The 143,110-nt window shown below is 46.1% G+C and overlaps 7 protein-coding genes across 10 annotated transcripts; all 7 read right to left on the minus strand.

Moving 5' to 3' along the window:
- Window positions 1-4,940: 4,940 nt before the first annotated feature.
- On the minus strand, window positions 4,941-18,954 carry LOC137535194 (zinc finger protein 665-like). Its single transcript, XM_068257009.1, has 4 exons — window positions 18,803-18,954; window positions 12,893-12,981; window positions 11,105-11,393; window positions 4,941-8,625 (listed from the first exon to the last, which is right to left on the minus strand). The coding sequence occupies exons 1-4, from the start codon at window positions 18,834-18,836 to the stop codon at window positions 6,992-6,994; spliced, it is 2,046 nt and encodes a 681-aa protein (XP_068113110.1). The 5' UTR covers window positions 18,837-18,954; the 3' UTR covers window positions 4,941-6,991.
- A 2,247-nt stretch (window positions 18,955-21,201) lies between these two features.
- On the minus strand, window positions 21,202-43,084 carry LOC137535216 (gastrula zinc finger protein XlCGF57.1-like). 3 transcript variants are annotated; one of them, XM_068257032.1, is made up of 5 exons: window positions 43,046-43,084; window positions 36,644-36,714; window positions 35,427-35,518; window positions 30,083-30,377; window positions 21,202-23,644 (listed from the first exon to the last, which is right to left on the minus strand). In XM_068257032.1, exons 2-5 carry the CDS (start codon window positions 36,675-36,677, stop codon window positions 22,779-22,781), a joined length of 1,287 nt encoding a protein of 428 aa, XP_068113133.1. In that variant the 5' UTR covers window positions 36,678-36,714; window positions 43,046-43,084; the 3' UTR covers window positions 21,202-22,778. The 3 variants fall into 3 exon arrangements, with proteins under 3 accessions (XP_068113133.1, XP_068113131.1, XP_068113132.1); XM_068257030.1 differs by lacking the exon at window positions 43,046-43,084 and adding an exon at window positions 36,814-36,903; XM_068257031.1 differs by lacking the exon at window positions 43,046-43,084 and adding an exon at window positions 36,822-36,884.
- Window positions 41,866-49,347, minus strand: LOC137535208 (zinc finger and SCAN domain-containing protein 12-like). 2 transcript variants are annotated; one of them, XM_068257023.1, is made up of 2 exons: window positions 48,513-49,347; window positions 41,866-43,315 (listed from the first exon to the last, which is right to left on the minus strand). In XM_068257023.1, the coding sequence occupies exons 1-2, from the start codon at window positions 49,345-49,347 to the stop codon at window positions 42,510-42,512; spliced, it is 1,641 nt and encodes a 546-aa protein (XP_068113124.1). In that variant the 3' UTR covers window positions 41,866-42,509. The 2 variants fall into 2 exon arrangements, with proteins under 2 accessions (XP_068113124.1, XP_068113123.1); XM_068257022.1 differs by having other exon boundaries at window positions 41,866-43,318.
- On the minus strand, window positions 49,331-58,548 carry LOC137535192 (trichohyalin-like). The gene is made up of 4 exons (XM_068257008.1): window positions 57,933-58,548; window positions 53,788-54,570; window positions 50,645-50,742; window positions 49,331-50,524 (listed from the first exon to the last, which is right to left on the minus strand). Exons 2-4 carry the CDS (start codon window positions 54,563-54,565, stop codon window positions 49,331-49,333), a joined length of 2,070 nt encoding a protein of 689 aa, XP_068113109.1. The 5' UTR covers window positions 54,566-54,570; window positions 57,933-58,548.
- Window positions 58,549-63,275: 4,727 nt separating this feature from the next.
- LOC137537052 (zinc finger protein 721-like) lies at window positions 63,276-103,773 on the minus strand. The gene is made up of 10 exons (XM_068259199.1): window positions 103,688-103,773; window positions 103,519-103,589; window positions 103,284-103,381; window positions 102,036-103,164; window positions 96,377-98,079; window positions 70,325-70,459; window positions 70,138-70,216; window positions 69,470-69,552; window positions 69,058-69,349; window positions 63,276-65,530 (listed from the first exon to the last, which is right to left on the minus strand). Exons 2-10 carry the CDS (start codon window positions 103,550-103,552, stop codon window positions 64,608-64,610), a joined length of 4,476 nt encoding a protein of 1,491 aa, XP_068115300.1. The 5' UTR covers window positions 103,553-103,589; window positions 103,688-103,773; the 3' UTR covers window positions 63,276-64,607.
- A 14,693-nt stretch (window positions 103,774-118,466) lies between these two features.
- LOC137535210 (oocyte zinc finger protein XlCOF22-like) lies at window positions 118,467-122,008 on the minus strand. The gene is made up of 4 exons (XM_068257025.1): window positions 121,806-122,008; window positions 121,346-121,443; window positions 121,015-121,225; window positions 118,467-119,861 (listed from the first exon to the last, which is right to left on the minus strand). Exons 1-4 carry the CDS (start codon window positions 121,837-121,839, stop codon window positions 118,621-118,623), a joined length of 1,584 nt encoding a protein of 527 aa, XP_068113126.1. The 5' UTR covers window positions 121,840-122,008; the 3' UTR covers window positions 118,467-118,620.
- A 10,393-nt stretch (window positions 122,009-132,401) lies between these two features.
- On the minus strand, window positions 132,402-142,289 carry LOC137535215 (zinc finger protein OZF-like). The gene is made up of 3 exons (XM_068257029.1): window positions 142,213-142,289; window positions 138,605-139,071; window positions 132,402-136,778 (listed from the first exon to the last, which is right to left on the minus strand). The coding sequence occupies exons 2-3, from the start codon at window positions 139,002-139,004 to the stop codon at window positions 135,829-135,831; spliced, it is 1,350 nt and encodes a 449-aa protein (XP_068113130.1). The 5' UTR covers window positions 139,005-139,071; window positions 142,213-142,289; the 3' UTR covers window positions 132,402-135,828.
- Between the last annotated feature and the right edge of the window lie 821 nt (window positions 142,290-143,110).

Below are 143,110 nucleotides of genomic sequence, written 5' to 3' on the forward strand. Positions count from 1 at the left end.
GCATGTCAAACTCCGGCCCGTGGCCTAATCTGGCCCTCGGAGGCATCAGATTTGGCCCTCAGGTAGTTTCCCCACTTTGCATTATGTTTGGCCCACTCTAGACCACCAGAGAAACTATACTGGAGGGTAAGGCCTAGATCACCAGGGAAGCCATAAGAGAAGGGGGAAAGCACTAGATACCAGGGAACTGTATAGGAGAAGGAGGGGGACCATGATACACTAGGGAACTGTAGAGGGGAGGGAGGACCACTTATCAACAGGGAACTGTATAGGGGATGGAGGAGGGCTACTAGACACCATGGAACTGTATAGAGGATGGATGGGGCTATTAGACACCATGGAAATTTATAAGGGAGAGCAGTGGCCACTAGACATTGAGGTTGGCCCAAGACTTGTTCCCAGAGTTTCGCTCAATTTCGGCCCACTTTGGATTTAAGTTTGACACCCCTGCTCTAGTGGGATCACACCCATAGCATTACATTAGCAAGAGCTTTTCAAATCACAAAGCGCTCAGAAAAGCGCGCCTCCTAGTGGGTTCCAGGCCTTAGAGTGTGGCTGGGTGTTTCCTAAACCCTGTCTCGGGCCTGGTGCACACCAGAGGAGTTTTTCTGAGCGTTTTGAGTTTTTAAATCTGCTGCTAATGTTATCCTATGTGTCTGTGCACACTGGAGCAATGTTTTGTAAAAAAAAAAAAACCATAGCATTACATTGGGAAGAGCTTTTGAAACCTCTGAACCTTTGAAACCTCTAGTGCCCAAACGCTCAGAAAAACTCCTCTGGTGTGCACCAGGCCTAGCAGTCTCTCACTGTGGTGTAATTATTTGTGCTGAATTTTGTCACAGTGAGGGGGTGAGGAGGCCACTTTGTTTGCATTTTCCCACGTATTGCACTGGTTCAACTGGCTGATGTGAAGATGGGTTTGAACTAGTGATGTGATGTCACAGGGAAATGAGGCACCACCCACATACAGAAAACATTGAACTAGTGATGTGATGTCACAGGGAAATGAGGCACCACCCACATACAGAAAACATTGAACTAGTGATGTGATGTCACAGGGAAATGAGGCACCACCCACATACAGAAAACATTGAACTAGTGATGTGATGTCACAGGGAAATGAGGCACCACCCACATACAGAAAACATTGAACTAGTGATGTGATGTCACAGGGAAATGAGGCACCACCCACATACAGAAAACATTGAACTAGTGATGTGATGTCACAGGGAAATGAGGCACCACCCACATACAGAAAACATTGAACTTGAAGAATAACGTGCTTAGAAAAATCAGGTTGAAAATGTGAAAATCATTCTTGAAAATCAAGTGGTTAAATGCCTCATTTTATATGGTCTGGTTGAAAGCATTAAGGTTGGTTTACACCAGGGAGCCATGACCATTTCCAAGTCGTACTTATACGAAATGGCATCTGATTCCACTGATCCCTGGTGTGTTTGGGGCTTTAGAGACACAGTATCTGTAGGGCAGTCAGGAAACTGGCATAATTTATAAGCCTCCTTATCCATCTCACTACAGGCTCTCTTTAAAGTGGATCCGAGATGAACTTTTACTCATTGCATAATTGTGTTCCTTACATATAGTTTATAGGGCATTCCTCAAGCCAAATACTTGTTTTGTTTTAATACCCTAATTTCCTATAAACTAAATAAGCCACACCCACAGCTTCTCCAGAGTGCCTTGGCGCTTGCAAGGGATTGTGGGATTTCAGTCTGGGCAGGTGAAAAAGGTGTTACTAGCTATAGATTTCAGAGGCAGAGTTTTCACAATCTGAGAGCTGCAGTGCAGATACAGATCAGTTGCCTGTGTAATGGAGGAGATAAGAGTGGAGTTTTCACAGAATATGAAAATTAGCATACCTAGATACAGATAAGCTTGCCTGTGTGTGTAATTGTGTAATAGTGACAAGCAGAAAACATGTCTGCTCCCATTGTATCACAGGAAAAAATATTAATATACTGTTGAAGCTGTTTGAAGATAGATTTGCTGTGTAAACTATCTAAACTTTAGATAAGATATATAGACAAGTCACTTGTTATATTTAGTTTTTCATCTCGGATCCGCTTTAACTAAGCAGATATTACCTTTAAAAAAAAAAAAACATAATGAAGCAGATAACATTGAATATATATTTCTTTATTATTATTTTTTTTTGTTACAGTATAAAGGCCAGCTGAAAACACATAAAACGTTTGTTTTTTCTTGGTTGAAATACAATTATGTACATTTTTTTATTTCAACAAAACACCCTAGTAGCTCTCTAGTAAGGCCACATCTGGAATATGGAATTCAGTTCTGGGCACCACATTACAGGAAGGATATTGCAGTTTTAGAGCAGGTGCAGAGACGAGTAACAAAATCGATTAGCGAGATGGAAGGTCATACTTACTAGAAAAGGTTAGATAAACTGGGCTTATTTATTCTAGATCGCTTGTGATCCTGTGTATGGGGGCTGGAGAGCTGTGTGCAGGTGGGGGCTGGAGGTATGTGTGTGAGTGGGACCCCCTGTGATCCTGTGTGTGGGGGCTGGAGGTATGTGTGTGAGTGGGACCGCTTGTGATCCTGTGAGTGGGGGCTGGATGGCTGTGTGTGGGTGGGACCCCCTGTGATCCTGTGTATGGGGGCTGGAGGTATGTGTGTGAGTGGAACCCCCTGTGATCCTGTGTGTGGGGGCTGGAGGGCTGTGTGTTGGTGGGACCCCCTGTGTGTGGAGGCTGGAGGGCTGTTTGTGAGTGGGACCGCTTGTGATCCTGTGAGTGGGGGCTGGATGGCTGTGTGTGGCTGGGACCCTGTGATCGTGTGTGTGGGGGCTGGAGGGCTGTGTGTGGGTGGGACCCTGTGTGTGGGGGCTGGAGAGCTCTGTGTGGGTGGGACCTCCTGTGTGTGGAGGTTGGAGGGCTGTGTGTGGGTGGGACCCCCTGTAATGTTGTGTGTGGGGGCTGGAGGGCTGTGTGTGAGTGGGACCCCCTGTGATCCTGTGTATGGGGGCTGGAGAGCTGTGTGTTGGTGGGACCTCCTGTGTGTTGGGGCTGGAGGGCTGTGTGTGAGTGGGACCCCCTGTGATCCTGTGTGTGGGGGCTGGAGGGCTGTGTGCAGGTGGGACCCCCTGTAATCCTGTGTGTGGGTGGGACCTTCTGTGTGTGGGGGCTGGAGGGCTGTGTGTGGGTGGGACCCCCTGTGATCCTGTGTGTGGGGGCCGGAGGGCTGTGTGTGGGTGGGACCCCCTGTGATCCTGTGTGTGGGGGCTGAAGGGCTGTGTGTGAGTGGGACCCCCTGTGATCCTGTGTGTGGGGGCTGGTGGGCTGTGTGTGAGTGGGACCCCCTGTGATCCTGTGTGTGGGGGCTGGAGGGCTGTGTGCAGGTGGGACCCCCTGTGATCCTGTGTGTGGGGGCTGGAGGGCTGTGTGTGGGTGGGACCCCCTGTGATCTGATGTGTGGGGGCTGGAGGGCCATGTGTGAGTGGGACCCCCTGTGATCCTGTGTATGGGGGCTGGAGAGCTGTGTGTTGGTGGGACCTCCTGTGTGTTGGGGCTGGAGGGCTGTGTGTGAGTGGGACCCCCTGTGATCCTGTGTGTGGGGGCTGGAGGGCTGTGTGCAGGTGGGACCCCCTGTGATCCTGTGTGTGGGGGCTGGAGGGCTGTGTGCAGGTGGGACCCCCTGTGATCCTGTGTGTGGGGGCTGGAGGGCTGTGTGCAGGTGGGACCCCCTGTGATCCTGTGTGTGGGGGCTGGAGGGCTGTGTGTGGGTGGGACCCCCTGTGATCCTGTGTGTGGGGGCTGGAGGGCTGTGTGTGGGTGGGACCCCCTGTGATCTGATGTGTGGGGGCTGGAGGGCCATGTGTGAGTGGGACCCCCTGTGATCCTGTGTATGGGGGCTGGGGAGCTGTGTGTTGGTGGGACCTCCTGTGTGTGGGGGCTGGAGGGCTGTGTGTGGGTGGGACCCCCTGTGATCCTGTGTGTGGGGGCTGGAGGGCTGTGTGTGGGTGGGACCCCCTGTGATCCTGTGTGTGGGGGCTGGAGGGCTGTGTGTGAGTGGGACCCCCTGTGATCCTGTGTGTGGGGGCTGGAGGGCTGTGTGCAGGTGGGACCCCCTGTGATCCTGTGTGTGGGGGCTGGAGGGCTGTGTGTGGGTGGGGCCCCCTGTGATCTGATGTGTGGGGGCTGGAGGGCCGTGTGTGAGTGGGACCCCCTGTGATCCTGTGTGTGGGGGCTGGAGGGATGTGTGTGGGTGGGGGCTGGAGGGCTGTGTGTGAGTGGGACCCCCTGTGATCCTGTGTGTGGGGGCTGGAGGGCTGTGTGCAGGTGGGACCCCCTGTGATCCTGTGTATGGGGGCTGGAGAGCTGTGTGTTGGTGGGACCTCCTGTGTGTTGGGGCTGGAGGGCTGTGTGTGAGTGGGACCCCCTGTGATCCTGTGTGTGGGGGCTGGAGGGCTGTGTGCAGGTGGGACCCCCTGTGATCCTGTGTGTGGGTGGGACCTCCTGTGTGTGGGGGCTGGAGGGCTGTGTGTGGGTGGGACCCCCTGTGATCCTGTGTGTAGGTGGGACCCCCTGTGATCCTGTGTGTGTGGAGGCTGGAGGGCTGTGTGTGGGTGGGACCCCCTGTAATTCTGTGTGTGGGGGACCCCCTGTGATCCTGTGTGTGGGGGCTGGAGGGCTGTGTGTGGGTGGGACGCCCTGTAATTCTGTGTGTTTGGGTTCCGGAGAGCTGTGTGTGGGTGGGACCTCCTGTAAGTGGGGGCTGGAGAGCTGTGTGTGGGTGGGACCTCCTGTGAGTGGGGGCTGGATGGCTGTGTTTGGGTGGGACGCCCTGCAATTCTGTGTGTATGGGTTCTGGAGAGCTGTGTGTGGGTGGGACCTCCAGTGAGTGGGTTCTGGAGAGCTGTGTGTGGGTGGGACCTCCTGTGAGTGGGGGGCTGGAGGGCTGTGTGTGGGTGGGACCCTGTGTGTGGGGGCTGGAGGGCTGCGTGTAGGTGGGACCCCCTGTGATACTGTGTAGAAGGGCTAGTAGGCTAGGTCTGTGTGGGGATATCTCTGTGTTGCTGAGTGTTTGTAGCAGAAGCAGTTTATACTCAGAGTCTCCCAAGATGATCAAAACAGAAGTTTGTCTTCTTAAAACAGACGCCATTTGCAATGATTCAGGTTGGAGTGAGCATATGGGTGTTGACCCAGGCAACAAAGAGATGATTTGCATATTCAGCAGTGATGCATTGTGGGACACCTCAGAGCTCACTCCAAACTGAATAACACAAATACCTTCTGTCAGGCAAACTTCACTTTTGCATAGGAGGAGGATTTTAATCTCTTCCAGACCCTTAGACACTCCTGGGAGTTCTGGTTCACCATTGCACTTGCTGGGCAATCTGTAACCCGAGGTGATCAGGAAGACAATTTCACAAAGGGAGTTTCATGAGATGAAAGACTCAAGCAGATGACTCCACCCACCAGAAACCATCTAGGCCAGGCATGGGCAAACTCGGCCCTCCAGCTGTTACAGAACTACAAGTCCCACAATGCATTTGGCTTTATGAGTCATGGCTGTGGCTGTCAGACTCCTGCAATGCATTGTGAGACTTGTAGTTCCTTAACAGCTGGAGGGCCAAGTTTGCCCATGCCTGATCTAGGCCCATCTGACAGAGAAATCTCTTATGCTGGGAATACACGTTACATTTTTCGTGTTGGATTCCCTGTGCGATCTATTAGCCATTCGATTCTCTAATCTTCCGCTCGTTTTTCTTCCATTCACTTCTATGACATTTATTTAGGAAAGGGTTCTTTACAGTAAGAGTGATTAAGATGTGGAATGCATTGCCACAGGAAGTCGTTATGGTAAATTCTATACCTGCATTTAAAGGGGGCTTAGATGCTTTCCTTGCGTTGAAAGACATCCATGGCTACAATTACTAGGTAATGCCTAATGATGTTGATCCAGGGATTTTATCTGATTGCTATCTGGAGTCGGGTAGGAACTTTTTCCCTTTTGGGGCTAATTGGATCATGCCTTGTAAGGGTTTTTCGCCTTCCTCTGGATCAACAGGGGTATGTGAGGGACGGGCTGGAGTTGTACTTTGTTCTTTGGTTAAACTCGATAGACGTATGTCTTTTTTTCAACCCAAATAACTATGTAACTATGAGAAATCGAGCGGAACAGAATCGTGCGGAGAATCGGACACATCGAAATTTTATCATCAAAGGCATCTATCGGAACGATTCTGCACAAAAAACATAACGTATATTCCCAGTATTAGAAACTTTACTTATTGCATAGAGGTATTCTGTTCTTGGTGCACTTGAAGGCAATCAGTGAAATGTCACATTACAGACTAGCACTGACGTGTACTGTCTGTGGTGCGGAATGAGCCATTTCCCATACTCCTCTCTGTGATGCTAAGAATAACTGATTCATGAATTAAAGGGACATTATGGCAAGAAAACTATAACATTTATAATACATCTGTAAATGTACATATACAGTAAGAGGTACATCTGTCCCAGAAGAAATGCACCGTAAATGTTTACTTCCTATGTAGCTGCCACTTACAGACAGTGTTATTAATCTGACAGCTCTTAACATCTACAAGGTTTTGGACAAGTCCAACTCAAGGGGAACTCTTAGGGCATTTTTTTCAAATGCACTCACTGGAATAGCAGTGGCACACGCCAAAAGCCAGATCAAGATGTAGAAAGTAGAAGGGCTTTCATCTTTGTATAGGTCCTAGCAAGGGAGTGCTTTTGAAACACATAAAGGAAAGGTTGAGAATCTCCCTTTAGATGATGGACTAGTCCAAAACCTGTAAAAGATCAAAGGTGTGAAATTATACTTCCTACTGTAAGTAACAGCTACATAGGAAGTAAAACATTTACAGTGAATTTACTCCGGGATAAATGTGTCTATGTGTACATACTGTATGTAAGCTACATTACTGTTTTGTTTTTTTTCCTACATAGTGATCCTTTAAAAAGAAAAAGGATTCTTACTTGTGTGATTTTCTCTGATGTGCAAGAAGGCTTGATTTGTGAATAAAATCTTTCCCACACTCTGAACATGAAAATGGCCTCTCCCCCGTGTGAATTCTTTGGTGTGTAATAAGCTGAGCTTCATAGTTGAAGCCTTTTTCGCACACTGAGCAGGAATACGGATGCTGGCCAGTGTGCTTTCTCTGATGTGTCACCAACTGACTCTTGCAATTAAAACCTTTCCCACACTCTGAACATGAAAATGGCCTCTCCCCCGTGTGAATTCTTTGGTGTGTAACAAGCTGAGCTTTATAGCTGAAGCCTTTTTCGCACACTGAGCAAGAATACGGATGCTGGCCAGTGTGCTTTCTCTGATGCGTCACCAGCTGACCCTTGTAATTAAAACCTTTCCCACACTCTGAACATGAATATGGATACTGACCCGTGTGAATCCGCTGGTGTGCAATGAGCTGCTGTTTAAGAATGAAATCTTTCCCACACTCTGAACATGGTAGCTTGTGAATACTCTCGTGTTTTTTCTGGTGTTTAACAAAAGGTTTCTTCCGAATAAAACATTTCCCACACACTGAGCATGAAAATGGTTGGCGGCGTGTATGAGTTCTCTGATGTTTACGTAGGTCGCTACTTTGAATGAAACCTTTCCCACACTCTGAACATACAAAAGGCCTTTCACCAGTGTGACTTTTCTTGTGCATAAGAAGGTTTGCTTCTATGGTGAAACACTTCCCACACTCTGAACATGAAAATGGTCGTTCACCTGTGTGAATCCTCTGGTGTACCTGAAGGTGAGATTTCAGCATGAAAGCTTTCCCACACTCTAAACAGGAAAACGGCCGCTCCCCTGTGTGACTTCTCTGATGTATAATGAGCTTTCCCTTCTGTGTAAAACATCTCCCACACTCTGAACATGAGAAAGGACTCTCTCCAGTGTGAATTAACTGATGGGCAGTAAGGTCACTTTTCCGAACAAAACCTTTCCCACACACTGAACACAGGAAAGGACGTTCACCTGTGTGACTCCTCTGATGTTCAAGAAGGTTGCTTTTCAGAAAGAACCGTTTCCCACACTCTGAGCATGGAAATGGGCGCTCCCCTGTGTGACTCCTCTGGTGTCCAACAAGGTGTTCTTTGCGAATAAAGCATTTCCCACAATCCGAACATGAGAAAGGCCGATCTGCTGTGTGACTTTTGTGGTGCCTAATGAAGTCTTCTTTTCGAGCAAAGCACTTCCCACACTCTGGACATGAGATGGGATTCAGAGTTGTGTGACTTCTCTGATGTGCAAGGAGGTCGCCTTTCTTTGTAAAGCTTTTCCCGCACTCTGTGCATACAAAAGACTGTTCGCCCGTGTGACCCTTCCAGTGTCTAAAACAGTCAGAATTTCGAATAAAAGATTTCCCACATTCTGAACATGAAAAAGGACGCTCACCCGTGTGTACTCTCTCATGTATAACCAGATGGGCCTTCTTTCTGAAACGTTTATCACACTGGAAGCAAGGGAATCTTTTCTCCCCTCTGCCTATAACTCGATGTGATGCCTCAGAACGTTGTGTGATGCCATTATCTCCTGCAGAATCATCAGGAGGTGAGATAAGATGTCCTTCCGAGGGGTTCTCCACATACTGCCCATCTGTTAGGGACAGGCATTATTGTGAATAAAGGCACAGAACTATGTATATATGTATTATTTAAGAAAGGACATTAAAACAAAAACTAAAATCCAATAAAATAAACTGCAGCATACTGGCTTATTTTATGAATTGAGGGCACTCATAACTGGACAATGGCCACAATCCCTTAACATCAAGCTGGTGATAAAGCGAGTGAAAACTTACTACATGACATTAATCTGCACCTCCACCTTATTTGTTGGTACTATGACGTTATACTAATGAACAGAGATGGGCCTTTCATATGGTGTACAGTATCTCCTCCCCATTTGTTGGTACTATGATGTTATACTGAGGAATGGAGAGGGGCCTTTCATATGGTGTACAGTATCTCCTCCCCATTTGTTGGTGCTATGATGTTATATTGAGGAATGGAGATGGGCCTTTCATATGGTGTACAGTATCTCCTCCTCATTTGTTGGTACTATGATGTTATACTGAGGAATGGAGATGGGCCTTTCATATGGTGTACATTATCTCCTCCTCATTTGTTGGTGCTATGATGTTATACTGAGGAATGGAGATGTGCCTTTTATATGGTGTACAGTATCTCCTCCTCATTTGTTGGCGCTATGATGTTATACTGAGGAATGAAGATGGGCCTTTCATATGGTGTACAGTATCTCCTCCTCATTTGTTGGCACTATGATGTAATACTGAGGAATGGAGATGAACCTTTCATATGGTGTACAGTATCTCTTCCTCATTTGTTAGTGCTATGATGTTATACTGAGGAATGGAGATGAACCTTTCATATGGTGTACAGTATCTCCTCCTCATTTGTTGGTGCTATGATGTTATACTGAGGAATGGAGATGGGCCTTTCATATGGTGTATAGTATCTCCTCCTCATTTGTTGGTGCTATGTTGTTATACTGAGGAATGGAGATGGGCCTTTCATATGGTGTACAATGTCTCCTCCTCATTTGTTGGTACTATGATGTTATACTGAGGAATGGAGATGGGCCTTTCATATGGTGTACAGTGTCTCCTCCTCATTTGTTGGTACTATGATGTTATACTGAGGAATGGAGATGGGCCTTTCATATGGTGTACAGTGTCTCCTCCTCATTTGTTGGTACTATGATGTTATACTGAGGAATGGAGATGGACCTTTCATATGGTGTACAGTATCTCCTCCTCATTTGTTGGCGCTATGATGTTATACTGAGGAATGTAGATGGGCCTTTCATATGGTGTACGGTATCTCCTCCTCATTTGTTGGCACTATGATGTAATACTGAGGAATGGAGATGGGCCTTTCATATGGTGTACAGTATCTCCTCCTCATTTGTTGGTGCAATGATGTTATACTGAGGAATGGAGATGGGCCTTTCATATGGTGTATAGTATCTCCTCCTCATTTGTTGGTACTATGATGTTATACTGAGGAATGGAGATACGCCTTTCATATGGTGTACAGCATCTCCTCCTCATTTGTTGGTACTATGTTATACTGAGGAATGGAGATGGACCTTTCATATAGTGTACAGTATCTCCCCCTCATTTGTTGGTGCTATGAGGTTATACTGAGGAATGGAGATGGGCCTTTCATATGGTGTACAGTATCTCCTCCTCATTTGTTGGTACTATGATGTTATACTGAGGAATGGAGATGGGCCTTTCATATGGTGTACAGTATCTCCTCCTCATTTGTTGGAGCTGTGATGTTATACTGAGGAATGGAGATGGGCCTTTCATATAGTGTACAGTATCTCCTCCTCATTTGTTGGTACTATGATGTTATACTGAGGAATGGAGATGGACCTTTCATATGGTGTACAGTATCTCCTCCTCATTTGTTGGTGCTATGATGTTATACTGAGGAATGGAGATGGGCCTTTCATATGGTGTACAGTATCTCCTCCTCATTTGTTGGTACTATGATGTTATACTGAGGAATGGAGATGGGCCTTTCATATGGTGTACAGTATCTCCTCCTCATTTGTTGGCACTATGATGTTATACTGAGGAATGGAGATGGACCTTTCATATGGTGTACAGTATCTCCTCCTCATTTGTTGGTACTATGATGTTATACTGAGGAATGGAGATGGGCCTTTCATATGGTGTACAGTATCTCCTCCTCATTTGTTGGTGCTATGATGTTATACTGAGGAATGGAGATGGCCTTTCATATGGTGTACAGTATCCCCTCCTCATTTGTTGGTACAATCATGTTATACTGAGGAATGGAGATGGACCTTTCATATGGTGTACAGTATCTCCTCCTCATTTGTTGCTACTATGATGTTATACTGAGGAATGGAGATGGGCCTTTCATATGGTGTACAGTATCTCCTCATATGTTGGTACTATGATGTTATACTGAGGAATGGAGATGGGCTTTTCATATGGTGCACAGTATAACATTCTCATTTGTTGGGAATATGAGGGTCTACATTTATAATTCCTTATCATCCAGTATTTATAAATTACCTGCACTGATAGCTAGAGGTGTTTCTTCCTCTTTAATTGTCCTCATCATTTTATCCTCTTCAATAGTTTGCTGATCAACCCTCTCATATGTCTCTCCTTCCTCCTCTTTAATTATCACCCGTAATTCATTCTCTTCCATGGCCTGCTGATCACTACTATATATATCTTCTTCCTCCATTTGAATTGTCCTCATCATTTCATCTTCCTCTGTAGATGACTGATCACCACTCACATACATCTCTTCTTCTTCTTCTTTGACCTCAACTTTCAAAACAATGTGCTGTTCATCCTAAATCCATAAAGTGATACATAATAAGATGCTTAACACTTTGGCATTACTGAAGTGAGGCTACATATAGTAGAATATACCGTATATACTCGGATACAAGTCGACCTCATGTATAAGTCGACCCCAATATTCAAGCCTCTTAAGCTGGAACTTTTTAGTGTCTCAAGTATAAGTCTACCCCTCAAAGTTAACACTGCTGGGGACTTTAATCCTCCCTCATACCAACCATCACCCAAAAGGCATCCCTTCTCTCTCTCTCCTCTATAGCCCTCATGCGTAATTAAATTCTTTGTATTGGCTGCAGCAGAAGCGAAGTTGTTGGTGACTTTAAATCTCCCTCCCACCCGCAGAGGCCTCCGCCTCCCTCTATCTTCCCCCTGTGTATAATGCTCTGTAATTGCCGCAGGAAACTTACGAGTCCAGCACCGGGTGTCACATACTCTCCTCTTGTGCTCTACTCTTCCTCACTTACGCCGCATCATGTGACTTCCGGAGCTGGAGGTGCACAGACTGCCGTGCGTGTATTAGCATACCGAGAACCGTCGGCTCACATGACGCGGTGTGAGTGAGGTAGAGGACAGCATGTGACACCCGGTGCTGGACTCGTAAATTGACTGTGGTGATTACACTGCAGTATAAACAGGAGGAAGATAGAGAGAGGCGGACGCCTCTGTGGGTGGGAGGGAGGGAAGTTTAAATTGCCTGGCAACCACTTTGCGCCTGCTGCGGCTGTACAAAGCATTTCATTACACGGGGGGTGGATAGAGAGACGATGACATCCTTTGGGTGATGGTGGGTGGGGGGGGGGGATCAAAGTGCTCTGCCACTAGTGCACCGCAGAGAGGTGGAGAAAGAAAGGTGGCCCCGTCATCCTGGCTATAGGTTGTTAAAGTGGATCCGAGGTGAACTTTAACTCATTGCATAATTGTGTTCCTTTCCTATTGTTTATAGGGCATTCCTCAAGCCAAATACTTTTTTGTTTTAATACTCTAATTCCCTATAAACTAAATAAACCACGCCCACAGGTTTTCAGAGAGCCTTGGCAGTAGCAAGGGCTCATGGGAGCTCAGTCTGGGCAGGAGGAGGTGTTACTAGCCACTGATTTCAGAGGCAGAGGGGAGGAGGGAGGAGGGGGGGGGGGGAAATAGGTTTTTTTTTCACAGGCTGAGTGCTCAAGATACAGATAAGCCTGCCTCTGTGTAATGTTTACAAACAACATGGCTGCTGTCACTGTATCACAGGAAGAAATAATCATTTTCTATTAAAGCTGTTTGCAGCAAGATTTGCTGTGTAAACTATCTAAACTTTAGATAAGATATATAGACAAGTTACTTGTTATAGTTAGTGTTTCATCTCGGATCCGCTTTAAATTTAGGACTGTTGCAAGTATAGGTCGACCCCCCACTTTTATACTATGAGTCAGTCCTAAATTTATCAACTTATAGCGTATATACGGTAACTAAAATTTCTGCTTTGTGTATAATATTTGTTTTACCTACCTGATCACAGTGAGGAATGTCAGGATCTTCCTGTGGACAATCTCGGGAACCTGTACATCTCTCTGGTGGGTTTCTGTTTCTGGATCCATCTGTAGACCAACATTTCTTAATTACCAATTATGTAGGTAGAAAAAACAAGTCTTATAAAAGTAATAACTTTTAATGGCTAACTTATAAGGTTAAATTATGCAAGCTTTCAGGGATCTAGTCCCCTTCTTCAGGCATATTTCCAGATGTTAGCTGAAGTAAAACACTGAAGCAGGTAAATAGTAAACATGAATATGACAGTTGTGCAGGTTACAATTTAGCAGTTAGATGCCAGGTGATCAGTAGGCTAGAGCCAGTGAGCTTATGCATGAATTCCAGCAGGTTTTTGAAGATCATGAGGCCAAGTCAATCATGTTAAATAAGGTGTCATGAAACCCATTCCACAATTTAAACCTTCTGTTAACATCTTGAATATTTTCATAAATTTGTACCTGATTGTTAATTTTTAAGCTACCCTTAAGAATAAGTACTTTCAGATCTTGCATGCTGTGTCCTAGTTCACAGAAGTATTGGGCCACAGGTGTGTCCATTTTACTCTCATCGATTTTAAAGCGGTGATGGTTGATTCTTGTGCGCAGTTTTTGTCCTGTTTCTCTTATATAGATTCCTCTTGAGGGGCATTTCATGCAGCGTATCATGTATATGTTACGGCCAGAACCCGAAGTTTGGCCACTTCTAGTTCTGGCCGGCCACTTCGGGTTCTGGCCGGCCAATGCGCGAAGTGGCCGCTGTGCTGCGGCCAATGTTAGAAATGGATTGATTCCTCTGAGGTTAATGTATCTTCTGGCCGCAGCGCAGCGGCCAAACGTATCACAACTTAGTGAATTTATTGCAATTCAGCCGGTGGCAATGTAACAATTCAAGCCGCCGGCTTTTTCTCTGCGCCTCTCTCTCTCTCCTCTTATGGGCAGCCGGCGGGGACATGCGTGTCCCCGAGAGTCGTTCGAGGCGCCAGGGCAGCAGAGCGGGGAGGCTGCAGACATTGCTTCTGCCAGCACCCGCTCTGCAAGAACAGCAGGATTCCCCTGCCGCGACGAACGACTCCGGGGGGACACGCGTGTCCCCGCCGGCTGCCCATAGAAGAGCGAGAGAGGCGGGGGGAGGAGAGAGAGGCGCAGAGAAAAAGCCGGCGGCTTGAATTGTTACATTGCCGCCGGCTGAATTGCAATAAATTCACTAAGTTGTGATACGTTTGGCCGCTGCGCTGTGGGCAGAAGATACATTAACCTCAGAGGAATCAATCCATTTCTAAAATTGGCCGCAGCGCAGCGGCCACTTCGCGCATTGGCCGGCCAGAACCCGAAGTGGCCGGCCAGAACTAGAAGTGGCCAAACTTCGGGTTCTGGCCGTAACACATACAACATTGGATGACTCACAGAAAAATTGGTCTAGTATTTTAAGATATTTCTGTGAGTTTGGTATTTGTATTTGGCTTGTGCACAAGATATAAGGGCAGGTATCACACCTTCTGTCTTGCTACTAAATTACCAATGAAATTTCAGTAAATACACCTGAAGAAAGTAAAAATAAAAAAAGTTAGATACTTACCCCAGTAATTGTGAGCATGTGAAAGGTCCAGATGAGTTGGGCAAAAAGGGCTCTAGAGATTTGGGTGCAGTTGGCACCACCATAGGCCATAATGTGAATTACGGCTGTACTGGCGTTCAGTGAAAAGACTGAGCCTAAGTTACTATACAAACAGCGTAATTCGGCCATCAGGAATAACTGGAAGCTGAATTACATCTTACCCACGACTCTATAACGGCCTAAATAGTGGCCTGGAGGGGGAATAGTAATTAACCCTGCTGGGTGTTTTGCAGGAGCAGGGTAAGCCGTTTTTTGGCTTTAACCTGTGCCCAAATTTTCCAGCGCCTTAAAGGATACCTGAAGTGACATGATGAGATAGACATGGTTATGTACAGTGCCTAGCACACAAATAACTATGCTGTGTTCCTTTTTTCTCTGCCTGAAATAGTTAAATATCAGGCATGTAAGTGGCTGGCTCAGTCCTGACTGAGGGTCAGTGCACACCAAAATCCTCTAGCAGATCTGCAAAACGCTAGAGGTTTTTGAAGCAGATTTTCAGAGCCATTCTAGGCATGTTTAGAGAAAATTTCTAAACATGCCTAGCATTTTTGTGAGTGTTTTTGTGTAGCAGATTTCATAAATTGTTACAGTAAAGCTGTTACTGAACAGCTTCTGTAACAAAAACGCCTGGAAAACCTTCCTGATGTAGCGTTTTTCAGAGTGGTTTGAGCTTTTCCTATACTTTACATTGAGGCAGAAACTCATCTGCAAACCGCAAAAATGCTGCAAGACCCACGTTTGCAGTTTGCTAAAAACCTCAAACCGCTGGTTTGCAGCATCCCATTGAGATACATTAGGCAATAGTTTCCAGAAGCGGCAGCGTTTTTGAAAATGCTACCACAACCGCTTTGTGTGCACTAGTCCTCAGACAGGAAGTGACTACAATGTGACCCCTTCTGATAAGAAATTCCCCTTCTTACCTCTTTCTTGCTCTCAGAAGCCATTTTCTGCTAGGAAAGTGTTTTATAGTTGGAATTTCTTATCAGTGAGGGTCACACTGTAGTCACTTCCTGTCTGAGTCAGGACTGAGTCAGCCAATTATATACCTGATATTTAACTCTTTCAGGCAGAGAAAGAAAAAAGGAACACAGCATAGTTATTTGTGCGCTAGGTACTATACATACACATGTCTATCTCATCATGTCACTTCGGGTATCCTTTAATTACATGAATACAGTCCTGGCCAAGGACTAGCGCTATCTTTTTTCTTCCATGTGGATCGGTTCATTATAGTGGGCATGTGAGGACCTTACATGCACTTGCCCAGTTCGGCTGTGCTTGTTGCCAGTAGAAACCTATTTGATCTACAGGGTCAGTGGTCTGTAAGAGGATCTGGGAAACCTCAGGAATCTGACTTTTTTTCCTTGCTTCACTTGTCCTTTACATTAACATGTGTTCTTTATTTTATCACAAGGGGCCTGATTCACAAAGCGGTGCAAAGTATTTGCAGGCCTGTGAAAAGCCCTTTATCACGCCTAAACTTAGTTTAGGTGTGATAAGAAGTAGCGCGCACAATCGCGCAGTGGCGTGCGTGAGCAGCGCCCATTAAACCCTATGGCCGCTGCGCGTGCAAAAACTTTGCGCACAGGACTTTGCGCGCGATCAAAAGCACAAAGCGGTGATAACTCGCGCAAAGGTTATCACGCCTAAAGTCTTTTAGGCGTGATAACTGGGTTATCACCGCTTTGTGAATCAGGCCCATAGACTCAATTCACAGATGTTATGTGATATTGATGTTTAAAGTGAATCTGTAAGGAAAAAGTGTGCCCCTATGGGGTACTTGCCTTGGGAGGAAGAAGCCTCAGGATCCTAATGAGGCTTCTCCCGTCCTCTTCATCCTCCAGGATCCAGCGATGGCTCCCCCAAAAGTCTCCCGACAAGCGTTGGAAATATTTACAATCTGCACAGCTTTCTGATCAGGTGACTCGTCTGTGCAGTAGAGCGGATCCAATTGGGCTCAGCTAATTACGCCTGAGCCCGATTGGAAAGCTAATACTGCGCCTGTGCTGCCGCGCATATTGTAAATATCGCTGCACGTGGTGTTGGGGAGCCTGCACTGGATCCTGGAGGGTGAAAAGGACAGGGAAGCCTCATTAGGATCCAAAGGCTTCCCCCTTTCCGAGGTAAGTACCCCTCAGGGGCAGTTTCTATTCTTACAGATTCCCTTTAAGCCCATCCTTATTAATCTCCACTATCAGTCTTTCTTCTACTTCTATTGTACACAGAGAGGTAAGGAAGGAGAGAGGGAATGAAACAGAAAGCCGGGTCCAGTAGCAGTAAAATTAAGAAAGTTCATGAAAATATTGAGTATTGTATAGCAGGGCTGTGGAGTCGGAGTCGAAGAGTCGGAGCAATTTTGGGCACCCGGAGTCGGAGTTGAAGTCGGAGTCGTTGATTTCATAAACTGAGGAGTCGGATGATTTTTGTACAAAATCCACAGCACTGTGAAGTATTAGATTAAGGAGTTGGCATCGAGGAGTCGGAGCCATTTTGGGTACCCGGAGTTGGAGTCGTGGTTTCATAAACTGAGGAGTTGGAGTCAGAAGATTTTTGTTCCGACTCCACAGCCCTGTTGTATAGTAACTGATCCAGATTGGCAGAGGGAAGGGTTAAAGTTCTGTACAGACTGCGGCCATTGGAAAACAAGTGATTCCCGGCCGTTAGTAATGAGCGAACAACGTTGGGATACATTTGAGTTTAGCGATGGACAAACAATGCTCTTTCAATTGGATTTTTACCGAAACCGCAAAAATAAGAACCCAGAAATGTGAGATAGTGTAGCTTTGCCTCTGACACGGGAGACCTGGTTTCGAATCTCGGTTCTGCCTGTTCAATAAGCCTGCACCTATTCAGTAGGAGACCTTGGGCAAGTCTCCCTAACACTGCTACTGCCTATAGAGCACGTCCTAGTGGCTGCAGCTCTGGCGCTTTGAGTCCGCCAGGAGAAAAGTGCGATATAAATGTTCTGTGTTGTCTGTGTTTGTTTGTCATCGTTCAGTATAATCGACTGACACTGATTATCGCTCAAACCAATCTGCCAGGATGGATTGGTCTACATGATTTATAATTGCTGTCATATGCAGTTTTTAACCGATTCTCAGCTGAGCCATTGTTTATCGTTCATTTCGATCACCACGGTCTAGTGTGTGTACACAGCTTAAAGAGACACTGAAGCGAAAAAAAATATATGATATAATGAATTGGTTGTGTACTATGAATAATTACTAGAAGATTAGCAGCAAAGAAAATATTCTCATATTTTTATTTTCAGGTATATAGTGTTTTTCTAACATTGCATCATTCTATAATATGTGCAGATTACACAACACTCAGCATTCAAAATGATTCTTTCAGAGCAGTCTGTGAACTAATGACCTCTCCTCTGGCAGAGAAAAAGTAAATAGTTAAGGAACAGTTGAGATAATAAAAGTCAGAAAACAGCCCTCTCCATGACTTTGAAAGTCGTAGAGCTTAATGGCTTTTTTGTATAGAGATAACACCTGGAGTTTCTTAACTTTTCCTGTACTGGAAACAATTAGACTGATGTATCTGATCTTAATGTTTTATTTCTTAGCTGTACTCCACATACAAATCATAATATCATAAATTTTTTTTTAGCTTCAGTGTCTCTTTAACAGTAACCATAAAGACTGCACACAAATCAGTAATTACTTATGCTCCTCCTTGTCATTTATTAGCTGCCACTTAGATCCCCTTAACACGTCTTCTGCCCCTCCATAAACAATAAAACATATGATGCTAGAATCAAAAATTGTAATCGATAAATAGCTGCTATAAGTTGCAGTGAGCTAAAAATGAAACATACACAACATACACTCCCGTGACACAGCACACACTCACAACCACTGCAGAGAAAATAATAGATCAGTGTAAAAATAGATTCAATAAACGATGTGCAGTGGGAAATAAGTTTATCTTAAAAGCCTGAATGAAAAATCTTTGTGAGTTATTGAGAAACCTTCCCGCTGCCAATCAGAATCACTTCAAATCCCAGCCAGTGCACTATCTGCTCCGAGTTTGTATGTTCTCCCCATGTCTGAGTGGGTTTCCTCCGGGCACTCTAGTTTCCTCCCACATCCCAAAAACATACAGAGACGTTAATTGGCTTCCTCCCAAATTGGCCCTAGACTATGATACATACACAGACATATGACTATAGTAGGGATTAGATTGTGAGCTCCTGTGAGGGACAGTCACCTAGGTGGACCCTCCCTACTGCTCTCTCCTTTACAAGATATAAAAGTCTCCTCTTACCCGGTGATGTGAGGGGCGGCTGATTCTCCATCATGATGTGCTTGTGTCTTTCTAAATCCTCCTCAAAGAAATAGATGGCACTGTTTGGAGGCTCAGGGCCTCACCAGAGGGATAAGAAAACTTCAGAATAATGTCGGTGTATTTCCTTATCTGCTGCCAGACCCAGAAATGGCTGCTCTGTACTTCCTCTAACCTCGCCTGCGATACGCAGCTTCCTAATTATGCCTGCCAGTCAAGGTCACCACCTTGTGGATAACATGAGAACTGCAGCCTGTTGTAATTTTTTTTTTTCCTGTAAAGTACACCTGCAGATACTTCCCTATAAAGTGAGAGCCTCTGAAAGGTCCAGAGGATCCACATCAGACTCCTGTATTTTGCCAAGTACAAAAGAGAGGGTTGTACCTGGAATTGGTTTTGGTTCATACAGGTTCTGGTAGGAGGAGGGAGGATAGTGTCCGAAAGCCAAGAGCAGAGGCTGCCATACTACGGCACCACTAGTTGCACTTGGCAATCATCTGTCATCCTTAAAGAGAACCCGAGGTGGCTTGTAAGAATGCTATTAGCACACAAAGGCTGGGTCTGCATATCCTGCCCAGCATCTGTTGCAATACTGCTCCCCCCCAGGCCCTGCCTGCACTCTGCTGTGCCCCCATAAATCACCCAGCCGTGCTAGCGGCACGCAGCGTGTCCATAGCCGGCTGTTTACATCAGCCCTATCACTCTCACCGCTCCCCGCCCTTCCCACCAATCAGCGGGGGGAAGGGAATGGACGTGGGCGGGGAGCAGCGACATAGAGGAGGCGGGGGAGCAGCAAGAGTGATATGGCAGATGTAAACAGCCTGCTAATGACACCCTGCATATTGCTAGCACGGCGTTTGATTTATGGGGCACAGCAGAGCACTGGGGGGGGCACTGTATAGCAACAGAGGCTGGGCATTATATGCAAGCCTACTCGGGTTTTCTTTAAGGAGACATCGAAGGGGGGGAGGGGGACAGAGGGAGGCAAAGGCTCAGCAGTGACTGATGACCCAGCTCTTCATGAAAGAAACCTGTGGTAATGGCTGATGCTGCTGAGGGTCCAGATTACTGACATCTGGCAGTGCAAGGTGTTCCAGTTCAAAAGGTGCAGCCCACCCTTCCAGCATAGGGACCCTCTTTAACCATTTCAATCAGCAAAAGTGCAATAGGTTTCCTCCAGCCGCGCTCCCATCCATGGAGAAGCGTATCAGTACAGGGCATGTGCAAGTAAAATATGTGTATGTTATCGTCTGTCAGGAGATAATTTTCTACTTGCAGGTAGTGATTATTATCTAATCACGATAGATGACAGATAGACTGTGATTACTGACAGCCAGAGATTGGGACCATAGATGGCTATACATCATGTGATCTGCCACCATATTAACCATTAGATAGATGCCTCTCTGACTTAAGTCTGATCAGAGAGGGATCTATTGCCTTGCCTGCCCATACACTGCTTTCCAATAGATTTCATGAAATATAATGGAGATCGTCCTGCTGCCACCCATCACATGCCGTGTGCAATATTGAAGGCATGCCTATCTGCCGGCATGAATCCTAGGCTCCTCCTGTGTCTGGTGTCACAGTGAACGCTACATGCACCTGGTGCTACGTGGCACAGATGCTCATGGTGACGCCGGACACAGGATGAGGCCAGGATTGGTGCCAACGTGACAGGCGTTACTACCACCCACCTGGTGAAGCCCTTGTGACCATGATTTTCCATCATTCCTGATCAATCCTTATGACCGATTTTGGTCAGCAATCAACTGGATGATTGATTGGGTGGTCTTGGTGCAGTACCGATTCTCCTACGTTTGATTAACATTATCAGATCGAAAGGTTGATTGGCCCACAAGATCAAATCATGTAGGAGTACCCTTAACCGCTAAACGACTGTTCCACGCCGATTGACGTGAGCAGTGCGGCAGGCCCAGGACCACTCCACACCAACTGGCGTGAAGTGTTAGTGGTGGAGATTGCAAAAGATCGCGCACATCTTCGCATGAATGGTGTGACCACACTCTGTTGACAGGCAGACACTGTGACCACACCATATTTGCCGACAGGTAAAGATTATGATCTTATTTGTGTCAGATAACTGTGACTGCTGAGTCTGCTGACAGTGACTAATGATGAATCCAATGTGAGCACAGCATAACTGTGAGCTCCTCACCGAGGTATTTTCAAGCTATATGAGATTTTAAAAAGCAGGTTTGGGAAGACAGGGCACACTTCTAAATGCTGTAACCTTCACAGCAGAGCAGCAGCCATACAGGAACCGATACAACTTACACACCATGCACTGCTGATAACAGGATCAGTAGCTTTATTCCCCAGAGGAGGACACAGGAAAGCAGGGACAGACAACACAGATCTGTTATTTTATTATCCTTTATTCTCATTCATACAACCGAAACATCAGAGAAAATATATACACAGAAGAAAAGAATACACAGCTTACAAAGAAGAAATAGCCCTTTCTGCAGGGAAAATACTGACTCGGCGCTGGGTGATGACCTCATATATAAGAGCCATAGGATCTCTTCAGCTTGCTTGTAATCTTTATTGAAGAGGTACTGTCCCCACCATATTATCTCTCCAAGCTTTGGAGCTCATCTATTGCACTTCAACCGGCCCACCTCTTTTTATAAACGTAATCTGATTACACAGCAAAACTATGCAGTGATTTACATGAGTGGGGGCTGGGCTTGTCTCAATGTGTCGTCAAACTGATATAAACCATCCCCATCATGCTGTTACATAATACAGCCGGGTCTATAAACAGAGGGGGGCTGGCAACAATATTATTATTAATTATCATTTAGTATTTATATAGTACAGACATCTTTCACAGCGTTGTACAGAGTATATATTGTCTTGTCACTTAACTTTCCCTCAGAGGGGCTCACAATCTACCATAGTCATATGTCTATGCATGTATTGTGTAGTGTATGTATTGTAGTCTAGGGCCAATTTAGGGGGAAGCCAATTAAAGAGAAACTTCAGCCTAAACAAACATACTGTCATTAAGTTACATTAGTTATGTTAATTAAAATAGATAGGTAATATCATCTCTTACCTACCCTGTTTTAAAAGAACAGGCAAATGTTTGTGATTTCATGGGGGCAGCCATCTTTTTGGTTGAAAGGAGGTGACAGGGAGCATGAGACACAGTTCCAACTGTCCTGATCACCCCTCCCAGCTGCGCGCTAGGCAACAAGAACAACAACATCAGAAATCCCATCATGCTTTGCACAGCATGAGGGGAAAAATGCCCGGGCAGATTTCTTTCATGGGGTGGAGCTTACCTTCTGTGCAGCTAAAACTGAGGCTTGGGTAAGAAAAACAAAGTTCTGATGCAGTCAAACTGTTAAAAAACACCAAGCCTTTTCAGTGCTGCTGAGTAGATTTTTAGTGCACGCGTATGCACGCACGCACACACACTTGTGGGAGTGGCTATTTGCTTACTTTTATTAAGGAGGGGACTACACAGTGCCCTAAACCTCCCTCCATGTTTTACCCCAACCTTGTTTTGGACACCAGAGTAGGGGAAGAGTCTCAAGCCTGTAACATTAAGACAAGGGTGCCTCGCATAGGTACCCCCCTGTGTTAACTGCTATGTGGTATTGCCCAGGGGCTTTGCAGGAGCCACAAACTCATGGGCTTAACCTCACTAGCCTGTATGGTAGATGAAAAGGCCAGGAAACAAGGATTGGGGGGCAGCATTGCTGAGTATTTTCTGGCAAACCCTGTAGCCGGAAACATTGCAATCCCTGGGTATGACAAAATAAATCCCTGATCTACCAATCAGTTTGCCTGTTTTTGGGATGTAGGAGGAGACCAGAATGCCCAGGGGAAACCCACACAGACAAGGGAGAACATACTGTACATACGCCGTGCAGATTGTGCCAGTGAGACAGTGCACATTGCTTAAGTTTGTTTGTCACCAGCATCACCTGGCATGAATTTTCTGATGTGTAATAAGATGAGCTTTACGTTTGAAACATTTTCCACACTCTGAACAGGAAAAGGGGCGCTCGCCTGTGTGACTCCTCCGGTGTGCAAGCAGGGCATTTTTATGAACGAAAGCCTTCCCACACTCTGGGCACGAAAAAGACCGCTCACCCGTGTGAATCTTCTCATGGGCAAGGAGGTCTCCTTTACGAATAAAACGTTTCCCACACTCTGAACATGAGAAAGGGCGTTCCCCTGTGTGAATGATTTGGTGCGTAAGCACGGCATCTTTACGTGTGAAGCTTTTCCCACATTGTGGACACGGGAAAGGGCGTTCACCAGTGTGACTTCTCTTGTGCGAAAGAAGCTGTCCTATATGTATGAAGCCTTTCCCACACTCTGAACAGGAATAGGGATACTTTCCTGTGTGTCTTCTCTGGTGTGTAAGTACGGAATGCTTACAAGTGAAACGTTTCCCGCACTCTAAACAAGAATAAGGGCGCTCACCTGTGTGACTCCTCTGGTGCTTAACAAGTGTTTGTTTATCAGTGAAACATTTCCCACACTCTGAACAGGAATAAGGCCGCTCTCCAGTGTGACTTCTCTGGTGTCTAAGAACACTTTGCTTTTTGGTAAAACGTTTACCACACTCTGGACAAGAAAAGAGAGTCTCCCCTGTGTGCTCCCTCTGATGGGAAGCAAGATGGGATTTTCTTGTAAAGCATTTATCACACTCAGAACATGGGAAGATCTCCTCCTTTCCCTGTATAACACCGTGTGGTGTACTATCTTCTGCATCGTCATCATCATCATCTGGAGGAGAGATAAGATGTCCCAGTGATTGCTTCTCGATGTTACGTCCATCTATTGGGAAAAGAATATCGTTATCAGCAGTATATTCTGAGATCATTTTGAAGATGTGTATAGTGTATTGAGTCTACATACGTCCTTAGACAAACATTTGACAGGTTTTGGAGCAGTCCATCTCCTCATGGGGGATCCTCAGGGTTATTTTTATTTTCTAAAGCACTTACTGAATGGTAGGTGCTCAGTCCAGATGCTAGCATAGTGTGAAAATGAGTAGGGATGCCATCTTTGTATACATTTTTCTAGGAACTGCTTTTCTTAAGAATAAAATAAATAATGAGAATCCCCCATAAGGTGATGGACTAGTCTGAAACCTGTCAGATTTTGCCCACCCTCTGTAGGTGACAACAACATAGGACAATTTCCATAGGAGTACATTTTAATCTGGGAGAAATGTACCCCTTATAAGTATGTGGACACACATATTTTACATTTTTTTATTTTTTTGGGAGGGATAGTGGTCCTTTAAATTAATTAATTAATTAATGGACTACATTCTCCATCATGCATTGTGGTGGCCAGGGCTGCATGATTTCAAAGCACTGCCTAGCACCCACATAGATGGTGGGCTGCATACACACTAGGGGTGGGGGGGGGGGGGGGGGTGTGGATGCTGCTAGGAAGCAGCTCATTGAATGCTTGCTGCCCCCAACAGCCCACACCATTTACAGATCTCCCTTAACCTCCCTGGCATTTAGCCCATAATGGTGACGGTGGGAAAAAGAAGATCAAAGAGGTATGTCCGTCACCATTATGGGTGCAGTAACAAGCACTCGCCACATGCGATTGTGGCGCTTCTCCCAGCCCCATCCACTTCCACTGACCACTTTTCCTCCCCAGGATAAGTTAGCCAGCTATAAGTGCCTCAGTACACATTGGCTAGCTATAGCTACTGCAGTATAGGTTCTCCCCTGCAGTGATTTCTCCCCCTCCTCCCTCCGTAGAGATAGCAGGTGGGCAGCCATTGCTGTTACCGTGCCACTCGCCTGCGCCCATAGTACTATCAGCTCGTCTTCTCTAGTCACAGTACTGTAGACAGAGAAGATTGGAGCTTGTGGCGTGGTCGGCGTGGGCGAGCGGCATGGTGAGTACCAGCACCACCCATCCACCCGCTATCGCTGCATGGGGGGGGGAACCACTGCAGGGGGGACAACACACCTATAATGGGGTACATGAAGCTAACTAACGTGCTGAGGCACTTATAGCTAGCTAACCTATAATGCGGCACCTATAGCTGGCTAATCTGTACTGTGGCACCTAAAGCTGGCTAACATGAACTGTGGCACCTACAGCTGTCTAACCTGTACTGTGGCACCTATAGCTGGCTAACCTGTACTGCAACACCTATAGGTGGCTAACCTGTACTGCGCCACCTATAGCTAGCTAACCTGTACTGCAGCACCTATAGCTGGCTAACTTGTACTGCGGCACCTATAGCTGGCTAACCTGTACTGCGGCACCTATAGCTGTCTAACATGAACTATGGCACCTACAGCTGGCTAACCTGTACTGCCGCACCTATAGTTAGCTAACCGTTACTGCAGCACCTATAGCTGTCTAACCTGTACTGCAGCACCTATAGCTGTCTAACATGTACTGCGGCACCTATAGCTGGCTAACCTGTACTGCGGCACCTATAGCTGGCTAACTTGTACAGCAGCACCTATAGCTGGCTAACATGAACTGTGGCACCTACAGCTGTCTAACCTGTACTGTGGCACCTATAGCTGTCTAACCTGTACTGCAGCACCTATAGCTGGCTAACCTGTACTGCAACACCTATAGGTGGCTAACCTGTACTGCGCCACCTATAGCTAGCTAACCTGTACTGCAGCACCTATAGCTGGCTAACTTGTACTGCGGCACCTATAGCTGGCTAACCTGTACTGCGGCACCTATAGCTGTCTAACATGAACTGTGGCACCTACAGCTGGCTAATTTGTATTGCCGCACCTATAGTTAGCTAACCGTTACTGCAGCACCTATAGCTGTCTAACCTGTACTGCGGCACCTATAGCTGTCTAACCTGTACTGCGGCACCTATAGCTGTCTAAACTGTACTGCGGCACCTATAGCTGTCTAAACTGTACTGCGGCACCTATAGCTGTCTAACCTGTACTGCAGCACCTATAGCTGTCTAACCTGTACTGCGGCACCTATAGCTGGCTAACCTTTACTGCGGTACCTATAGCTGTCTAACCTGCACTGCGGCACCTATAGCTGGCTAACTTGTACTGCGGCACCTATAGCTGGCTAACTTGTACTGCGGCACCTATAGCTGGCTAACTTGTACTGCAGCACCTATAGCTGGCCAACTTGTACTGTGGCACCTAAAGCTGGCTAACATGAACTGTGGCACCTACAGCTGTCTAACCTGTACTGCGGCACCTATAGCTGGCCAACCTGTACTGCAACACCTATAGCTAGCTAACCTGTACTGCAGCACCTATAGCTGGCTAACCTGTACTGCGGCACCTATAGCTGTCTAACATGAACTGTGGCACCTACAGCTGGCTAACTTGTACTGCCGCACCTATAGTTAGCTAACCGTTACTGCAGCACCTATAGCTGTCTAACCTGTACTGCGGCACCTATAGCTGTCTAACCTGTACTGCGGCACCTATAGCTGTCTAACCTGTACTGCGGCACCTATAGCTGGCTAACCTGTACTGCGGTACCTATAAAGTTCAGTGAGGGAAGGCGCCCTTAGAATGTATATAAGACCAATAATTCTAAGTACACTATATAAGTTGAATAATCAGGTAAGGAAGAGATGCTCTTACCGGCTATGAAAGGTAGATAGAGATAGATGGGGACAGCACAGAAGAAACATCTCTAGGGGGTACAGTAAACATGGCCTGTCACGACATTTTAAGGAATTCCACAATCAAGACTCCTCCACATTAACTTTCTGTCCGATCGAACAAATCTCTGAAGATGTCACCAACCGTTATGAAACTTTAAGAGCCAGAGAAATGTACTGGGTGTTCAAATTGAGAACTTTACAACCCGAGGGACTGAATATATGTCTTGAGCACAATCTGTGAACCTCATTGTGATTGATCATGTATCCTTATTTATCTCTATTCCTCTTACCCTCCTCCCTCCCTCCTTTCCTTCCCAACCCCCCCCCCCCCTTCCCCCCACCCTTGGTCCATACCCACACGCCCTCCCCTCCCCCCCCCCCCACCTCACCCTCTCCTCGCATTTATGCATTCACCGTTCTCCAATTGGTCATTTCTACCACATGCCTGTAATATTACGTAATACATAGCTATATCCCTACGGCATACTGTTTATTACATACATCTAGTATCTACATGTTTTTCCAGTTTACCATGCAGTCCCTTATTGTAGAATTTTAGGACCTTGGTTTATCTATTTTTATTTATTTTTTAACAGTTTATTTTTATCATGTTTATTCTTGTTACTAAGGGGGTCAGGTGTGCTCCCTACATAGGCCGGATGTCCCTATCTTATATATACATGGTTACTCACAATTCAATTGGGCACACTCCTTCCCCTTTAATATATTCAGTGTAGTCCCCGATCATACTTTCTATTACTACATTTACTAAATATATCCAGTTTCAGGCTACTACGTAGTGTCTTACCATTAGGTTTTAGATCTCATGGTTTATTATACATTATTCAATTATGTATGTTCAAACAGGTGACCTATAGAGACTAGATTTTCATTTCATATACACATTATGCTACATTTTTTGTGCAAAAAACTATAATACCCACAGTGTTCTATCACAACAGCACGTTATATTGCAAGAGCTCTGCTCGTAATTGCTAGTTCCACAGCAATTACGAGCAGAGCTCTTGCAATATAACGTGCTGTTGTGATAGAGCACTGTGGGTATTATAGTTTTTTGCACACCACATTCATAAGGTGACTGAAGCATTCTTGGCAATGTAGTTCCACAGCAATTACGAGCAGAGCTCTTGCAACTGGGCTGATATGGATATTGGAGGGACTGGATATTAGCATAAGGTTCCACAGCATGGATTGTTTATGATATGCAATACAGCCAAGAATTCCTCTGGTGAGCAGGGAAAGCAAGGGGGGTGTGTGATCCCCATCTAGCCCTGGTGATAGTAATCTTTATCCTCACGCAGTGTGTGTGTATGCACAAGGGTGTCACTGATGAGGCAATACTCACTATGAGAAGCTTTGGTTTGTTGTGCTTATATTTTTAAGGATCTTGGATCGCAAGAGCAGATGCGGACATTGGTGCGGCTATTTTGTATTCTATACTTGTGACTGGGACTTGTCTCTGTGTATAGTCAGCAGCCTAAAGAAAGTGGGGACTGAGCGCAACATCACGGTGAAAATCTTACTGCGGCACCTATAGCTGTCTAACCTGTACTGCGGCACCTATAGCTGGCTAACTTGTACTGCGGCACCTATAGCTGGCTAACTTGTACTGCAGCACCTATAGCTGGCCAACTTGTACTGTGGCACCTATAGCTGGCTAACCTGTACAGCAGCACCTATAGCTGGCTAATTTGTACTGCGGCACCTATAGCTGGTTAACCTGCTAACCTGCTGTGTGCTTCCGAAGACAGATAAGCACAGCATGGTGGGCGACACAGGACAGGTAATGTATAGATGCACACATCGGGGGTACATTTATACACTGGGGGGCAGTGGTGAGGTGGCAGACAAGGCCAATTCCCGAGAGATTTCATGCAGAAATCGGCCTGTGGTTTATGGGCAGCCGACAGATCTCTCTCTGATCAGATCAATCAGATTTGTCTCTTGGTCGAATCTGCCCATTGTTGCTAGATGTATGGCTAACTTTACATTCATGTTAGTGCAGGTTGAGCAGCTGCAGCTCGGAAATGTAAATTATTTTCTGGAGAAATTTTGGGGAGTAATTTTGAAATTTTATTTTGATTTGATTTTGTGTTTCAAGCTTCTATTATACTCAAAATGTATACTAGACGCTTTCTTGACACATCTTGGTAAGTTACAGGAAAAAAGGTTATGAAAATGAATTGGAAAACTTTTGGCCCAGAAATCCAGCAGAAACGGAACGCCGAGGAGGTTAGGAGGAGATTTACTTGACATATTTTTTTTACAGCTGTTCAGATACCTTTTTCACTCAGTGGGTCAAGCAGATGAATGCCTATCTTAAATTAGAGAGGCTAGTAAATGCTCATAGGGGCATCCAACTAGATTTAGTAATATATGGGTTAGGTGGCTTGAGACATCAGAGGCTGTGGATCCAGAATTAGTGAGGGACAAGCCTCTTGGGTTTATCAAGTGATAATGGTCGGTTCTTGGTAGGATGCCTTAATTATTTTTCTTCCTTTATTGCCTTTGATGCTATTCTACCTTTTCTTTTTTTATCTCTTGACTCATATAGTTGTCTGTTCTGATGGTTTAATTTGTGAATCTGCAATATCCCTGAGGAGAAATCAGTTCAGTAATTGACTCCCTGAGTGTGTGGGGAGGTGCACATAGGCTTACTGCACCTCCCGTGGCCTGGTGTCTGTCTCTGTTTAGGAGCTGTTCGGTCCAAAGTCCTAGTCAGCGGGGCGGCGCAGGATCAATATGTCCACGGAGTACTCCCACATTCCCATTGGAAGACGTGGAAGAAGGTGCCCACGTGGACATAGTGCACATGCACGCGCAGTATGTCCAGGTCAGAGGGCACGCGCAGTATGTTCAGGTCAGAGGGCATGTGAACGTGTACTCCCATGTACATACTGCTCCTTTGCCGACCAGAACTTTGGACCGAACAGCTCTAAACAGAGACAGACGCAGGGCCACAGGAGGTGCGGTAAGCCTATGCGTATCTCTCCACACACACAGGGTGTCAATTACTGAACTGATTTAAGACTGTTGAAATGTTTGTCTGCACTTATCTGAGGAAGGGGACCCTTAGTGGCCCCGAAACAATTGTCATGCATAGTGTTTGACGCATGATGAAATAAAACTACACTTTTTGCTCATTTGAGAAGCCGGTGTGCGAACCTATCCTTGGACTGTTTGGAACTGTATTGGAACTGTATTGGCTGTTGCTTTGCATCTAAGGTCCAGCACTCTAATATAAACGGAAAGGTGTGCCACTCCTAACCTTACTTCTGATTTAAGGCTAAAGGTATCCTATAAGTAATTGTGCTAGTTTATAGCCTAAACTGTGCCGGTATTTCTTTTTGTACTACGTCTGCGATTGGTCACCAAACGCTGTTGCTGTTTTGCCTGCCACCAAATGGCTTCTATACCTATGAATTTTTATCTTAATACAATTGATACATATATATATATATATATATATATATATATATATATATATATATATATATTTCAGTTTAGGAAGGGAGGGTAAATTGATCTCTTAACTTTTGTAATATCGGGACTCCTACTTCCCTGGTGTGACATTAATATTACAGTTCCATTCAATGCTTCTTACTTACCTTTGCTGATATCTACAGAAAATTCTTCCTCTTTAACTGTCACCATCACCACATCCTCCTCCGGAGAGACCTGATTTCCCATCTCATACGTCTCCTCTTCTTCTTCTTCCTCTTCTTCTTTTATTGTCACTTTCAGAACATCTTCCTCCGTAGACTGCTGATCACCCCTCACACACGTCTCTTCCTCTTTAATTGTCCTCATTACGTCACCTTCCTCTGAAGACAGATCATCTCTCAAAGATGTTTCCTCTTCTTCTTCTTTAACCTTGATTATCAAACCAACCTGATCTTCACTCTATAATCACAACATCATACAAAATAACAAGCCTAAGCATGATGGCACTACACCTAAATTATACATTATTCAAAGACAGTATTAAAACACATTTCCAAAGTTCTGCCACTTCCTGATTCATGTGTGGCCTTAGGAAAGCTGAGCTGCACCACTGCTGATGATAGCGTTCCTGCTTGTGTACAGATGAATGAAAGGACAACTGAAGCGAGAGGGATATGCATGCTGCCCTATTTATTTCCTTTTAAGCAATACCAGTTGCCTGGCTACCTTGTTGATTCTCTGCTTCCAATACTTTTGGCCATAGACCCTGAACAAGAATGCAGCATATCAGGTGTTTCTGACATTATTGTCAGATCTGACAAGATTAGTTGCATGCTTGTTTCTGGTGTTATTCAGACACTGCTGCAGCCAAATCGATCAGCAGGGCTGCCAGGCAACTGGTACTGTTGAAAAGGAAATAAATATGACAGCCTCCATATACCTATCGCTACAGTTGTCCTTAAAGAATATTATTTTTATATAGCGCTGACATCTTCCACAGCACTGTACAGAGTATATGATCTCTCAGAGGAGCTCACAATCTAATCATTACCATACTCATATGTCTATGTATGTATTGTGTAGGGCATGTATCATAGTCTATATAGGGCCAATTTTTAGGGGGAAGCACATTAAGTTGTCTGTATGTTTGGGAGGGGAAACCCATGCAGACATGAGGAAAACATACAAACTCCATGCAGATAGTTCCCTGGCTGGGATTCAAACTGGGGATCCAGTGCTGCGAGGCGAAAGTGCTATCCACTAGTACTGCTTTACCTTCTTGCTTTAGGGCAGGGCCAGACTACACACAAGGCAACTTATGCAATTGCTTTGGACCGAGTGGGCCTGTTTGGTGATCAGGTGTGCCACAGGGGTGCCTAAAATGCAGAGTAGTGTGTGGAAAAGTAACTTACATGAACTTTACATGACATTTGGATACAAGTCTTACTGACCATTAGGAGGAAGCAGCAGCGACGCAATCAGTCAGTCTCTATGACCCCTCCTAACCTCTGCTATGTGACTTGGGAGCTACATTACCTGTGGGGTGCTCTAAGCTTCCAAAGGGGGGCAAGTAGTATAGGCAGGGTACCGAGCGCTGCCACCACCCAGGACTATCAACCGCATGCTACATTCCAAGGGGGTGAATGTAGCCCCACAAGGGTCCCCCCCAACACCAGGGAGACCAGCCACACCTACTTCTAAGATGCAAAACCCAAAGAATGGTAAGTGCTCACTCTCAGGCAGCACATGGCCTATTTAAATGAACTGCAGGATAAGCCGGTCACTATTTAACCATTTTGCAGCTTCAATAGAGTTACAGTACCTCGTTTGAGATAAGTGCACCGCTTTTGACCTCAGTTGGCAGAACTTGTGCTGTAAATTCTTGGAATGCTTAGATGTCTCTCTCTGCTAGCAGAAAATATAGAAACTGAAAGCAGAGGTCCTCTCTTATTGTCTCACACTGCCCCCTAGTGACAAGTGGCCATAAATGCACATTACAGCAGTACTAATTAGAAGTAGGTAAGTAACAAAAAATAAATAAGCAAATGTGCTAAAATAAATTGGCCTGGAGCACTTGCAAGCTTCTAAACAGATTGGCTGCTAAAGGGTTAAAGGCGCAGCAAGTGTACCTGTACCTGCAGAACCAGATCTAGATAGGGCTGAACCAATGACACTATCTCCTCCGTTTCAGAAAGAAACATCAGTTTCCCATAATAATGCAGTTACTTGGCAGCAAGGGTGGCATGTGTCTCTATGCCCTCTTATGGCATGGCATGTGTCTCTATGCCCTCTTATGGCATGGCATGTGTCTCTATGCCCTCTTAGCTTAGAGCAACTTACAGGTAATGTGGTTCCGACACATAGCAATGGTAGGAAAGGGGCAATGAGAGATTGGGTGCACACAGCTCCCTGCTAAACACGTAATTGTGTAATTATGTGAAACTGATGTCTCTTAAGACTAATCCACGGGTGTTGCACTCCAGCCCTCAAGGTCCAATTTTGTCACACATTTTTGTCACAGTTCAAATTGATTGATGGGACTGAATCAGGAAACATGTGGTTCATTAACCTCCTTGCCGGTTATCCCGAGCTCAGCTCGGGGTAACCTGCGTAGGAGGATTTCTCAGGCCTTGCTGGGCCGATTTGCATAATTTTTTTTTCCTACAAGCAGCTAGCACTTTGCTAGCTGCGTTTAGTACGCGATCGCCGCCGCTACCCACCGCGCCGAGCCGCCTCCCCCCCCTGCGCAGCCTGGCCAATCAGGGTCAGGCAGCGCTGAGGGGTGGATCGGGATTCCCTATGACGTCCCGACGTCGATGACGTCATCCCGCCCCGTCGCCATGGCGACCGGGGAAGCCCAGCAGGAAATCCCGTTTTGAACGGGATTTCCTGCTTACTCCGATCGCCGGAAGCGATCGGAGTGGCTGCAGAGCTGCCGATGCTCAGCGGCTATCATGTAGCGAGTCCTGGGCTCGCTACATGATTTTAAAAAACAAAAAAACAAAAAAAAAGTGCTGCGCTGCCTCCTTGCCGGGGGAATTAGACCGGCACAGAAGTTAAAGGACAACTGAAGACAGCGGTATATGGAGATAAAAAAAGAGCAAAAAGTAGAGGAACTAGAACTACAGATGATCCCAATAACCACTAATATACAAATATATTCATAAATATCAAAATGTGTTTATTAATCAAAAAATAACATATATATTTTAAAAACAGCATGAGATGGCCATCCCGCCACAACCTCACACACACACAGCACTGACACAACATACAATCACACTATTGCTGGCCAAAATTTAAAAGGATTAATGGAACAGCGAGCAAAAAGGGGGAGTACAATACGCATTGGTCCCCTACAGTTCTCCTAGAAATGCAGATATCCACAGCAGCAAAGCTGTCAAAACGGAGAATAGTTCCAGTAATAAGCGTTGGGGTTGTTAGACAGCAACACAGTTCCAGCAAGCCAGGCTAGTTAGTAAGCGGTATATGGAGGCTGCCATGTTTATTTCCTTTTACGCAATACCAGTTGCCTGGCCTCCTGCTGATCCTCTGCCTCTAATACTTTCAGCCATAGCCCCTGAACAAGCATGCAGCAGATCAGGTGTTTCTCACATTATTGTCAAATCCGACAGATCAGCTGCATGCTTGTTTCTGGTGTTATTCAGACACTTCTGTAACCATACAGACCAGCAGGGCTGCCAGGCAACTGGTATTGTGTAAAAGGAAATAAACATGGCAGCCTCCATAGTCTTTTCATTTCAGTTGCCTTTTAAAAAGGAAATAAATATGGCAGCCTCCATATCCCTCTTGCTTCAGTTGCCCTTTAACCACTTGCCGACCGCGCACTCATACCGCGTGTCGGCAAAGTGGCAGCTGCAGGACCAGCGACGCAGTTCTGCGTCGCCGGCTGCAGGCTAATTAATCAGGAAGCTCGCGCGAGCGGCTGCTTCCTGTCAATTCACGGCGGGGGGCTCCGTGAATAGCCTGCGGGCCGCCGATCGTGGCTCGCAGGCTAAATGTAAACACAAGCGGAAATAATCAGCTTTGTTTACATTGTACGGCGCTGCTGCGCAGCAGCGCCGTAAGGCAGATCGGCGATCTCCGGGCCAATAAGCGGCCGGGGAACGCCGCCATGTGACAGGGGACAGCCTGTCACTGGCTGCACAGGACGGATAGCGTCCTGTGCAGCCCAGATTGCTAGAGGGGAAAGGTATGAGAGGGAGGGGGGGAAATTTCGCCGCGGAGGGGGGCTTTGAGGTGCCCTCCCCCGCAACACCCAGGCAAGGCATGAGCGATCAGACCCCCCCAGCACATCATCCCCTAGTGGGGAAAAAAAGGGGGGCGATCTGGTCGCTCTGCCTGCACCCTGATCTGTGCTGCGGGCTGCACAGCCCACCCAGCACAGATCAGCTAAAACAGTGCTGGTCCTTAAGGGGGGGTAAAGGGTGGGTCCTCAAGTGGTTAAAGGAAATCTGTAGTGAAATATAATGTGTGCAGTTATTTGGTTACCTGGTGCTTCGTCCAACCCCCTGAAGTCCTCCTACTCCCTCGCCGTTATTCCGTGCTGCTCCGTTCCTCCGCTGTCCCCCTCTGAAGGCTGCATAAGTGGCCCTGTGCCGTGCATCTTCTCCATTGCACTCCAGTGGCCGGGAGCATTCTTCGCTTGCACAAGAAGTAAAAATTGCTACTGCTCCCGTAGTCGGGGTACTGTGCAGTCAGGACCACGCATGCACAGTAACTGGCGATTGGTCGAGTCGTCCAGCTTTCAGAGGCAGACAGTGGAGGAAAGGAGCAGAATGTAAACTGGTGAGGGAGCAGAAGGACTTCAGGGGACTGGAAGAATCCCCAGGTAAGTAACTAGCCACATTATATTTCACTTAACACATCTCTCAATTTCTCAGCCCATTCTAAACACTGGCATAGATTCCAGGACTGGAGTGTGGACACCTGTGGTTCAATTGGTTCAGTCCTGGCTAGATCTGGTACTGAAGGTGTAGGTGCACTTTCCGTGCCTTTAAATTGCTAAGGGCCCATTTCCACTAGCCACCGCGCACTGCGAGACGCGCGGCGGCACCACCGGGTCTGCGGGTACGCAGACGAATCCCAGAAGCCGTGCCATGCACGGCTATGGGATTCTCTGCCTCTCGCGCAAAAACTGAGGGCAATGCCAACCAAATCGCTAGGGCAAGCGATTCGGGCCGGCAGTGCCATTATTTCCTATGGCAGAGTTTCCCCGAGCAATTTGCCTGCTGGGAAACTCTGCGGATTCTGACCGGTTTTCGAGCAAGTGGTAACAGGCCCTGACAGGCTTACCCTGCAATAAATAGACAGGTGCTGCCAGGGAGTGAGCATTCTCCATGTTTACTATCTCACTGACCATCTCTGCTGGCTCATTACCAATATATTTATACATTGCTGCCTAACACACATACATAAAGTGATGTGTGTGTCCCATCTTCTAATGTACATAGACCCACCAACAACATGAAATTCAGCCCCACCCACCTGGTGGATGATGGTGGGATCTTCCAGAGGACAATCCCGGGAATAAAGAGGACCTGCACATCTCTCTGGTTTGTTTCTGTTACTGGATGCATCTGTAGGAAACACACACACTGATTGATGTCTTCACGGCCTTGATTCATTAAAGGCTGGTAAATGTATTGTGTTAGTTTCAATTAACGTGCGGTCTAAACTTACGCAAGATGATTTTAAATGCTGCGCAATAGCATATAGCGCAACCGTGACAGTGCAGTGGTGCGGCTCAGACGATGTTAATTAACATAGTAGTAGACATACCATACCCCTCAACCGTCCCGACGGCTGGGCAGAGAATGGAGGAGAAAAAAATGATCGAGGCTCCAGCCGCGGTAATGAGGGATGCGGGAGCCCGGCTTCATTACTTCCTCCCTCCCTCCCTCTCTCTGAATAACCCCCTGATGTGTCTGTCTGTCCTCCCCTCCTCCCTCCCTGTAGGCAGAGTGAGCGCAGCGGAGTAGCCAGTCGAGTCCTCTTACCGCTGATCCACTCGTACTGGCATAGGACTTCCATCTGCTTCCTGTGACGTCATAGTAAACAGGAAGCACATGGAGGTCCGATGCCAGACAGTATGCGTGGATCAGCGGTAAGAGGACTCGAATGGCTGCTCCGCTGCGCTCACTCTGCCTACAGGGAGGGGAGGACAGACAGACACATCAGGGGGTTATTCAGAGAGAGGGAGGGAGGGAGGAAGTAATGAAGCCTGGCTCCCGCATCCCTCATTACCGCGGCTGGAGCCTCGGTCATTTTTTTCCGCCTCCAGGCAATCCCCCCCCACCTAAAAGTGGCACCCTCCTCCCCACCCACGGGCATTCTCCCCCCCCCCTCCACTGACAACCCACCTACCCACTAGCACCCTCCTCACCACCAAGAGTGTGCCCTAGACACCCTACCCCAGGCACCCTGCACCTGGCCCCCTCACCCTTGTGTACTATCGTGGTCATGCTACATGCTATCGTGTGGCAATTAGGATAAGCTCATGTAAGTTAAGACCGCACACGATATGCAGAGAGGATCACGCGTAGCATTTGCACGCTCTGGTGGGTTTTTGTGACTGGATCCATCTGTAGGAAACACACACACCGACTGTATATTCTCTGTGTGATTATCAGATGATGGGGGGGATCTAGGTGGACCCTCCATAACTGCTCTCTCCTTTATATGAAATGAAAGTCTCCTCTTACCCGGTGATGTGAGGGGCGGCTGATTCTCCATCATGATGTCCTTGTAGAGTTCCTTCTAAATACTGCAACCACTACATGGAGAAATAGTAAGGGACATAATGACACCTTATGAAGGATTATAGGACAGGAAATCAGAAACTCTCTAAAATATAGTCATTATGTTCCTGTACCTTATTACCTCCTGTGTTGCCAGTTTCAGCAATGGCTTCCCTCTACTTCCTCCAGCTTCACCTTTGACCTCTGACTTCCTGTCTTTGTGTTCCTTGTTTCTAGTGTCTGCGTTCCACTCAGAAGAATAAAGGTCACCACCTTGTGGAGACTGACAGTATTGCAGGGTGTTTTGAACATAAATAGTATTTATTGGCCAACTTGAAAACATTCAAAGAGTAAGCTTTAGAAGTGATCCATAGGTCTTTCTCAGACTATTTCCTGTGATAATTTGGTACAGGGATCTTGTATATAAGAGTAGTTACAATGAATACATATAGTAAAAAAAAAATATTTAATGCATCCATGAGATGAATTTAAATGTATTTTGTATTATTGAAAATTGATACTGCCTGCCTGTATTTGTTTGCAGATTACAGCTCACATACCTGTCCAAAGCTCACATCACCTCAGCAGAAAAAAAGAACAGGTGAACTATATAATACCATCAATAATAAAATAATTACATGGAAACTGAAAATAAATAGCCATCTGAGAACTGACCATGAACCAGATATGGGCCCTAACATAACTTCATAAAAACGTAAAACAAAATGTCAAGGCTGACTTAAAGGGCAACTGAAGTGAGAGGTATATGAAGGCCACCATATTTATTTCCTTTTATACAATACCGGTTTCATGGCAGCCCTGCTGATCTATTTGGCTGCGGTAGTGTCTGAATAACACCAGAAACAAGTATGCAGCTAATCTTGTCCAATCTGACAATAATGTCAGAAACGCTTGATCTGCTGTATGCTTGTTCAGGGGCTGTGGCTAGGAGAATTAGAGACAGAGGATAAGCAGGACAGCCAGGCAACTGGTATTGCTTAAAAGGAAATACATATGGCAGCCTCCATATATCTCTTGATTCAGTTGCCCTTTAATCACATGATAGAAATACAAATCTATGAAATAGCCACCGGAAGACTTGGGCGCAGGATACAGCCAATATACGGCTTACCCTGCTTCTGCACAAGTACCAGCGGTGTTAATTACTATTTCCCCTCCAGGTCAACGTGAAAGGTAGGGAATGATGTAATTCGGCTGCCAGCTATTGCCGGGTGTAACCTTTCGCTTCAGTGTACAAATATCTTGTATTTACAACCCGTATGCTTGAATCGGGCACAGATAGACAGATCTGGCGCTGATCCCTGCATACAGCTCAGGGTTAACTTACAGTGTTCTCAGTGTGCTAATATAGTGACAGCCGTGTGCTGACTCACACGTGGTGGCAAGCATTTGAATTGTACGTGTGTGGTGAATCCTTTGGAGTCAGGAGTGGACGCTCCTCTCGGCTAGTCGGTTCATAGACTGCGAATCCACATATGGGCATCTATGTGCAAAGCGACAGCAACACCGAGTTTCTGACTCTGAGGGATTGACCCAATCAAGGACCGGCCCTTGCGGTTCTTGACATGAATAAGTCTATCTGTATAATGGATTCTTCTGGAATGTAAGGTCTATGGTTCTCCTGTGTGGAAGTTTCAGTTTTGAGTCTAAATCTTAGGATTAGCTAGAATACAGATATAATAAATGATTCTTTGACATATTATTTGCAATCTATGTGAGGGTTTTTTGTAAACCTAAAAATATATGGGACAGCACAGTGGCGTAGTGGTTAGCGCTCTCTCCTTGCAGCGCTGGGTCTCTGGTTCGCATCCCAGCCAGGCCACTATCTACACAGTTTGTATGCTCTCCTTGTGTTTGCAAGGGTTTCCTCCATGCACTCTGTTTTCCTCCCACATCCCAAAAACATACAGATAAGTTAATTGGCTTCCCCCTAAATTGGCCCTAGACTACGATACAGACACTACATGATATATACATACTGTATGACTATGGTAGGGACTAGATTGTGAGCCCCTCTGAGGGACAGTTAAGTGACAAGGACAATATACTCTGTACAGCGCTGCGGAAGATGTTGGCGCTAAATAAATACTAAATAATAATAATAATCTATGTGAAGGATTTTATGTGAATATAACTATAATTGTAAGATAATAATAGGGTTGCCGGCATTTCTGTCTGAGGTACTATATAAATTGTATCTGTGAAAGCCTGCCTAGTCTATCCTTTGTGGCTGAAAAGGGTAGAACCATTGTGGAAAGATAACAGACATGTATGCTGGTTGACTAATAAAGGTTTCTGAGTAAGGCAGGGAACACACTTGTCTTTCAGTTTTCTGTGCGCGTTTTCCTGCATACTTTTTCTGCACAGCAAGTGTGTTTCTATGCAGGAAAACGGGCGCGTTTTTTCACAGCAGCTGATGTAATTGATAGAGAAAACTGACAAAATGTGCAGAATCATGATGCATAATGTCAGTTTTTTTTCTGCACGTGAACAACACAGAAAGTGTGTACTAGCACATTGATTAACATGAGTTCTCAGTTTTTCTGTGCAGAAAACACGCACAAAAACAGTCAAGTGTGTTCCCTGCCTGACTTATTGACTAAAGTGCAGAAACTGGGTTTGAAATCCCAGAAAAGGACATATGTTTTAATGTTATGGCTGACTGAAGGATCACTTCTGTGCTAAATTGTGGTGTGATGTGCAGTTGCGAATTTGTGAGAGAATGAATGTACAGGAATGAAAGAATGCATATTAAGGAAAAGAATGTTGTAAAAAGGTTGAATTGCTGATGATTTTCGATCGTCATAATACAGTGAAATGAATGTTTTTATGAAATGTTTTAGTTTTATGAAATGTTATAATGTCTAACTTAAAAAGCGTTAATGATAGCCTACATTACTCCCATGGAAATGGGACTGTTACATAATTAACACTCTAAGCCAGGTCAAATAACTGATATATTGGCAAAGCAAAGGTATTCTATAAAAGTCCAGATGTACTGCAGCTCAGAGTCGTAACTTAAAGGGAAACTTAAGTAATATAAAGAAAAAAGTTTCACTTACCCGAGGCTTCTACCAGCCCCCTGCTGCCACCCTCTGCCCGCGCCATCACTCTAGGATTCTCCAGTCCCCCAGTTTTCGGTGACTGGCTCGGTCGCTGGCCACTGCGCCTACGCGGCCCTGGCCACGCACGTCCTCGCTCATGCTTCCGTTATCAGAAATGTCCTGCGCAGGCGCAGTAGAGACTTTTCCCAACTGCGCATGCGCAGGATGCTCCTGGTGGTGGGAACGTGAGCGAGGACGCACGATTTAGATCACTTAAGTTTTACTTTAAGTCAACCTAAAAAATTATTTTAACTAACCTGGGGCTTCTTGCAGCCCCCTGGAGTCCTGTGTTCACAACACCGGTCCAAGTCCCTCCAGCCAGCAATGGCGACCCCTGCAAAGCTGGCCGGTCGCCGCCAGTCAGCCCTGAGCCGTGTGCACCCTGATCCTGCAAGCACTCTGTGCATGGGCAGTAGCGACTTTCGCGTACTGTGCATGTGCAGAATGCTCCTGGCCGCGGGAGCGTGATGAGGAGGTGCAAGGCTTGCCAGCTTAGTGGGAGTCGCCACTGCTGACTGGAGGGACTTGGACCGGCGTCGTGGGCATAGGAGGACTCCGGGGGGCTGCAAGAAGCCCCAGGTAAGTTAAAATCCTTTTTTTAGGCTGACTTTAGATTTCCTCTAAGTTCTGAGTCTGACATGGAAGAAGCTGAGGGAGAATTCCCCCTCCTAATTAGATTTGTTCTTATCCTGATTTTGCTTTAGTGGACCAAAATCTCAGAAATTTTGAATGAGTTTTATTTTTTCTGTAAGAATTTGTGGGGTTTTTTTTAATCAAGGTGTTCATGGGCAAAAACATCTATTATTTTTGTTAGCATATGTGCTGACATTTCCACATCCTGGAAACAGGCCAGGTTATCAACGAAATGAATAAGCTGAAAAACCCCTAAATTTGTGTTGGAGAGATTTTTGTTTAATCACTGAGACTTTTTTTTGGTCACCAGGATCTGGACAGTGGCACACGTAAGTGTCAGCAGTGCATGGGCAGCTTTTTGCCTAGTGGGACGACAGTACATTGTCCATTTACACCTTGTCAGGGTCTCACCGGGACTTCTGGCGTTTGTTGTAGCTAAGCTTTAGCCAGACAGTGCTGAATTACTGCATGCAGGCTGTTGTAAAGTTTTTCATGTATTTGCAATTTTGTTTATCTGCATTGCCATTCAGCTGTGTTGAAGTTTGCATGTCTGCTCTCCGTGGTGAATGTCCATATAAAAGTTTTTTCTTGATTGCTCTACCTGTTATGCTGGGTAGACACTATGAGATTTTATGGTCGATTTACTGTCAGATCGATTATTTCCAACATGTCCGATTTGCTTTCCGATCGATTTCCGTTAACTTTAATAGGCTTTAATTACAGTGATCAGCTTACACCAGGGGTCTCAAACTCAATTTACCTGGGGGGGCCGCAGGAGGCAAAGGCAGGATGAGGCTGGGCCGCATAAGGAATTTCACAATCGCGGCGCATCGCCGCCTTTGCCCGCCCCTCTCACTCTACCTTCACAGAGAGGGGCGAGGAGAGCCGTCGATTGACGTCAGGAGAGGCAGAGCTGAAGCTGAAAGCTCTGCCCCTTCCAGGAAATGCTGGCGGATTGCTCCCCGGGCGATTTGGGGGCTCTGCAGCCCTTGTTTAGCGGCGGGGATGCGGCGGATTACTTGGGAGCACTGAAGCGACCTAGAAGGAAGCATTTGATGACGAGGGCCACAAAATATTGTATCGAGGGCCGCAAATGGCCCGCGGGCCGCGAGTTTGAGACCCCTGGCTTACACCATAGCTGCATTACAGAGTCTTGTGTGATTATGTTATCTTGTATTGTTCATATGTAAATGTGTGCTATTTCTACTGTGTTGGATAGCAGCTTTTCTCTTCAGCCTTGCTGTCTGTACATTAGAATGGCTGTGTTTTCTATTGGTAACGCTTTTTCTCTTTTGTCTTTTCCAGTATTACTATTTCTGTGTGAATGTTTACCATCTGTCGAAAGGGTGAGAGAAAATGAACATTTTAGGGGTTAGCAGCCCCCTGCAGAGATGTAAATATACAGAAGAGCAATAAAGAATAATCAGGTATAAAAGGAGATCATAGATCTCCTCTTTTATTATTATTTTATCTTTTCCATACAAAAGAATAACACTGCAGAATACGACAGAAGAAAAGGACAGACAGCCCACGGTAACAGGAAGACAGGACAACAAAGGGGTAAAACTAACAATGAACAGTTTACATAGCAATATGTTACAAAGGCTTCATATTTCCTAAAACACAATTTCTGATCTTCAGGATGAGAAACGGATATGGAAAGTAGTTGTGGCTGCCTGAGTTTCTGCTGTTACCTGAATGCAAGAGTGTATGGGACAAGCAAGGTCTCTACCACATCTAGTGGCAGATGAGAGGTAGTTTGTGTCACGACCATTCAAAACACAAAATTTCTCTTTTTTGGTATCAGAAAAGTTCATTTTTCATTTCCTACCTCTGAATAATTATACTTGCCTGTGTGATTTTTGTTTATGAAGATCCCTCCATCTAAATGTCAAAACACACATTGGCCTGTGTGAGTCCTCTGATGGGTAAGAAGATCACCTTCCCATAGGAAGACTTTCCCACACTCTGAACAGCAAAACAAATGTTTGCCTGCGTGACTTCTTTGGTGTGTAAGAAAGTGACTTTTCTGAATGAAACCTTTCCCACACTCTGCACATGAAAAAGGGGCGTTAGCCTGTGTGAATTTTTTGGTGTCGGAGAAAACCTGCTTTCGAAGTGAAAGCTTTCCCACACTCTGAACAAGAAAAAGGCTGCTCATCTGTGTGAGTTCTTTGGTGTGTAAGAAGGTGACTTTTCCGAAAGAAAGCCTTACCACACTCTGAACATGAAAAAGGACGTTCACCAGTGTGAATTCTTTGGTGCCTGACAAGGTCAGCTTTAGAAATAAAACCTTTCACACACTCTGAACATGGGAAAGGACGCTCTCCTGTGTGAATTCTCTGGTGTCGGAAAAGATCTGCTTTAGAAATGAAACCTCTCTCACACTCTGAACATGAAAACGGACGTTCTCCTGTGTGGTTTATTTCGTGTCTTAGAAAATTTTCTTTATCAGTGAAACATTTCCCACACTCTGAACATGAAAAAAGAGTCACCCCTGTGTGCTCTGTTTGATGGCCAACAAGACGTGATTTCCTTGTAAAGCATTTATCACATTCAGAACATTTGAATATTTTATCACTGCGTTGTCTAGCACTGAGTGATTTACCAGAAAATTCCTCAGAAGCAGATGAGTCATGTGACCTCTCCTCACTCTGACCTCCTGGATGGGTATTTGGGGTAACAGGACGGGATCTGTCAGAAGATTCCTCAGCATTAGAGGGATCCGGTGATCTCTCCTCATGGTAAAGTCTGTGCTGTGTATTTCCAGTAATGGGGTTTCCTCCTGGAGAACATTGTGTGATGCCATTATCTTCTGCAGCATCATCTGGAGGGGAGATAAGACGTCCCTCTGAGGGGCTCCCCATATTCTGCCCATCTGCTGGGGAAGGATTATTATTAGTAACAGTACATTCATGTTCCATGTATTGCAGGCAGCATTCATGCATGTATGGCAGTCAGGTTATGTATTTTACCCCTTGCTGATTTTGCTTATTTGCCCTCTGACCAAGAAATGACCAGTGCCAATAATTGTAATGGTGTGTTATAGCTGGTTAATGCCAGATCAACAACAGAAGAACCCTCAAAAACTCAGTATCCCACGGTCAGAGCTTGATGTGCATTGTAATGAGTGAAATACATATTTGATCTCCTAACAAAAAGTTAAAGGTTTTAGGCTCCCTGGTGTCTTCACTGTGTGCAGGTAGTGGGCTGAGATTAGGAGCACCCTCTGTAAGGTAGTGCTCCTAATACCAGCTCGTTACAGGAACTGTATTAAAGATGCCTGTCCACAGAAACAATATGGGCCCGTTCAGCAGGGCTGTGGAGTCGGAGTCAGAGTCGTGGAGTCGGGCAATTTTGGGTGCCTGGAGTCGGAGTCGGGAAAAAATGCACCGACTCCGATTCCTAATGAATTTGTAACTGTAATTAAAATAGAAAATATGATAAAATGTTCTATTTCTCAGATAATAGTCATTAAAAATAATGTATATATACAGTATATACACAGTAATAGCTGTGCTTAGTCCACAAAAATGAAATAAACCAATCAAAATTAGTTACTTGTGCTGCTTCAATAAAGCAGTCCCTGTATTTTTAAGGTCAGATATACATATCTGATTGTGACTGTATATATGATGTGTACACAGGAATCTCTTATACTAAACATCTATGCTGTAAGAATAAAGCCTGATGTGTAGCTGTGTCACTAATAGAGATGGTCAACGAGATGGAAATAATTCTGCATTGATGCTGATTTATGCAAATGTATGCACTCCCTTTGCTGATGAAATCAAATAATTTGATATGTTGTTAAAATTTGGTTTGGTGACTACAAATTAAAGGGTAACTGAGACGGACGAAAAGTAAAGTTTTATACATACCTGGGGCTTCCTCCAGCCCCCTTCAGGCTAATCAGTCCCTCGCTGTCCTCCACCACCCGGATCTTCTGCTGTGAGTCCTGGTAATTCAGCCAGTCAGCGCTGTCCGGCCGCATGCCGCTCCCACAGCCAGGAACATTCTGCACCTGCGCAATAGTGCTGCACAGGTGTAGTATGCTCCTGGTGGCGGAGTGTGTGCATGCGCACTACGCCCGACTGGCTCAAGTACCTGGACTCATAGCAGAAGATCCAGGTGGTGGAGGAGGACAACGAGGGACTGATTATCCTGAAGGCGGCTGGAGGAAGCCCCAGGTATGTATAAAACTTTAATTTCATCTGTCTCAGGTTTACTTTGTTACACAGTAGTACTATACTCTACATATGCACTCCCCACAGAGCTGCAGGGAATCCACTGAGAATGCTGTGCACATTGAACACAGAGGTGTTGTCTGTTTACAATCTCCTCATTCCCCTGCAGAGTACCTGCACATCACTCTTACATGTACCCACACTTACATTGCCTAGAGCCTGATAGATGTTCTTTGTTCTGGTTTGTACCTTTTACAAGTACTCTTACCAAGGACTAGTTTTAGTCTAAAGGGAATAAATATAGTAGTCCTACATATCCTTCTCACTTCAGTTGTCTTGTAAAATTCCTAAGCGTTGGCAGTTAAGAGACGAATTTCATGTTACATACTTATAATCAACAAAATTGTAATATGCAAATTAGAGGAGAGGAGTCGGAGTCGGTGGAATCCTGAACTGAGGAGTCAGAGTCGGTGGATTTTTGGACCGACTCCACAGCCCTGCCGTTCAGACTGCACGCGTTTCCAGCCGCGTTTTGGAAACGTGTGCAGAAGGCCAACATGCACGACATCAAACAGTGCATAGAGTGCACTGTCTGATGATCACACTGCATGCGTTCCGGACCTGTGCGGTCCGGGAACGCATGCTGCACGCAGATTTAGCAAAAACGTGCAGCTGTCCCATTCACTTTTCAGTGATGGGATCAGCCACGCAACGCATACAAACGCGGATGGTGTGCGTTCGTACGCATTGCGTTCCGCATGCGTGGCCGTCCGCGTTTGTAATGTGAACCGGCCCTAAAGCAGATTGCAAACTATCCACGGTGCCAAGACCAATGTCATGTCCAAGGATATCAGAGACAAGGGGGACTTGACAATGTTCTCAGAGCAGCTGGGACCATAGCCACCAAGAAAACAACTGGGAACATATTACACCCTTGCAGATCCCGCAAGGTCCCCCTGATGAAGACAGCACACTTGCAGGCCCGTGTCCAGGTTTCCAATGCTCATCTAAATTATCCAAGGCAAAACTAGATGAAAGTGTTGTGGTCAGAAAAGACCAAAATTAAGCTCTTTGGCATCAACTCAACTCTCTGTTTTTGGAAGAATGCTGCCTATGATCCCAAGAACACCATCCCTAACGTTAAACATGGAGGTGGACACGTTATGCTTTGGGGGTATTTTTATATTAAGGGGGCATGACACCTTTACCGCATCAAGGAGACAATCACATCTTGAGTGAGCACTTCCTTGCCTCAGCCAAGCGATTGAAAATGGGTCGTGGATGGGTATCCCAGCATGACAATGACCCAATACACATCAAGGCAGTACATTTGTAGCTGAAGAAGAAGGATCCTGGAATGGCCTAGCCAGTCTCTAGACTTTAATCCAATAGAAAATCTGTTCAGGGAGCTAAAGGTTGTAGTTGCCAAACATCAGCCTCAAAACCTTCCTGACTTGAAGAGGATCTGCAAAAAGGACAGAATCCTTTTTGAGATGTGTGCACACCTGGTGTCCAGCTACAAGTAATGTCTGACGTTTGTGATTGTCAACAAGGGTTTTTACACCAAGTACTAAGTCATCTTTTGATAGGGAGCCAAACACTTATTTTACTGATTACAACCCTGAATCACCCTCTCCATCATCGCGTACATCAAGATGTGGAGGTTGTGCCTGCTGTCCTGTAATTTGCTGGGAACAAGTGACTCCTGTAGCTGGGTCCTTTCCTCTTAAAGTGGACCTGAACTCTTGCACAGGATACAAGGAAAACAGACAGAAATTCACCCTGTGTGTTTTTAGAGTGAAGAGCTTGCATAATTCCCCCTCATCTGTAAGTATTCCCAAGTTTGATCTCTCAGCTGTGTCAGCATAGAAATTCAACAGTCCTTGGCAGAAACAGCTAATTTGTAAACACAGGATGTTAACCTTTTGTCTGCTTCCATGAAAGCAGGAAGAAGACACATTGTAGATTTATTGCAGGGTTTGTATCAGCTGTAACAAAGAAATGTCTTTCTTTAAAGGTTATTATACTGTTTGTGTATCTTTTAGAGCAGAGATGAAGTTCTGAGTTCAGGTCCACTTTAAGGCCTCTTTCACACCAAGACGTTGCATTTTAGGGTATGTTAAGGTCGCACGTGCCCCTAACGCAACGCATGGTGGTGTTGAAGTTAGACGTCAGATTGAGCCGCGTTATGAGGCTCTTGGTGCTATCCTGGGAAGTCCGGATCGTTTCAATGATTCGGATGATTCAAATCGGATCATTGAAAAGATCCGGATCTTTGAACCGAATCTTTGAATCATTTTACTAGGGAAGCAGGAAGCAGGGGTGCAGCAGAGTGAGAGGTACAGGGGAAAGAGGGCACATTGAGGGTGCTAATGGCGAAGGGAGAGATGCAACAGGAAGGTTGTGCTTGTGCACAGAAGCTGCAGTTCCTGTTTCTTCCAGACATCCACTGTGAACCGAATCCTTCATTGTGATGAAGCCTCTGGATGGTTGATGCTTCCCAGGTCAACTTTGAGCCCACTGTTCCTGCACAGGACCCTCTTCTGGTGGCTGCACTTCTAGGCATGTTTGAGCCAGACTGAGCATGAGCGAGTAAGGTGCGCACATGCCCAGTAGAGCAAAGCCTCTTGTGTACGGCCTTCTTCCTCCATGCACAAGCAATGTGGTCTATGGCGCATGTGCGGTCCTTACCTGAGCATGCCCAGTCTGGCTGTACATGGCGGGAGCTAAGCCACAAGCTCTTGTCTAGTATGTTCCTAGGGATGCAAAGCTGGAGCGGTGAGCTGTAAGAGGAACCGAGAAGCCTGTGGACCATACAGAGTCTACCTCCACACTTTCAATTATGATTGGCCAATCAGTGACCAATTTCATCACCTCCATATATATAGTATTAGGGCTTACCTACACAATCTGCTCATAGTATTCAATATCTGTTGACCCTCATACTACATGGCAGTGGTAACATTGGCACTAATTGACCATTTATAATTGAAAGTGTGTACCAGGCTTTAGATGTGGATGTATGCCTGGAGATAAATGGGCTGGATTGGTAGCTGGAGAAGAGATGACCCATGTGCAGGAACTGATAATTATTCTGGCTGAAAGGCACTCGCCGCTCAGCTCTCCTTTACCAGCTGCAGCATTTGTTATAAGGCAGAGGGGTTGGCAGGACGGCAGGCAGCAATCTCAACCACCTCTCCCACTTCTGACACCCATAGACAGAGGCCTACCAAGCCCCATGGCAAATCGGATATTGATTTTTTTTTTTCAATAATTTTTTTTTTTGAGTTTTGTATAAGAAAAGAGTTAAACACTCATATGGAATAATAAACAAGGGCTACAATGAATCATCAATTAACAGGATTCACAAAAAGGAAACAGTAGAAATATACTCATAAAACACATAGGAAAAAAACAAATTTCAATAGGACATAACAGATATTTCCGATTAGTAGGACCTAAGTTTTGTACCATTGGTGATACTGGCAAGTGAATTATTTTGAAGGTCGGATATAATGAAGGTGCAAAAGACCAGGAATATCACTGCTGCCCATTCACTAAACCAAAATTGGCTGGGCAAGGGTATACCCCAGTTTGTAGAACAACACTAGTGAAACCTGACTTCCAGCGAAGACAGGGGAGGGATACGTTTAGGTGTCTTTTACGTGCATATAGAGCAGAGTTATAATGATAAAAGGTCAATCCTGTAGTGAAAGTTAAAGAAGAAGTAGTAAAGAAGAAGACAAAAGAGTAGGAAAGAAGAAAGGTAAGAGAAAGAAAGAGTAAGGGATGAGGAACAAATCAAACCTAATAAGCAAATGTTCAGTTTCAGCTTTCTAAAGGGAAGAGTAACCTTTGTAATCCAGTAATCCAGTGTTTAATACTTACTTACTGATCTTATGTCTAGCAAATATTCCTCTTCTTTAACCATCCTCATCATGTCACCCTCCTCCATAGACTGCTGATCACTCCTCACACAGGTCTCTTCTGCTTCCTCTTTACTTGTCCTCATCATGTCACCCTCCTCCATAGACTGCTGTTCACTCCTCACATACATCTTTTCTTCTTCTTCTTTAATTGTCCTCATTGTGTCACCCTCCTCTGTAGACTGCTGATCACTCCTCACATATGCCTCTTCCTCTTTACTTGTCCTCATCATGTCCCCCTCCCCCATAAACTGCTGATCACTCCTCACATACATCTTTTCTTCTTCCTCTTTAATTCTCCTCATCATGTCACCCTCCTCCGCAGACTGCTGATCACCCCTCACATATGCTTCTTCTTCTTCTTCCTCTTTAATTGTCCTCATCATGTCACCCTCCCCCATAGACTGCTCATCACTCCTCACATATGTCTCTTCTTCTTCCTCTTTAATTGTCCTCATCATGTCACCCTCCTCCGCAGACTGCTGATCACCCCTCACATATGCCTCTTCTTCTTCCTCTTTCATTGTCCTCATCATGTCACCCTCCTCCGCAGACTGCTGATCACTCCTCACATACATCTTTTCTTCTTCTTCTTTAATTGTCCTCATCATGTCACCCTTCTCTGTAGACTGCTGATCACTCCTCACATATGCCTCTTCCTCTTTACTTGTCCTCATCATGTCACCCTCCCCCATAGATTGCTGATCACCCCTCACATATGCCTCCTCTTCTTTCTCTTTACTTGTCCTCATCATGTCACCCTCCCCCATAGACTGCTCATCACTCCTCACATACATCTTTTTTTTCTTCCTCTTTAATTGTCCTCATCATGTCACCCTCCTCCGCAGACTGCTGATCACCCCTCACATATGCCTCTTCTTCTTCCTCTTTAATTGTCCTCATCATGTCACCCTCCCCCATAGACTGCTGATCACCCCTCACATATGCCTCCTCTTCTTTCTCTTTACTTGTCCTCATCATGTCACCCTCCCCCATAGACTGCTGATCACTCCTCACATATATCTCTACTTCTTCCTCTTTAATTGTCCTCATCATGTCACCCTCCTCCGCAGACTGCTGATCACCCCTCACATATGCCTCTTCTTCTTCCTTTTTAATTGTCCTCATCATGTCACCCTCCCCCATAGACTGCTGATCACTCCTCACATATGTCTCTTCTTCTTCCTCTTTACTTGTCCTCATCATGTCACCCTCCCCCATAGACTGCTGATCACTCCTCACATATATCTCTACTCCTTCCTCTTTAATTGTCCTCATCATGTCACCCTCCTCCGCAGACTGCTGATCACCCCTCACATATGCCTCTTCTTCTTCCTCTTTAATTGTCCTCATCATGTCACCCTCCTCCGCAGACTGCTGATCACCCCTCACATATGCCTCTTCTTCTTCCTCTTTAATTGTCCTCATCATGTCACCCTCCCCCATAGACTGCTGATCACCCCTCACATATGCCTCTTTTTCTTCCTCTTTAATTGTCCTCATCATGCCACCCTCCCCCATAGACTGCTGACCACTCCTCACATATATCTCTACTTCTTCCTCTTTAATTGTCCTCATCATGTCACCCTCCGCCATAGACTGCTGATCACCCCTCACATATATCTCTACTTCTTCCTCTTTAATTGTCCTCATCATGTCACCCTCCGCCATAGACTGCTGATCACTCCTCACATATATCTCTACTTCTTCCTCTTTACTTGTCCTCATCATGTCACCCTCCTCCGCAGACTGCTGATCACCCCTCACACAAATCTCTTTTTCTTCCTCTTTATTTTTCCCCATTATGTCACCCCCCTCCATAGACTGCTGATCACTCCTCTTATACGTCTCCTCTTCTTCCTCTTTACTTGTCCTCATCATGTCACCCTCCACTATAGTCTTCTGATCACTCCTCACATACGTCTCCTCTTCTTCCTCTTTAACCTCAACTTTCAAATCAATCAGATCTTCATCCTAAATTCACAAAATAATAGAAAACGAAACATTAGCACATTAAAACTACTAAACTGAAGCTAAATTGTAGAATATAAAGCTAGAGTTATTACTGAGTAGTGGATCATCAGTCCCACCTACCCGATAATGGTGGGGGATGGTGGGGTCTTCCTGTGGAGAATCCTGGGAATAAAGAGGACCTGTACAGCTCTCTGGTGAGTTTCTGTTGCTGGACCCATCTGTAGGAAACACACACTGACTGAATACATTGTCTGTATGTGATTACTTACCCGGTGATGTGAGGGTCGGCTGATCCTCCATCACGGCATCCTTGCAGAGGTCCTTGTATCCTAAATTCTAACACTCTTGCATGGAGAAATAGGTGAGGATATTCAGGAACAGTGTCTCACTGCCTACTCAGCTGCCAGTCCCAACAATGGCTCCTTGTGGCCAAACTTCCTGTTTGCAGAATCCACCTATTCCTCATGCGTTTCATTCAGTTTTAGTAAGGTCGCCACCTTGTGGACGAAAGTGGAACTGCAGCCTGCTGTATTAAATTTTTGGCAGCTGTTAATGTACTGCTTAGCGTTTACTGTAAATAGCGGCAACATCTTTTTTTTTTGTCATTTCTTTACAAAGTACAGTTCAAGTTGCTGACTGTCCCTCAATCGCCTACAGTTCCCCGACATTGTAAAAACGAGCAATCCCCAAAGGTTTGTGATGAATGAACAATGTAGATGCAAGAAGTTTTGAATCAGGATCAGTGTTCTCCCCAGGGCTAATTAGGTGGGCGGGCCGCCCGGCTGATTTGAAGCCCCGCCCGCCTGTTGGCATGTGCTCGCCTGGGGCTTCTAGTAAACTTCACATAGGAGCGCTCCATTGCCTGGTTTCAATCAGCGCCAGCCTCGCACAATAGCAAAGACTGACGCTACACTGCAGGAGCGCTCCTCTGCCTGTCAGCTCAAGTGTTCTGGTGAGACAGGGAGGGATTGGCTGGGCGGGTTGTAAGGGGCGGGACTCCTGCTCCGATTCTCCGAGTAATGGAATCTAATTTATAACGGTGCCCCCACTGCCTTACTCTCGTCAATGAAAACAGAGCGAGCAGTAAAGCAAAAAAAAAAAGCCCACACAGCAGCAGCAGCTTCCAGGAGTGAGATGAGAGCCACGTGGGTCTCCGGGACAGCCTCAGAGCGGCTCACGTAGTCTTTCCTTCTCCTCCAGACTGCAGGTAAACATGCCTGAGTAGTTGAAAACGCGTTTAATCCGGCAGGGGGGAGACCCGGAGATCAGGAGAAGTGATGCCCCTTCACACCTCTGCATGTTTATTTATTTGCTTTGGGGGCAGAGGAGACACAGCCATCATGCAGAGCATGTTTAATGACAGGCTGTCTGTAAAAAGGCAGCCCCCTGTGCACTTGTCTCCTGCTGGCCCCAGCTTTGTATCGTGTCTGTAGTGCTGCCCCTCCCCCTGCACACTGGGGACACTTAGTGGAGCTGAACTCTTGCACAGGACAGAAGGAAAACAGAGAAATGCAGCCTGTATTTAGACAGTTTAGCCTGTGTAATTTCATCTCTTTCTGTGTCACATGACTGCAGATCAGCTCATTTAAAAAGCACTGAATGTTAACATGTCTGCTTCCAAGAAAGCAGGAAGTGGACACACTGCAGATTTATTGCAGCATTTGTATCAGCTGTAACAAAGAAATGTTTTTCTTTAAAGGACAACTAAAGCGAAACGGATATGGAAGCTGCCATAATTATTTACTTATAAGCAATGCCAGTTGCCTGGCTGTCCTGCTGATCCCCTGCCTCTAATAATTTTACCCTAGCCTCTGAACAAGCATGCAGCATATCCGATGTTTCTGACCATATTCTCAGATCTGACAAGATTAGCTGCATGCTTGATTCTGGTGTGATTCAGACACTACTGCAGCCAAATAGATCAACAGGGCTGCCAGGCAATTGGTATTGTTTAAGAAGAAATAAATATGGCAGTCTCCATATTCTTCTCACTACAGTTTTCCTTTAAAGGTTATGCTGTTGTGCATCTTTTAGAGCAGAGGGGAAGTTCTCTGTTCAGGTCTGCTTAAAAAGGGACCTGAGCACCTTAATCTGAAACAATCTGCTAGGTACACACAATGCAATTTTCTGACAGATCTACTGTCAGATCGATTATTCCCAACATGTCCAATCTGATTTCTACACGATTTCCTATTGAAGTGAACAGAAAATCGGAAATCAGATCAGACATGTTGAAAATTGTCGATCTGACAGTAAATCTGTCCAGAAATTGCATTGTGTTCTTAGCAGGTCCATTGGCTTGTCTCCTCATCCTCTTTTTATTCTGTAAGCAGAGCTGCATTCCCCCCTCGCATGCCACCCGGCTACTTTTTTATGCCACCCGGCTGGAAAAAAATTCTGGGGAGAACACTGAGGATGATACCATTTATTGGCTAACTTAATGGAGAACTGTAGTGAGAGGAATATGGAGGCTGCCATATTTGTTTCCATTTAAAGGACAACTGAAGTGAGAAGACTATGGAGGCTGCCATGTTTATTTCCTTTTAGAAAATACCAGTTGCCTGGCAGCCCTGCTAGTCTGTTTGGCTGCAGAAGTGTCCTAATAACACCAGAAACAAGTATACAGCTAATCTGTCAGATCTGGCAGTAATGTCAGAAACACCTGCTCTGCTGCATGCTTGTTCAGGGTCTATGGCTGGAGGTATTAGAGGCAGAGGGTCAGCAGGACTGCCAGGCAACTGGTATTGCTAAAGGGGAAATAAACATGGCAGCTTCCATATACTTCTCTCTTCAGTTGTCCTTTAAGCAATACCAGTTGCCTGGGTATCCTGCTAATCCTCTGCCTCTAATACGTTCAGTTATAGGCCCCGAACAAGCATGTAGCAGATCAGGTGTTTCTGACAGTTTTGACAGATATGACAAGATTTGCTGCATGCTTGTTTCTGGAGTGATTCAGACACTTTTACAGCCAAATAGACCAGCAGGGCTGCCAGGCAACTGGTATTGCTTAAAAGGAAATAATTATGGCAGCCTCCATTTACCTCTCACTACTCACTACAATATTTACCAGATTAATTTTGACAGGAGATCATCAAGGAACTGTTCGAAAACTATAAATTTTCTATCTCTAACATAATTGTCCTCCTTTCGCAGTTGGGGGCCTATGACGTCACTGAGGGGTTCAGGTTCATGAATGGAAAAACTCAAATCAGACATCAGGTCACTTTCACTGGGAACATACGTAGCATCTAAATTGTACTTACCTTTTGGCTGTGGGGTTGCGGAGGATGGAGTGTCAAAGCTAATGTCCACAGGAAGGTCTGTGTCCGGAATATGTACAATGAACTTATTAGGAGTGCAAAAAGGGCCAGCAATAACAGGAGACTGACTTGTGAGTGTAAGCTGCGTTAGTGTTGAAGTACTTGTTGGCAACACTGCAGTTCTATCATTCTGAGGAGTTGCCTGCGTGTACTGTGGCGATTCAGGTTGTGTTTGATATGTATGATCCAGACACACAGACCAAACAAGAAGTTTTTGTATTGATGTTTCAGTAAAATCCTCTTCTGTTGTTTGAGTGTGTGTTGTAGTAGTGTCAGGTCTGTGCACATACTGTACCGGATGCTGATGACACAAACATTTGCATACTTGACAGGGACAGCAAGTACTGCTTGTAGATGTTGCTGATGTTAAATCAAGTCTCATACGCTTGACAATATCTGGCCACCTGTCTTTATCAGTCTCTGCAGATTGAACCCCAGTAAAAATGCTTGGCACAGCATCTTCTCTCAAATTCCAGCGTTTTCCAGTCCAGGTATAGCAATTGGAAGGAAAATGATTGGAGCACAGGCGATAATTATTCCCTGGTTGGTCATCTGCAATTTTTTTGCTAACATAAGCCAAGTGTTGTTTTGGAACTCCGAGGGTAGTAAGCCACCGCTGGAGCCTTTCCTTATTCCTTGGAAACGTATGCATGATGATATATGGGAACTTATCTTTATTTCCACTCACGCTGGTACATCCTATTATGAAACACTTTGGCATGATTTCTGTAATAAAAAAAAATACATTTTATTTGAAACCAGTACTTTTCTATATTGAACAGAATAAGTGCAGTGCATCCGAAAAATATTCACGTCAACCCCCCTCCCCTTCAGCAAAGACATGTTCACAGTTACAAAGTCTCATAGAGGTGGCCATACATTAGAAGATTATGGGCAGATGCGACCAAGAGACAAATTTATCTGTAATCGAATCGGATTAGAGATAAATTTGTCTCTTGGTCGAATCTGCCCATACACTACAGGCCGATTTCCGTCCGATTTCAGCATGAAATCATCAGAGAATCAGCTGACCCTGACGTAGTGTGTGCATTTATACATTATCTGTCCTGTAGCAGCTTCCGCACGGGGTCCGTCCATCTCGTCGGGTAACAGCCGCATATACGCTAGCAGCGCATAAACCCGCCGAGATGAACGGAAACTGCGTGGTGGCTGACACCGGACAGGTAATGCATAAATGCACACACTACATACATGTATACATTGCAGCAGCGGGGGTTTCGTCGTCTCGTCGCTCGTTTGCAAATCGGCTGCCATACCGCTACACATTCGACCAACCAACTTTGGCTCGACATCTTGCAGCATGCTCGATCGACCGTGCGGCCAATTTCTGTCCAGAAATTGGTCGCTTTGTCTGTCGGGCATGCATTTGGCAGCACCAATTTTCATCCAATTTGATTATATTAATCGACTTGGATGGTCGATTGGTTGGTTGGTCGGCTAATGTATGGTCACCGTAAGAAATGCAACTATTTTAGCCACTATGAGATACAACTGTAAACCCAGATATGCATTGTCTTCAACACCCTATATATTGGAAGCATTTGCTACAGTGGCAATTTCCTGGCACCCTCACTTTACAAAAGTGGACATAAACACACAATTGAAAGGAAACATAAGTCTCAAATATGGAATCCACTAATCACCCCAACATCACATTGCATAATCAACACAACTATGGTTAAAACGCCTACACTTCTAAGGGCCAGTGCACACCGAAAGCATTTTTGACCGCTTTTCAGGTGGCCATCGCTTGTATACTGCTGCATGTAGCAGAATTTGGGAGCAATTCGTCTTTAATGAATAAGCAAAAATGCTTTGATCGACAATCGATCTAAGACACAGGTCTTAGGTCGATCCAGGTCCAGAAATCAATATTGCAAAAAAACAAACAATAGCGACTGCTATACCAATTTACATGTGAACTAGGCCAGAAATGAGGCATTCCACACCACTAATGGTACACAAACATCAGGTGGTGCATGGGAAGCTCAACCTCGAGACACATCTTTCTCTGCTCAGAGAGTGATCTGTTACCTGCCCATATACCACAGGCCAATTCCCGTTCAGATTTCAGTACAAAATCTCTTGGGAATCGGCGTTGTGAAGCTGCATTGCTTCTCTCCATGATTAAATGTTGTCCAATGCAGTATACTTTATCTATTGTTGTCTGCCGGTGGCTCTGAGCTCCCTCCTAATACACACACCAACCTCTGGTTGCCGCCATACTGTGGACCCGTGTGCAACCACACACTTGTGCAGAGGTATATGACAGGAAACACTTGTGATGCGTGTATGTGGATGGTGTACCCTACTTGTGGCGGGCAGTGACAGGTCACGTATACCGCACTGAGCACATTTTACTCTACGGGTGGGGGCTTCACCAGGGGTTCCGTTGTGTTGGACGTCACGATATCCCACTATATTACCGCTGCTCACCAGATTGTGCTAGTTGGCCCTACATCTTCCAGCATGCCTGATCGATAGAAGCAACACAAATTTGGTCGCATCGCATGCTCTTGGTGCCACCAATCTTCATCCCATTCTAATAATGTAATCAGATGGATGAATGATTGCCAAGATTCCAGATGTATTGCCACATCTACACAATGCACACATGTAAACCAGTTATGGAATGCTACAATTATCTCCCACACGACACGTCTGCAACTAACAATGCATTAGAAATTCACCAAATACTACCACATATTACACAATTAATAAATTCTACCCATGATTTGTAAGACAAACGACATAAGATATATGCAGTTCAACTACCATACCACATACAAAGCAAAGCCATGCAATGTAGCCTAGAACTATCCAATGCAATGCATGTCAGAGCACCACTCAATTAACAGTTCTTTTCAACCAAACTAAAAGTACCATCAACTATTCATTAATAGGACATGCAAAAAAAATAAATAAAATCAAATAAATATCAACTACAATTGCAATCCACCGATAAACGCAACAAAAGAAATGCTGCTATAGAGACACAGACATAAACCCACCTATGCAAAGTAGTGTACACACCACATAAACAATGCAATTAGAACAGCTATACTCTACCCAAAAAGACAATTACTAATAGCCAAAGGTATTAGTAATTGTGTTTGTGGGCTGTGTACAGCAGTTCAATTGCATTGTTTATGTGGTGTGTACACTACTTTGCATAAATTAATTGATGCTTGTACTTTGTGTCAGTAGCTGCATTTCTTTTGAGGAGATCAAAGTAATAAGGTCCGTACACACGCCTGATCAAAGGCAACGACGGGTCCGTGGTCTCCTCCTGCTGGGCGTGATTTCAGCAGACAGTACAGCGTGTGTACTGTCGGTGGACTGATAAGGCTGTTTCTGAGCTATCCGCTGGGCGGAAAAATAAAGTATAACAATAACATGCCTTGCAGCGCTGGGTCCCTGGTTTGAATCCCAGCCAAGTCAACATCTGCAAGGAGTTTGTATGTTCTCCCCGTGTCTGTGTGGGTTTCCTCCAAGCACTCCGGTTTCCTCCCACATCCAAAAAAACCATACTGATAAGTTAATTGGCTTACCCCTAAATTGGCCCTAGACTAGGGCTGAACAGTTTCACGGTTTTAAACAGAAACCGCGGTACCTAACAAGACGATGTAGAGATTGTCAGTAGCTGCGGTTTTCTGGCGGCCGCTGTATGGCTTCGCTCCGCCCACTGCTACGTCCTCATACTCTATGCTTGTTACAGCTCCGCCTACTACGTACTGTCGATTGGTGCTCTAAACTTATCCACCCCCCGCCTACCTGCACGAGACGCATACAGGAAACAGCTGGCACAGAGGAGTTACACAGAGCGGCACAGAGGAGTTATATAGAGCGGGCACACACAGAGAGCGGGCACAGAGTCATACAGAGCAGGCACAGAGACACAGAGCTGACACACAGACAGAGAGAGGGCACAGAGACACAGACAGAGAGAGGGCATAGAGACACAGAGCTGGCACAGAGACAGAGCTGACACACACAGAGCAGGCACAGAGACAGAGCTGGCACGCAGAGACACAGAGATAAATAAATACATAAAACATGTTTATTACCTCCTGCTGGACTCCCTTCTGGCCTCTCTCCTTGGGTCTCAGGTCTGTTAGGCTCCTTGTAATGCTGTCAGCACGGCTCTTTGCTGGGTTCTAGGATGCAGGCACCTCTCACCACTTTGTATCTCTGCTTTGTCTCTGTACTGTGCAGGAGGAGGGAAATCTTTACCTCCCAGGCGTGTGCAGGTCTACACCAGCATCTGCTGGGCTTTCTCTGTTTTCCACCGTCCCTCCACTACTCTTCTCACTTGTCTCTGCAAAAATCTGCTCTCTCTCTCTCCTGCTTCTTCCAGTGTCTCTGATGTCCTCCCTTGTGTCTCTCCCTCCTCTTCACTCCACTCGTCTGGTCTTCTGGCTTATCTAGCCTCTCCAGCTGTCAGTTGCTTCCCCCTTGATGTCCCTCCACCTTCTTACAAGGCTCTCTCCCTCCTCTCCACTGCACTTGTCTCCTCTCTCTCAGGGTCACGGAGATCTGCTTGCTTTTCATCTCCCTGTAGTGACGGATCTCCATGTAGCTGTCAGAGCTCAGAGGCGCCTCCTGATGATGCACAGTATAAACAACAGAGCCAGCAGGAACTATCGCGAGGTATTGACTTGCTGGGAGGATTTTGCAGAAGGCTTTCCAGGGATCTTTGCAAGCTTGTCGGGCAGTCACCACGTGACTTGCCGCGCCACGTGACTTGCCGCAGCAGCATACGGTCATAGGGGGTGGGGTTTAAAGATTTATTACCTATAATAGAGTTATTTACATATTTTTGTACATTTATTGTATTGTTTTTGCTTTCAATATGTAACATGGATTTCAATGCTGTTTTTTCACATTCTGAGTTCAGTTCCACTATAAGAGTAGGCAAGCTTTCGGTTGTATATAGCCTTCGTCAGACTCAATCCTGTTTGCTCCCCCCCCCCCCCCCCCGTCACACTTACCATAAAAAGAATTTTGAATTTTTTTTTCAATTAATCATATTCCCTAATATTTTTTAATACATATTTCTCCCATATACGATGGGGAGGAGGGTGAGGATGGCCATGAGAGTGGGGAGGAGGGTGCCAATGCAAGAAAAAAATTATCGAGGCGCCAGCCGCTAGTGTTGTCCGGATCATGAACGATTCGGATCTTTGATCCGAATCTATTTTGTGAGTCGAATCATCCGAATCATTAAAATGAGTGATTCGGATCGCAAAAGGGGCGGGGCCAGGAGCGACACACCCCCTCTCAGCGGGCAGCGGGGTCCTGGAAGCAGAGCTGAGACGGATCGCTCTGTTGGATGGGAGACAGCCTTGCAGGGAGACAGGTAGATGAGAGAGAGGGGACATGGGTGCCACTGCCAGATATGTGTAGAGCACACATACTGGCTATAACGTGCTGCTGATTATAGGCTGTCTGTTCCGTAGTTGTGCACAGTGAACACATTGGAAGCTTTTGGCTCAGCTCAGCACACCTCAGTAACTTTGCAGGCACTGTGATTGCAGCGCAATATGATCCTCCTGCACTCGCTCTAAACAGCTGCACTTTACTTCTGGGAATGCTTTCTTTCACTGTGCGACGTTTGCATTCAAAGTACACAGATGAGCATATAGGTGAAATACATGTAAAGCATAATGATTGCAGCATGTGGGTATTGTGTGCAAGCAAACATTTCTGCTCTCTGCTCGTCCCTCCTCCCATCTCTGTCCACTCCCTGCCCTCTGTCCGTCTTTTCCCCTTCCCTGTGTGTCCACCCCCCTCCCCTTCTGCTGTCCACAGCAAGGAAAGACCTGTCCTGCTATTCATTTCACCCCCGAATGCGAATTCGAATCATCCGGATCATTGAAAAGATCCTAACTTCCCATCTCTACCAGCCGCGCGGAAGTGGGATGCAGGATGCCTGTCCTTAAATTCTATCTCCCTCCTCCCTTAGAATCTGCCCGCCTGTGTCTCCCCCCTGCTTGCAGAGTGCGCAGCTAAGCGGAGCGGGCTGTCAGCTTACCGGTATCCATGGACGCGTACCAGCATCTGGCTTCCTGCTTCCTGTGACGTCACAGGAAGCAGATTGAAGCCAGACATCGGTACGCATGGACGCTGGACGCAGGTAATGACAGCCCGCTCCGCACTCTGCTAACGGTGGGACACACAGGGGCCAGATTCCAAGGGAGGAAGGGAGGTAGTAATGGGATGCACGCGTCCCGCATCCCACTTACCCGCGGCTGGCGCCTCAATCATTTTTTTTTCACCTTCACTGCCCACTGCTGCCCGGGACTTGGGGGGCTCATACCGTGACAGCGGGAGAGCCCCCCAAAATCGCGACAGTCCAGACGAAAACGGGACGGTTGGGCCCTCTGACAGAACATCTAAATGGGGTGAGAGGTTGTTAGCTGAGATAGGACTCCTTGTTTACACAAGACAATACTCACAGAATTGGGACTGCTAAAGCAGTGCAGCTTAATGACAGGAACGTGAGTTCAGTGCATGCTATGCTGCGGTAGTACAGCTAGCATGTGCTGGTAAGTTACGCTTGCTCTTTCTAAGCTTGATGAATCAAACCCATTGTGACAAAGTATGAAAGCACCCAAACTCCCAAAGATGTACTGGTAGGCTAATTACATGCTCCCAAATGTACTATCCTTTTTTTTTTTTTTTTTTTTAATTGGGCGGGATGGGGGGGGGACTATCCCTTTTTTGTAACCAAGGGACCGATTTCCCTGTTCAACGCACATATAAAGAAAGTACTATGGGGCTTTCACATTGAGCAAGGTGCAGTGCTATGCGATGTGACAGGTTCTGTTGGGATAACGCAGTGGATACACTTTCCTTACAGGATGACATATGTGTTTAAATTGGAAATGAGGCATACTTTCATGGTACTGTATGTCTCACTGTATGTGTGCACATAGGCATCCCTACGTCGGGCAAAATGGGGCATACGCACTCCCCTGGCCAGCTGCTGCCCCCCCCAGCCACCCGAACATGGAAGTGGCTGGCCAACCACCCTGGGGTGGCAACAGAGAGAGAAAAGGGAGCGTGTGGACAGCATTGAGGAAGGAGGGAAGTCTCCCCCCCATCCCTCACCTTCAGGGCTCCCCCTCTTTCTCCTCCCTTTAGAATTAAGTGATGCGGGCGGCAGTGGCGAGACACTTATGGCCCATACTCACGAGGGACTTTTGTCGCCTCAACACGCGGCGCGCGCGTGTTGCGGCGACAGGTCGCCCGTGAGTATGGGCCGTTGCACGTGCGCGCACCCCGAACTGTCGCCCGTCGCCATGCGATTGAAAGTTTCAATCGCATGGCAACAGTCGCCGCCGCACCTCCGCCGCAACTGTCGCTAGTCCGCGTGAGTACGCGGACTAGCGACAGCAACCTCCATAGAGGTAAATGGAGCTTCCGGCGGGGGGAGGAGGAACGTTGGCGACAGCTTCCGTCTCGCCGCTGGTCCCTCTTCCGCGTGTGTACGCGGAGGGACCTGGAGAGAAGCTGTCGCCGGCCTGTCGCTAGCACGCTCACGTGTGCTGGCGACAGGCCACTTCTGCAGCCCGTGAGTACGGGCCATTACGCTATTAGCAGGCGCGAGTGACTCTCTCTGTGTGAGCCACTGTGCTGGTCTGGACTAGACCAGAGCAGCGGCGCACAGATACAGAGTCACTCGCGCCTGCTAATAGCGTAAGTGTCCGCTGCTGCGTCCGCATCACTTAATTCTAAAGGGAGGAGCGAGAGAGAGAGGGGGAGCCCCAAAGGTGAGGGATGGGGGGGGGGGGGGGAGACTTCCCCCCCTTCTCCACCGCTGTCCACACGCTACCTTTTCTTTCTCCGCTGCCACTGGGGACACCTATAGATCTGGCTATCTATACTGGGGGGCACCTGTCACTACCTGAAATGGGAGTCCCTGTCACTACCTGCACTGGGGGCTCCTGTCACTACCTGAACTGGGGCAAATGTCACTACCTGAACTGGGGGGCCCTGTCACTACCTGAACTGGGGAGCCCTGTCACTACCTAAACTGGGAGGCTCCTGGCGCTACCTAAACTAGGGGGCACCTGTCACTACCTAAACAATCCAGGCCAGGCAGCCCAGCATCACCACCAGCCAACCAGCCCAAAATCACTGTCAAAAAGGCCACAGCATTACCGCCAGCCAGCCCAGCCACGGCATCACCACCAGCCCGGCCACAGCATCACCGCCAGCCCGGCCACAGCATCATCGCCAGGCCTTTCAGCCCACACATCATCCCCAATCCAAGCAAAAACAGTATTGCCAGGCACAGCAGCCAGTAGAGGAGAATTCAGAAGCCAGGTGAGAGGTGTCTACCATATTAAGGGGGCATTCTGCCTATTTATGTGAAATGCTGTCTATTTATGTGCTTCATGACTGCTGAATTTGTCTTGTTGGGGGCCTCATGGTTACTGAATGTCTTGTTGGGGGCCTCATGGTTACTGAATTTGTCTTGTTGGGGGAATCATGATTGCTGAATTTGTCTTGTCGGGGGCCTCAAGATTGCTGAATTTGTCTTGTTGGGGGCCTCGTGATTTGTTGGGGGCCTCAAGATTGCTGAATTTGTCTTGTTGGGGGCCTCATGATTGCTGAGTTGGTCATGTTCGGGGCCTCATGATTGCTGAATTTGTCTTGATGGGGGTCACATGATGGCTAACTGCAAGACTATGGAAAAGCTGAATCATAATCATGAGACAATAGCATTAAAGCTACTTTTTCAGCTTTTTAAAACAGAAAATGAAACTGAAAGGTTTTAAAAAAATGAATACATTTTTCAGGAGTCGGATGGATGAAATTGTTTTTCTTCACAGTTTATTTTCAACTTGGATTTTCCATAATTTTCACGTATGAGTTAAAAGTTTGTATTTAGTTTAAATTACTGTTGGCACTTTGCGATAGATAAGTGACTTTTGGGTTGCAGTTTGGGCACTCGGCCTCCAAAAGGTTCGCCACCACTGTCCTAATCTAATGTCCCACCATTTCTAAGTTCATGTAAACTTGTCTCCACCCATTAGATTTGGGTATCATACGCATATAGGTGGTATTTGAAGCCCAGGGAGGAGATGACTGCTAATGCAGAAGGTGTAAATTGAGAACAGTAGGGGGCCCAGAACAGAGCCCTGGGGGACTCCGTTCAAGAGGGGGGTGGAGTTCCAGCTTGCTATGGGTGTTTTGAGAGCAGCAGGTTAACAATTGTTTGTACATAGCAAAGGGAGGGACTTATTATTGAAGTGAATTGAGTGACTTCCTATCAGGACCACTGTGGACTCCTCCTGGTAGGGATTGGCGGGATTACTCTGCAGAGTAATTACAGCACTCAGGCACAAAATGACAACACAGATCTGATCTTTTATTATCATTTCATCTTTTTCATACAAAACAACATCATAAAATCATGATACAGAAACAAAAATGTAATGCTGAGATCTATTAAAAAATCTATTTGCAGTGTGTGGCAGTAATCGATCCCTCTCTGATCAGATCTATCAGCTGGGCTTGTCGGGTGACCATTATTGATGTATGGCCATCTTTAGAAAGATGTCCCCAAATAACGACACACAGATCAGGCCTGACAATGAGTACGTACTGCTTATGGTACAACTGCATAGGGGACAACCGACGAGAGGGCAAGAGGGTGACAATAACTCACATGCTGCGAAAGAGCAATTTAAACTAGCAAATATCACCTACGTTTTTGTCCCATTATCACAGGCCATGAAGTCATTGATGAGTAACCAAATGTCCTTTCAGTTTAACCACTTGCCGACCAGGGGTGATTTGCCTGATCTGTGCTGCGTGGGATCTCCAGCCCGCAGCACAGATCAGTATTATGCCAGGGCGATCAGACTTCCCCCCCTTTTTTCCCCACTAGGGGAATGTCTAGGGGGATGTCCTGCTGGGGGGGTCTGGCCGCATCGTTTTCTGTGCTCCCTCCCTCTTCCTTCCTGGGCTGCGCAGGACGGATATCCGTCCTGCGCATTGAAGGATAGGCTTCAGCCTATCATTCGCCGGCGATCCCCGGCCAATCAGAGGCCGGGGATCGCCGATCTGCCTTACGGCAGCGATCGGCGGCTCTCCGGCTGTTCACGGAGACACCCTCCGTGAACGGACATGGAAAGAATGGAAACCCGCAGACGACCAGTTTACGCCAATCGGCGTTAGCTGGTCGTCAAGAGGTTAAAAAATTTGCCCACAGTCTAATCACGAGAAAGGGCGCTAACTTGAGTGAATTCTTTGAAGTGCAAAAAGCTGATCTTTATGCCTGTAACATTTCCCACACTCTGATCATTTAAAAAAAAAAGAAAAACTTTCATTCTCACCAGTGTACATTATCTGGTGTTGTGTACTCTGTCAGTTAAGCTTCTACATTCTACATTCAAAGAGGAACGATTTTGAAAATAACATAGTGAATAAAATTGCTTATTTTGTTTTACAATATTACTCGATAAATTATTTAGTCAATGTTTGCCCTTTGTAAAACTTCACCTCTCCATGGTTTATTGTCTAAAATTTATCACAGGTAGCGACATCTTTAGTGCTGGCAGGTGCATCACGGCTAAATGTTTGTTTAGTGTGTGTTCCGAAGTGAGCAGAAACAACACCTGGTCTCCCTGAATGCTCTGGGCAGAGCATTCTGCAGAATGAACAACAGGTGTCCTAAATATTTTACTACCTTTTACTATATAACTTTACAGTGCCTCGTTTAAAGGCTGTTAAACTGTGTGAGTGTTTTGGTGATTAGTAAGGCCCTTCTTCTGAAAGAACCCTTTCCCACACTCTGAACATACAAACGGAAAGATGCCTGTGTGAATTCTCTGGTGTCTAACAAGGGCGCCTTTATGATTGAAACATTTCCCACAGTCTGAACATGAAAAAGGCCTCTCACCAGTGTGAATTCTCTGGTGGGTAATAAGGCCTGCGTTTGATATAAATCCTTTCCCACACACTGAACATACAAAAGGTCGCTCACCAGTGTGAATTTTCAGGTGTTGAGGAAGAGATGATTTATCGATGAAACTTTTACCACATTCTGAACATACATAGGGGCGCTCTCCTGTGTGGGTTTTCTGGTGTTTCAAAAGGCTTTTTTTCTCATTGAAACCTTTCCCACACTCTGAGCATGAAAAAGGACGCTCACCAGTGTGAACTCGCTGGTGTCTACGGAGATATACTTTAGCACTAAAACATTTCCCACACTCTGGGCAGGAAAAACTACGCACATTTGTGTGAGAACTTTGGTGAGTGATAAGTTGGGCTTTCTGAATGAACGTTTTCCCGCAATCCGAACAAGAAAAAGGTCGCTCACCAGTGTGAATCCTTTGGTGCGTGAGATAGTTTGATTTAAGAAGAAAACTTTTCCCACACTCTGAGCAAGAAAAAGGACGTTCTCCGGTGTGAATTCTCCGATGCGTATAGTAATTTTCTTTATAACGGAAAGATTTCCCACACTCTGTACATGAATATGGCTTCTCCCCTGTGTGCGTCCTCTGGTGGGTAACAAGCTGGGATTTCTTTGTAAAACATTTATCACACTGAGAGCATGGAAAAGTCTCATTAGGCCGTTTCCCAGAAACATGTGACCTCTCTGGAGGGGTGATACAATGTCCTTGTGAGGTGCTACCCCTATTGTGTCCATCTGTGGGGGATAGAATATTATTAGTAACAGTACATTTATGCTCCATGTATTGCAACAAAAGGATTGATGTAGGATAAGCAGCAACCCAAGTAGTAACTACTTGAGACACAATGCTGGTGCCTTGCCTCAGCTGGATTGCTCATACAGCTCGTACACCATCAAACATGACAAAAGAGACGGCACTCCACTGGCTGCAATCAAGATGCTGTGTATTCACGAACAAGAACACTACATGTTACGGAGGAACATCCTCCTTCATCAGGTGTAAGACACCTGCAGCATCTTGATTGCAGCCAGTGGAGTGCCGTCTCTTTTGTCATGTTTGATGCTCCATGTATTGCAGTCATGTATGGGCATTCATTAGCACACAGTACAGCAAATAAAGGGACCTGAGTAGTGTTTTTTTTTTCTTTTTTAAAATAAACATCACCATAAGGGACTGTATACAGATAAAACAGAGGCCAATCAGATTAAGATAAACTAAAACCAATAAAAACAGGGGAAAATAACACTTACCTCCCCATAGAAGAGTCAGCAAGAAATTGTCATCAAAAATCTTTTATTGTGTACTCCAAAAGTTGTGACGCGTTTCGTGGGACTCTACCCACTTCCACAGGCAGTAAAACGGCTGCTCCTGTGTTACTGTCTGAGGAAGTGGACCGTCCCACGAAACGCTTCACAATTTTTGGAGAACACAAAATATTTTTCATGATAATTTCTTGCTGTCTCTTCTATGGGGAGGTACAGTAAGTGTTACTTCCCCGTTTTTATTTGTTCGATTTTAATCTGATTGGCACCTGAATCATTTGTATACAATACATTGAGTCTACCACTGGTGAAGGGGTTCACCCCCATTCTATTCCTACTACAGAGAGTGACATCTTAATCCCTTGAGGGGACAGGTTAAAGTTCCCCTTCCGTCTGAAACAGGGTAGCCTATTGGTAACCCACACTTGTGAGTATAACTTTATACTTATTACTTAACAATCTTGGTCTGAAAAACTACACCAGAGTGGGCTCTCCATTCTCTCTCTTTATATCCCCATAAGGGAGGGTTCATAATAGTGTGTGACATTGCAGATGTGGGGATAGGGGGAAGCACCATTACTTACCTAGGTGGTGCTGCTCCTCTGGCCCCTGGCCTGTTCAGGATCCTCCATCTTCTCAAGCTGACCGCACCTTCAGCAGGCATTTGTAATACCTGGCAGGGGTCATGTGAGCGCACATGCCGCGATGCATGCCAGGAGATGTGGCCTGGGAGCTGACAGTTCAGCGCTGTATCTGCATCTCCTGGCATGCATCACTGCATGTGCACTGACGTGACCCCTGCAGGGAAGTACAAATACCTGTAGAAGCTGCTGTCGGCTTGAGAAGATGGTGCATGATGTCGTATGGGCCGGGGGTCAGAGGAGCAGTACCCAGTAGGTAATAGTGCTCCCCCAACGGCACACACCTTTACAAACCTCACTTATGGGGATGTTTACTTTTTAAAAAGATCGCTTTTACTGAATGTTTGATTCACAAAATTAATGTGTGCATTAAGCAGTGAATGGGATGTCCCACTAATACTGATTCTTATCTAATGTGATCATCTCAACCTACAGGCGCAGCACAATATTTATTTGGTGACGGACAAAAAAAGAACATTTGGCGAGAATCCTCCTGATCTATTTAAAGGGAACCTTAACTGAATGGGGGGTAAAGAGTTTCAATTACCTGGGGCTATTACCAGCCCCCTGCAGCAGTCCTGTGCCATCGGAGCCGCTCTGGAATCCTCCGGTCCCCCGCTGTCACTTAGTTTAGTTTTTGACGACTCACCAGTCGGCCAGCCGCCATGCGTATTATTGGACGCATTCCCTACTGCAATTAGCGCTGTTGCGGACCGCAACGCGTACAAAGATATGCGTTGACACATATCTACATGTGTGGAATGCGGCAACGCGTATTTTTGTACGCGTTGCGGTCCGCAACAGCGCTAATTGCAGTAGGGGATGCGTCCAATAATACGCATGGCTGCCGGCCGACTGGTGAGTCGTCAAAAATGAAACTAAGTGACAGCGGGGGACCGGAGGATTCCAGAGCGGCTCCGAGGGCACAGGACTGCTGCAGGGGGCTGGTAATAGCCCCAGGTAAGTGAAACTCTTTACCCCCTTGTTCAGTTAAGGTTCCCTTTAAATTCCCGCCCCCAGACATACTCTGCAGGACTGGCCCATTTTGGACCAATGAGACTGTGGGAAGGTAACTGAATAAATGACTATCCCCATTTGTACTCTGCACCCATTTGTGTAACTTATCCTGGGGAAGCGGGGGTGAGAGAATCTTCCATGAAGCATGTAGCTAATAAAGTAATATGCTGACATGACACCACATTCCAGTGCTGTGGTCTACATAACCAGTCCAGTGATCCCAGGTAGGAATTGTGTGTTTTCTCTAGCTGACATTATGGAGAGAGGTCTGGCAGCAGACAGCCGGCTCCCAGGCTCAAACAGGGACTAAGCTTTTCAGCTGGCCACTCATATGGGCTCCCAGCACTTTGCATCAGGTGAGAGCACGCCTGGCCAGGGCTACAACTGACACTCAGGCTACTACACACATGGGGTCTCTTTATCTTCAATTGTTTGTTAACAGCTTAATATTGTGCATGCAGCACCAATGTACTATACTACCATGTTTCCCCTACAATAAGACCTCCCCCAAAAATAAGCCTTAGCTAAATGGGAAGTTTTTAGTGTACGGGGAGGTGTGTTGTTTCTTGCTGCACCACCCTTGTGGCTGTGTCTCCCTTCGTTCCCTGTAACTGCTCCGACATACTACTTAAACTGTTAGGCACCCTTTGACTCTCACGCTGATGCTGTACGCTGGGTCGGCTCTGCGCCCGAGCTCCCCTCTCGTCATTATCAGTGTGCGCCGGGGACGCATCACAGCGAGCACACATTAATTATGACAAATGGAGGGCACAGTCGCAGGGAACGGGGGGGGGGGGGCGCTGCCACAAGGGAGGCGCAGTAAGAAACTACACGCCTCCCCATACACAGTGTACCACAACGCAATTGTGCAATTGCTCCAGGGTGCCCGAGCGCTGCAGGACCCCATCGCCATCATTCACCAATCATACGGTCCCCCGCAGCGGCTCAGTTTCATTTTCGGTGACTTGCCAGTGCGCCTGCGTGGCCCTGGCTGTACACATCCTCGGTACTGCACATGCGCAGGATAGCCACAGGGATGGTAGCGCGATTGGGGACGCACACAGCCAGGGCCGTGCAGGAACACTGGCTCATGAAAACGAAACTGAGCAACGGTGGGGGACCGGATGATCGGTGAGCGATGGTGTGGGCACAAGACATCTGCAGGGGTCTGGTGGGAGCCCCACGTAAGTGAACCTTTTTTCTTTCTGGCTCGGTTCCTTTTAACAGAAAACAAACATTTCATGAAGGGACAAGTCAAACCTAATGAAGAAACACTCTGCTTTAGCTTTCTAAAGGGAAAAGTGACATTTGTAATCCAGTAATTCAGTGTTTATAACTTACCTGTGCTTATATCTAGCAAATATTCCTCTTCTTTAACTATCTTTATAATAGTATCTTCCTCTCTAGAGTTCTGATCACCACTCACACAAATCTCTTCTTCTTCAACTTTAATTATCCTGATCATGTCTGTCTCCTCCATAGTCTCCTCATCACTCCTCACATTTGTGTCTTCTTCAACTTTAATTGTCCCCATCATGTCTCCCTCCTCCATAGACTGCTGCTGATCACTCCTCACATATGTCTCTTCTTCTTCCTTTTTAACCTCAACTTTAAGATCAGTCAGATCTTCATCCTAAACACACAGCGTGGTAGATAATAAACCATAACATTGTAAAACTACTAAACCAAGGCTACATTGTAGAACATAAAGGTAGAATTGCTTCTGAGTAGTAGACCCTCAAGTTCCACCTACCTGATAATGGTGGGGGATGGTGTGATCTTGGGAATTAAGAGGACCTGTACGTCTTTCTGGTGGGTTTCTTTTTCTGGATTCACCTGAAGGAAACATACACACTGACTGAATACTTTGTCTCCAGCGCTGGATTTATCATAAGGCACTCTAGGCACATGCCTACAGGCGCCTGATGATGGAAAGGTGGCTCACTCCCCTCCCCAAGCACCTCCCTGCCTTCTTCCCTATGCAGAGTCCTGATGAGAGTGTAAATGAGAGGTCACTCCCCATGCTCTCGGCATTCCACTGACGAGATCTCCCTTCAGTTAGGGGTACCTCTAGCACATTAATACTGAGGTTCCTCTATCTACCTAATACTTGGGGGCACCTCTAGCTACATAATACTGAGGGTACCTCTGGCTACCTAATGGTAAGGGGCACCTATAGCTACCTCATAGGCAAGGGAAGTAAGGGAGGAGTGACAGCTGGGCCAGCCAGCTTACTTGCTATGTGGAGTGACAGGGGTTTGTAGGTTCATGAAGGGAGAAGTCCAAGGTGCCAAGACATCTGTGCTTATAGGCTCCTGTGATGTAAATCCAGGCCTGATTATCTCTGTGTGATTATCAGATGATCTAGGTGGACCCTCCGTACTGCTCTCTCCTTACCAAGAAGTGAAAGTCTCCTTTTACCTGGTAATTTGAGGGGTGGCTGATTCTTCATCATGTTGTCCTTGTAGAGCTCCTTGTTTCCTTCTAAAGACTGCCACTCCTGCATGGGTAAATAGTAAGATACATAATTACACCTTATAAAAGGATTAAAGGACAGGAAATCAGACGATCTCTAAAATATAGTCATTATATTCATGTACCTTATTACCTCCTGTGCTGCCAGTTCCAGCAATGGCTTCCCTCTCCTTCCTTCCTCCAGCTTCACCTCTGACCTCCGAATTCCTGTCTTTGTGTTCCTCGCTTCTAGTGTGTGCGTTCCACTCAGAAGAACTAAGGCCGCCACCTTGTGGAAACACTCGGTATTGCAGTGTGTTTTAAATCTGGGTACTGTTTATTGGCTAAGCAGGCTACACGCATTTGAGGCATATTAACTAGTAGCTTGTGTTGAGCAGTGAGCTATTCCAATCTGTGATTAAAATGAGGCTTATTTGCCTCAGGTGTGCGACAGGGAGATAGGGGGTTACTTACCCATAAGTCCGCGGTCCATAGGTTCCAAACGCCTTGCACACGTCCTATTGGACGCGTTGCAAGACTCACTATAGCGCACTTCCTCCTTCCGGCTTGAAGGTGGAAGTGCTCGATAGTGAGTCTTGCAACGTGTCCAATAGGACTCGTGCAAGACGTTTGGAACACATAGAGGACTGTGGACTTATGGGTAAGTAACCCCCTCTCTCCCAGGCGCACACCTTAGGCAATTAAGCCTCATTTTAATAATGGATTTGAATAGCTCACTACTCGTGAGCTTATCACTACTATTAGCGACGTGGTGTGTTGCTGTACACAGTGGGCGGAGGGCAGACAGAATAAAGCTTTTGGAAAAATCAATCTGCCAAAAGAGGAGTTTCATCTAGCGTGTGTACGGGACTTAGACCGTTGAACCAATATATAGGACTTTTTCAAACTTTATTTCTTTATATACTGATTAAAATGTAAGAAAGCACAGCTTATATAAATGTAAAGGTACCCTAAACTAACTGTAAAAAAAGAGTTTCACTTACTTGTGGCTTCTACTAGCCTCCTGCAAACGTCCTGTGCCTGCGCCGGTACTCCACGAACCTCCTGTTCCCCACTGTGGCGAAGTTTTGTTTTCGACAACTGATCAGTTGCCGGGCCACTGCACCTTCCCCGTTCGCACTCCATCCTCAGTAGTGTCCTGTGCTGGCGCAGTACGAGAAAATCTGAGGCTACTGCACCTGCGCAGGATGCTCCCGGCAACGGGAGCATGAACGAGGATGCGCGCAGCCATTGACGTGCAGGTGCAGTGGCCCATCGACTCGAAAACTAAACTTAAGGTGGCCACTAACGGTCCAATTTCTAGCGAAAAATCATTTGAGCGATCAGAAATTTTTCTGATCAGATTGGTTGTAAATAATCTCCATTGGTGGACACAACCGATTATGAACGAGTGAAAAAAATGTCACCCGGATGAATTTCCGTTGAACCAAAATTTGGATTTTCTTGTTGGTTGTGATAGATAGGAAGCAAGGATTGGTTCGTTGATGGTGTAGTGAACGATGTATTACAAAATTTCACTTCCGATCAGAATTTCTGATCGCTCGAACGATTTTTCGCTAGAAATTGGACTATTAGTGGCCACCTTTAGCAATGGTGGAGGACCCGAGGTTCGTTAAATGCCAGTGCGGGAACAGGACGGCTGCAGGGGGCTGGTAGAAGCCCCACTCTTTGTTTTACAGTTAGTTTACTGTACTTACCTTACTCAGCTTCTCATGAACTGTTAGCTCTCCTGAAATCTCTCTCTCCCCCCAGCAGCTCAAAAACCTCACAAACATTTAAATCCCATTCACATTTGCTTACTCTCTCCCTCCTACTCTTACTTGCAGCTGGTGATATATCACCCAATCCTGGGCCACAGCCTGCTGCCAGACAAGCATCCCCTGCTGACCTGCTTCACACACATTACAGCCATCTGCCCACAAATAACCTCAACATCCATCCTCGCTCCAACCTTATTTCCATCCATCCCACCCACAAACACATGCTCCCCTACCCTGCGGTCTCTGGAATGCCAGATCCGTCCGCAATAAACTTACAGCAGTCCACAACCTCTTCCTCTCCAAATCCCTCACCATCCTCACACTCTCTGAGACATGGCTCACCCACTCTGACTCTGCCGCTGAGGCTGCCCTCTCCTACGGGTGGCTTCATCTCAGTCACACTCCCAGACCAGACAACAGGACTGGGGGAGGGGTGGGTCTGCTCCTCTCCCCATCCTGCACCTTCCGTGTCCTCACCCCACCTACCTCCCTACAATTCACATCATTTGAGGCCCACACCATCCGCCTCTACCACCCCCTCCCTGCCATTGTTGCAGTTTTATACCGTCCTCCAGGCTCCACCCCACAATTTCTCGATGACATTGCCTCCTGGCTCCCTCACATCCTGTCCTCTGACCTCCCAACCATCATCCTTGGGGATTTCAATATTCCCATCGATGAAGCCCAGAACGCCGCTGTGACCCAGCTACTCACCATTGCCAACTCACTTGGACTAGTACAACATACCAACACCACCACTCACACTGCAGGTCACACTCTCGACCTTATATTCACTAAATCCACCACCATTGCAGACCTTGACATCGCACCCTTTCCACCCTCAGACCATCACATTCTCACCTTCAACCTCCTCACGGAAGGCACCTCCAAACTACCCGCCCACCCACCTGGTCGATGGCAGCGACACCTACGCAAGCTCAACCCTAGCATCCTTGCTCACCCCCTCCATGACCTCTCTTCCACTCTCACATGGCCGAAATAAGAGCGCATGGCCGAACGTTCCCCGAACGTTCGGCTAGCGCTGTGATTGGCCGAACGGGTCACGTGGTTCAGACCCGAACGCGCTCTGATTGGCCAAACTGTCACGTGGTTCGGGTAAATAAATACCCGAACCACGTCATATCTCCGCCATTTGTCTGTGGGTTTAGCTTTGGGTAGGCAGGCAGGGTAGTTCGCGCTCCAGCCACGCTAGCCAGGGTCCCCCCAGTCATTGTGTGTCGCTGCTGGGAACAGTAGTACACTGCTCGCTCAGCCACACTATATAGCATTGTGTTTACTGCCACTCTGTGTACCTCGCTCAGCCACACTATATAGCATTGTGTTTACTGCCACTCTGTGTCTGCTGGGAACAGTAGTACACTGCTCGCTCAGCCACACTATATAGCATTGTGTTTACTGCCACTCTGTGTCTGCTGGGAACAGTAGTACACTGCTCGCTCAGCCACACTATATAGCATTGTGTTTACTGCCACTCTGTGTACACCGCTCACCCAGCACTATATAGCATTATTGTGTTTACTGCCACTCTGTGTCTGCTGGGAACAGTAGTACACTGCTCGCTCAGCCACACTATATAGCATTGTGTTTACTGCCACTCTGTGTACACCGCTCACCCAGCACTATATAGCATTATTGTGTTTACTGCCACTCTGTGTCTGCTGGGAACAGTAGTACACTGCTCGCTCAGCCACACTATATAGCATTGTGTTTACTGCCACTCTGTGTACACCGCTCACCCAGCACTATATAGCATTATTGTGTTTACTGCCACTCTGTGTCTGCTGGGAACAGTAGTACACTGCTCGCTCAGCAACACTATATAGCATTGTGTTTACTGCCACTCTGTGTACCTCACTCAGCCACACTATATAGCATTGTGTTTACTGCCACTCTGTGTCTGCTGGGAACAGTAGTACACTGCTCGCTCAGCCACACTATATAACATTGTGTTTACTGCCACTCTGTGTACACCGCTCACCCAGCACTATATAGCATTATTGTGTTTACTGCCACTCTGTGTCTGCTGGGAACAGTAGTACACTGCTCGCTCAGCCACACTATATAGCATTGTGTTTACTGCCACTCTGTGTACCTCGCTCAGCCACACTATATAGCATTAATTTACTGCCACTTTGTGTCTGCTGGGAACAGTAGTACACTGCTCGCTCAGCCACACTATATAGCATTGTGTTTACTGCCACTCTGTGTACACCGCTCACCCAGCACTATATAGCATTATTGTGTTTACTGCCACTCTGTGTCTGCTGGGAACAGTAGTACACTGCTCGCTCAGCCACACTATATAGCATTGTGTTTACTGCCACTCTGTGTACACCGCTCACCCAGCACTATATAGCATTATTGTGTTTACTGCCACTCTGTGTCTGCTGGGAACAGTAGTACACCGCTCACCCGCCACTGTATAGCATTGTGCTCTGTGTCGCTGCTGGGAATAGTGGTACACCGCTCACCCACCACTGTATAGCATTGTGCTCTGTGTCGCTGCTGGGAATAGTGGTACACCGCTCACCCACCACTGTATAGCATTTCTGTACTGCCACTGTACTGCTGCCAGTCAGCGTGTACTTTAAGGATAAGTGAAATGAGGAAGAAATCCGGTGAAAGAGGGAGGGGCAAGGGGAGAGGTGTTTCCCCTGACGGTTCACGTACAGGCCACAGGGGAGCACCCAAGAAAACCCACTCAATACCGCCTATGTTGTCCAGGACAACAACCCTCACAAATCCAAAAGAACAGGACCAGATAATTACTTGGATAACCTCTCAAGCGTCCAGCAGTGGGTTAAGCAGCACCAGCACATCACGCACGAGGTCAGAGTCCTCAGCCAGTTACAAGGAGCCAGTGGGCACAAAGCTGACACAACTGGCAGCGACACCACGCACACAACTGCCAGATAACCAGTCCGATGAATTACCTCAGGACACAATGGGGTATTCGCAGGAGCTATTCCCAGCCCAACAAACTTCCACCTTTCAAAGGTCAATGGAGGAACAGCCAGAAATGTTGTGCCCGGATTCACAACCATTAACTGTGGGAAATGCACCGCGCACTGAAATACAAGGCGAGTCCGAGGAGGACTCGGAAACCCAAATCCCAGAGCAAGTTGGGCAGGAGGGGTTGCAATTGCAGGAGGTCGGCCGAGAAGATCTGGAAGACGACGTTGGAGTGAGCTGCGCAGAGGTTGTTCTGGGGAGCTCTACTCCACGGCGGTGGCCCCCCACAATGACATATGACGAGTTTGAGGAGATGGAAGAGGAGGGTATGGACAATGTGGACATAGACCCAGATTTTGTTTGTGAACGAGAACATCGCCGTCATAGCAGCAGCACAAATGAGTCTGTTGAAGAACCCACTGCTGCACGAGTTCGCCTTGTGCCACAAGGTAGGCGGCGCGCAATTTCAGGCACCACAAGCGTGGAAGTTCAAGTGAGAGGCAAAGGAGGCGCAAACAGAAATCGCCAGCAAGGCAGGTGCTCCAAAGTCTGGGCTTTCTTTGAAGACTGCACTGAGGATGGTACTATGGCGATTTGCAAGGTGTGCAAGACCCGCCTGAGCAGGGGGAAAAGTATTAACAACCTCTCCACCACCAGCATGAGCCGCCACATGCTATCCAAACATCCCACTCTGTGGGCAAACGAGGCAGGACAGGGTACCAGCAACACTGCCTCCCTTGGGGTCACCAGACTCTCCACCAGACCCGCCTCAGCAGCAGCAGTAGCCCAGCCATTGCGTGGTTCACAACATTCACAAACATCAGACGACGCTGACACTGTCACTTTCCGGAGTAGTGCTCTTGAGGTCTCCCAGTGTTCATCAAACACAACAACCAACAGCCCTTCAGTGTGCAGCCCTACGGTTCAGTTGTCTGTCTCTGAGATGTTTGAGCGCAAGAGGAAATTGCCAGCAAATGACCCCCGGGCCGTGGCAGTAACAGCCAGCATAGCCAAGCTTCTGGCCTGCGAAATGCTGCCATATCGAGTGGTGGAGACAAACAGCTTCAAGGGCATGATGTCAGTGGCCATCCCACGTTACGTTGTTCCCAGCCGCTACCACTTTGCGCGCTCTGCAGTGCCTGAGTTGCATGAGCACGTGGTCAGCAAAATAACCCGAAGCTTGAAGAATGCCGTTGCCTGCAAGGTTCACCTCACCACTGACACCTGGACGAGTGCGTTCGGCCAGGGTCGATACATCTCCCTTACCGCGCACTGGGTGAACCTTGTGGAGCCTGGCAGCGATTCCTCACCTGCTACGGCGCGGGTGTTGCCCACGCAGCAAACAGCTGCACCGCCCTCCCTCCCACTGGATAACAACAGCAGCACCTACCTCTCTGACTCCTTCTCCTCCAATGCATCTCAAAGCTGTACCTCATCCGGAAACGCTAACCCAGCAGCAGTAGGATCGTGGAAGCAGTGCAGCACAGCTGTTGGCATGCGTTGCTGAAGCTGATCTGCCTTGGGGATAAGCAGCACACAGGGGAGGAAATTTGGAGGGGAATAAAGGAACAGACGGATTTGTGGCTGGCACCGCTGGACCTGAAACCGGGCATGGTTGTGTGTGATAATGGGAGTAATCTCATTCACGCTTTAAGGTTGGCTAAGTTGACACACATCCCTTGCCTGGCGCACGTGATGAACCTAGTAGTTCAGCGGTTCCTGAGGACATACCCAGGCGTGGCCGATCTTCTGTTGAAGGTGCGACGAGTGGCCAAACATTGCAGAAATTCCAGTACTGCTTCGGGGGCACTCGCCAAGATGCAGGAGCGCTTCAATCTCCCCCACCATCGCTTGCTGTGTGATGTCCCTAAGCGCTGGAATTCTACGCTGCACATGCTAGCCCGCTTTTGCGAGCAGAAGAGTGCAGTGGTCCAGTACATGACGGCGCAGTACCGAGGCGCATCCGGACAGCTGCCAAGCTTCTGTGGATCCGATTGGGCCAACATGTTGGACCTCTGCCAAGTCCTCCAAAATTTTGAGCAATCCACGTTGCTTGTGAGCAGTGACAACTCTTCAGTCAGCATTACCATACCACTGCTGTGTTTACTGAAGAGGTCAATGTTGAAAATCAAGGAAACAGCTGTCATGATGCAACTGGGGGAATCTGAAGGAGAAAACGATCAGCGTGATGGTACCAACATCAGGCCATCCGCTGGCTGGCCCCAGCAGGCCATCCGAAACGCTGGCCCCAGCAGCTATGACGAAGAAGAGGAGGAGGAACAGCTGGAGTTGGAGCAGGAATTTCCTGCCCCCACTGACGAGGGCCAGAGCGGTGCACGTTGGACTTCCACAATTCAGCGCGAATGGTCATCAGAAGCAGACCAGGAAGAAGGTGACGACTATGATGCATCACAACAACTATCACAACGCTCACAAGAGGATGATGAGGATTCTGGCAGGACTCTGGCACACATGGCTCAATTCATGCTAGACTGCATTGAACGTGACCCACGCATTGTGCGCATTCTGGACAACACCAATTACTGGGTTTATACCCTTCTGGATCCACGGTACAAACACAATGTTCCAAAACTGCTTGAAGAAAGAGTCAGACAGGTCAAAATGGAAGAATACCAGCAGGCCCTTGTGGAGACTTTAGAGAGGAGATTGACATCCTCCCCCTCCTCTAGCCAGTTGTACGCCGACAGACTGACTTCCGCAAACCCAGGACGACCAGGAGGGTAGCAAACAACACAAGCCGCAGCTAGTGCCCAAAAGGGAATGGTATCGGCAGTGTCCTTGGAGTGGGAAAATTTTATGACACCCATGCAGCAGCAGCCCACAGAACAGCAAGCGTGCAGATCCACCTCCAACACCGATCGCCTGGAGAAGATGGTCAAGGACTACATGTCAGATGGCGTAGCTGTGTTGAACAATCCATCTGCACCCTTCAACTATTGGGTATCGAAGCTAGACACCTGGCACGAACTGGCAATGTACGCAATAGAGGTGCTGGCTTGCCCGGCAGCCAGCGTTATGTCGGAACGCTGTTTCAGTGCTGCCGGAGGCATCGTCACGCCTCTCCACAGAAAATGCAGACCGTCTGACTCAAATTAAAATGAATCAATCCTGGATTGGAAACGACTATGCAACACTCCTGGACCCCAACCAAGTAACATGAACAATGACCATCTGTGATGGGTTAGCGTTTCCGGTCCCTGTTTATTGAACCTCTTATCTGTATTACATTTATGACTGCATGGCGGCAAAAAGCATTGCTATATCCGCACGCTATTTGTCCTCATGCAAGGCCTGGGATGCTGTGTCTCAAAAAGCGTGGCCTTCTCCTCCTGCGCCTCCTCCTGTTCCATCATGTGTTCTGCTGCTTGTGCTGGGTTAGCGTTACCGGTCCCTTTTCCTGGAACCTCTTCTCTGTATTACATTTATGACTGCATGGCGACAAAAAGCATGTTACCTGTGCAAAGAAACATGACATTTTCCCGCATTTAAAAGACAGTTTTTCCTTTGAAACTTTGCAATCAATTTTCTCAAAAACTATAAGCTCTTTTTCAAATATTTTTTTCCTCTTGTACCCACTCCTAAGGTGCACATACCCTGCAAATTTGGGGTATGTAGCATGTAAGGAAGCTTTACAAAGCGCGAAAGTTCGGGTCCCCATTGACTTCCATTATGTTCGGAGTTCAGCGCGAACACCCGAACATCGCGGCGATGTTCGGCGAACGTTCGCGAACCCGAACATCTAGGTGTTCGCCCCACACACTACATACCACTACTTCCCCCCTTGACCCCATCCCTTCTGATTTTACTCCAGCCTCACTTCACGGAATTGGCCCCAGTCCTCACTACCCTGTTCAACCTCTCCCTATCCCCAGGCACCTTCCCCTCAGACTTCAAGCAGGCCACTGTACTACCCCTGCTCAAGAAACCCTCCCTCGACCCCTTGCTACCCTCCAACTACCGTCCTATCTCCCTCCTCCCCTTTGCCTCAAAACTCCTTGAGCGTCTGGTTCACAAACGCCTGACCCAGTACCTCAATGCCAACTCACTGCTAGACCCACTGCAATCTGGATTTCGGCCTGCCCACTCAACCGAAACTGCTCTCACCAAAGTGGTCAATGACCTTTCCTTAGCTAAAGCTGAAGGTAAATACTCCATTCTCCTCCTCCTTGACCTTTCAGCAGCTTTTGACACAGTAGATCATCCCCTACTCCTCCAGTCCCTCCAGTCCATGGGCATTCACGATTTCGCCCTGTCCTGGCTTTCATCCTACCTCTCCAACCGCTCCTTCACGACTGCCTTCAATGAGTCCTTGTCCACCCCAAACCACCTCTTGGTGGGAGTCCCCCAAGGTTCGGTCCTTGGCCCCCTACTGTTCACCCTATACACATCCTCCATTGGCAAGGTTATCTCCTCCATGGGTTTTAACTATCATCTGTATGCAGATGACACCCAGATCTACCTCCACACCCCTGACATATCCACCACTACCATGGACAAGGTCTCCTCCTGCCTATCAGCCATCTTCTCCTGGATGTCCGCTAGGTTCCTGAAACTAAATCTAGACAAAACGTAATTTATGATCTTCCCACCCCAGCCATCCATGAACCTCCCAGATGTGCATGTCACTGTTAACCACACTACCATTCGCCCTACCTCTCAAGCCTGCTGTCTGGGTGTCACCCTGGACTCTGCACTCTCCTTCACTCCCCACATCCAAAACCTCACAAAGTCCTGCAACTTCCACCTTCATAACATCTGTAAGATTCACCCCTTCCTGACCTCTGCCACCAGCAAACTCCTTATCCATGCCCTCATAATTTCCCGCCTTGACTACTGCAATGCCCTGCTGTCTGGTCTCCCTATGACCCGAACAGCCCCACTGCAGTCCATCATGAATGCGGCAGCCAGAATTATCCACTGCTCCCATCGCTCCACCACGGCAGATCCCCTCCTTGAATCCCTCCACTGGCTTCCTATCCAGTCCAGAATCAGATTCAAGATACTGTGTCTGACCTACAAATCTGTCCACAAAACCTGTCCAACCTACATTTCCGATCTTACTCAGAGGTACACACCTAGCCGCTCACTCCGCTCTTCTAATGAACTTCGCCTAACCGCCCCCCGCATCACCCAGTCCCATGCACGCCTCCAGGACTTCTCAAGAGCTGCTCCAACACTATGGAACTCCCTACATCCACCCATTAGGGCAGCCCCCTCCTTCAACAACTTCAAGAAAGCCCTCAAAACTCACATTTTCACTCTGGCATACTACCCCTCACAAGTGCTCTAAACCCACAGCTGAAATCTGGTTCCCTACCTTTCGTTTCCTTACCTCTCCCTCTAGATTGTAAGCCTTTGGGCAGGGTCCTCCTCCTTTTGTGTCCTACCTGATCATGCATATATAATTTTTCCTAATATTAACAAGTGTCATAAAGGGCACCCGAGGTGAGAGGGATATGGAGGCTGACATATTTATTTCCTTTTAAATAATGCACATTGCCTGGCTGTCCTGCTGATCCTGTGCCCTCTAATACTTTTAGCCTTAGCCCCTGAACAAGAAGCATGCAGCAGATCAGATGGTGCTGACAGATGTGTGACATCATTAGCTGCATGCTTGTTTCAGGTGTGTGATTCAGATACTACTGATGCCAGAAAGATCACCAGGACAGCCAGGCAACTGGTATTGTTTAAAATAAAATAAACATGGCAGCCTCCATATCCCTCTCAGTTCAGGTAAAGAGGAATTGTACTGAAAATAACTTCTAAATGCATTTATGTTTTGTACAATATTCATTTATAAATAATTTAGTCAGTGTTTGCCCATTGTAAAATCTTTCCTCTCCCTGATTTACATTCTGAATTTATCACTGGTGGTGACATATTTAGTGCGGTCCAGTGGTCTCTGCACAATGTTTGTTTATGGAAAGTTATTATTATTTAATATTTATATAGCGCTGACATCTTCCGCAGTGCTGTACAGAGTATATTGTCTTGTTACTTAACTGTCCCTCAGAGGGGCTCACAATCTAATCCAGTAATGGCTAACCTTGGCACTCCACCTGTGGTTGAACTACAAGTCCCATGAGGCATTACAATACTCTGACAGCTCTAAGCATAACCCGGGGAGGCAGAGGCATGATGGGATTTGTAGTTTTGTCACAGCTGGAGTGCCAAGGTTAGCCATCACTAATCTAATCCCTACCATACTCATATGTCTATGTATGTATTGTGTATGTATCATAGTCTTGGGCCAATTTAAGGGGAAGCCAATTAAATTCTCTATATGTTTTGGGTTGTGGGAGGAGACTGGAGTGCCTGGAGGAAACCCATGTAGACACAGGGAGAACATACAAACTCTGTACAGATAGGGCCCTGGCTGGGAACTGGGGACCCATAGCTAGTGCTAACCACTATGCCACCGTGCTGCCCAGAGTTCTAAAGTCAGTAGAAAGTATACCTTCCAGAATGCTCCGGGGGTGAGAATTCTTCATATCTGATCAGCCTAGGCTGGGTTACATGCCAATATACAGCAATATCTAGATCTAGGAAGCGTTTCTGATGCTGAAACCAAGAAAATTACAGTAAAAGCAAACATCCTGAATAACTGACTGCATTCTACTATGTGTTACTAGAGATGGGACGAAGTATTCGCTTGTCGAATACTTAGCAGCAAAGATGGGGTAATCGAGCTCGCCCCCTTGGGCGAATACATAGCGTGTTTGATCCGCCCCCTATTAGAGATGTCGCGAACCTCCGATTTTCGGTTCGCGAACTTCCGCAGAAGGTTCGGTTCGCGGAAAAATTCGCGAACCGCAATAGACTTCAATGGGGAGGCGAACTTTGAAAAATAGAAAAAATTATGCTGGCCACAAAAGTGATGGAAAAGATGTTTCAAGGGGTCTAACACCTGGAGGGGGGCGTGGCGGAGTGGGATACATGCCAAAAGTCCCGGTGAAAAATCTGGATGTGACGCAAAGCAGCGTTTTAAGGGCAGAAATCACATTGAATGCTAAATTGCAGGCCTAACGTGCTTTCAAACATCTTGCATGTGTATACATCAAACAGGGAGTGTAATTAGAGTACTGCTTCACACTGACACACCAAACTCACTGTGTAACGCACCGCAAACAGCTGTTTGTGTAGTGACGGCCATGCTGGACTACTGCGCAACATGGCGTGATTGCTCTTCCTCACTCAGTGATGTCAGGTAATGTGTGACTTCCTTCTCAACTTTCCATGGCATTGTTAAAAAGCTTACGTTTTGTTTTTAATTTACATTTTCTACTTGCTGTGTACTTGTTCAGTACCGCTACAATGAGAATCCAGTGGAGGCGGGCAAGTCTGACATTGTGACCCTGGGTAATGGCCGGGGAATGAGAGGTTTGAATCCGGTGTGGAGCCTGAGCAACGGCTACCACTACACATCCAAGGAGGGCAGCGGGCAGGCATGCACTCCCGCCCGCCCCGAGGTAGTGACCAAAAATAACAATACAGGAGGAGGACTTTCGAGGCCCTGCTGTGTATTTGAAATGAATGTACTTTAAATCCTTTAACGAGAACCAGTTATGGCGGGCAAAGATGACACCACATTCCTTTCACGAGAATCATATGGAGGCGGGCAAGTCTGTCATTTGTGACCCCGGGTAATGGTCGGGGAATGAGGGATGGAATCCGGTGTGGAGCCTGAGAAACGGCTACCACTACACATCCAAGGAGGGCAGCAGGTAGGCATGCACGCCCGCCCCGAGGTAGTGACCAAAAATAACAATACAGGAGGCGGACTTTCGGGGCCCTGCTGTGTATTTGAAATGAATTAACTTTAAATCCTTTAACGGGAATCCGTTATGGAGGGCAAGTCTGCCATTGTCACCGCGGGGAATGAAGGTTGGATTGCGGCCCGAAGTGGGAGCCTGCTGAGACCCATGCTGTAGCTGCCCTGACCGTGCTTTGCAGACCAGGCATCTGTGGTCAGATGGACCCTTGAGCCAGCGGAAGACAAACCAAGTCGAAAGCATTTGCCAAGAATGTTTTACGGAGGGCAAGTTTTTTTGCCCTTTTTTTAAATTTTTTGAAAATGATAGATGGTTGTATTTTTAAATTGTTTGAAAGTTTAGATGGTTGTATTTTTAAATTGTTTGAAAGTTTAGATGGTTGTATTTTTAAATTGTTTGAAAGTTTAGATGGTTGTATTTTTAAATTGTTTAAAAGTGTATCCATTCTTCCTCCCCCCAGCCACGAACAATACCATGGGAACGTGGAGCAGCAGAAGCCCCCTGTGACGGCTGCCACGGTTGTTCTCCGCTGCTTGTCTTTTGAGGGGTGCTTCTTTTCCTCAGGTGTTCTTGCCATAGCTGTTTGTGCCTTCTCTCCAGGTGCTTTCGTAAAGCACTTGTCCCTACGTGACAGTTGGCCTTTCCACGGCTCAATTTTTGCTGGCAGAGACAACAGATGGCTTTGCTCCGATCTGAGACACACACGTGAAAAAATTTCCAAACCGCTGAGCCCCCCTGGGCTGATGGCGCTACGGTGGCATCAGCAGCTGACGTTGAAGGGCATGTTGGCTGTCTGGCCATAGCTGGCAATACATGGCACCGGACACTGCCCCCAGCTGATTCTGAGGACGAGCTCCCTCTTGTATTGCGTTCCGGAGTTGGAGCCTGATCAACGTCTACCACCACACATCCAGGCGTGGAGGGAAGCAGGCAGGCATGCACGCCTGCCCCGAGGTAGTGACCAAAAATAACAATACAGGACTCAGGAGGACCTTTTGCGGCCCTAATTGAAATGAACTAACTTTAAATCCTTTAACGGGAATTCGTTATGGAGGGCAAGTCTGCCATTGTCACCGCGGGGAATGAAGGTTGGATTCCGGCCCGAAGTGGGAGCCTGCTGAGACCCATACTGTAGCTGCCCTGACCGTGCTTTGCCGACCAGGCATCTGTGGTCAGATGGACCCTTGAGCCAGCGGAAGACAAACCAAGTCGAAAGCATTTGCCAAGAATGTTTTACAGAGGGCAAGTTTTTTTGCCCTTTTTTTAAATTTTTTGAAAATGATAGATGGTTGTATTTTTAAATTGTTTGAAAGTTTAGATGGTTGTATTTTTAAATTGTTTGAAAGTTTAGATGGTTGTATTTTTAAATTGTTTGAAAGTGTATCCATTCAAGTGCAAGTTATGCACTGACTGCCAGGTATAATGTGCAGTCACAGATGCAGTGAAAGGTATGCAGTGACTGCAAACAGCCGTTTGTGTAGTGACGGCCGTGCTGGACTGGTGCGCACCGTGACGAGAGTGCAGGTGATGGTGGCTTTTCAGCCCATATGCTTGCCCGGCTGATGTAGCTGAATGACAGAACAGTGACTTTCCAGCTGATCAAATTTGGTCTGACCACAATGAAGCAATGACCTTAATATCTTTTGTGTGCCACCCCCACCCGAGACACTCAAATAGCCGGCGGTCATTGCTTCATTGTGATGCGCAAGCCCCTTCACCGCGGCAAGGTAATGATCACGAAGGAGGATGGGCACATGTACACGCACCAGAAAAATTAGTGTAGCGGCCGCTGCTAGCAGCGGCCTTAAAAATTCAGGAATCCGCCTAGAGTCCTGGACCCTGTTGGTAGTGGCGGAGAAGGCAGTCAAGCGGCCTGCAGGCAGAGATGCTGTGTGTGGGGAGTGGACTGACTTAGTCTTCGGTCGTGCAGTAGCCCTCCGTGATCCATTCCTCATTCATTTTGATAAAGGTCAGGTACTGAACACTGTCGTGACTTAGGCGACTTCTCTTCTCAGTAACTATGCCTCCAGCTGCACTGAAGGTCCTTTCTGACAGGATGCTTGCGGCAGGGCAAGAGAGAAGTTGTATGGCAAATTGGGACAGCTCTGGCCACAGGTCAAGCCTGCGCAACCAGTAGTCCAAGGGTTCATCGTCGCTTTTCGCAGAGTCTACATCCACACTCAAGGCCAGGTAGTCGGCTACCTGCCGGTCCAGGCGTTGGTGGAGGGTGGATCCGGAAGGACTATGGCGAGGAGTTGGACTAAAGAACGTCCGCATGTCCGACATCACCCTGAGATCGCTGGAGCGTCCTGTTCTTGCCTGCGTGGACTTGGGAGGAGGAGGGTTACTGCCAGTGGTACCTTGATTGCGTTGTGCAGCCACATCACCCTTAAACGCATTGTAAAGCATCATCGACAGCTTGTTCTGCAAGTGCTGCATCCTTTCCGCCTTTTGTTGAGTTGGTAAGAGGTCCGCCACTTTGTGCCTGTACCGAGGGTCTAGTAGCGTGGCCACCCAGTACAGGTCATTCGTCTTGAGTTTTTTGATACTGGGGTTCCTCAACAGGCTGGACAACATGAAAGAGGACATCTGCACAAAGCTGGATGCAGAGGTACTCTCCATCTCCTCTTGCTCTTCCTCAGTGACGGGACGCAACTGCTCTTCCTCCCCCGAGGCCACGAACAATACCACGGGAACGTGGAGCAGCAGAAGCCCCCTGTGATGGCTGCCGCGGTTGTTCTCCTTCCGCCGCCTCTTCCTCCTCCACAGAAACACCTTCCTCATCATCACCATCATCAGAGTCTGACTCCTCTCCTTCCCCACACGACTCCTCTTCTTCCTCCTCCTCCCCCCTCTGTGCTGCCGCCGGTGTTGTGGAAACATCGGGTTCGTGTGTAAATGGCTCCAATGAATCCTGCTGCCCTAACTCTTCTTGTTCACGCTCCTCCACAGCTGTATCCACCACTCTACGCACGGCACGCTCCAGGAAGTAGGCGTAGGGGATCAAGTCGCTGATGGTGCCCTCATCGCGACTCACCAGTTTGGTCACCTCCTCAAAGGGCTCCATGACCCTGCATGCATTTCGCATCAGTGTCCAGTTGTTGGGCCACAACATCCCCATCCTCCCAGATTGTGTCCTTGTACTGTAATGATACAGGTAGTGGGTGACGGCTTTCTCCTGGTCTAGCAGGCGAGAGAACATCAGCAGGGTGGAATTCCAGCGAGTCGGGCTATCGCAAATCAGGCGTCTCACCGGCAAGTTGTTTCTACGCTGAATCTCTGCAAAGCGTGCCATGGCCTTGTAAGAGCACCTGAAATGCCCACACAACTTCCTGGCCTGCTTCAGGACGTCCTCTAAGCCTGGGTACTTGGACACAAATCTTTGCACGACCAGATTAAGCACATGTGCCATGCAGGGTATGTGTCTCAGCTTTCCCAAATTCAACGCAGCAATAAGATTGCTGCCGTTGTCACACACCACGTTGCCGATCTCAAGCTTGTGCGGGGTCAGCCATTGCTCCACCTGTTTGTTAAGAGCAGCCAGGAGAGCTGCTCCAGTGTGACTCTCCGCTTTCAGGCAAGACATGTCTAACACTGCATGACACCATCGCACCTGGCATGCAGCATAGGCCCCCTGGGTGCTGGGGCTGTGTAGCTGGGGAGGAGATGGCGGCACCAGCCAAGGAGGAGGAGGAGGAGGATGACGACAGCGAAGCGGTGATAGCAGGTGGAGAGGAGGTGGCTGGAGGCCTGCCTGCAAGCCGTGGAGGTGTGACAAGTCGGTCCTCTGCGCAGCCACGTACTCCCTGCTTGCTGCCTCCGGTCACCAGGTTGACCCAATGGGCTGTGTATGTAATGTAGTGGCGTGCTTGGCAGACCAGGCATCCGTGGTCAGGTGGACCCTTGACCCAATGCTGTGTGCCAGAGATGACACCACTTGCCTCTCAACTGCACGGTACAGTTTGGGTATGGCCTTTTGAGAAAAATAATTGCGGCCTGGTATCTTCCACTACGGTGTACCAATGGCCACAAACTTACGGAAAGCCTCCGACTCCACCAGCTTGTATGGTAATAGCTGGCGAGCTAATAGTTCCGCCACGCCAGCTGTCAGACGCCGGGCAAGAGGGTGACTGGCAGACATTTGCTTCTTCCGCTCAAATACTTCCTTCACGGACAGCTGGGTACTGCTGTGGGCAGAGGAGAAGGAACCGCTCAAGGGAAGAGGCGGTGTGGAGGAGGGTGGCTGTGAAGGTGCAAGGGAGAAAGTGGATGAAGACGATGCACCTGAAGGAGGAAGAGGAGAAGGAGTTTGGCTTGTCTTTTGAGGAATGCTGCTTTTACTCAGGTGTTCTTGCCATAGCTGTTTGTGCCTTCTCTCCAGGTGCCTTCGTAAGGCACTTGTCCCTACGTGAGAGTTGGCCTTTCCACGGCTCAATTTTTGCTGGCAGAGACAACAGATGGCTTTGCTCCGATCTGAGACACACACGTGAAAAAATTTCCAAACCGCTGAGCCCTCCTGGGGTGATGGCGCTACGGTGGCATCAGCAGCAGCTGACGTTGAAGGGCATGTGTGCTCCCTGGCCATAGCTGGCGATACATGGCACCGGACACTGCCCCCAGCTGTTTCTGAGGACGAGCTCCCTCTGCTTCTATCATGGAGTCGTCTCCTCCTACTCCTCTCTGACTCCTCCTCTGAACTGTCCCCCTGGTCATCTCCTCTACCGGGAACATATGTGGTATCCGTATAATCGTCATCATAATCCTCCTGGCCAGCTGCGCTTTCCTCAGACACCTCCTCAAGTGCACCAACTTCAGGTGGTCCACCATCATCCCCATCCACACACGTTACGTCCATACTATCGCCACCTAACTCAGACGTATGAGGTGGTGTACCTGCGCCTTCTTGTTGTTGTTGCAGTAGTGGCTGGGAATCAGTGATTTCACCACCACCACCAAATAACTCCTGCGAAGTGTCAAATGCAGCGGATGTGGTGCTTGTTGTAGCGCTGGTGGCTGCGGGAGATGAGGTGTTCTGTGTTAAATACTCAATCACCTCCTCACGATTTTGGGAAGTGATGGCACGTGCCTTCTTCTGAGCACTGTATTTTGGGGCAGGTCCGCATGAAATCACAGCAACACCACCTCGCACAGCCACAGACCTGCCGGTGCCTGGTGGCCTTCCTCTGGGTCTGCCTCTACCTCTTCCTCTACCTGGTTTGTCCATTTTGTCCATCTCGGGGGTATGCTAGCTATATGCAGTGAGGTGGGTTCTCACTCAACACAACAGGTAGTTAGATGCAGTGAGGTGGCCAGGTGGGTTCACACTCAACACAACAGGTAGTTAGATGCAGTGAGCTGGGTTCACTCAACAGTAAAGGTACTTAAGATGCAGTGAGGTGGGTTCTCACTCAACACAACAGGTAGTTAGATGCAGTGAGGTGGCCAGGTGGGTTCACACTCAACACAACAGGTAATTAGATGCAGTGAGCTGGGTTCACTCAACAGTAAAGGTACTTAAGATGCAGTGAGGTGGGTTCTCACTCAACACAACAGGTAGTTAGATGCAGTGAGGTGGCCAGGTGGGTTCACACTCAACACAACAGGTAGTTAGATGCAGTGAGCTGGGTTCACTCAACAGTAAAGGTACTTAAGATGCAGTGAGGTGGGTTCTCACTCAACACAACAGGTAGTTAGATGCAGTGAGGTGGCCAGGTGGGTTCACACTCAACACAACAGGTAATTAGATGCAGTGAGCTGGGTTCACTCAACAGTAAAGGTACTTAAGATGCAGTGAGGTGGGTTCTCACTCAACACAACAGGTAGTTAGATGCAGTGAGGTGGCCAGGTGGGTTCACACTCAACACAACAGGTAATTAGATGCAGTGAGCTGGGTTCACTCAACACAAGGCTAGGTATATGCAGTGATGAGGTGGGTTAAGTAAACACAACAGGTACTGGGTAGTTAGATGCAGTGAGCTGGGTTCACTCAACAGTAAAGGTACTTAAGATGCAGTGAGGTGGGTTCTCACTCAACACAACAGGTAGTTAGATGCAGTGAGGTGGCCAGGTGGGTTCACACTCAACACAACAGGTAGTTAGATGCAGTGAGCTGGGTTCACTCAACAGTAAAGGTACTTAAGATGCAGTGAGGTGGGTTCTCACTCAACACAACAGGTAGTTAGATGCAGTGAGGTGGCCAGGTGCATTCACACTCAACACAAAAGGTAGTTAGATGCAGTGAGCTGGGTTCACAAGGCTAGGTATATGCAGTGATGAGGTGGGTTAAGTAAACACAACAGGTACTGGGTAGTTAGATGCAGTGAGCTGGGTTCACTCAACAATAAAGGTACTTAAGATGCAGTGAGGTGGGTTCTCACTCAACACAACAGGTAGTTAGATGCAGTGAGGTGGCCAGGTGGGTTCACACTCAACACAACAGGTAGTTAGATGCAGTGAGCTGGGTTCACTCAACAGTAAAGGTACTTAAGATGCAGTGAGGTGGGTTCTCACTCAACACAACAGGTAGTTAGATGCAGTGAGGTGGCCAGGTGGGTTCACACTCAACACAACAGGTAGTTAGATGCAGTGAGCTGGGTTCACTCAACAGTAAAGGTACTTAAGATGCAGTGAGGTGGGTTCTCACTCAACACAACAGGTAGTTAGATGCAGTGAGGTGGCCAGGTGGGTTCACACTCAACACAACAGGTAGTTAGATGCAGTGAGCTGGGTTCACTCAACACAACGCTAGGTATATGCAGTGATGATGTGGGTTAAGTAAACACAACAGGTACTGGGTAGTTAGATGCAGTGAGCTGGGTTCACTGAACAGTATACAGTAAAGGTACTTAAGATGCAGTGAGGTGGGTTCTCACTCAACACAACAGGTAGTTAGACTTAGATGCAGTGAGCTGGGTTCACTCAACACAACGCTAGGTATATGCAGTGATGAGGTGGGTTAAGTAAACACAACAGGTACTGGGTAGTTAGATGCAGTGAGCTGGGTTCACTCAACACAAAGCTAGGTATATGCAGTGATGAGGTGGGTTAAGTAAACACAACAGGTACTGGGGTATATGCAGTACTGGGTAGTACAATGTGCAGCTTCCTGTCACACACACAGGCAGTCAGTCACTGAATGTGCTGGGCTGCTGGCAGTGGCACACACACTATCAATTAGCAAGGCTGTGCATGCAACAAAAGTGTCAGAAAAAAAAAAATGTACAGGTTGAGCTCTGAAAAGAGCTGTTGCTGGGTGCTTTAAAAGCAATATTAATCAGTCAGGAACAAGCAAAGCAGCCTAGAACCTAACTAATCTGTCCCTAAGAGAAAAAGTCTGCAGCAGCTGTCCCTTTCCTCTCTCTAGCAGGCACACGAGTGACTGTAATGGCCGCCGGAGGCTGCCTTATATAAGGGGGGTGGGGCTCCAGGGCTTACTGTAGCCTGAATGGCTACAATGTGCCTGCTGACTGTGATGCAGAGGGTCAAAGTTGAGTAGTTGACCCTCATAGTGCATTATGGGGCGAATCGAACTTCCGGAAAAGTTCGCCTGGCGCAGGCGAACGCGAACCCCCAATGTTCGCCTGGAACCGTTCGCCGGCGAACCGTTCGGTACACCTCTACCCCCTATACATCATCATTGAGATAAACTTTGACCCCTGGCCCTTACCTTACAGTCAGCAGACATATGGCAGCCAATCAGCTAGCACTCGCTCACGGACCCCCCCCCCCCCTTCCCCATAAAAATTGCAGCAGCCATCTTGGACTTATTCTTCGGCTGCTGTTAGAGAGAGAAGGGACACTGCCACACAGCATGTATCGGCACCTGGCCAACACGTCCACCAACTTCTGCTGTTACTATCACCTCCACCACCAGAATATCTTCATCCCAAAGCTCACCAGTGTGGTAATTTTTCTGTGTGTCTGCCTCTGACAACAGCAAAGCCATTTGCAATCTATGCCACAAGACTCTGAGTTGTGGGAAATCCAACACCCACCTAGGTACAACAACTGTTTTGATAAGGCACCTGAGCTCCAAACACGCACACCAATGGGAGCAACACATGAGGAGAAGCAGCACCCAAGGTTGAAGCCACCCTCCTCCTGGTCCAGCTACTTCAGCCATGTCACCCTCTGCTGCCCTTGTCCCTTTGCAGCCAACCTTCACTCCACCTCCCACCTTGAGCAGTTCCTGCTCATCTATCCACAGTCAGCTTTCTCTGAGTCACCCCCTTGCCCGGCGTCTGACAGTTGGCTTGTCAGAATGGTTAGCCTGCCAGCTGTTACAACACAAGCTGGTGGACTCTGAGACCTTTAAAATATTTGTTGAGACTGTGACACCGCAGGGGAAGGTACCCAGTAGAACTTATTTTTCCAGAAAGGCAATCCCTAACCTGTACCATCCTGTGGAAAGACAAGTTGTGGCATCTCTGGCACACAGTGTTGGGGCAAGGGTCCATATGACCACTGATATCTGGTCTGCAAAGCACGGTCAGGGCAAGTATATCACGTACACGGCGCATTTGGTCAACCTGTTGAGGGCTGACAAGCTTGGAATGCGTGGCTGTGCGGCACACTTGGTGACACTGCCATGACTTGCAGGCAGGCCTGCTGCCAACTCCTCTTCTCCTCCTACTCCTTCTCCATCCTCCTCGGCTGAGTCTTCCTCTTCTGCTGCTGCGGATCTCTCTACAACTAGTACTGGCCCCCCCAGGTCCCAAGTGTTACAATCCACTTCTGCTGGAGACTTCCCTGTGAAAATGGTGCATGAACTTACTCTCAGCAGATGTCCTCATGAGCTTTGTCTAAAATCATGTTGCTTCTCTGCCCACCAGCAGAGGGCTCTCTCATCAAGAGCTTATATATTCCTCTACAGACTGTTGGGAGGAGAGAATTGAATTGTCACCTGATCTCCCAGCACAAGGATATAAACCAAGCCTGAGCACTAATCCAGTGCTAGTTCATTGATCCTGTGTCCTGGCCCTCTTAGCTAGTGTTGGGCGAACAGTGTTCGCCACTGTTCGGGTTCTGCAGAACATCACCCTGTTCGGGTGATGTTCGAGTTTGGCCGAACACCTGATGGTGTTCGGCCAAACTGTTCGGCCATATGGCCGAACTAAGAGCGCATGGCCGAACGTTCCCCGAACGTTCGGCTAGCGCTGTGATTGGCCGAACGGGTCACGTGGTTCGGACCCGAACGCGCTCCGATTGGCCGAACGGGTCACGTGGTTCGGGTAAATAAATACCCGATCCCCGTCATTTCTCCGCCATTTGTCTGTGAGTTTAGCTTTGGGTAGGCAGGCAGGGTAGTTCTCTCTCCAGCCAGGCTAGCCAGGGTCCCCCCAGTCATTGTGTCGCTGCTGGGAACAGTAGTACACCGCTCACCCACACTATATAGCATTGTGTTTACTGCCACTCTGTGTACACCGCTCAGCCACCACTGTATAGCATTGTGTTTACTGCCACTCTGTGTCTCTGCTGGGAACAGTAGTACACCGCTCACCCACCACTGTATAGCATTGTGCTCTGTGTCGCTGCTGGGAACAGTAGTACACCGCTCACCCACACTATATAGCATTGTGTTTACTGCCACTCTGTGTCTCTGCTGGGAACAGTAGTACACCGCTCACCCACCACTGTATAGCATTGTGCTCTGTGTCGCTGCTGGGCCTTCTCCTCCTGTGCCGCCCTCCTCCTGTTCCATCACGTGTGCTGCTGCTGGGTTAGCGTTACCGGTCCCTTTTCCTGGAACCTGTCATCTGTGTTACATTTATGACTGCATGCCGACAAAAAGCAAATTGCTATCCGCACGCTTCTTGTCCTCATGCAAGGCCTGGGTTGTTGTGTCGCAAAGCGTGGCCTTCTCCTCCTGCGCCGCCCTCCTCCTGTTCCATCACGTGTGCTGCTGCTGGGTTAGCGTTACCGGTCCCTTTTCCTGGAACCTCTCATCTGTATTACATTTATGACTGCATGCCGACAAAAAGCAAATTGCTATCTGCACGCTTCTTGTCCTCATGCAAGGCCTGGGTTGTTGTGTCTCAAAGCGTGGCCTTCTCCTCCTGCGCCGCCCTCCTCCTGTTCCATCACGTGTGCTGCTGCTGGGTTAGCGTTACCGGTCCCTTTTCCTGGAACCTGTCATCTGTATTACATTTATGACTGCATGCCGACAAAAAGCAAATTGCTATCCGCACGCTTCTTGTCCTCATGCAAGGCCTGGGTTGTTGTGTCTCAAAGCGTGACCTTCTCCTCCTGCGCCGCCCTCCTCCTGTTCCATCACGTGTGCTGCTGCTGGGTTAGCGTTACCGGTCCCTTTTCCTGGAACCTCTCATCTGTATTACATTTATGACTGCATGCCGACAAAAAGCAAATTGCTATCCGCATGCTTCTTGTCCGCATGCAAGGCCTGGGTTGTTGTGTCTCAAAGCGTGGCCTTCTCCTCCTGCGCCTCCTCCTGTTCCATCACATGTGCTGCTGCTGGGTTAGCGTTACCGGTCCCTTTTCCTGGAACCTATTATCTTTATTACATTTATGACTGCATGCCGACAAAAAGCATGTTACCTATGCAAAGAAAACAGACATTTCCCGCATTTAAAAGACAGTTTTCCCTTTGAAACTTTAAAATCGATTTTCTCAAAAACTATAAGCTCTTTTTGCTAAATTTTTTTTCCTCTTGTACCCACTCCCAAGGTGCAAATACCCTGTAAATTTGGGGTATGTAGCATGTAAGGAGGCTTTAAAAAACACGAAAGTTCGGGTCCCCATTGACTTCCATTATGTTCGGAGTTCGGCGCGAACACCCGAACATCGCGGCCATGTTCGGCGAACGTTCGCGAACCCGAACATCCAGGTGTTCGCCCAACACTACTCTTAGCCTGGGTTATTTGTCCCTGTTTCCTGGTTGCCCTGTAGTCCTGTTCCTATTGCCTTCCAGTGCATGACCTATTTGTTATCTCTTGACGATTCTTTGCCAAAGCGACTGCGTTGTATGGTTTATTGTATATATATATATATATGGTGTATATATATTTGTAAATATCTATTGTATATATTATCTAGGTTCCGGGGTCTGTGTGCACACATTTGTACATACACTGGGTTACTCTGCATTTATACCTTATGCAGGGTAGTCTAATTGTGTATATACCCCGGATTGTATGTGTATGCCTATTGAATACACCTGCCAGCAGGGATATTATCTTCTATTGCTTCTTGGATATCGTTGCATTTATTTCCGTTGCTGTACATGAGGTTAATGTACACTGCTGATTATGCTACTATTTATGTTCCTTGCTTGGTTAATAAACTGCCTTTATTCATTTATTCCAGGCCTTGTAATTTCCTGAACAGAAACTTTTCCATTCAGTTGCAGGTCTCGTGCATTGCTCATGAAATGCTTGTGAAGTGCAATGCAAGGTCCTGACTTCTGGCGCGCGCGCGTGTAGCTCTCCATTCAGGTGCACTAACAGAGCCAGCCATACCAGACACACACTGCTGCGTGCAAACCACCGCGTTCGACGTGGAAACAGCCGCCTTGCTGCCAGTACATGCGGCGGTTTTCCCGCGATCTATCATAGTGTCAGATGCATGCTGCTGCGTACAAACCGCTTTTCCGCGGTTTATCACACTTTTCCGCGTTTTATCACACTGCACATCTAAGTTACATTCATCCATCTCACGTGGCTGTATGGTCGCGTAACTAGTAACTTGTAGCAACGCTGGTCCATTCAGTTAAGCGAACATGCAGCACCCGCACATCTAAGGGCCTTACAGACCTGTTACACTCAATCTTGTGTGGCTGAATGGTCATGTGACTAGTTAGCAGGGTGGAGTTCACAAATAAAACAACAACAACAACTAAATCAGGCTGTACACTGAGCTTGTCTGGTAAAACTTCTAGCAATACTGGTACATTCAGGTGAGCGCACATGCAGCACCACACACACATAAGTGCCTTACAGACCTGTTAGCGCTCAATCTCAGTAAACACTGTGTTTGGTCTGTCAGTGTGAAGCGGGTATAACCTTTACATTACCACTCTAGATATTTACAAGCAGCCCTTTATTCCTCAAATGTAGGAATGTACTCTGATTTCTGCCCTTTAGGGATTAAAACCCAACTCTGCGTCAACTCTGTAATTTTTGGTGGGACTTTTGGCATGGATCCCCCTCTGGCATGCCACAGTCCAGGTGTTGGACCCCTTGAAACAACTTTTCCATCACTTTTGTGGCCAGAAAGTGTCCCTGTAGGCTTTAAGATTCGCCTGCCCTTTCATGTCTATGGCAGTTCACCCGGTTTGCACGAACTCAAACTTTTACGTAAGTTCGAGTTCGGTGTCCACGAACCCAAAATTTGATGTCTGCAACATCTCTTGCGATCGCTGCAGAGGGGGTTGGAGGAAGCCCCAGGTATGTATAAATCTTTTATTAGTACTCATCTCTGGTACACTTTAAGGGGGAAAATAAACCCTTAATGGTAAACTAGTTAATCTATAACTCTATTTTCCACTGAATTTTGGCTCTGCAAGTTGTTACTGGTTCTGCGGACAGCTGTAGTTTGTAAAGTTTTCACAAGGCCTTTCTTTATTTAGGAACAGCTGTTTGTAAGTAATATATTTTTCAGCTTATTCCTGTTTTTTTGTGAATGATAAATTAAGCTAGATAGTTGGAGGAAGAACAAGAAAGGACAGAAAGGATGAGGAAGAGCTTGGTGGTGGGTGGGTCCAAGGAGGTGATATGGAATTGATCATTTCTATGCCATTAATAACTCTGCTATCTTCATTCAACCCTGTTTTGATAAACCAGGGCAGTGCGCATCCGGGGAAGGATTGATGGCAAGAGCTAGCAAAGATAATGGGTCAGGTAAGGATTTAATATAATTTCTTAGCATCACTAAACTTGGTCTTATCAATGGGTGGGTACACTTCTTGGCCAGACCCTCTATCAAAGTCAAGTTCCATGATAGTGCATGGGCGTATTCATTTTGTAGTAATTTAATTTCTGCTCATAGTCGACTTGTTTCCCTCCAGCAGGGGGCCCTGTATGTATGCATTGCCTGGTAGAATTTTCTTAGTTCTAGTACACCTAGCCCTCCATCTTTCTTTTTCCTGAATCAGGACCTTAATATATAGGATTATTGCCCTTCTTCCTTTCCACACAAATAACAATCTGCCTGACACATCTTATACCAGGAAGTAGGGATACTAAATGGTAGATTTTGAAAAAGAAAATTATTTTTTGGCAGCATAGTTATTTTATTATTTTATTATGTCCATACACCATAATAATACCAGAATACTACAGTAGCAAAGGGCACAGTCTACAGTAAAAGGAAGTGAAAACATCAAATCAGTAAAAGTAAATTATAGAGCAGTATGTTCTAAAGGCTTCATATTCCCTAAAAACACAATTTTTGATCTTCAGGAGGACAAAAAGATCCAGAAAGTGAGTGCAGCTGTGTAACTTTCTGCTGTTACATGAATGCCAAAGAGTACAGGACAAGTAATGCCTCTGTGTCGGTGACATCTAGAAGCAGATGAGAGGCAGTGCTGGTGACATCTGTGTCACTGCCAAACTACTAAATGTCTCTTTTTGGGTTTCTGAAATGTTTAGTTTTTATTTGCCTGTGTCATTTTCTATTTATGAAGATCTCAGCCTCTAACTGTCAAAAAGCACATTGGCCTGTGTGAGTCCTCTGATGGGTAAGAAGATCAGCTTCCCATAGGAAAGCTTTCTCACACTCTGAACAGCAAAACAGATTTTTTTTGCCTGCATGACTTATTTGGTGTTTGAGAAAGTGACATTTCTGAATGAAGCCTTTCCCACACTCTGCACATGAAAAAGGGCGTTCACCTGTGTGAATTTTTTGGTGTCGAAGAAATCCTGATTTGGTAGTGAAAGCTTTTCCACACTCTGAACAGGAATAAGGCCGCTCATCCGTGTGAGTTCTTTGATGTATAAGAAAGCGGCATTTCTGAATGAAACCTTTCCCACACTCTGCACATGAAAAAGGCATCTCACCTGTGTGAATTTTTTGGTGTTGGAAAAATCCTGATTTGGCAGTGAAAGTTTTCCCACACTCTGAACAGGAATAAGGCCGCTCACCTGTGTGAGCTCTTTGATGTATAAGAAAGCGACATTTCTGAATGAAACCTTTCCCACACTCTGCACATGAAAAAGGCCTCCTGCCTGTGTGAATTGTTTGGTGTTGGAGAAATCCTTCATTAGAAATAAAAGATTTCCCACACTCTGAACAGGAAAAGGGTCGCTCATCTGTGTGAGTTCTTTGATGTGTAAGAAAGTAACTTTTCTGAATGAAACCTTTTCCACACTCTGAACATGTAAACGGGCGTTCACCAGTGTGAATTTTTTTGTGCCGGAGAAATGTTCCTTTGGAATTGAAAGCTTTCCCACACTCTGAACAGTAAAAAGGCCGCTCATCTGTGTGAATTCTTTGGTGAGTAAGAAGGTTACTTTTCCGAATGAAAGCTTTCCCACACTCTGAACATGGAAAAGGCTGCTCACCAGTGTGAATCCTATGGTGTTTTAAAAAATCTGCTTTAGTGATGAATCCTCTCCCACACTCTGAACAGGAGAAGAGACGTGTGTGAATTCTTTGGTGTCTTAAAAGGTCAGCTTTAGAAGGAAAATGTTTCCCACACTCTGAACATGGAAAAAGACGCTCTCCAGTGTGAAATCTCTGGTGTCGGACAAGATCTGCTTTATAAATATAACATTTCTCACACTCTGAACATGAAAACGGGCATTCTCCTGTGTGGCTTCTCTCGTGTCTACGAAGACTCTGTTTATCAGTGAAACCTTTCCCACACTCTGAACAAGGGAAAGGACGCTCTCCTGTGTGAACTCTTTGGTGTCGTGAAAGATCTGCTTTAGAAATGAAACCTTTCTTACACTCTGAACATAAAAATGGACGTTCTTCTGTGTGGCTTTTTTCATGTCTAAGAAGATTCCCTTTATCAGTGAAACGTTTCCCACACTCTGAACATGAAAAAAGAGTCACCCCTGTGTGCTCTGTTTGATGGCCAACAAGACGTGATTTCCTAGTAAAGCATTTATCACATTCAGAACATTTGAATATCTTATCACAGTGTTTACTAGCACTGTGTGAATTACCAGAAGCATCCAAAGGATTAGATGGGTCATGTGACCTCTCCTCACTGTGACCTCCTGGATGAGATCTGTCAGGATTAGAGGGATCCATTGATCTCTCCTCATGGTAAAGTCTGTGATGTGTATTTCCAGTAATGGGGTTTCCTCCTGGAGAACATTGTGTGACACCATTATCTTCTGCAGCATCATCTGGAGGGGAAATAAGACATTCCTCCGAGGGGCTCCCCATTTTCTGCCCATCTGTTTGGGATACATTATTATTAGTAACAGTTCATTCATGTTCCATATATTGCAGGCAGCAGTCATGTATGTCGGTCTGGCTGTCAGTCTATGTATTGCAGGAAGCAGTCCTGTATGTTGGTCTGGCAGTAAGGCCATGTATTGCAGGCAGCAGCCATGTATGTTGGTCTGGCAGTCAGGCCATGTATTGCAGGCAGCAGTCCTGTATGTTGTTCTGGCAGTCAGGCCATGTATTGCAGGCAGCAGCCCTGTATCTTGGTCTGGCAGTCAGGCCATGTATTTCAGGCAGCAGTCCTGTATGTTGGTCTGGCAGTCAGGCCATGTATTGCAGGCAGCAGTCCTGTATGTTGGTCTGGCAGTTAGGCCATGTATTGCAGGCAGCAGTCATTTATGTTGATCTGGCAGTCAGGCTATGTATTGCAGGCAGCAGTCATGTATGTTGGTCTGGCAGTCAGTCTATGTATTGCAGGCAGCAGTCCTGTATGTTGATCTGGCAGTCAGGGCATGTATTGCGGGCAGCAGCCATGTATGTTGATCTGGCAGTCAGGCTATGTATTGCAGGCAGCATTCATGTATGTTGGTCTGGCAGTCAGGCTATGTATTGCAGGCAGCAGTCCTGTATGTTGGCCTGGCAGTCAGTCTATGTATTGCAGGCAGCAGTCCTGTATGTTGATCTGGCAGTCAGGGCATGTATTGCAGGCAGCAGCCATGTATGTTGATCTGGCAGTCAGGCTATGTATTGCAGGCAGCATTCATGTATGTTGGTCTGGCAGTCAGGGTATGTATTGTAGGCAGCAGTTGTGTATGTTGGTCTAATAGTAAGGCCATGTATTGCAGGCAGCAGTCATGTATGTTGGTCTGGCAGTCGGGCTATGTATTGCAGGCAGCATTCATGTATGTTGGCCTGGCAGTCAGGCTATGTATTGCAGGCAGCAGTCCTGTATGTTGGTCTGGCAGTCAGGCTATGTATTGCAGGCAGCAGCTATGTATGTTGATCTGGCAGTCAGGCTATGTATTGCAGGCAGCATTCATGTATGCTGTTCTGGCAGTCAGGCTATGTATTGTAGGCAGCAGTTGTGTATGTTGGTCTAATAGTAAGGCCATGTATTGCAGGCAGCAGTCATGCATGTACTGCACATAGTACAGCCCTCAACTGACTCTTATCATATGTGGTCATTTTAACTTCAACATTTGGCGAGGATCCCTATTATGATCTAAACCAACTCCTGTCTCCAGACATGCTGTGTAGGACTGGTCCATTTTGGACCAATGAGACTGTGAAAAGGTGACTAAATTAATGCCCGTCTCCATTTGTGTAACTTATCCTGGAGCAGGGGTGAGAGAATCTTCCATGAAGCATGTAGCAAATAAAGTAATATACTGACATGACACCACATTCCAGTGCTGTGGTCTACATAACCACCAGTCCAGTGATCCCAGGGAGGAATTGTGCGTTTTCTCTAGCTGACATTATGGAGAGAGGTCTGGCAGCAGACAGCCGGCTCCCAGGCTCAAACAGGGACTAAGCTTTTCAGCTGGTCACTCATATGGGCTCCCAGCACTTTGCATCAGGTGAGAGCATGCCTGGCAAGGGCTACAACTGACACTCAGGCTACTACGCAGAAAGGGCCCTTTTATCTCACTTTGTTTCTTTACAGTTTAACATTGTGAAGCACCTCCAGTATGTACTATACTACAGTATGTGGGCAGCACAGTGAATGGTGTAGTGGATGGCATCCTCACATTGCAGCGCTGGAGTCACAACATGATTGCAGTCAGCCTGGAAAACCGTGCAGGGAAGAACCAGCTGATCAAACCTCTAAGTCTTCTAAACAATTCAGGAGATTGTAAGTGTAATATATCAATGGGCAGCCTATGTAATGCCCCAATGGGGTGAATGACCATTGTAGTTGTCATCCTACAGACTTCTCAAGTTATTTTTACTGGTTGTTGGAGGCAGCACTGGTGAAAAAAATGAACATACATATTAAAGGGGAGACTCACGACAAGTGATCTAAGTGCACCTACTTTCAAGAGAGACTGCGTAATAATCACAAGGGGAGGCAGGACACTGACAGGTCCTTCTTCCTGACTCCCTATATACAACCTCAGATGTGAGTGTACTGAGTTAGTGGCAGAGATCACAGTCTGTGGAGGCTTAAAGGACTACTGTAGGGGGTAGGAGGAAAAAGAGTTGAACTTACCTGGGGCTTCTAATGGTCCCCCGCAGACATCCTGTGCCCATGCAGCCACTCACTGATGCTCAGGCCCCACCTCTGGTTCACTTCTGGAATTTCTGACTTTAAAGTCGGAAAACCACTGCGCCTGCACAGCCGTGCCCTCGCTCCTGCTGAAGTCACCAGGAGTGTACTGCACAGGCGCAGACCGTACTGGGCCTGCGCCGTACACTCCTGTTGATGTCAGCGGGAGCGAAGGCGTGGCTGCGCAGGCTCAGTGGTTTTCCCACTCTAAAGTTGGAAATTCCAGAAGTGAACTGGAGGCGGGGCCGGAGCATCGGTGAGTGGCTGCGCAGGCACAGGATGTCTGCGAGGGACCATTAGAAGCCCCGGGTAAGTTCAACTCTTTTTTTACCCTTCCCCCTACAGTACTCCTTTAATTCTTGTGCAATAATGATAAAGTGTGCATTTGTTCTATTTTGTGTCTGTTTCGGTGCATGCGCTGAGGCATAGTACACATTTTTATGTTGTTTTTGAGCACATTTCAACCATCTCTCCCACTTCAGACGCCCATAGACATAGGCCTACCACCAAGCCTAGGGGGAGATCTGACACCGATATTAACAGAAAACAAACATTTCATGAAGGGTAACTGGGTAGAAGTTGTTGGGGAGGCGCCCAATATATAAAAACTGTCATAAAATACTTTTAAGGGTAAAAAAGAGGTGCCTTACCTCTACTGAAGTCTCACAGAGATGGAAAAACAGGGAGTCTTTATTATAAAAACGGTTATACTGTAGACAACGCGTTCCAGACAAATGTTTACAAAGGCGCCCGCACACTACACGGCTCATAATAAGGTTATCTGTTTGTATTGACCAGAGGAAGCGGGCTGTGTCCTGTGAAACGCGTTGTCTACAGTATAACCTGGCAAAGGAATGAACAGCGCTACTTAAAAACAGATAAGTGCCTACCTGCAAGAGAGTGCAAACCCCACTTGTGGGATAAAATACACACCTAACATACACATAACCTTCATTTTTGGTCAGCTGCTCCTACTTAGCAGCCTTGCTTTTGGTGTATATGCAGAGCTTCTGTTTAGGTTCAAGGTGCGTTTGCAGTTTCTGGGGGGGTTCAGCGCACCTCTGTAGGCCATTCAGAGGCAGCCTGGTGATGCGCTGATCCACCTTTTGCGCAATCTACAGTATAACCGTTTTTATAATAAAGATTCCCTGTTTTTCCATCTCTGTGAGTCTTCTGTAGAGATAAGGCATCTCTGTTTACCCTTAAAAGTATTTTATAAATGTTTTTATATATTTGGAGCCTCCCCAACAACTTCTACCCAGTTACCCCTACACCTCTAACAGAGGTGTCAACCCCTTCTACACAGCAACCAGCTCAACAGTAGAGAGGTTAGGTACACAGGAGGAGAGCGACCGCCCGGCTGCAGACAGTGCCGGGATACCGAGTGGGAACGTTTATTTTTTTCCGCATACCTATACTGTGGTTGCAGCATTGTAACCCATCCTTGTAAGTATTTATTGCCCACAACTTTCTTTTGAATTCCACTGATCTAACGATACTGCACTAGAGGTCTCCCGGTCTACCCCTTTCTTACGGGCGATAGGGGCCCCTCTCCCTATGTCAAGGGTCACCCGGCACCTGCATCGCCACATTTCATGAAGGGACAAGTCAAACCTAATGAAGAAATGCTCAGTTTTAGCTTTCTAAAGGGAAGAGCAACCTTTGTAATCCAGTAATCTGATGTGTATTACTTACTTGTGCTTATATCTAGCAAATAGTCCTCTTCTTTAACCACCCTCATCATTGTATCTTCCTCTGCAGTCTGCTGATCATGCCTCACATACATCTCTTCTTGCTCTTTACTTGTCCTCATTATGACCCCCTCCTCCATGCACTGCTGATCACTCCTCACATACGTCTCTTCTTCTTCCTCTTTACTTGTCCTCATCTTTTCTTCTTCTTCTTTAATTATCCTCATGTCACCCTCCTCTGTAGACTGCTGATCACTCCTCACATATGCCTCTTCCTCTTTACTTGTCCTCATCAAGTCCCTCTCCTCCATAGACTGCTGATCACTCCTCACATACGTCTCTTCTTCTTCCTCTTTAATTGTACTCATTATGGCACCCTCCTCCACAAATTGCTGATCACTCCTCACATACGTCTCTTCTTCTTCCTCTTTAATTGTCCTCATTATGTCACCCTCCTCCTTAGACTGCTGATCACTCCTCACATACGTCTCTTCTTCTTCCTCTTTAATTGTCCTCATTATGTCACCCTCCTCCATAAATTGCTGATCACTCCTCACATACGTCTCTTCTTCTTCCTCTTTAATTGTCCTCATTATGTCACCCTCCTCCATAGACTGCTGATCACTCCTCACATATGTCTCTTCTTCTTCCTCTTTAATTGTCCTCATTATGTCACCCTCCTCCATAGACGGCTGATCACTCCTCACATACGTGTCTTCTTCTTCCTCTTTAATTGTCCTCATTATGTCCCCCTCCTCCATAGACTGCTGATCACTCCTCACATACATCTCTTCTTCCTCTTTACTTGTCCTCATCATGTCACCCTCCTCCATAGATTGCTGATCACTCCTCACATACGTCTCTTCTTCTTCCTCTTTAATTGTCCTCATTATGTCTCCCTCCTCCATAGACTGCTGATCACTCCTCACATACATCTCTTCTTCCTCTTTACTTGTCCTCATCATGTCACCCTCCTCCATAGATTGCTGATCACTCCTCACATACGTCTCTTCTTCTTCCTCTTTAATTGTCCTCATTATGTCCCCCTCCTCCATAGACTGCTGATCACTCCTCACATACGTCTCTTCTTCTTCCTCTTTAACCTCAACTTTAAAAACAATCAGATCTTCATCCTAACCCCAAAAATGGTAGAAATTAAAACCATAGCAGATTAAAACTATTAAACTAAGGCTACTTTGTAGAATGTAAAGGTAGAGATGATTCTCATTTGTAGACCCTCAGCCACACCTACCTGATAATGGAGGGGGATGGCGCGATCTCCCTGTAGACAATCTCGGGAATAAAGAGGACCTGTACATCTCTCTGGTGGGTTTCTTTTTCTGGATCCATCTGTAGGAAACAAACACACTAACTGATTATTACATTGCCTCTTTGTGATTATCAGATGAAGGGGGGGGGGGGGGGGGGGTCTAGGTAGATCCTCTGTACTGCTCTCTCCTTTTCAAGAAATGAAAGTCTCCTCTTACCCGGTGATGTGAGGGGCGGCTGATTCTCCATCATGATGTCCCTATAGAGGACCTTCTAAATATGGCCTCTCCTGCATGGAGAAATAGTAAGGGATATAATGACACCTTATGAAGGATTATAAGATAGGAAATCAGAAACTCTCTAAAATGTATTCATTCTATGATGTACCTTATCACCTCCTGTCCTGTGCTGCCAGTTCCAGCAATGGCTTCCCTCCAGCTTCACCTCTGACCTCCAACTTCCTGTCTTTGTGTTTCTTGCTTCTGTGCAGTCCACTCAGAAGAACAAGATCACTGCCCTGTGGAGACTGTGGGTATTGCAATATGTTTTAAATCTTGATACAGTACTATTTATTGGCTAACTTTGAAAGACACTGAAGCGGAAAAAAAATATATGATATAATGAATTGGTTGTGTACTATGAATAATTACTAGAAGATTAGCAGCAAAGAAAATATTCCCATACTTTTATTTTCAGGTATATAGTGTTTTTTCTAACATTGCATTATTCTATAATATGTGCAGATTACACAACACTCAGCATTCAAAATAATTCTTTCAGAGCAGTCTGTGAAGTAATGACATCTCCTCTGGCAGAGGAAAAGTAAATAGTCCAGGAACAGTTGAGATAATAAAAGTCAGATAACAGCCCTCTCCACGACTAACTTAGTCGGAGAGCTTAATGGCTTGTTTGCATAGAGATAACAACTGGAGTTTCTCAACTCTTCCTGTACTGGAAACAATTAGACTGCTGTATCTGATCTTAATGTTTTATTTCTTAGCTGTACTACACATACAAATCATAATATCAATTTTTTTTTCCGCTTCAGTGTCTCTTTAAAGAGTTAAGTCATGTACACACTTATGGAGCATATTGCAATTTTTAAACCCCCCCCCCCCCTCCACCTGATTGAAGCCACTGCATCCTCCGCAGATTTTTGTCCCTCCGTCCCCCTTTATAGAAACAGAACACATCACTAGCCTGAAACAGAACACATCACTAGCTAGGGAAATGTCTGTACAGCATTTTTTCCCTGAATTGTCACCTGAGGGATCCTTTCCCGATCCCTAATGTGCAACAATTCTGAGATGTATATACTTAGCTTCAGCCTTTCACCCAATACTGTATAGGTCTTTTAAGACTTTATTTCTTGATTAGTGAATAAAATCTAGGACAACACAGCTTATAGTCATTTAAACATTATAAGGTGTTACATGCATTTATTTGCTGATATAAATGTCATTGAGGCTGGTTTCACACTAGGGCTGATCGGAACAGCTGAATTCCGATTTCGTGGAAATTTCATGTACCGCATGCGAAAACCAAATTTCGTGTTCCGAATTTTCGTGTTCCGAGTGCATTTCTATTGAAGTCAATAGTGCTGCCAACTTCTGCGGTTAATTGTAAAGCCCCTGTACATGCTATAATCACCAAATTTGGCATATATAATAAGCAGATGAGTAGGAACATGGTAAAAAAAAATTGTGAAAAGACCTTATAGTTTTTGAGCAAATAGATTTCAAAGTTTCCTAGGAAAAATGGTGTGTAAAATGACACTGCTGCAGTACAGGTTACTGCATTCCGAGTTCTGTATACATATTGTATACATTTCAGGAAAACAGACAGCGTGGGGTCCCCCCTTCCAAGCCTCCTTAACTCCTTGTCTCCCATGCAGGCTGGGATAGCCAGAATGCGGAGTCCCGGCCACATGGGGCTTCGCACCCTGAGCTATACCAGCCCGCATGGTCCATGGTATGGCAGGGGGGGCTCCGGAGGAGAAGGGCAGTCAACCTCCCCCTCTCCCCCAGAGCCCTTGTCCAATCCATGGACAAGGGGCTCTTCCCCACCTCCAGTGCCCCAGGAGGAGGTGGGGGCCGCCGACGTCCTGGGGGGTTCATGGTGCCATGTGGGGTTCCCCTTTAACAAGCGGACCCCGAAAGCCGCCCCCCTCCCCAGGAGAAATGAGTATAGGGGTACACGGTACCCCTTACCCATTTCAGCAGAGAGTTAAAAAAAGAAATAAAAACACGACAACGAAAAAAGTCCTCTATTGTTCTAAATTAACCAGGGATACTTACCTTGCGAAAATCCCACGCCTGTATCCTCTTAGGACATCTCACCACCCTCCCACACTGACGCACTCCCGCCACTGAATGGTCACAGTCAGCCTCTGCATCTGTATAGCAGAGGCTATGAACACGAAAATGTTGCCTTTGAAAAAAGAAATTTCGGCAAACAGTGATGCGATCAAAATGGCCACTGGGAAATCCCGGAACGCTGGAGGCCACAATAGAGTGGCGAAACCAGCCATTTTTCAAATAGATGGTGGGTCCAGGTGACCAGAGCAGGAGGTGCCCTGGTCCCCTGGACCCACCTATTTATGTGAAATAACGCTCAGTCTGACTCTCTTAGGTGGCCTCTGGGGTGGGTACTTGGGTACTTGACACTGGACTTCCAAGCATTTTGGCATTTCCCTCTCCCCAGTCTTCCTCCAGACTCTGGCACCTTGATTTCCGAATGACATGCAAAAGTTGCTTTCATCCGAAAAAAAAGTACTTTGGACCACTGAGCAACAGTCCACTGCTGCTTCTCTGTAGCCCTGGTCAGGCGCTTCTGCCGCTGTTTCTGGTTCAAAAGTGGCTTGACCTGGGGAATGCGGCACCTGTAGCCCACACGCCTGTACACGGTGGCTCTGGATGTTTCTACTCCAGACTCAGTCCACTGCTTCCGCAGGTCCCCCAAGGTCTGGAATCAGTCCTTGTCCACAATCTTCCTCAGGGTCCAGTCACCTCTTCTCGTTGTGCAACGTTTTCTGCCACACTTTTTCCTTCCCACAGACTTCCCACTGAGGTGCCTTGATACAGCACCCTGGGAACAGCCTATTCGTTCAGAAATTTCTTTCTGTGTCCTACCCTCTTGCTTGAGGGTGTCAATGATGGCCTTCTGGACAGCAGTCAGGTCGGCAGTCTTACCCATGATTGCGGTTTTGAGTAATGAACCAGGCTGGGAGTTTTTAAAAGCCTCAGGAATCTTTTGCAGGTGTTTAGAGTTAATTAGTTGATTCAGATGATTAGGTTAATAGCTCGTTTAGAGAACCTTTTCATGATATGCTAATTTTTTGAGATAGGAATTTTGGGTTTTCATGAGCTGTATGCCAAAATCATCAATATTAAAACAATAAAAGGCTTGAACTACTTCAGTTGTGTGTAATGAGTCTAAACTATATGAAAGTCTAATGTTTATCAGTACATTACAGAAAATAATGAACTTTATCACAATATGCTAATTTTGAGAAGGACCTGTACATAAGACCACCTTTGTATATTTCCCTCAAAGCTAGAGGACTCAGGCTGACCTGGAGAGATTGTGAATCCAGAATGCACAAGAGAAGTTGGCAGCAGAGCTGACACAATACTTATTCTAGGCTGGAATAAAAAGTGCCATTAAGTGCAAGCAGCATCATATTCAATCCTCTATCACAGTTTGGAGCCCTTTTATAAATTTGGGTTCCCACATTACTCTGTCTCTCTGTGACTATAAGTCCCCCATTAGCACATCAACAAGATAATCACATAGAGGAAACCCGTGACCAGGGGAAGTGAGATTTGGACACAAGGTAGTGGGAAGTCTATGGTGGTCCAGAGGCTTCCTGAGCACATTGCTGCTACCTGGGACCCACTTCTTCTTCTGGCTGCACTTTTGACTGTGTACAAGTGCATATGTACTGAGCATGCACAAATTCGGTCCGCACATGCCCAGTAGAATGAAGCCAGTTGTGTACAGAGTAAGAAGTGATGCACGAGTTGCTCTGGTCTACTGGGCATGCGTGGACTGTACTCACACATGCCCAGTACGAATGCACTCATACATGGCAGGAGTGCGCCCAGAAAAAGCGTATTCACCAAGCACTAGATCAGTGAGGATAAGGAATGCGGATCGCACTACTGAGGTATCTAATTTTACCTTAGAAATTGACTTCAGGTATGCGCTGAATTATATCCATGGGAACAAAAATTGTGCAGGCACTGGGAGACCAGTTTGATTGTTGTTAATAATAGTGACCATGTGTATGTTTACATGCTAACACAGAGATTGCCCTATTTCCTCCCCAATGTAAAGTTGTTTGGACAACTTTTGCAAACATGGGGGTTGATTCATGAAGCTGTGGTGCTAAATGTAAGCAGTGCGAGTTGTGCGCACGCTATGTGCAGTAGTGCAGTGTAACGTGCGCTGGCAAATTATGTGCGCTCCTTCCAATCAAAGTGCGGGGATCTTGTCCCATGAAGCTACTGGATCAGAGGGGGCTCAGGGCAGGATCAGTGGAGCAACCGCTATGTGAATGGAGCACGCATAAGTTACCAGTGCATGCTTTGCAGCACTATGGCTCTACAACTCATGCTGCTCACTTTAAGCTGTGCTGCTTTAGCAGAGCAGCTTAAAGGACTTCCGAGACGAGGGGCAAGAATCTAGGTTTACTCACTTGGAGCTTCTTCCAGCCCTTAGCAGCCATCTCAGTCCCTCGCCGCAGCCCCATTCCCCCTCAGTGTCCCCGCTGTCAGCCCATAATGATCGCGATCTGCCGGCGGGGGTCGGTTATTCTCTGCCTGCGCAGGCATGAGTGCCCACGCGTCCACGTCATCTGGCACGTACTGTGCCTGTGCACAACTATTGCGCAGGTGAAGTAAGCGCCAGAAGACGTAGACACACAGGCACAGAAGAGCCGACCCCGCCAGTGGGTCACGATCATTATGGGCTGACAGCGGGGACACCGAGGAGGAATGGGGCTGCAGTGAGGGACTGAAATGGCTGCTAAGAGCTGGATGAAGCCCCGAGTAAACCTAGATTCTTCCGCTTCGTCTTGGTAGTCCTTTAATTAATCAACCCCTAGATCAGATATACCAGATTAGTAGTCACAGGAAAAGGTGCCTTGTATTTCATATGCCTGTTGTGTACCTAGTATTACTATCCTATTGGTGAAGTGGATGTGTCTGCAGGTCTCACAATTTTTCTGTCAGCAGGGGATGTTTCATTCTGTTCAAGCCTGTTCCAAGAACTCCCGACAATCATCTGGTTTTGATTGGGTGACTGTCGATATGCCAGGAGGGGAGGTTCAGGGAATATCTTTCTCAGTCTGTCATTGTCATGTAAAATGGGTTTGAGCTTCTTGCAAACCTTCCTACGACCTTCAGACATGGGCTGTAGGTGACATCCAGGGGGACATGACCCTCCCCTGGTCCTGTTCAAATTTAAAGAATTCTATTTATACCACTTCATGCAAACTGGACACATATAAATGTCCTATTTGTCTTACTTACCTGCAAATAGGAAGCTTATATGCCACTGGTCATTCTGGCACTGCGACGCACCTGCATGCTCCCGTGGCGTGCTCCCCTTGGGGATGATTAAGCGCAAGTTTAAAATCAGCATGCGCACGTATTGCTTAGCATGCACTTCTAAGTTATGCGTGCTCCATTAATCTGGCGCGACCAAAATACTTCACTAGCACGGCCACTCAGGAATGGATTAAGGTTTAAAGGGACCTTAGGCAAATTGGTGGATTTGGGGCCTCCTTGTAGTCCTTTTGGTAAGCTGCAAAAAGGTGGCAGGTGGGCCCCTTGACAGCCACTAGGCCCCAAGCACTTGCCTAGGTTGCCTGGTGGATAATCCTGCCCTGCGGCTACTACGTTACTTAACATAGTAGCGGCCACACTTGTGAAGTATCTGCAAGTTGTTACTGGTTCTGCGGCCAGCTATAGTTTGTAAAGTCTTGCCGAGGTCTTTGGGGGCTTGCTTTATTTAGGAACAGCTGTTTTTTTGCATGTGGGAAATGAAGCTAGATTGTTGGAGGAAGCACAGAAAACACGAGGAAGAGCTTGGTGGTGGTGTTAGTGGGAGGTCCGAGTAGCTGATATGGAATTGATCATTTTTTTACTTTCAAAATTGCTTTATTGAAGATGTTAAGGTTTACATACAGATATAGGAAAACGATAAAATAGAAATCATCTCAACAGATATGACAAAAGGAGTAACAATCAGTCCTTCTGGAGGGAATTTTCCCCATATTGTAGAGGTAAAGAAGAAGTAAATAACATATGACATATAACATAACAAAGAAAAGCACATAATGTACGATTGGTGATAGTAATACTGATGCTGGTGTCGGAATGCCATGACATATATACAATCTTGTGGTTTGATTATGTTGTTCTGTGGCTTAGGTAATTTAGGCCTATTCTTAAATGGGTAGAGTAGGAAGTCAATCTTGTAGATAAAATGAAATATATGATACAGGGGCCAGTGTAGTTATCATATGATGTTATTCCCCAATTGATGGCGTATATGGGAGCCATGCTCCGACCTAAGCCACGGATCCCATATGTCAAGATATCTGACAGTTGTTTCTAGAAGTAGGCTAGACAGATATTCATTTATGCATATATTATTGATTTTATTTATTAAATTCTCCCATGGTAATAACTTATCTTTCCACTGTTTAGCAATTATAGATTTTGCTGCCGTATTCACTTTCAGAAGCAAGGAGTTTTCATGTTTGTTCAAATTAGAGATTGTAGTGGAGAGAGACCGCTCAACCTCTGATACCTTGTGCAAGGTGCCGGATGCCAGACAGCAGGACAGGAACATAGGAGAAATATCCGCACACTCGCTGGTATAATCCAAGGGTTTTTATTTCAATCCAAATCGCAAATACAGAATTTCTGTATTTGCGATTTGGATTGAAATAAAAACCCTTGGATTATACCAGCGAGTGTGCGGATATTTCTCCTATGTTTTTGTTCAAATTAGACAATGGGTAGTTCAGTAAGGAGTTGAACATGTTTGGCCGGATGTCCTTTCCTATGATTGAGCTCATACATTCATATGTTTTTTCCCAGAATTTTTGAGAAGTTGGGCAGTCCCACCATATATGTTTAAAATCTCCTGTGGTGGTGCAGCCCCTAAAGCAGTTTGGATTTTTATCAGTGGAGAATTTAGAGTATCTATCTGGTGTGAGGTGAGATCTATATAGAACCTTAAGAGACGTTTCAGTGATTGATACATTAGTGGAACATCTGGACATGTTGTTCCATATCGTTCTCCATTCTTCCTCCGATATATTTCTGGTGATATCTTTTTCCCTGGCCCTTTGTGATGTGTTTTTAGAGGCTGCATCTCCGCCGGAGATTAATTTATATAGTACAGAAATGGGCTGGTTAGGTGGATTGCCCTTTTTATGGAGCTTTTCTAGAAGAGTTGGTTGTAGCATTGTGGTTCTGAGGTTAGATGTGGCGTAGTAGTGATATATTTGACAATATCTGTGATACTCTCTTAAGGGAATATGATAGTTTGCTCTTAGTTCCTGAAATGACATAATGTTCGTTTTACAAGTGATATCCTCGAATTTGGTAATATTAGCTTCTCGCCACCAGTTAAAAGCTTTATATTCAATTCCTGGGGGGAAGCTAGGATTCATATTTATTGGGGCCCGTGGGGAGGGGGATGATATTAACTTAAATTTGAATTTCATTTTGTTCCATAATTTAAATGCTCCCACGGTTATTGGGGAGGCAGATGACCAGAATTCTTTGGGGTGTTTGTCCAGCCAGATAGAATCCTGAATTAAACATGGGGAAATGACCTCGTTTTCTATGTCCTTCCAGATCGGGGTGCTATGAGCATAGGACGTGGAAAACAATTGGGCTAATCTGGCTGCTTCATAATATTTAAAAAAGATTGGGAGACCTATTCCTCCAAGTTCTTTCGGAAGTGATAGGATGGAGGACTTAATTTTCGCTCTCTTAAAACTCCATATGAAGGAGTTGGTAAAGGCCTGAAATTTATCTATAGGGGATTTGGGTATTTCTATGGGAAGTGATCTAAACAAGTACATGAGTTTGGGCAGAATTATCATTTTTAGGAGATTTACCCTTCCCATCCAGGAAATATGTAGTTTGTCCCAGCCCAGCATCTTATTTTTAAGATTCTTTAGGAGGGGGTTGTAATTCAGGTGGTACAGATCCTTCAAATCTTTAGCTATCTGTACTCCAAAATATTTAATACTTTTTGATTTCCATGTGTATTGGAATGTATTTTTTAGTTGTTGTTCGAGATCGCTCGGGCAGTTGAGTGTGAGGGCCTCGGTTTTCTCATGGTTGCATTTCAAACCCGATATCATACCAAAATCTCTTAAGATATTTGAGACCGTATTGATTGATATGAGTGGATCTTGTAAGGATAGAAGCAGATCATCCGCGAATGCATTGCATTTATGTTCGGATTCCCCCACTCTTACTCCCTTAACCAGGGGGTTAATGCGTATCGCCTCTAATAAAGGTTCAAATGCCAGTGCGAACAAGGCAGGGGAGAGGGGACACCCCTGCCTCGTTCCCCTGGCTATGGAATTGATCATTTTTATACCATCAATAAGTCTGCTATCTCCACTCAGCCCTGTGCTGATAAACCAGGGCAGTGCACATGCGGGGGGAAAAATGGAAAGAGCTAGCAAAGATGACGGCCCAGGTAAGGTTTTCATGTAATTTCTCAGCACCACTTATCTTGGTCTTATCAATGGGTGGGTACATTTCTTGCCCCGACCCTCTATTAAAGTCAAGTAGTGCATGGGTGCATTCATTTTGTTGTAATTCAATTTCTGCCCATAGTCCACTTGTTTTTTTTAGTCTCCAGCAGAGGGCCCTCCCCACTTTCACTGCCTGGTGCACTGCCTTTTCTTAGCTCTAATATACCTAAATCCCCAGCTTTCTTTTTCTTTCTTCAGGACCTAATGTGGTATTCTTGCCCTTCTTCCTTGCCACACAAACAAAAAACAGATACATCTTAACCACTTCCATACCAGCAGTTTCTGGCCCCTTAATGACCAGAAACTGCTGGTGTGAAAAAACGTCTCTTACCGACAGCACGCCACACGGACTTGCCACTAGCGCTGTTCACACTAATCTCCCATCAGCACAGTCCCCTCGCTGAGCTATCACTATGAGACAATGGGATTGGCTCACAGTGATCAGGGGGTCAGGACCCAATGAAATAAGCTCCTGACCGGCTCAGGGAGCTTTGCGGTCATACCGACGGCAGTGTGTGGGGGCTGCAGTAGTGCGAGAGCGGCACAATCGGCAATAGCGACAGGAGCGTGTGGCGGGGTTGGTTGAAATCTACACCCTGGCAGAGATAACAAGTGCTAAACAGGGCATACATTTCAATCAGGGTGGACCGGAAGCGGTTAAAGAAAAAATGATATTAATTGGTAGATTCTGAAAAAGAGAAATCATTTTTGGCAGTATAGTAATTGTAATATTATTTTATTTTGTCCATTCAATAGAACAACACTAGAATACTACAGTAGAAAATGATGGCCACACAGCCCACAGTAACAGGAAGAGAGGACAACAGAGAAGTAAAACTAACAAACGGTTTATAGAGAAATATGTTCTTAAGGCTTCATATTTCCTAATGAAGGCAAACCACACATTATTTTGGCCAATCTTTCTGATATTTTCAATGTATTCATTAAACTCATTCCTGGCATTATACAATGATAGCCAGTAGTATAGAATCATTTTCAGAGCTAAAAACACCATCTCGGATCTTCACAAGATAGCGGTATCCCTGATGAGTAAGGATCAGTCGTGTCACTGAACTATCTGCAATAGTTGCTAATATGATGTGGAAAGTACAGTACCTTGTTCAGGCGTACCAACCAAAGAATCCACAACTCAGTAGGGTTGTACCTGTAAGCATATGGCTTGGTGAGTAAGCTGTGACCGTGGCACTCGCTGAGCTGACAAATGTGCAACTCTGGTCATAGCAGATGCCGTGCTGCAAACCCATGAGAAAGAGGCCTTATCTAGAGACATGTTGATAACATATCACACTTCACATCCAGATATGATGCAAAATATAATAATTTATCCAAAAACATCAACAATTAAAAACCATTTAAAACCACCTTCTTAAACCGATTGTTATCAGAAATCTTTCCAGCAACTGAGAAAGTACTGTGACCATATCGGTGTAACAGTGAAGCAAACCCGTATTCTATCTGGTATACACAACATTCAATATTGCACAAATCCCCTAAGTATATCACAAACAGTATCTATCTATCTATCTATCTATCTATCTATCTATCTATCTATCTATCTATCTATCTATCTATCTATCTATAAATATATACAGGTCCTTCTAAAAAAATTAGCATATTGTGATGAAGTTCATTATTTTCTGTAATGTGCTGATAAACATAAGACTTTCATATATTTTAGATTCATTACACACAACTGAAGTAGTTCAAGCCTTTTATTGTTTTAATATTGATGATTTTGGCATACAGCTCATGAAAACCCAAAATTCCTATCTCAAAAAATTAGCATATCATGAAAAGGTTCTCTAAACGAGCTATTAATCTAATCATCTGAATCAACTAATTAATTCTAAACACCTGCAAAAGATTCCTGAGGCTTTTAAAAACTCCCAGCCTGGTTCATTACTCAAAACCGCAATCATGGGTAAGACTGCCGACCTGACTGCTGTCCAGAAGGCCATCATTGACACCCTCAAGCAAGAGGGTAAGACACAGAAAGAAATTTCTGAACGAATAGGCTGTTCCCAGAGTGCTGTATCAAGGCACCTCAGTGGGAAGTCTGTGGGAAGGAAAAAGTGTGGCAGAAAACGCTGCACAATGAGAAGAGGTGACCGGACCCTGAGGAAGATTGTGGAGAAGGACCGATTCCAGACCTTGGGGGACCTGCGGAAGCAGTGGAATAAGTCTGGAGTAGAAACATCCAGAGCCACCGTGTACAGGCATGTGCAGGAGATGGGCTACATGTGCCGCATTCCCCAGGTCAAGCCACTTTTGAACCAGAAACAGCGGCAGAAGCGCCTGACCTGGGCTACAGAGAAGCAGCACTGGACTGTTGCTCAGTGGTCCAAAGTACTTTTTTCGGATGAAAGCAACTTTTGCATGTCATTCGGATATCAAGGTGCCAGAGTCTGGAAGAAGACTGGGGAGAGGGAAATGCCAAAATGAATGATGTCCAGTGTCAAGTACCCACAGTCAGTGATGGTCTGGGGTGTCATGTCAGCTGCTGGTGTTGGTCCACTGTGTTTTATCAGGGGCAGGGTCAATGTAGCTAGCTATCAGATTTTGGAGCACTTCATGCTTCCATCTGCTGAAAAGCTTTATGGAGATGAAGATTTTATTTTTCAGCACGACCTGGCACCTGCTCACAGTGCCAAAACCACTGGTAAATGGTTTGCTGACCATGGTATTACTGTGCTCAATTGGCCTGCCATCTCTCCTGACCTGAACCCCATAGAGAATCTGTGGGATATTGTGAAGAGAAAGTTGAGAGACGCAAGACCCAACACTCTGGATGAGCTTAAGGCCGCTATCGAAGCATCCTGGGCCTCCATAACACCTGAGCAGTGCCACAGGCTGATTGCCTCCATGCCACGCCGCATTGAAGCAGTCATTTCTGCAAAAAGATTCCTGACCAAGTATTGAGTGCATAACTGAACATAATTATTTGAAGGTTGACTTTTAAAAACACTTTTCTTTTATTGGTCGGATGAAATATGCTAATTTTTTGAGATAGGAATTTTGGCTTTTCATGAGCTGTATGACAAAATCATCAACATTAAAATAATAAAAGGCTTGAACTACTTCAGTTGTGTGTAATGAATCTAAAATAAATGAAAGTCTAATGTTTATCAGTAAATTACAGAAAATAATGAACTTCATCACAATATGCTAATTTTTTTAGAAGGACCTGTATATACTACCGGACAATTCGGGAGTCCTATTATTGGTTGATTTTTAAATAGAACAACAGCAGTTTGCTGCCCAGATACCAAATAGATCGGATCCAGTGCGACCTTTGGAGTGCATGGAAGTCCGACAAGGGGGCAGTGCGGGCTGGCGTCATAGTGACGCGGTCCAGCTCTGTCTCGCGTGGCCCCACCTTATTAACGCGAGTAGGCATCAACCAATAATAGGACTCCCGAATTGTCCAGTACTCAGCCTCCATAGAAGCAGCAGGTCGCTGCGAATGCGCAAGGTGATATCCCCCTTCTCCCTCCAGCAGCTGGGACTTTACACATTGGGTAAGCACGGTCAGCACTCTAATACTTTACTGATACTTTTTGATATATGTGCAATATATTTTTTGTTTTTTTATATTTCCGGAACCTTTTTTGAGCCAGCACTTTATTAATGCATTTTTTGCACTTACTAGCACGTAGCACCTTTACCTTTTTTATGAAATTTTTTACCACACATGGATGTTTTTTGACAATAGGGATATATATATATATATATATATATATATATATATATATATATATATATATATATATATATATATATATATACACACACACACATATATACACATACAGAGATATATATATATATACATACATACATACATACATATATACATACAAACACACCGCTTGTGATGTACTTAGGGGATTTGTGCAACATTGAATGGTGTGTATTCCAGATATAATACAGATTTGCTTCACTGTTACACCGATATGGTCACAGTACTTTCTCCGTTGCTGGAGAGATTTCCGATAACAATCGGTTTAAGAAGCTGGTTTTAAATGGTTTTTAATTGTTGATGTTTTTACATAAGTCCTAAATAAAATTATTATATTTTGCATCATATCTGGATGTGAAGTGTGATATGTTATCAACATGTCTCTAGATAAGGCCTCTTTCTCATGGGTTTGCATTTTGTTGTTGAGCCTTTAAGAGACACATTATTATGAGCAATTCTAAAGCTCTAACAGTAGTGGTACTAGCAGATGCCGTGCTGTCCTCACTGAGTCCTCTGCAATCCTAGATGCTCAGCTCATGCTGTTATGTTGAGTACTCCGGGCTCTATACGTAGTCTGCAAGTTCCAGTTCTCCTGCTCCAGTGAGGGGCTGGCTGCACTGCCTGGACATGGGGGAACAATTGGGACACAATAGTGCAGACTGCGCTTACGGATGATGCCTGTGCAAGAGACTTTGCTGCACAGCATTTTGAGTGCCATAGTCGGCAGTGGATTGCCCTCCTGGTCCATCTTCTATGTATCTATGGTTGTGTTGTTACTGTGTATCATTGTTGTTACTGTACCATCACCGACCCTGTAGTGCCAAAATCAATTCCAGGTAAAACCCCCGTTGTACTTGGTGAAATACATTTTTCTGATTATGATGGAAACTTGCTTACTGCACATAAAGTGTATACATCCCGACCCGGGTTTTGGCCCTCACATTATGTGAATAAGTCTCTTGTGCAGGTCTCAACCCTACATGCAGTCTGCACTATTGTGTCCCAATTATCTCCCTGTACCCAAGAAGTACAGGCAGCCCCTCACTGGAACAGATGGAGGAGGACTGAAACTTGCAGATTTTCACCACAATGTCCCCCTATTCAGTTCACTTTATCTCTTCAGTTTTCTCCTAGGAGATTATTTTCATCTTCTGTTTAAAATAACATTTCAGCAATGAAACAGGGTTTGCAATGAAAAACGTACCGAAAAGTAGATGACAAAGTACTGTCAAAATTATTTTGAGCACTTTCTTGCTTGCTGGTGGTCTGAAAGGCATTTTATTGACAAAGTGGGAAAATACTGCCTTGGAGAAATCTCGAGAGACAAAGTGGATTGCATACGGGCCAATGTGGCAAACAACAAAGTATTTCAGCCAATCTTGCTGATATTTTCAGAGGATTCATTGAACTCATTCCTGACATTACTCAATGGTAAACAGGAGAATAGAATCATTACTGGGGCTAAAAACACCAACATGTGCAGGACAAACAATGACTCTACCAGCGACATCTAGTGCCAGATGAGAGGTAGTGCAGGTAATACAATACAATAACATTTGTAAAGCGCTTTTCTCCCATAGGACTCAAAGGAATAGGACGCATAGCTATGTCTCAGATCAAAACAGGGTTGCAGGCTGGACTGTGTTACAGAGGAAATTTTCAGGTGCTCATAAATGCCAGACTAAACAGGTGGCTTTTCAGTTTGGACTTAAATGTTTCCAGGTATTGAGATGTCTTGGTTGGGTGTGGCAGGGAGTTCCAAAGTGTAGAGGCAGCATGACAGAAGGCTCTGTCTCCAAAGGTTTTGAGATGGACTCTGGGGACCAAGTTATTAGATCCTTTTGATCTAAGTTTGTGAAGGTGTGATGCACTTGCAACAAGTCCTTCAGGTATCCAGGGCCCAGATTGTGTAGGGATTTGAATGTCAATAAGCTAATTTTAAACAGTATTCTCCATTTTATCGGCAGCCAGTGGAGTGAGTGAAGGGTTGGTGTTATCTGGCAATGGCGGGGTTGGCTAGTTAACAGCCTTGCGGCGGCATTCTGTACTAATTGCAGGCAGTGCAGGTCTTTGTTTGGAAGGCCTGCATAGAGGGCATTGCAGTTGTCCAGCCGTGATGTGATGAAGGCATGAACTAGGGTTGGAAGATCCGCTGGAGGAATGAGGTATTTAAAGTAATGGTCCAAGCGAATAAAACACAAAAAAAAATCCACTTATCTGGGGCTTCCTCCAGCCCGTGGCAGCCATCCTGTGCCCTCGCCGAAGCTCCGGTGGCTCCCGGTCTTCTCCGCTGGCGCAGCCGACCTTGCTAGGTCGGGTTTCGGGTCGGCTTCTTCTGCACGGGTCACGTGGTATCTCCAACGCCATCAGGACTGTACTGCGCAGGCGCAGTACCATCCTGATGACGTCGGAGAGACCACGTGACCCGCGCGGTGGAGCGCAGAAGAAGCTGACCCGGAACCAGACCCGGCGGGGTCGGCTGCGCCAGCGGAGAAGCCGGGAAGCCACCAGAGCTACGGCGAGGGCACAGGATGGCTGCCATGGGCTGGAGAAAGCCCCAGGTAAGTGTATTTTTTTTTTTTTTTTTTTTTTTTTTTATGATTAGCTTGGATGTTTCCTTTAATCTGTGTCACGACCATTTGAAATACAAAATGTCTCTTTTTTGGTTTCAGAAAAAAAATATTTTTCTTTTCCTCTTTTCCCATCTCTGAAAAGTTGTGCTTACCTGTGTAATTTTCTGTTTATAAAGATCCCACCCTCTAAATGTCAAAACGCACATTGGCCTGCGTGAGTCCTCTGATGGGTAAGAAGATCCGCTTCCCATAGGAAGGCTTTCCCACACTCTGAACAGCAAAACCGATGCTTGCCTGCATGACTTCTTTGGTGTTTGAGAAAGTGACATTTCTGAATGAAACTTTTCCCACACTCTGCACATGAAAAAGGTCGTTCGCCTGTGTGAATTTTTTGGTGTCGGAGAGATCCTGATTTAGTAGTGAAAGCTTTCCCACACTCTGAACAGGAAAACGGCCGCTCATCTGTGTGAGTTCTTTGGTGCGTAAGAAGGTTAATTTTCTGAATGAAATCTTTCCCACACACTGAACATGAAAAAGGCCGCTCACCTGTGTGAATTTTTTGGTGTCTGAGAAATCCCCCATTGGAAGTGAAAGCTTTCCCACACACTGAACATGAAAAAGGCCGCTCATCTGTGTGAATCATCTGGTGTTTTAAAAAATCTGCTTTAGAGGTGAATCCTCTGTCACACTCTGAACAGGAAAAAGGATATTCATCTGTGTGATTCATTTGGTGCGCAAGAAGGTGGCTTTTCCGAATAAATGTTTTCCCACACTCTGAACACGAAAAAGGACGTTCACCAGTGTGAACTCTTTGGTGTCTGAAAAGGTCTGCAGAACAAATAAAACCTTTCCCACACTCAGAACATGAGAAGGGACGCTCTCCAGTGTGAATTCTCTGGTGTCGGAAAAGATCTGCTTTAGAAATGAAACATCTCTCACACTCCGAACATGAATACGGACGTTCTCCAGTGTGGCTTCTTTCGTGTCTAAGAAAATTCCCTTTATCATTGAAACTTTTCCCACACTCTGAACATGAAAAAAGAGGATCCCCCGTGTGTTCTGTTTGATGGCCAACAAGACGTGATTTCCTAGTAAAGCATTTATCACATTCAGAACACTTAAATATCTTATCATAGTGTTTTCTAGCATTGTGTGATTTACCAGAAGCTTCCAAAAGATAAGATGAGTCATGTGACCTCTCCTCTCTGTGACCTCCTGGATGGGTATCTGAGGTAACAACAGGATGGGATCTGTCAGAAGATTCCTCAGGATTAGAGGAATCCAGTGATCTCTCCTCATTGTCAAGTCTGTGATGTGTATTTCCAGTAATGGGGTTTCCTCCCGGAGAACATTGTGTGACGCCATTATCTTCTGCAGCATCATCTGGAGGGGAGATAAGGCGTCCCTCCGAGGGGCTCCCCATATTCTGTCCATCTGTGGGGAAAGATTATTATTATTAGTAACAGCAAAATCATGTTCCATCTATTGCAGCCAGCAGTCCTGTATGTTGATCTGGCAGTCAGGCCATGTATTGTAGGCAGCAGTCCTGTATGATGGCCTGGCAGTCAGGCTATGTACTGAAGGCAGCAGTCATGTATGTTGATCTGGCAGTCAGGCCATGTATTGCAGGCAGCAGTCCTGTATGTTGGCCTGGCAGTCAGGCTATGTATTGCAGGCAGAAGTCATGTATGTTGGTTTAGCAGTCAGGCCATGTATTGCAGGCAGAAGTCATGTATGTTGGTTTAGCAGTCAGGCCATGTATTGCAGGCAGAAGTCATGTATGTTGGTTTAGCAGTCAGGCTATGTATTGCAGGCAGAAGTCATGTATGTTGGTTTAGCAGTCAGGCTATGTATTGCAGGCAGCAGTCCTGTATGTTGGTCTGGCAGTCAGGCCATGTATTGCAGGCAGCGGTCCTATATGTTGGCCTGGCAGACAGGCTACGTATTGCAGGCAGCAGTCCTATATGTTGGCCTGGCAGTCAGGCTACGTATTGTAGGCAGCAGTCATGTATGTTGGTCTGGCAGTCAGGCCAAGTATTGCAGTCATGTATGTTGGTTTGGCAGTCAGGGAGATAGGACGTTCCTCCGAGGGGCTCACCATATTCTGGCCATCTGTTGGGAAAAGATTATTATTAGTAACAGCACATTCATGTTCCATGTATTGCAGGAAGCAGTCATATATGTTGGTATGGCAGTCAGGCTATGTATTGCAGTCATGTACGTTGGTCTTGCAGTCAGGTCATGTATTGCAGGCAGTAAACATGTATGTTGGTATGGCAGTCAGGCTATGTATTGCAGTCATGTATGTTGGTATGGCAGTATTGCAGGCAGCAGTCGTGTATGTTGGTATGGTAGTCAGGCTATGTATTGCAGTGAGAAGACATATATGTTCTTGAACACATTTCTACCACCTCTCCCACTGCAGATGCCCATAGTCACAGGCCTAGCAAGCCTAGTGGGAAATCGCACACTGATATTAATAGAAAACAAACATTAGTCAAACTTTAAAAAAGAAACCTCTAATTTCAGCTTTCTAATGGAAGGAGCAACATTTATAATCCAGAATCACCCGGTGTTTATTACTTACCTGTGCTTATGTCTAGCAAAATCTCCTCTTCTTTAACCATCTTTATCATTGTATCTTCCTCTCTAGAGTGCTGATCCCCACTCACGTAAATCTCTTCTTCTTTATTTATCCCCATTATGTCTCCCTCCTCCATAGACTGCAGATCACTCCTCACATATGTCTCCTCTTCTTCCTCTTTAACCTCAACTTTAAAAACAATCAGATCTTCACCCTAAACACACAAAATGGTAGAAAATAAAACCTGACCACATTAAAACTGCTCAACTTAGGCTAAATTGTAGAATATAAAGACAGAGTTGCCCCTGAGTTGTAGACCCTCAGTTCCACTTACCTGATAATGGCAGGGGGTGGGGGGATCTTCCTGTGGACTATCCCAGGAATAAAGAGGACCTGTACATCTCTCTGGTGGGTTACTGTTACTGGATCCATCTGTAGGAAACACACACACACTGAATACATTTGGCTTGATTCACTAAGACAAATAACATGCCTTATCAAAGTTAACACACCTTATCAAAGTTAACACGCCTTATCAAAGTAGCATAGCAAGCGCTATGAACTTATGCCTGCTAATTGGCAATGACGAGCGCTCCACTCATCCTGCCCTGAGCTCCTGCGGGTTTGTAGCGCTCACTATGGTGTTCTGATAAGGTATGCTAACTTTGATAAGGCATGCTATTTGTCTTAGTGAATCAAGCCCATTGTCTCTATGTGATTACCAGATGATGGGCAATGTAGGTGGACCCTCCGTACTGCTCTCTCATTTAGAAGAAGTCAAAGTCTCCTCTTACCTGGTGATGTGAGGGGCGGCTGATTCTCCATCATGAGGTCCTTGTAGAGGTCCTTGTGTCCCTCTAAATTCTAACGCTGTTGCAATGGTGATATCTTGACACGTTATACAGGAATAGGGCTGCACCAAGATAGCTAATAAGAACTAATTTAAAGCATCTTCCAGTGTCTCACTGCCTACTCAGCTGCCATTCCCAGCAATGGCTCCTCTGTCCACCCCCCTAATTCACCATCTGGCCAAACTTCCTGTTTGTAGAATCCACCCATTTCTATTCATGCGTTCCATTCAGTTTAAGTAAGGTCACCACCTTGTGGACGGCTGTGGAACTGCAGCCTGCTGTATTCATTTTTGGTAGCTATTACCTTACTACTGTACATAGCAGTGACATTTTTTGTCAGTTCTTTACAGAGTCATTGATCAATTCATGCCGCTGACTTTCTGTTAGAGTTACTGGCATGGCATGTCTGGTGGCCTTCTCTGGTGGTAGACTCTTTTGTTAAGGCTTGTCCTGAATATGCCCAGAGTAAAGGCTCATACACATCAGACCATAGTCTTTGGAAAATGAAAGATCACAGACCAAATTTAACCCCTTCCATGTAGTATGAGAGCCATACCTACACAGTCTATTCTATGGAGCTGCACTCCCCATCAGATAGAAATCTTTGCAAGATGCTGCACACACAGATGCTGTAGACATTCAAAAGATCAGTATCTGCAAAAGATCTGTTCCTGCAAATTGCATTCATAGTCTATGAAATCTGCAGATCCTCATACACACCTTGTTTAACAGACATTCATCTGCAGATCAGATCCACCAAGATGGATTTTCAGATCTGCAGATGATTGCTTGATCTGCAGATGAATGTCAGTTAAACAAGGTGTGTATGATGATCTGCAGATCTCATAGACTATGAATGCAATTTGCAGGAACAGATCTTTGGCAGGAACAGATCTTTTGCAGATACTGATCTTTTGTGTCTGTACAGCATCTGTGTGTGCAGCATCTTGCAAAGATTTTTTTCTGATGTGGAGTTCAGCTCCATAGAAAAGACTGTGTAGAGTATGGCTCTCATACTACATGAAGGGTGGTAAGATTGGTCTGTGATCTTTCATTTTCCAAAGACTATAGTCTGATGTGTGTATGAGCCTTAAGACTCCCTCAAGAGGGTCTTTACTTCCACTGCCGATTCATGTTTAGCCCTGGACTCATTTCTCTATGGATTTTATTGTTGACCTACCCCTCTGGAGGTTTAACTGTGGATTGGATGGTGGTGGATACATTAGTAAAATGACACATTTTATACACGAGTTAAAGTTGCCTACTTCCAAGGAATTTGCAATGGCAACATTGTGAAACATGAGAATGTGGTTTAATATGCGGGGGTGGGGTTCAACTGGTGTCTCAGTTCTGTTGCTCTTTTTTGGAGTTTCATTGTCTTTTTCCTCAGGATTTTACCCCGAGTAAGACCAAGGGCTTGATTCACAAAAGAGTGCTAACTGTTAGCACGGCCGTTTTTTGCGCGTGTTAAATGATTTAGTGCGAAAACGTTTAATTGCACGCGGACACAAAAATTCCTGCGAAAAACGGCCGTGCTAACAGTTAGCACTCTTTTGTGAATCAAGCCCTTAGAGAGGACAAATCAATTCTTGGCCAATTGTCCGGAAGAGTGGGCAGAATGTCTGCCTTTCGCATAACTTTCTAATAACCTTGTCAATTACTCTACCAAAATGTCCACGTTTCAGGTTGTAACAGGTCAGAACTTTTCCTCTCCTTTGATCCATCTTTTAACATTCCTGCTCTTGAGGATTGGTTGTTACCTATGACCTCAGCGCAGAAGAATTTGGAGGTGGCTGTTAATGACAGAAGTCATTTGCTGATCATCATAGTTCTCCCAAGTTTAATTACTGCACTGGAGATTTAGTTTAGGTTCCACTCAAAATATTCCCCCTAATTTGAGTCCTAGATTGGACAATATCCAACCACAGAAAAATAAACAGAGTGCCATATAGAGTAGCTTTACCCCGTAATTGGAGGAGTCAACTCTGTCCACGTATCTCTCTTGAAATCTGTTACCAAAGTCTATTGCTCCGCCCCCTCCTGCGGAGATTGGTGGGAAGCCAGAGCCTGAGATAGAAAGATTATATTCCTGCTTGGTAGGAACATTGTTCCAACATCTCATTGCTTGGAAAGGGTATGGACCAGAGGAGAGATGCTGGGCACCTGCTGATTACCTTATTCAGGAGTTTCAGGTGGAAAGGGGGGGGGGGGGGGTGTTAATGTGAAGTTCTTACCTGGCCGGTGAGTCTGTGGGGAGTCTGGTGCTTCCAGAGCAGAAGTGGCATAATTGACAGCCCTCTAGAGTGGGCACTGGGCACAAGCTGCCATACACCCTTCCTATGCTCTTCGGCTCCAGCACTGACAGCTGCGGGGTAATTTTGTTTCTTAAAGTGATACTGAAGTGGAAATTATTTTTTTTATACTCACCTATGGGGGGGGGGGGGACTGGGTCCCCTCGTTCCAGTGCTGTCACCCCTGTTGTGTGTATTTGACCAACTCTTTGAATACACCTTTGGGACCTTCAGAAGGCTTCGCAAGTACTTGTGCCTCCCAGTGCTTCAGAGGACAGGCGGCACCGGACTGCACATGCCCAGTACGGAGCCGCATGTCTTCGGGAACACTTAACAGTCAGCCTACTGGGCCAATCAAAGTGCAAGAATATTGTTCATTGAGGCTACTGGTTCCGCCAGGCTCCGGGAGGCTTCACTGGAGCGCTTGTTAAGTTTAACGAAGCGCTCGTTAAAGTAGCAATGGAGAGCGTAATTTAGCAGCACACGCTATGACTGCATAGCGTGCACTGAGAATTATTAACAAGCGCTGTTGTCATTAAGCTACGCTGCTGTAGCACCATATGTTTTTGGGTTGTGGGAGGAAACTGGAGCACCTAAAGGAAACCTATGCAGACGCAAGGAAAACATACAAACTCTGTGCAGATGGTGTCTTGGCTGGCCCCAGTGCTAGTCCTAACCTCTATGCTTTTATGTTAAAGTTGTGAGAAAACGCGGAAAAGCCGCCAATACTCAAGGTGAGGCGGCTGACTCCGCATTCAACATGGCAGCTGGCGCACAGTCGGAGCGCAGAGAAACCGCCGCATGCTCTAACAACAGGACGGCGGATTCTGCGTGCAATGCGGCAAGTTGCTCGCATAGGCCTGCTCCTCTCAGTAATGTGGAATGCGGAGAAAACGCCGCACGCACTGACAGCGGTGCGGCGGTTTCCGCATCCAACTCAGCAGAAACATTACAACACATAACTGGTGTGGCTGGGACTGATAGTCCACACTGGTTTAGGAGGACGCGCGCGCAGAGAGGCAGGGCCTTTATGGCAGTCAGAAGAGGGTCAGCTGACCAGGCTGGTCAGCTGACAGTTTCAGCAACTTCCATTGGTCCAGCACTTAGGGGAGGCGCTGGTGAGCGCTAGTGTATATATACTGGGTGCTGGTCATTCATCTGGTGTCTGGCGTTGCGATCACTACATGGTAGCACTCAGACCTTGTCAGTATCTGTGTTTATTAGACAGTTTCGTAGGTGTTGATGATCACGGAGCTCACACCTTAGCCTAGGAATTCTGTTATTATCTGTATTGTTATCTAGACCAGTTTCCAAGGTGTTGACGGCCACGGAACTCACACCTTAGTCTAGGAATTCTGTACCATCTGTATTATTTGTATTATCTAGTTAGTTCCTGAAGTGTGAGAATCTTGGAGCTCACACTCAAGTCTAGGCATTGTTGATTATCTGTTATGACTTTCTGCATTCCTGACCATTCTCCTGATCTCTGATTTTGTACCTTTGCCTTTCTGATTCTCTGTTGCCAATTCTCGGCTTGTCCCTGGAGTCTGAACTTGCCTACTGTCTCTGTACTGTATCTGTCTGTGTGTTAACGACCTGGCTTGTCCGACCTCGAGAACTATCTCTCCTGTTAGGAGATAGTTCACAGATCTGTCAGTGACACTTCTCCTTTGGTGTCACTCACGTTCTGTCCTTCCCACTACCTCAGCCTGGCTCCGCCCCTTGGGGAGCATCAGGCCTGTGGAAGGAAGCTGATCCATAACAGTAACCCCTACTGTCTAGCACCCATCCCACAGGTGCTTTCCTCAAAGTATTACTGTTGCACCAAACACTCTCATCTCTCAGGTGTCCAGAGGTTAGAAGATATATCTGATTATCGGTGATACTGCAGATCATCAATAATCGGGTATATTCTGCATTCTCGGTGATACTGCAGATCACCGGTAATCAGACCCTCTCTGTGTTACACCGATCGTTACAGAACGCCAGACCAAAAAATGCAAATGGACGCACACACTGACCGTCTGGGCGCACTTACTACTTCGGTGGACTCTATCAACCAAGTGCTGGGTAATCACAAAGCTATGATTGACGCTTTGTCTGGTTCTCTAAGTACCCTTCAGACGGCAATGGATGAGGTGCCATCCCCCTCCTAGCACAGACATACGTATGCCTGTACCTGAAAAATTTTCTGGTCACAGATCTGACTTTCGAAATTTTAGGAGTAGAGTGTTGTCATATTTTGAGTTAAGACCGAGATCTTCAGGAACCATGACCCAAAAGGTCACGTTTATTAAGACTCTATTATCAGGCGATTCCCAGACCTGGGCATACAGTCTGCCCACTCGAGATGTAGCTTTAAACTCTGTAGATGAATTTTTTAAGGCTATGGCAATCATTTACAACGATCCAGACTACGCAGTAACTCTGAGCGGAAGCTCAAGTTACTGCGTCAAGGCAAGGGTCCGGTCGAGGAATATGCGGCAGAATTTAGAAGGTGGCCATGCAAGAGTATATCCGTGAAAACTTAGCTAAGGGTTTCATTCGTCCTTCCCGGTCGCCTGCCGGAGCAGGGTTTTTTTTTGTAAAGAAAAAAAAGACGGAGGCCTTCGGCCATGCATTGATTACCGGGGACTGAATAAGATCACAGTTAAAAATCGCTATCCGTTACCTTTGACAGACGATTTATTCACTCAAATCACCAAGGCTAAGATTTTTTCGAAATTGGATTTACGAGGTGCATACAACCTGGTGCGGATTAGGGAGGGCGATGAATGGAAGACGGCCTTTAACACACCCGACGGGCATTACGAGTACCTGGTGATGCCCTTCGGGTTGTGTAACGCCCCGGCCGTCTTCCAGGAACTCATTAATGAGGTTTTCAGGGAGGTGTTGGGTAAATTTGTCCTAATATACCTGGATGATATATTGATCTTCTCAGACAACCTCTCTGAGCACAGGGCTCATGTCAGATTCGTGTTACTCAAGCTCAGACAAAACAGGCTTTATGCTAAATTGGAGAAATGCATTTTTGAGGTGACATCTGTCGCTTTTCTGGGATACATAATTTCCACCTCAGGCCTTTCTATGGATCCCGCCAAAGTCTCTGCTGTCTTGGAATGGCCCCAACCAGTAGGTCTCAAATCTCTTCAGAGGTTTCTAGGGTTTGCAAATTACTATAGAAGGTTCATAAAGGGGTACTCCACAGTCATAGCACCCCTCACCAGTCTCACTAAAAAAAGGGGCAGATACCAACCATTGGTCCCCCCGAAGCTCTGGCCGCTTTCTCCACTCTGAAAGAACTGTTTTGCTCTGCACCCATATTGAGACACGTGGACACCTCCTGTCCATTTATTGTAGAGGTTGACGCCTCAGAGGTTGGAGTAGGGGCTGTGCTGTCTCAACGCTCTGGGCTGCAGGGAAGATTGCACCCGTGTGCCTATTTTTCTCGGAGATTCTCTCCAGCAGAGAAAAACTACGATATAGGTAACAGGGAGCTTTTAGCCATTAAGTTGGCCTTTGAAGAATGGCATCATTGGTTAGAAGGAGCTGAACATACGATTACAGTCTACACGGATCACAAAAATTTGGAATACATTGAGGGGGCTAAGAGATTGAGTCCTCGTCAGGCTCGGTGGTCACTGTTTTTCTCGAGATTTAGATTTGTAATTACGTACACTCCTGGTAGTAAAAACATTAAGGCAGATGCTTTGTCCAGATGTTTTGAGCCAGAGACAGCACAGCCCTCAGAACCTGAGCCCATTGTTCCACAGAAGGTAGTACTGGGAGCTACAGAGACTTGGGACGACTGGACGGAGACTTTAGGTCCCTTCCAGCAGGATGTCCCTGAGGGAAAGCCTGAAGGGGTTATGTTTGTGCCACTGCCTTTTCGTCTCCAGGTGTTACAGATGTTTCACTCACACAAGAATGCGGGACATCCAGGGGCCTCCAGAACACAAGACTTGATTGCTAGATGTGCTTGGTGGCCTTCTTTGGCAACAGACTGCAAGGAGTATGTCAGAGAGTGTGCAGTATGTGCTAAAAGTAAACCCTCCCGTCTGGCACCTGTGGGAACATTGCAGCCTTTGCCCACCCCGAGTGAACCATGGACCCATCTGTCCATGGATTTTGTAGGTGAGCTTCCTAGGTCTGAAGGCATGTCGGTCATTTGGGTGGTAGTCGACCGCTTCAGTAAAATGGCCCATTTTGTGCCCTTGATGGGACTCCCCTCGGCCCAGGAATTGGCCGATCTTTTCATTATTCACGTTTTCCGACTTCATGGCATTCCGGAAAACATCGTGTCAGATCGGGGAGTCCAATTTGTCTCTAGATTTTGGAGGGCATTTTGCCATCAAATGGGCATGGAACTGTCATTCTCGTCGGGCTACCACCCACAGACCAATGGTCAGACGGAGAGGGTTAATCAGTCTTTGGAACAATTTTTGAGGTGTTATGTTGCAGAAGCGCAAACTGATTGGGTTAAGTTCTTGCCATATGCAGAATTTGCGCATAATAATCTGAAAAGCGCCTCTTCTGGGTTCTCTCCGTTTCAGGTGGTAACTGGAAAGTTGCCCAAGTTTTCCCCAATGCCAGTAGCCTCCACTCCGTTTCCAGCTCTGGAGGCTTGGCAAAAGTCGTTCAAAAACATTTGGGGGATCGTGAAAAGCAATTTGGAAAAGGCTTTTCAAAGTCAGAAAGGTCAAGCTGACAAGAAACGATCCTTAGAGTGGAAGTTCCGACCAGGAGATCTGGTCTGGGTCTCCACTCGTCATTTGACCCTGAAACAACCTTCGGCCAAGTTAGGTCCCAGGTTTGTGGGCCCTTTTTCTGTGACCAGGAAGATCAACAATGTTACTTATGCCATCGATCTTCCTGCTAGCATGCGTGGTGTAAGATCTTTTCATGTATCCCTGCTTAAGCCAGCAGTCCACGTGGGTACCAATCCTCCTCCTGTGATGGTAGACGACCAACCTGAGTATGAAGTAGAGAAAATTTTAGATTCACAACTAGTGCAGAATTCACTACAATATCTGGTTCACTGGAGGGGGTATGGTATAGAGGAGAGAACATGGGTACCTGAGTGTCGCATGCCTGCGGACAAATTGAGAAGGGAGTTCCACACTCGATATCCTGAGAAACCTGGTAGGAGTTGTCCGGAGCCCACTCCTCAGGGGGGGGGGGGGGGTACTGTGAGAAAACGCGGGAAAGCCGCCAATACTCAAGATGAGGCGGCTGACTCCGCGTTCAACATGGCAGCTGGCGCGCAGTCGGAGCGCGGAGAAACCGCCGCATGCTCTAACAGGAAGGCGGATTCCGCGTGCAATGCGGCAAGTTGCTCGCATAGGCCTGCTCCTCTCAGTAATGCGGAATGCGGAGAAAACGCCGCACGCACTGGCAGCGGTGCGGCGGTTTCCGCATCCAACTTAGCAGAAACATTACAACACAACTGGTGTGGCTGGGACTGATAGTCCACACTGGTTTAGGAGGACGCGCGCGCAGAGAGGCAGGGCCTTTATGGCAGTCAGAAGAGGGTCAGCTGACCAGGCTGGTCAGCTGACAGTTTCAGCAACTTCCATTGGTCCAGCACCTAGGGGAGGCGCTGGTGAGCGCTAGTGTATATATACTGGGTGCTGGCCATTCATCTGGTGTCTGGCGTTGCGATCACTACGTGGTAGCACTCAGACCTTGTCAGTATCTGTGTTTATTAGACAGTTTTGTAGGTGTTGATGATCACGGAGCTCACACCTTAGCCTAGGAATTCTGTTATTATCTGTATTGTTATCTAGACCAGTTTCCAAGGTGTTGACGGCCACGGAACTCACACCTTAGTCTAGGAATTCTGTACCATCTGTATTATTTGTATTATCTAGTTAGTTCCTGGAGTGTGAGAATCTTGGAGCTCACACTCAAGTCTAGGCATTGTTGATTATCTGTTATGACTTTCTGCATTCCTGACCATTCTCCTGATCTCTGATTTTGTACCTTTGCCTTTCTGATTCTCTGTTGCCAATTCTCGGCTTGTCCCTGGAGTCTGAACTTGCCTACTGTCTCTGTACTGTATCTGTCTGTGTGTTAACGACCTGGCTTGTCCGACCTCGAGAACTATCTCTCCTGCTAGGAGATAGTTCACAGATCTGTCAGTGACACTTCTCCTTTGGTGTCACTCACGTTCTGTCCTTCCCACTACCTCAACCTGGCTCCGCCCCTTGGGGAGCATCAGGCCTGTGGAAGGAAGCTGATCCATAACAGTAACCCCTACTGTCTAGCACCCATCCCACACGTGCTTTCCTTAAAGTATTACTGTTGTACCAAACACTCATCTCTCCGGTGTCCAGAGGTTAGAAGTTATATCTGATTATCGGTGATACTGCAGATCATCAATAATTGGGTATATTCTGCATTCTCGGTGATACTGCAGATCACCGGTAATCAAACCCTCTCTGTGTTACACCGATCGTTACAAAAGTCAGTAGAAAATATACCTCCCAGAATGCTCTGGGTGTGAGAATTCTGCATGCAAACTCCATGCAAATAGTGCCCTGGCTGGGATTAGAACCAGGAACTCAGCGCTGCAAGACAAGAGGGATAACCACTACCCTACCGTGCTGCCCAAAGTGCGTTTCGGCATTGAGCACGGCTACTGCCTGAAGGAAGAAGGTATACCTATGCCTGGAAATTATTTTGTGGTAACTAATACTGTATTTGTAAACTTGCTTTCTCTTATAAATAATAGTATTAATTAAAAAAAAAAAAAAAAAAAAACATAGGCAGGTCCCAGGACCACAGCTTAATAGTTGATGCAGTAAGCTGTATTTTGACAGGTCGAGTTGCAGTAAGAAAGCCATTACTGTGATGTCCGGATAAGAAAAAAAAAAAAAAAAGAGACTTGCATGGGCCGTGAAATGCCGCCAATGGACAACTGGAGACTGGAGGAAGGTATTATGGTGTGATGGAAAGTTAATCACGCAGGATTTCTGTACACCATCAAGAAGGCGTGAGGATGGAGGCGCACATGTGATGGTCTGGAGCTGTTGTTCTGGATTTAGGGTCGGTGACTTGCACAGAGCAAAAGGCACCCTTAGCCAAAATGGCTACCAGAGCATAACGTAGCACCATGCAGTACCCTCTGGTATGAACCTAGTTGGTCAGGAGTTTTTCCTACAGCAAGATACTGACCCGAAACATCAGTCAAAGCTAGACCAGAACTACCTTTGGAAAAAACAAAAACAGAACACAACAATAAGCTTGTCAACATGAGGTGGCCAGCACAGCCTCCAGAAATATCCTATACTATTCAGAGTAAGGGCCAGGGGGGGGGGGGGGGGAGGTGCTCTCAACTACTGCCTGGTAATATATGCAATTGTGATTGGCCAACTTGACCTCCTCCATTACCTACACAATCAGTTCATAGTATTCTAAATCTGTTGGCCCTCCTGCTACATGGAACTAGTAAATTTGGTCAGTGATTGGCCAATCAAAATTAGATGTGCCTAAAGCATGGGTGGCATCAGAGTGGTTCATCAATGAGATGCAAGGAATTTGGAACTGATGCAGATTTTATGCTAATTTGTATGCAAATGTATGCAGCGTGAAAATGGACCAATGAAATGAAGCAGCTTCAGAATATGATTGGCCCATTTTTTAAACTGCTTACAATCAGCATAACATTCAGATCCAGCAATCACTTTAAATCTGCACGGCACACATCTCAGTCTCGAGTCCTTCTTGGCCTCCAGAACACTAGATTATTAAAGTATTCGTACATAAAGACTTTAGGTTTGGAGGGATTACTAAACTTATTACTAATGTGATTATAAAATGAGTCACATAGGAAGGGGAGGGGTTTATTATTGGGGCATAGTGAGTGACCACCTATCAGGACTACTGTGCAGTACGTATCCCCCTACGAGTCGTAGAAACTCTGAGGAAAAAGTAATTTGGGGTCCAGCGATCGCTGACACCCAAATAACATGGAGAATCCCACTGAGCCGCTATAGATATTATAGCATTACGTCTATGGCGGTTCCCAGGTCAGGCACGGCAGTGAGCGACTGCCCAAATGACCTGCTTTGCCACTGTGGACTTCCCCTGGTGGGTATTAGTGGGGATATACCTCAGAGGACACAGCAGAGTAATGACAGCATTCAGGCACAAAATATAGATCCCTTATTTTATTATCATTTTATCTTTTTCATACAACAGAATAACACTATAATGATACAGAACCCTCCCCCCCCCCCCCCGGAAAAAAAAACCAATAACAGACAAACAAGCAAGAGAGAAAAATAAACGTGAAATATGTGGAAAAAACTGTTGCCTGGCAGTCCTGCTGATCTTTTTTGTTGCATTAGCGTCTGAATCACACACCTGATACAAGCATGCAGATAATCCAGTCAGGCTTCAGTCAGAAACCTCTGATCTGCGTGCTTGTTCAGGGTCTGTGGCTAAAAGTATTAGAGACAGTGGATCAGCAGGACAGGCATGTGCATTCTTTAAAAGGAAATATTGCAGTATGCGTGTCCCTCTCACTTCAACTGTCTTTTAACCCCCCCTGGCGGTATTCCCGAGCTCACGCTAGGTATAAATGAGCTGAGAGCGGTGAGCCCGAGCCAGTCAAACCGCCGCTCCCATTGATTTCTTGGGCTTCTCTCCCTGGCCACCGGGATCCTCTTTACCTCTGATGTTGTTCATGCAGATAAGCTCATTTGAAAGCATAGGTTAACAATATAGCCATTTGGTTCCCAACTGCTTCTGAGCTAAGTGCTTCTGCCTTAATGTTACCGATTTTTGCCTGGATTTTGACTACCCTCTGCCTGCCGCCTGTACCGACTTCTGCCTGGATTTTGCCTACTCTCTGCCTGCAGGCTAAGACTGATAGCAAAGGGAAAATAGTCCACAAGGAATCATGCTTCTACTGACCCAATTGAGATGTCGCCCTCTGTGCCTTTCCCTGTTTCAAAATATACCACACGCGGGAGGTGTATTAGGTATGTATATATATATGTGTACATACATACATACATACATATATACACTGTATAGTCTAATGCAGGTTTTCTCAACCAGGGTTCCTTAAGGACTCTGCAGGGGTTCCTTGGCATTTCACCCCATCGTGGGGGAAGTATAATAGAGCACACTATAATAGGTGGTACTGTAACAAGAAGCACTAAATTGGGGGGTCAGGAGACAGTATAATGAGTGGCAGTGTAATAGGAGATAGTGAAATTAGCAGCCTAGCCTACTTAAAGACCATGCCTCCTGAAAAATAAATGTAGGGGTTCCTCGAGACCAAAAAATTGTTTGCAGGGGTTCCTTGAGATCCAAAAGTTATTTACTGGTTTCCTCCGAGGTAAAAAGGTTGAGAACAGCTGGTCTAATGCCTTATTTGTAAAGTTTCATTATTTTTTAAGTTTATTCAGAAACTTCATTATTTCATCAATTTTGTGTTCTAGTCTTTTATTATACTCGGGAAGTCTACAAGACCTTTATTCTGACATATTTTGATGAGTTATGACTTAAGAAATGGAGGTCTAAAATTCTTGAAAAAAAATGCACCACTTTTAGACCCATAAATCCAGACAGAAATGCACCACCAGGGAGGTTTTACGGTAACCTGAGATGGCATAAATAAAATATATGATACCTACCTGGGGCTTCCTCCAGCCCCATAACCAGTTGGGCTGCTCTGTATAGTACTATGCAGGAGCAGAATGCTCCCAGCAATGGACGTGGCCGGTCTGCGCGACCCAACTGGCATGACTGAAGCCTGATTACTGGACAGATTTACAGAACAACGGAGGACGGCAAGGGAGGCATCAGGGGTTATGAGGCTAGAGGAAGTCCCATCCGCCAGAGCCCCAAATTACCGATACACATGATAAGCATAGCATTGCTGCAATGACGGCACCCAGCATCGGTGCACGGCGCCAAAATAACCTGATTCGCTTAAGTATTAGTATGCAGCTCAGCTGGCCTGGATACTCATGACTTATGGCAAGCAACGTGCCCCAGTCTGGGGGGCTCTAGAAATTGAGCCAATTGCCTCATACTCATGGAAAGGCCTACTATAAGCAGAGAGTCTTCCCAGAATCTAAAATCTGCTATTACAAACCATATTTTACATATATGGTTTAAATTATGGTATGGCTTAAAGTACCCCTGAACGAGGGAAAAAAATGAAAGAAGCCTATGGTGGGCTAGATTATCTTCTCCTGGGTGTCCTGAGGCTGCTCGTTGCCCTCAGGGTCCCTCCCATTCCCCATCCCCACTTCTCTATCAAAGGGGATCCTTCAGATGAATACAGAACCAGAACAGAATCCAGAACTGTGCAGTCCCAAGTTCTGAACAGAGTATGCACATCAAAAGCAAGCACTTGTGCACAAGTGCTTTCTTCCACAATGCCTGCACAGTACAGATATGCTCCGTGCCACTTGGAGGAACTTCTGGAAAAGGCCAGGAGGTGGTAGAAGAATGCGGACAAGGAACAGGAGGAACCCAAAGACAACAAGCAGCATCTGGACAGTCAGGAGGAGGTCATCTAGGACACCATGGTCTTCATTCAGTAATTTTTCAGGGGTACTTAATGGCTTGAGTCGTCTCTCTCATCGCTTTCAGAACTATTTGCTAATCACAATTTTCCAGCAGGCACCAAACCTAATAATTTTCTGTAGTGGAAAATGTCCTGGATCACCACTCTGAAACAATAGGAATAATTTTTACAGAATCTTATAGTTTCCATTATCCCAGAGAACTCACTGTAAGCAAGCAACATTCAATGGCCTCGATTCATAAAAAAGTGTTCGGTGATGTAAATCAGTGCGGGGAAACTCCACGCTCGGTATTTCTGACTCCAGGGTGGGCATTCATAAAATGTTGCCAGTTGCTAGATAGCTTAGCGGAGATTTCCCGCTGTAGGCAGGCGGTAAGCTGTCGGGAGCCTTGCAGAAACACAGGAGGTGGCTGAGTCCCTCTGTGCGGTGTTCTCTGCTGCTGCTTGGGAGGTCTGTCCCATTCAATGCAATGTATTCCGCACGCTTCTCGCCACATCAGAGGGAGCGGTATTCCCCGTCTGCATACCGCTTCCTCTAATCTTTATGAATTGACATTTTGTTACTTTTGTTAAGATAATCACCGCACAAGGCGGTGATTTATCGTTCTTCTCAGGAATGTCGGCTTTTCATGCGGAAAAAGCCTTTATGAATACAAGTTTTGCTATGTGGTCGGTAAAGTGAGCTGTTTTCAGCATTTCCGCATGCGGGAATGCTTTATGAATCGAGGCCAATGTGTTGTCTCAATTTGAGATTTATTTTCCTGACAATGCTCAGAAAAGAACATTGTCACTATTATATTCCATGCAAAACCAAATACCTACTACTGTCAGGCTCAAGTTCACACATGAGTGGGATGAGGATATCATGTGATTGGGATGCAAAAAACCTGCCAGACGTTCAGAGCCACTGATGGAGGAAGGGAAGAAGCTGTCCGGAACAGGTAAATATAACTTCGTACTCTCACGTGTACTGCAGTCAAACAAGATATGCCGACAGAGGCTGCCACTGCACACGCAGCTTTCAAACAAAGCATTTCATTTGAAGCTGCTATTAGGTTAATGTACAAGAGGGTATCCTGAATAATTCACTATATTCTACTAAATGTCACTACAGGAACTCTTTATGTTAAACTGTGTGAGTCATTTGGTGATTAGTAAGGCCCTTCTTCTGAAAGAACCCTTTCCCACACTCTGAACATACAAACGGAAAAACGCCTGTGTGAATTCTCTGGTGTCTAACAAGGGCACCTTTATGATTGAAACATTTCCCACAGTCTGAACATGAAAAAGGCCTCTCACCAGTGTGAATTCTCTGGTGGGTAAGAAGGTCTGCATTGGCAATAAATCCTTTCCCACACACTGAACATACAAATGGTCTCTCGCCAGTGTGAATTTTCTGGTGTTTAGGAAGAGCCGATTTATCGATGAAACCTTTTCCGCATTCTAAACATACATAGGGCCGCTCGCCTGTGTGGGTTTTCTGGTGTTTCAAAAGGCCTCTTTTTTCAGTGAAACTTTTCCCACACTCCGAGCATGAAAAAGGACGCTCACCGGTGTGAACTCGCTGGTGTCTACTAAGATATATTTTAGCACTAAAAACTTTCCCACACTCAGAGCAGGAGAAACAACGCACATTGGTGTGAGATCTTTCGTGTGCAATAAGGTGGCCTTTCTGAATGAACGTTTTCCCACATTCTGAACAAGAGAAAGGTCGCTCACCAGTGTGAATTCTTTGGTGGGCGAGATAGTTTGATTTAAAAATGAAACTTTTCCCACACTCCGAGCAGGAAAAAGGACGTTCTCCTGTGTGAATTCTCCGGTGTGTATAGTAATTTCCTTTATCACGAAAACATTTCCCACACTCTGAACATGAATATGGCTTCTCCCCGGTGTGCGCCCTCTGGTGGGTAACAAGCTGGGATTTCTTTGTAAAACATTTATCACATTCAGGACATGGAAATGTTTGATGTTTAGGCCATCTCCCAGAAACATAAGTATTATGTGACCTCTCCTCACTGCAACATCCTGAAAGGGAGATAAGACGTCCCTCCGTGGGGCTCCCCATATTCTGTCCATCTGTGGGGGAAACATTATTATTAGTAACAGTACATTCATGTTCCATGTATTGCAGTCAGCAGTCATATATCTTGGTCTACCCATTCGTATGGTGTACAGCATCCCCTCCTCATTTGTTGGTGCTATGATGTTATACTGAGGAATGGAGATGGGTCTTTCATATGGTGTACAGTATCTCCTCCTCATTTGTTGGTGCTATGATGTTATACTGAGGAATGGAGATGGGCCTTTCATATGGTGTACAGTATCTCCTACCCATTTGTTGGTGCTTTGATGTTATACTGAAGAATGGAGATGGGTCTTTCATATGGTGTACAGTATCTCCTCCTCATGTGTTGGTACTATGATATTATACTGAGGAATGGAGATGTGCCTTTCATATGGTGTACAGTATCTCCTACCCATTTGTTGGTGCTTTGATGTTATACTGAAGAATGGAGATGGGTCTTTCATATGGTGTACAGTATCTCCTCCTCATGTGTTGGTACTATGATATTATACTGAGGAATGGAGATGTGCCTTTCATAGGGTGTACAGTATCTCCTCCTCATTTGTTGGTGCTATGATGTTATACTGAGGAATGGGGATGGGCCTTTCATATAGTGTACAGTATCTCCTCCTCATTTGTTGTTGGCACTATGATGTTATACTAAGGAATGGAGATGTGCCTTTCATATGGTGTACAGTATATCCTCCTCATTTGTTGGTACTATGATGTTATGCTGAGGAATGGAGATGTGCCTTTCATAGGGTGTACAGTATCCCCTCCTCATTTGTTGGTACTGTGATGTTATACCTAGGAATGGAGATGGGCCTTTCATATGGTGTACAGTATCTCCGCCTCATTTGTTGGTGCTATGATGTAATACTGAGGAATGGACATGTGCCTTTCATATGCTGTACAGTATCTCCTCCTCATTTGTTGGTGCTATGATGTTATACTGAGGAATGGAGATGGACCTTTCATGTGGTGTACAGTATCTCCTCCTCATTTGTTGTTACTATGATGTTATACTGAGGAATGGAGATGGGCCTTTCATATGCTGTACAGTATCTCCTCCTCATTTGTTGGTACTATGATGTTATACTGAGGAATGGAGATGGGCCTTTCATATGGTGTACAGTATCTCCTCCTCATTTGTTGGTGCTATGATGTTATACTGAGGAATGGAGATGGGCCTTTCATATGCTGTACAGTATCTCCTCCTCATTTGTTGGTACTATGATGTTATACTGAAAAATGGAGATGGGCCTTTCATATGGTGTACAGTATCTCCTCATTTGTTGGTGCTATGATGTTATACTGGGGAATGGAGATGGCCTTTCATATGGTGTACAGTATCTCCTCATTTGTTGGTGCTATGATGTTATACTGGGGAATGGAGATGGCCTTTCATATGGTGTACAGTATCTCCTCTTCATTTGTAGGTGCGATGATGTTATACTGAGTGGTGGAGATGGGCCTTTCATATGGTGCACAGTATCTCCTCCTCATTTGTTGGTGCTATGATGTTATACTGAGGAATGGGCCTTTCATATGGTGTAGGGTATCTCCTCCTCATGTGTTGGTACTACGATGTTATACTGAGGAATGGAGATGGGCCTTTCATATAGTGTACAGTATCTCCTCATTTGTTGGTGCTATGATGTTATACTGAGGAATGGAGATGGGCCTTTCATATGGTGTACAGTATCTCCTCCTCATTTGTTGGTGCTATGATGTTATACTGAGGAACGGAGATAGACCTTTCATATGGTGTACAGTATCTTCTCCTCATTTGTTAATGATATAATGTTATTTTATCTCAACCCATATTATTACTTACCTTTGATGATAGTTGCAGGCATTTCCCCCTCCTCTGAAGACTGTTGATTACTGCACACATAGTTCTCCTCTTCTTCCTCTTTAATTATAACCATCATTATACCCTCCTCCATACATTGCTGATCACTCGTCACATATGTCTCTTCTTCTTCCTCTTTAATTGTCTTCATCATATCACCCTCCTCTGCAGACTGCTGATGATTCCTCACATCTTCTTCTTCCTCTTTAATTGTCTTTATCATGTCGACCTCCTCCATAGTCTGTTGATGACCCCTCACATACGCCTCTTGTTCTTCCTCTTTAATTGTCCCCATCACAGCACCCTCCTCCATAGACTGCTGATCACTCCTCACATGCATCTCTTCTTCTTCCTCTTTGATTGATATATCACCCGCCTTCATTTCTGCCCCTCACATACGTCTCTTCTTCCTCTTTAGCTGGAGCTTTCAAAACAATCTGTTATTCATCCTAAAAAAAACCCAACATTATAGAAACCTACATTACTATATTAGCTGTATTAAAGTGTGAGTGTGGCCATTAAAGCGGAATATAACCCAGAATTTCTTCTTAGCTCTAAAAGATTATTTACAGCATTTAATATACTAACACAATGGTTTTTTTTTTAGTAAAACAGCATTCAAAGGGTTACATCACAGGGCTGACTCTTCTGCAGGGAGAACCCGCATCCGAACTGCTTATAATCTTATCTTGTGTACACATTTTTTACTTGATACATTTATGTAAACATTCTCTGGCTGTGCAGGACTTCAGCTGATGAGTCCTGGGGTGAAAAACAGATCAGAAATAACTGCTGCCAGCATTTACAACAGTTATAAATAAAATGCACCAGCAGCTTTCAAAGTAAATTAACTGAACTTTGGGAAGTTATAATATCTAAATGAATATTAATACTTGTGCACAAAAGCAGATATGATAATTGTATGGGTTATAAAAAGTAGGAAAACACATTTTTGTTGAAATTTTTGTCAGAGTTTTAAACCACTTTAAAAGAAGCTTCAGGGAAAAAAAAAAAAAAGAGCTTTACTTACCCGGGGCAGCCCCTATCAGCCGTCCTGTGCCCTCGCCGCAGCTCCGGTGGCTCCCGGTAACCTCTGGTGCAGATGCCGACCTCGCCAGGCATCTACTGCACCTGCGCGATCACCACTGTCAATCACGCTCACATGGTCTTGAGACCACGTGAGTGTCATTGACAGCGGCGCTCTCACGCAGGTACAGTAGATACTGACCTGGTGAGGTCAGCATCTGCACCGAAGGTGACTGGGAGCCACCAGAGCTGCGGCGAGGGCACAGGACGGCTGACAGGGGCTGCCCCGGGTAAGTAAAGCTCATCCCCCCTGATGCTTCCTTTAAGGAGCCCACACTCTGCACCATCACTGAAACTGGATTGCGTTTCTCATCTCCCATTGTACACCTACTTATAAGACATATAGGGGCTGATTAATGACGCTGTGCTGCTATAGCAGCGCAAGCTACATATCAGCATCACAAGCTAAATTCAGAGAGGCACGCTACGCATGGTCATGCTATGTGAGCAAAGCACGTAACTAAGGAAGGCACGCTATGCTGCATGACCATGTGCAGTGTGCCTCCTTGAATTTAGCTTGCAGTGCTGTCATGTAGCTTGCGCTACTTTACCAGCACAGCTTCATGAATCAGTCCCAATTAACTTTTACTCCTGTTTTTTTCTCCTAGGTGATAATTTTTAATCTTCTATTTAGAGGAGAACTGTAGTGAGAGGTATATGGAGGCTGCCATATTTATTTCCTTTTAAGCAATACCAGTTGTCTGGCTGTCCTGCTGATCTATTTGGCTGAAGTAGTGGCTGAATCACACCAGAAACAAGCATGCAGCTAATCTTGTCATATCTGTCAAAATTGTCAGAAAAACCTGATCTGCTGCATGCTTGTTCAGGGTCTATGGCTGAAAGTATTAGAGGCAGAGGATCAGCAGGATAGCCAGGTAACTAGTATAGCTTAAATGGAAATAAATATGGCAGCCTCCATACACCTCTCTCTACAGTTCTCCTTTAAAGAGACTCAGAGATGAGTCTTCTTGCCTTTTTTTTTTTTTTTTTACTTACCCAGGGCTTCCTCCAGCTCCATAAGCATGGATAAGTCTCTCGCCGTCCTCCTGCGATCACCCGTTCAGCCACCGTCAACTCCCGGGACAAGGCTCAGTCAGACTCAGTCTGACTGAGTGACGGCAGCCGGGGCCTTCTGCGCTTGCACAGTAGGTCTGCGCATGTGCAGAAGGTCTGCCGCTGACATCACTGAGGCATCACTGGGGCTCACTGCGGCTGAACGGGACAACGCAGGAGGACGGCGAGGGACACATTCATGCTTATGGGGCTGGAGGAAGCCCCGGGTAAGAAAAAAAAAAAAAAAAGGAAGACTCATCTCTGAGTCCCTTTAAAGAGAATCTGTAACAAAACAAAACCCCCTGGGGGATACCTACCTCGGGAGGGGAAAGCCTCTGTATCCTGATGTGACTTCCCCACATCCTCCTAAGCCTTAGGGATCCAGAGCTGATTCCGCCAAAACCACAGCCGACAAGGATGTTGGCTGTGGCACTTGTAATATTTATCTACCATGATCTAGTGCAGGCACAGCAGCGGAATTCCGATCGGGCTCAGGCTTGCGCAGTAGAGTGGACCCAATCGGGCTCGGCTATTTCCGCCTGAACCAGATTAGAATTCTGTTACTGCGCAGGATCGCAGTAGGTAACTATTTACATTGCTGGTGTTCGAGGCTGCCAGTGCTGGATCCTGGAGAGTGAGGAGGCTTCCCTGCTCCTGAGGTAAGTACCCCACAGGACTTGTTTTTTTTTTTTTGTTTTTTTTTTTTATTACAGGTCCTCTTTACAACAGCTTTTCAGCACTTTGCAATTGAGAAATTACAAAAACGTAAGTTAAAAAGTACTATTACAATTATTTTGATTATTTTTCTTGCTTGCTGGTAGTTGAAAAGGCATTTTATTGCCAAGTTCAAAAATACTCATATACAGTTATAGAGTGATCCTTTGTGTATGTGACAGGGGTACCATTTTCCCACAGCAGGGGGTATTTGGCCAATAATAAAGAGGAGCAGGCTATAATTATGTTAAGAAACACTTACCTATATCTTACTAGGTCTGCATTTTAAAGCTTCCCGCGCTGTTTCGCGCCACCAGTCGCCGCAACATATGCTGGAAGATGTAGTCTGACGATGTGAATACCCACATCGACAGACTACATCTCCCAGCATGCACTGCAGTGGTCAGAGACGCGTGAGACCGTTGGGAGCATGAATCTGTGCGGTCCTCCCTGGGGAAGATGGCAGGTACCATACGAAAAGGGGGGCACGTAGATAGCCCCTACAGCCCACCCTATTATGAACCTCCTTATTAGGAGGTTCATTTTATATATATTCATGTATACAGTATTTAGTTTTCTTTAATTCCTTAAATAAATAAATTCGTTTTTTGTTTTTTTTAAAGTCAGTGCAAATTGGTCTTCACAATTCACCACAGGCGTCTACTACATAGGAGCCCCTGCTGATATTAAGTGCCCAAAACTGCCTGTCAAACGGTGGTCAAATAAATGGCACTTACCCTCTATGATGAGCCGAGCTCTGAGCGCCTCTGCCTAGAAGACCTTATTGCACACGCGCAGCAGCACAAACCAGTACTACGCATGCGCCAGCGTATAAATTGGGATAGATGAGTGATAAGAGCACTTCCGTGTTTGAAAAAGGCGTAATTACGTTAAGACGTCAGACGCAACCGCCGTAGGAAGTGTGGGCAGTCACATGCTTGCCCACAATCTGTTGAGGGTCGAGAAGATACCGGTGCCGCGTAAGAAAGAGGGAAAGCGGCAGCACCGGGAAATGATGTGCATGCAGTGTTCTGAGGGAATAGTGCCATGTTTTAATAATAACTATATAATAATAATATCTATTAAACGTGATAATAATAAATATGCAGCGAATCATTTTCTATTGTGTAGAAGTGATGCCATCATGTGGCTGAAATGGGAGATTGCATGCTTTTAGTTTTTTAATAAGAAAAAAAAGGAAACCCCTGCCTGAAACAGTTTGGGCGATATGCTAGAAGTTCTTAATCACATACTGAAGTGAAAAGACCAGCGACACAAACTGATATTTTTATTTTATTTATTTATTTTAAATACAGTGACCAGATTTTTTCTGGGCTCAACCTTGGGGGGGGGGGTTGTTGTTTGCCACGTCAAAAAAGGGCGGAGTGTAACTGTAATCCCAAAGCAGCAAATATGACCATTAAATAATAAATGCAGCAACAGTTACCCCAGACACCAGAAAATAAACGCAATGTGGGCAGCATTTCAGCAGAAAACAAATGCAATTTGGGCCACATTTCAGCAGAAAATAAACGCAATTTGGGCAACACTTCAGCATAAAACAAATGCAGCTCCCCGGAGATATTGCTCCCGCAATCTCCCGCGCTGAATGGAATAGCAGGGCTACGGGAAGAT

The sequence above is a fragment of the Hyperolius riggenbachi genome, chromosome 10, assembly GCF_040937935.1.
Source record: "Hyperolius riggenbachi isolate aHypRig1 chromosome 10, aHypRig1.pri, whole genome shotgun sequence".
NCBI classification, from domain to species: Eukaryota; Metazoa; Chordata; class Amphibia; order Anura; family Hyperoliidae; genus Hyperolius; species Hyperolius riggenbachi.

Coding starts and splice junctions, on each gene's coding strand:
- LOC137535194 (XM_068257009.1), bottom strand. CDS start 18,836: ATGATGGAGAATCAGCCGCCCCTCACATCACCGG. Junction 12,982..18,802: donor GCCGCCCCTCACATCACCGG/GTAAGAGGAGAC, acceptor GTTGGTCTACAG/ATGGATCCAGAAACAGAAAC. Junction 11,394..12,892: donor ACATTCCTCACTGTGATCAG/GTAGGTAAAACA, acceptor TTATGGATTTAG/GATGAACAGCACATTGTTTT.
- LOC137535216 (XM_068257032.1), bottom strand. CDS start 36,677: ATGATGGAGAATCAGCCGCCCCTCACATCACCGG. Junction 30,378..35,426: donor ATCCCACCATCATCCACCAG/GTGGGTGGGGCT, acceptor TTGTGATTATAG/AGTGAAGATCAGGTTGGTTT. Junction 23,645..30,082: donor TTCTGTAGATATCAGCAAAG/GTAAGTAAGAAG, acceptor TTTTCCCAATAG/ATGGACGTAACATCGAGAAG.
- LOC137535208 (XM_068257022.1), bottom strand. CDS start 49,347: ATGTATGTGAGGAGTGATGAGCAGTCTATGGGGGAGGGTGACATGATG. Junction 43,319..48,512: donor GCTAGACATAAGATCAGTAA/GTAAGTATTAAA, acceptor ATCCTTCCCCAG/CAGATGGGCAGAATATGGGG.
- LOC137535192 (XM_068257008.1), bottom strand. CDS start 54,565: ATGCCAAAGTGTTTCATAATAGGATGTACCAGCGTGAGTGGAAATAAA. Junction 50,743..53,787: donor CGCAACCCCACAGCCAAAAG/GTAAGTACAATT, acceptor TGTTTCCTACAG/ATGGGTCCAGCAACAGAAAC. Junction 50,525..50,644: donor CCATCCCCCACCATTATCGG/GTAGGTGGGACT, acceptor TTGTGAATTTAG/GATGAAGATCTGATTGATTT.
- LOC137537052 (XM_068259199.1), bottom strand. CDS start 103,552: ATGATGGAGAATCAGCCGCCCCTCACATCACCGG. Junction 98,080..102,035: donor TTTGCTAGATATAAGCACAA/GTAAGTAATACA, acceptor TATCCCAAACAG/ATGGGCAGAAAATGGGGAGC. Junction 69,350..69,469: donor CCATCCCCCACCATTATCAG/GTAGGTGGAACT, acceptor CTGTGTGTTTAG/GATGAAGATCTGACTGATCT.
- LOC137535210 (XM_068257025.1), bottom strand. CDS start 121,839: ATGATGGAGAATCAGCCGCCCCTCACATCACCAG. Junction 121,444..121,805: donor GCCGCCCCTCACATCACCAG/GTAAGAGGAGAC, acceptor TGTTTCCTACAG/ATGGATCCAGTAACAGTAAC. Junction 121,226..121,345: donor CCACCCCCTGCCATTATCAG/GTAAGTGGAACT, acceptor TTGTGTGTTTAG/GGTGAAGATCTGATTGTTTT.
- LOC137535215 (XM_068257029.1), bottom strand. CDS start 139,004: ATGAAGGCGGGTGATATATCAATCAAAGAGGAAGAAGAAGAGATGCAT. Junction 136,779..138,604: donor GCCTGCAACTATCATCAAAG/GTAAGTAATAAT, acceptor TTTCCCCCACAG/ATGGACAGAATATGGGGAGC.